At 42.7% G+C, this 132,909-nt stretch overlaps 3 protein-coding genes across 22 annotated transcripts; 1 reads left to right on the top strand and 2 right to left on the bottom strand.

Moving 5' to 3' along the window:
• Nucleotides 1-18,494: 18,494 nt before the first annotated feature.
• Nucleotides 18,495-29,549, top strand: ska1 (spindle and kinetochore associated complex subunit 1). Of its 2 annotated transcripts, none has more exons than XM_004086211.5 (7): nt 18,495-18,608; nt 20,314-20,463; nt 20,543-20,658; nt 20,766-20,860; nt 28,152-28,289; nt 28,362-28,531; nt 28,952-29,549. In XM_004086211.5, the coding sequence occupies exons 2-7, from the start codon at nt 20,382-20,384 to the stop codon at nt 29,098-29,100; spliced, it is 750 nt and encodes a 249-aa protein (XP_004086259.1). In that variant the 5' UTR covers nt 18,495-18,608; nt 20,314-20,381; the 3' UTR covers nt 29,101-29,549. The 2 variants fall into 2 exon arrangements, with proteins under 2 accessions (XP_004086259.1, XP_011471152.1); XM_011472850.4 differs by having other exon boundaries at nt 18,539-18,736.
• A 1,488-nt stretch (nt 29,550-31,037) lies between these two features.
• On the bottom strand, nt 31,038-75,051 carry LOC101168927 (neuronal acetylcholine receptor subunit alpha-7). Its single transcript, XM_023955520.2, has 10 exons — nt 74,920-75,051; nt 63,231-63,370; nt 57,935-57,979; nt 53,851-53,960; nt 52,005-52,084; nt 48,707-48,874; nt 44,535-44,729; nt 43,430-43,516; nt 42,862-42,971; nt 31,038-31,747 (listed from the first exon to the last, which is right to left on the bottom strand). The coding sequence occupies exons 1-10, from the start codon at nt 74,972-74,974 to the stop codon at nt 31,187-31,189; spliced, it is 1,551 nt and encodes a 516-aa protein (XP_023811288.1). The 5' UTR covers nt 74,975-75,051; the 3' UTR covers nt 31,038-31,186.
• LOC101169179 (zinc finger protein 609) lies at nt 74,971-121,291 on the bottom strand. Of its 19 annotated transcripts, none has more exons than XM_078948311.1 (11): nt 120,917-121,288; nt 119,316-119,434; nt 115,712-116,542; nt 99,614-99,842; nt 99,385-99,472; nt 98,730-99,006; nt 96,897-98,666; nt 93,768-94,140; nt 93,317-93,628; nt 92,996-93,074; nt 82,149-82,635 (listed from the first exon to the last, which is right to left on the bottom strand). In XM_078948311.1, exons 3-10 carry the CDS (start codon nt 116,426-116,428, stop codon nt 93,001-93,003), a joined length of 3,840 nt encoding a protein of 1,279 aa, XP_078804437.1. In that variant the 5' UTR covers nt 116,429-116,542; nt 119,316-119,434; nt 120,917-121,288; the 3' UTR covers nt 82,149-82,635; nt 92,996-93,000. The 19 variants fall into 19 exon arrangements, with proteins under 19 accessions (XP_078804431.1, XP_078804437.1, XP_078804436.1 ...); XM_078948310.1 differs by having other exon boundaries at nt 82,149-82,632; XM_078948313.1 differs by having other exon boundaries at nt 93,768-94,137.
• Between the last annotated feature and the right edge of the window lie 11,618 nt (nt 121,292-132,909).

The raw sequence follows: 132,909 nt of genomic DNA, 5'->3' as shown, positions 1-132,909 counted from the left end.
ACCAAACACACGACAATGGTACGTTCCATTTTAATGACCTCCCTTGAAATTGCCTTACAAGCCTAAAGGGAACTGCAAGACACACCTGCACTCGACTTAACCCTTGTGCTATCCTAGGCACTTTAACGTTGGGAGTTGGGTCATCTAGACCCACTAGACAGTGCTCTGAACCTTTTTTCTTCAATGATTTGTGATCTTCACTGGTGTCCATGGATTACATGAAATCTTTCCACCTTTATCCACCTTTGTCATGGTAGAGAGAACACGTCAAAGTAAGGGTGGAGTCATCTAAGATATCACAAGGGATAAGATGCAGCCGCTCCTCTTCATGACACTCCGTGGACCCGGACAACCCAAAAACCTTTAGGGGGTTGACCCCCTACAGGTTTTTGGTCTACCCTCGTACTGGTGTATGTGACTAAGCCTTGTATGTGACACCGGGACGAATATTCGCCAGGCGTTATTCGCCAGCATTTTTCGCCACGTTTTTTCTGTTCACACCCAGGCGATTTTCGCTGACGATGAGCCGAGCGAACATGCAATTTCATTCCCTGACATTAGATGGCGCTTAATGTAAACAGAAATACTCCTGTACACAAGGTGGCGCAGCGCAACTTTACGCTTCTTAAAGTCGCTTTTCACTCAGAAGAAGAGAGCAAGTATTTACGCGCTTGTCAGAATCAAACAAAGAAAACATGAATATTTCAAGCACCAGTTGCTCCAACTGGTGCTTGGTTCGGGGATATTTTAGAATGTCCATCATTATTTCTTGGCGTCTATCTTCTTCGCTGGTATGTGTGCTCAGCAAGGCAGTTTTGTGTTTGAGCGCCCCCCAAGTCGTGTTTTACTGTAACTTCAGAAGCTCCAGACACGTGTGCAAAAGCGCCATTCTCATTGGTCGAGTAGATTTCGACGCGACGCGTCGGAAAAAAAAACGAATCCGAGGCGGTTTTTTTTTTTGACGCGTGGCGTTTTTTCGCGTCGGTGTGCACACTCTCATTGATGCCCTGTGTTTAGTCACGAGGCGTTAAACGTCGGCGAAATTCGCGCGCGAAATTCGTCCCGGTGTGTACGGGCCTTTAAGCTGTTTCCACTCTTTGGTTAGGTTACCTGAGGTCATGCTGAGCCGACTTTTAACTTTTAGCTTTAGAAACCAAGAATTGAGCTTCAGTGTTATCCGGTGCCCACATCCTGAACACGGAGAATCTCCTAAAGATGTGAGGAAACATTTCCACGATGTTTGCCTTCTTAAAGTTCTGCTACATGTTTCCTGCATTTAATCTATTGTTGTTGGCATCCACCTAAGGTATCTACATCCCAGAACCGCCTGCAAACACAAACCTTGCTACTCTGTTCCAGCTAAGACACTCCATGAATTTTATACACAAGCACTAATTGTACACAGACGTGGCGGAAAAAACGAAAAATATGTTGAACGTCAGTGAATATTTGGAGGAAATATTGGGCTTTAAAAAATAAGCTTTCATCATCAGACACGTCACATGATTTCAGTAAGAATATTGTCAAAAATGGGTTTGGACACAGGGAGCTTTCTGCTCACACAAAATATCTTCAACACAATATCACACAATCTGTGTCATCTTCTAATGCAGGATTGGAAGAAAACAACTGCCTTGTGAGTTCATCTGCAGGAGAAAAGAGAAATCTTAAACAGATATATACTAAGGTAAAAGAAACATTTCCTTCTGACTTGTTTTTTTTTTTTTTACCTGTCATTTTTATAGCAGCTAAATGATTTTGAACCAAAAAACTGAGCGTTTTCCTTCTAAAACAAACAATAATTTGGATAAGTAAAGAGTTTTAAATGATGTTTGTGTGCTATAAATATCCTTTCTTTGTAAATGTGTACTCTTCATTCTAATGTATAGGATCATTAAAGAACTGTTTCCATTATGAGATTGTTTGTCAGTTGTAGTTTCCTGGTAAAGATCCTTTCAGGGAGCATTGTGTTGTTCCTAACACGATGGTCTTTTTTGGCTTGTGTTGGTGCAGAAACTCCAAATGTCTGTTGTGCTGCCCCCCCACTGGTTGTGCTAAAACAGAACGTGGTCCCATGTAAGAACAGAGCAGAACCGTTCAGAGCCTTGGTTCGGTCCATTCAGAGGTAGACCTGCTGCCTTGTGTCCATGCTTGGAGGACATGCAGGCCACCATTGCACCACCACGAAAGCAGGCAGACCTTCCACACAGTTTCTCTTCTGTTTCGAGGGTCATCCAGATGTTTCTCTGTGCTTTTCCTCCTCAGCAGTGGGTTTCCCCTTGAGCTCTCTCTCCTATGGATCCATTTGTGTCCTAAAGTCTGTCTCTGACTGTTGAACATTGACCTGGACTAAAGCAGCTGAGGTCTGCAGCTCCTTCTAGCTTCTTCCACTTCTTTGATGACCGCCTGAATGATTTTTTTGTGTTACAAGCTAAACATGTTGGAGTCATGGTGTCCCTTTTCTGCTTCTGTAAATGATCGTCTCCATCTGTTGTAGAGTCAAAGTGAATGTTTACAAAGCTGACATGCTGTCACTCTTTGTACGATTCAGACCAAATTAAAGTTACTCAGCACATCTCGATCTCCATGTGGTTTGGGAGTTTTTCTGTACATAAAACATGTCTAAGATTAAAGTACTACAGTGGTGGACAGAATTGTTGGTACCCTCAAGTAACCCTTGTGCTATCCTAGGCACTTTACCGTTGGGAGTTGGGTCATCTAGACCCACTAGACAGAGCTCTGAACCTTTTTTCTTCAATGATTTGTGATCTTCACTGGTGTCCATGGATTACATGAAATCTTTCCACCTTTATCCACCTTTGTCATGGTAAGGAGAACACGTCAATGTAAGGGTGGGGTCATCTAAGATAGCACAAGGGTTTTAAAGAAGGAAAGTCCACAATTCTCACTGAAATGACTTGAAATGTTCAAAAGTAACAATAAATTAAAATTGATTGAAAATTAAATTATTAAAATCAGCCATTACTTTTGAGTTGTTGACTAACAGAATTATTTAAATAAACAAACTAATGAAATGGGTCTGGACAAAAATGATGGTGCCTCCATAAAAGACTGAGAACTAATTGCCCAGGGGGTCATGATGAACTCAGGTTTGTCCTTTAATTGACATCACAGCTGTTTTCAAGCCCATAATCAGTCAGTCTGTCTATTTAAAGGGAGACAAATAGTCACATTGCTGTTTGCTGAAAAGATGTGAACCACACTGAACATGAAGAACAGAAAGCCAAGGAGAGAACTGTCCCAGGACATTAGAAACAAAATTATAGACAAACATTGCAAAGGTAAAGGTTATAAAACCATCTCTAAGCAGCTTGAAGTTCCTGTGACGACAGTGGCACATATTATTCAGAAGTTTAAGACCCACAAGACAGTAGCCAACCTCCCTGGACGTGGCTGGAAGAGGAAAATTGATGACAAATTGAGGAGACGGATGGTTGGAACTGTATCCAAAGAGCCCAGAACAACCTCCAAAGACATTAAAGGTGAACTCCTAGTTCAAGGTACATCAGTGTCAGATCGCTCCATTTGTCATTGTTTGAGCCAGAGTGGACTTCATGGGAGACGACCAAGGAGGACACCACTGTTGAAAGGAAATCATCAAAAAGACAGAATGGAATTTGCAAAAATGCATGTTGACGAGCCACAAAGCTTCTGGGAAAATGTCCTTTGGACAAATGAGACCAAACTGGATCTTTTTGGTAAGGCACATCAGCTCTATGTACTCAAAACTGAAGCATCCAACCAAAAGAACACTGTCCCTACTGTGAAACATGGAGGAGGCTCAGTTCTGTTTTGGGGCTTCTTTGCTGCATCTGCCACAGGGTGTCTTGAAGTTGTGGAAGGTCAAATGAAATCTTAAGATTATCAAGGCATTCTGGATAGAAATGTGCTACCTAGTGTCAGAAAGCTTGGTCTCAGTCGCAGGTCATGGGTCTTCCAACAGGACAACGATCCAAAACACACAGGCAAAAACCCCCAAGAATGGCTAAGAGAAAAGTGTTGGACTATTCTGAAGTGGCCTTCTATGAGCCCAGATCTGAATCCCATTGAACATCAGTGGAAGGAGCTGAAACATGCTATTTGGAGAAGACACCCGTCAAACCTGAGACAACTGGAGCAGTTTGCTCATGAGGAGGGGAACAAAATACCTGTGGACAGGTGCAGAAGGCTCATTGACAAATACAGAAACCGTTTCATTGCAGTGATTGCCTCAAAAGGTTGTGCAACAAAATATTAAGTTATGGGTACCATCATTTTTGTCCAGCCCTATTTCATTAGTTTTTTTTTTAATAATTCTATTAATCAACAACTCAAAAGTAATGGCTGATTTTGATTATTAAATTTTCATAAATTTTAATTTATTGTTACTTTTGAACGTTTCAAGTCATTTCAGTGAGCATTGTGGACTTTATTTCTTTAACTGAGGGGTACCAACAATTTTGTCCACCACTGTATAACAATGTTTGACCTTGTTTTTGAGGGTTATGATTGTATTTTTCCCGGCAAAGCCTGTTCAGAAAAGCTCTCCTTTACTTTGAATGCGTTTCATCATAAAGCGTTTAAAGCCGAGTGGATTCTTCTGCCTGTCTTCTTCCGGCGTGTACCTGATTTGTGAGCAGCTGTGGATATTCTGTGGAGCAAAATGTAAATGTGTTCCAGGTATGTTAGTAATGAATGCTTTAGCTGTATAGGATCCAACTGGTAAAGTGAATTATTGTAAATAACATGAAAAGGTTTTGTCACTGCAGAACAGAAATTCAGAAAAGTTCACATTTATCTGGATACAAACATGCTGATTTTTTTCATGATCCATCAAGATCATTAAGAGAAGGATTTGACATAAGCTTATAGAACCATGGGTCTGTGGTGACTGGTAACACCCCCCCCCCCCCCCCCCCCCCCCATTGGGGGTCCTCTTTCAGAGGTATTGGAGAAGATGAAGAGGAGGTTCTCATCAGTTTAGCTGTTGAGACTCAGATGGTGAGAAGCAGCTGAAGCGTCTGTGGTTAGACACTGTTCAGGACACCATGCTGAATACAGCCCCCCCCCACCCACCCATTGTTATTTGGGATGGGGGGTTGGTTCCATGAGAGTTGTATGTCAGTGATCGAGAGATCAGAGGGTCAGAGCGACCCCCGGGGGATAAACCAATACCTGCGTGTGAGAGATAAGAGTTCACGGCTCTGCTGCTGAATGTCTCAGATGGAGGCTGCCAGTGTGAAAACTCTGACCAAACAGAAATGATCACATGACTCCATAATGAAAGGTTTATAAAACAAACAATAGTTTGCTGAAGACCAGTGACCAAAAACTATTAAAAGCCACCTAAGCAGTTTAAACAAGAAAAACCTGTGAACAGCTGCTATGGGGCTGGGTCAGTGTGTCTACAGGTTTATAGTTTTACCAAACAGGTAAACCTGAGAGCTAACTAGCTGTCTGACTGATGACTAGCAGAGGGAACAAGGCTGAAAGAAACACAGTCCCTCTGGTCAATCAGGAGTCAGAATCTTTTAACCAATCCAACTTTCTTCAACAGTTTTCTAAAGGTTTCTGCAGAGTTCTGCATCAAGGAATCTGGCTGTGCCGTGAGAAATGACCCTTTCACTGATCTAAAAACATTTTCCATCTCCAGGAAATCAGCTCTTTGTTCATCCAAACAGGTCCTGATAAAAAACTGAGTAGTTCGGAATATGAAAGATCATAAAATACTTTTTTCTTTGTGTTTATTTGATTCTATTAAAGACACTTTTATAAGAATGACTGTACCGCGATTTAGCTGCAGCTACAGCTGTTTTCTGAAAAGCCCCTGTAACCCTTGTGCTATCCTAGGCACTTTACCATTGGGAGTTGGGTCATCTAGACCCACTAGACAGTGCTCTGAACCTTTTTTCTTCAATGATTTGTGATCTTCACTGGTGTCCATGGATTACATGAAATCTTTCCACCTTTATCCACCTTTGTCATGGTAGGGAGAACACCTCAATGTAAGGGGGGGGTCATCTAAGATAGAACAAGGGTTAACTGTCTCCACCAGTCATTCTTGGAGGCTTAATCATACATAATCAGTCAGACCAATCAGAAGTGGTTAAAGTCTTAACTTCCTTGTTCTGATTCTGCTGCTAAAGTCTCTCAGTTCTAACAAAAATACCAGATAAAGCTCGTCTTTAGCGGTGTAGCTTTCCACAGAGTCCGGTGTCAGACCGTGGAACAAGAGAACAAAACAATGGAGCTCAGAGAATAGAGTATGTCTGCCATCACTACATCTCCCATGATGCATTGTGTTAAAGTGACAGCATATGTGCGCTACAATGAGTCTCCCCTGTCTTGAAACCACAACGAACACACATGAAACAGTTTTTCAATCTTCTTAATGAAATCAGAGGTCAACAGTTTAGTTCTCCTTCAAGGTTTGTGTTTATTAATAGCCAAACATCCCAGAGTTTGGTCCAAGTCATCTTTCTAACTGAAACACTTTTTTAATAACGTCTAGATTATTTTAGATCTTAAATTTAAGAAGAAGTAACAACAACATTTAAGAAACAGGATTGAGGTGAAGTGGCCAACAGACACGACTAAACTAAATAATTGTTCAAAAATTACGGCTGCCTTTGCACCAACATTGAAATAAATAAAAAATAAATAAATCACTATTTAGAAATAATATATTTGTTTTTTTGTGAGGTTACATAAAATTCTATGTTAATAAACTAAGGGAAAAACAACTATCAGGGTAAAATGTCAAATAATTTAGTTGAAAATTATTACTAAAAACTAACTTAACTTTAATTACATCTTTTAGATAAAAAACTGCAACTTCCAGCTCTTTCTGCCACAATTATCACAAAAATGCACGTGAGATCCTGGAGGGATCAATATAGACTATAGAGTTTCTCCTTTTTTCATTTTGGTGGAAAAATACTGATCTAGACCCACTAGACAGAGCTCTGAACCTTTTTTCTTCAATGATTTGTGATCTTCACTGGTGTCCATGGATTACATGAAATCTTTCCACCTTTATCCACCTTTGTCATGGTAGGAAGAACATGTCAATGTAAGGGTGGGGTCATCTGGACCCCATATGATAGCACAAGCGTGACTTGAGCCTCAGCTCCTGGTCTAGCTTCAGCTTTATCTCTAGCTGGAGCTTCAACTTCAGCATGTATTTCTTGACTCATGGCCCTAAATGCTGCTTTCACATCCTGTCGTCTTCTCTGCTTCTCTGCTTCTTTGCTTCCAGCTCCAGCCTCTGTTTGAACAAAAGCCAGACATCTCAGGGCTTTGCCAGAGCTGTGTATGTCCTGACACACCAGACACTCAATTTTTCTGGTTTTTCGACTCTATCGACATTCAGTGACCTCTTGCTGTAGGTGACTTCTTCCAAATGCTGTTAAGGGGCTCCTATGGGGCGTCTCTGTTACTGCTCCAGAAGAATCGAAAGGCTCTAACTGGAATCAGATATTTCTGCTGGACTGGACTCTGATGACCAGTCTTCAGACTTTGAAGAAGTATAGAGTGAAATTAACTCTTGTGCTATCCTGGCCACTTGAGTTGTCTAGTTGGGTCATCTAGACCCACTAGACAGTGCTCTGAACCTTTTTTCTTCATGATTTGTGATCTTCACTGGTGTCCATGGATTACATGAAATCTTTCCACCTTTATCCATCTTTGTCATGGTAGAGAGAACACCTCAATGTAAGGGTGGGGTCATCTAAGATACCACAAGGGTTAACAACAACAATGAAATACCTGCTGCTCAGCTATGAAGATGTTTTAATGACTAGTTTTTAATGAAAGTGCAGATTGAACTTGTTGACATAAACGGAAAAAATATCTTTGTTTTAGTCTCATTGAAAAGCCCTTTCCATCTTTCTCCCTAATGTCTAGATTTTCATCTATATTGAAATTTTCGTAAGATGTTTTTAATATTCTTATGCACCCATGATTCCAGCCCTGTCAAGGACTTCGTTTGCATGCACAGCAGTTTCTACGCAAATACATGTTCTGAAAAAGAGATATTGTTGCAAAAAAAAAATTAATCAATTTACTGCCTTGACACAACCAGGGTTCCTAAAACAGATTCTTTTGGGTATGGAAGACGTTTAGTGCGACCTCCCACAGATCTACCTTCATTCCTAACTCTGAGGTCTTCCTCACTGGAGAAAACTTCATGAGGCTAACCTGGACATGTGCTGCAGGAGGAAAAGGTGCAGAAAAAGACAAACTGCACACAGAAGCTCTCTGCAGGCATCATCTGAGCTGGGCCGACATTTCCAACTACAACTCCTGTATTCTGTTTATGCAATCCCAAATCTGGGTTTACAGCAGCAGGATGGATTCTTTTCTCTGTCGTCTGCTGCCAGCTGTACTCCCTTAAACATCTTTTTTCCTACATGTCTTCTGCCACGTCTTTACACTTCTGTTCATGTTCTAACTAAACCTGAGAGAAGTTCCTCAACACTCAGAGCCCTGCTGGCTGCTGAGAAGAGAAGACCATTAAACCAAAGAGCCAAAAACATGTTTATTTCCTGCATCAGCAAGTGCAGAAAATCCAAATCAAAGCTGTCTTTCCTGGAGCTTAAAAATACATACAGGTTTATCCAGATGATATGCAGCCACTTGTCAGGTGGAAGATGGGTTTGTCCTTTTGAAGACCCAAAGAAACAAAAATAGACTAACTGAAATAACACATAATGAAAATGGTACTTTAATAACCTATGGAACAAAAATAAAAACAATGTGAAGAGAGTTTGGGAGATCTTAACCCTTGTGCTATCTTAGATGACCCCCCCCCCCCTCACATTGACGTGTATCATTGAAGAAAAAAGGTTCAGAGCTCTGTCTAGTGGGTCTAGATGACCCAACTCCCAATGTTAAAGTGCCTAGGATAGCACAAGGGTTAAACATCGTAAAAGTGGGACAAAGAGGCGTAGCTCAGAGTATCTAAAGGTCAAAACTATAATCTGAATGAAGCACAGTTTCAAGTACTATTTTGTAAATGTGTGTCCAGAATTGTCAGATGAGATTCCAGAGAGAAAAACAACAAAGGAAATAATCCACCAATCACAGAGATCCCAAACTTAATTCTTGTCTGTGATGTAAATAGAAGTGAGCTGATATTAATAGTTAACTAATTCAAAAGTTACAATGTAGCAGATTGTGAGGATATAGATTTGATTGTGGTAATAAAAAGGTGATTAATAGTATTTCTAAGCCTCCATATATGTAACTTATCTTTACAAACTAGGAGATTCCCAAACCAAATGAAAATTTGAGATAAAACAGATCAACTTCAAAAAGACGCTTTTAAAACAGATCAAACACTGATCAGACTGGGTCTCTTCGATTATTTGCCTTGTTTAGCTCTGGACTAAAAATGAGCCAAAATGTTAAAGAATTCTCTGGGAATACTGTAATTTGATGATAAACGCTAATAATTGTTCACTTTGTAGTTTGGTTGGATTTTCCTTTATTCCCTTTTTTAATGTAGTACCTAAAATGAATGAAGACATGACTGACCAAACTTGGATATTTTCTTTTTAAAATCATATCTATTTCTTGAAACATTTGTAAAACTTTCACCTGATTGAGTCAAGTGACATACAACACTCTGACTTTATCTGATCATTCTGCTGGTGAATTATAGATGAATGAGATGGATGTCTGCCTGGTGATGGTTCCCCACGTCTGGATTCAGTGACATCCCTGCCTGTTCTGTCTGCATTTGGCAAACAGTAACATTATTTAGGACAGCTACCAGCCAAACTGGTAGCTGTTCTAACCAGCTCATTCATATGAGACATCTTTGTGAAGAGTCCCTGTTGATAAACATCAGTTTTTGCTGAAGACATTAGTCTTGTGTTTCTTACCGATTGGATGTGAATATTTGACCGGATTTTTTATTCTAAGGTTCCCAGCAGTGTCTGCAGGAATGATCTAGGTTTCAGGAATCCTTCTGCTTTCACCTTCTTTACTGTCAGAGTTTTAGATGAGCTTTAATGCATAAAATAAGATTGACCGTCTTCAGGCTGACACATTGGTGAAGCTGCTCTCAACTCTGAGTCTGTTTTAGCAAAAGTACAAACTCTGTTTCAGCAGTTCTGCTATTGTCTTTTGTATCCTCTAACATTCTTCATTCCCCTCAGTATGCTCAGAGCACATCTTCACTCTGTGTTCCCGTCATCTGCATCATCCTCACGCCTTTCCCGTCCACTCCTCACCGGCACATTTCTCAGAGACACTCAGGATTTGCCGCGCTGCCTCCAGCCTGCTGTCTTTGTGTGACATTGACGCCGCAGCAGAGGGCCTTCATGTCTTCCCTGAGGCCACGTGTGCCATAAAGATTGACCCTTTGTGCCACGGTTCTGTCACCAGGGTTCAGCGGTATTACATTAACATGACTCACAATCCCCCTCGGCCTTGCCGTAGTTAGAAGGGCTTTCAGACTACTAAATAATTCACCGATCACAAATCATAGAGCAGATTTTATACCAGATACTCAAGTTTCATATTTTGTTTTGTAAAAACCTGATATAAGTTATGTAGGCCTCAGAGGAGATGCTCCGCTTGTCTCAGTGATGTCTGTCTTTCTCTGGACCTGCCTTTACTTTGCGTCTCGCTGTCTTTCCCTGCAGACTCCTCCTGTTGAAACATGAGGCTCAGAGCTCAAGCTTCTGCGTGTTTTCCCTGCAAACTCCGTCTAAGAGTGTTTTCATAAATATCTGCTTACAATATCCCAAAGAAGTTTCCATACTCAGCTGCAGTGTTGGGTAAATTACTTCTAAAGAGTAATAGATTACTTGTAATTAAATGACTTTACTCATTACTTATTTGAAAAAGTACTTCACATTTGAAACGCAGCTCAAAAAGATCCTCTTGTCTTTCATTTAACTTTATTTAAAGTAATGACCTCGCTCAAAGTATGAACCTGGTTGGTTCCAGATAACATTCAGACAACAGTGTGAAAAATGACACAAAAACCGCTGTGGACTATCTATGCCACTGCTCAAAGTGAGATGAACCTGTTCCACATTTATTCATGTCTATCAAATCTGAATTGGTGCCTGAAAACACAAAGAACTATGCAATGCCTCCATGTTTATTGTGGCCGACTTTAGGTTTTCCATTACAATGAGTTGCACCTGTCTCTTTCTCTCTACGTCTGTCGTTTGTTCACAGTTCTGCTTTCTGCCAGTCTACCAAACCCCCCTCTGCGGAGCGCATTGAGCGCCAACTCATATTGACCAGAGACGCCGTCACGTGCAGCTTAGACAGAAAAATACAGTCAGAAAGGTGAATTCAGACAGAAAAAACGGCTTGTCCTTCACACCAAACCTTCCAGTTGTTTCATTTGCAACCGACGCATCATTACAGGGGGCGGAGCTTTGCTCTGCCCCTCGCCTGCCCCTCGCCTGCATCCCCTGACACATACGTGCATACTATTGGAACTCAGTTTAGGATAAGTTTACAGATGAGAATTCAGGTCAGCAGTAAAATTATCATCAGTATTTACAGTTTTTCTCAGTCGCTTTAGTACAATTCTCAGATCAGAATTGAAGTTTGCAAATACGTGTGTACATTTCTCAAAACAATTTGTACAAACAGCAAAACACTATGGAGTTCTTGCAAAAGCCTGTAACTTGCTCAAAATCTTTAGTTCATCTCTCAAAACTAAGTCTTTATGTCATTGAACATGTCAGTGCCATCAGAATGTCAAGTCCTTGTGTCATTGTCTACGAACAAGACAGTCAAATGACTTTGTCATGTTGTCAATATAACTGTGTACTTTAGAGGGAGGTTCTGATGTAAACTATGGCTAAAGTTTGGATGACAATATTGTAAAATGTAAGTTACAACTTTTTTGTTTGATTGCAAGAGACTGGACAAGATTCACATTTACACTTTTATTGTTCATATTGTAATTTGTTGACAGACCATGTCATGCCAACATAGAAAAAACCCACTGCAAACAGTAACACAAAGGGAACAAAAAGATAGGACAATATTCTGTACAACAGTACAGGCAGTGCAGTAGGAATTGGTGTGGTCCTCCTACACCTCTTATCGTTTCTGTATGTTAGCCCACAAATTCTCATCCACATCACAGCGAATATCCTCTCTTGCAATGCAGCGTGGAAAGAATCTTTTAGAGTGTCTTATCCAGCCTCTGCAGGCGTCTGCTGTGATGTCATCACACGCTGCATCCATGGCAGCCAGGAGGGTCATTTGTGGATGTGGCTGGCGATCATAAACTTTCCATCTCCATGCTGAGAAAAATTCCTCAATAGGGTTACAGTAAGGAAAGGAGAGTAGCGTGAAATGAACTCCATCCGCATCTCATCAGGAACACGTACATGTCTTCGGCCTCTTCCTCGGTTTTGCCCCCTATCTCCTCCACCACGCAGCCTCACTCCTCTTCCTCTTCGTCTTCTCTCTGGCTGTTGACCCCGTCCAATTCCTTGTCCTTCCATTGTCAGACATAGAACATTGTGTTGTGCTTCAGCCATATACAGTATATACTTGCCCATTCATTGTCAATGAGATGCACCTTTGTTAGAGGAAGTCAAGTCACCTGAGAGCAATTTACCAATTCAGGACAGATTTAGACAAAAACATATAATGGAGATGTATAGAAATATGTTTGTCACATTTTGACAACTTGGTCAACCATTTTGCAGTTAATGACTTATACGATGAACTAATGACTAGGTGTTTTGAGGAGCAAGACTATTGCACAGTGAACTATATAATACATTCTGATCAACATGACATAAACAATTGATAATGTAGCAAAGAGCAGAGAATTGTACATAATCATTTGCATGGATGTACCAAAGCAATTGCAACTTGTTCAAAGAAGTGAGAAACTATTCATATGATGTGCACAAGTGACATCATGATGTGAAGATTGAACAAATAGTTTTGGGAATTTCATTCTGATCTGAGAATTGTACTAAAGCGACTGAGAAAAACTGTAAATGTAAAACTATTTCTGAAGTGAAATTTTCATTATCAAAACTACTCATTAGTGAGTCTTATTTTTTGTTTCTTTTTTTCCCTTTGTTTTCTGATGTTGAGACTTTTCTGATGATCATCTACTTTACAGAGCACTTATTCTTTAAACTATTTAATATTCTGATAGTAAAATGAAAAAAAATCGACCTACACACAGACAGACAGATACGTAGATAGATAGACAGACAGACAGACAGACAGATACGTAGATAGATAGACGGACGGACGGACGGACGGACGGACGGACGGACGGACGGACGGACGGACGGACGGACGGACGGACGGACGGACGGACGGACAGACAGACAGACAGACAGACAGATAGATAGATAGATAGATAGATAGATAGATAGATAGATAGATAGATAGATAGATAGATAGATAGATAGATAGATAGATAGATAGATAGATAGATAGATAGATAGATAGATAGATGAAAAAAATAAAAAGATTAAAAAAATAACAGGATAAAAAGCAAATAAGAACAATTTCCTAAAATCAAGTTTCCCAGAAAATTTCTGTCTGGTCAAATAAAAAACAAAAGCTCTCTGGAGCTCGTGGGACTAAAGACTTTCTAAGGCTCTCCATGGTGCAGTGTAGGGATAAAAGTCTGCTGCTGAAGCTGCTCTTTCTCTCACTGAAGGCCTCATGCAGAGGGTGTGCCACATAACCTGTCCAAAGTCTGGACAATGTCCGTTGTTCGGCCTCCTCCTCCACTGAGGCCAGCTTCAGTCCCACAACAGAGCGAGCCCTCCTGATGATCTTGCTTAACCCTTGTGCTATCCTAGCCACTTTAAAGTTGGGAGTTGGGTCATCTAGACCCACTAGAGAGAGCGCTGAACCTTTTTTCTTCAATGATTTGTGATCTTCACTGGTGTCCATGGAGTACATGAAATCTTTCCACCTTTATCCACCTTTGTCATGGTAGGGAGAACACGTCAATGTAAGGGGGGGGTCATCTAAGATAACACAAGGGGTAAGGTGGTCAGGTTCCTCTTGCTTGTGCCACACCAGCACACCACAGCGTACAGCAGAGCACGGTCAATGACTGTTTGATAGAACATACTGAGAAGCTCGGTGGAGATGTTCAGGAAGTACATCCTGGTTTGACATTTTTTACTGAGCAGGGTGGTGTTCTCATTCCAATCCAGTGGCAGAAATGATTCGCTCTCCTGGAGACACAAACCTCATAAATGTCTGCCTGTCTGTTTTCAGAAGCAGAGAATTTCAAATGCTCTGCGGTCTGATGGTTACCACTTGGTGGTGCTAGTGGATTTCTCACAAACTGGTGTTTGAGCTTTTTGCCCTTTAAAATATGTTTTGAGTAGATTATTAGAGTCCAGTAATGTATTCTCACTCTGCTACAACTGAATTTTGATTTATACAGTTGTAGTTTTCACGTACATGTGTATGTAGTTGTGTAGTTGCATTTATTATCATATGATAAATGCTACAAAAAAACATGTTAAAAACACCAAAATATGTGTTTAACAATATTTTGTTTGGAACTAAATATTTAGCACCAAACTAAATGTTTAGTTAAAAATCTAAATATTTAGTTTATTACTTAAAGTTTAAATGTTTAGTTGGAAAAACTAATCATGGAAGCTTTAATGTAATTTAATCATTTATCCAGAAGTTTTAGGGAAATGAGGTGTTTTGGCAGTAATATCACAGTCCAGCCTGCTTCTTAACACTAAAGTCAAGCATGTTTAGAACTCCTTTGAAAGCATCTTATTGTCTATAAACCACCCAAACAGGAAGACTCAAAAAGCAGTTTTGAGTCTTCTTCAGAATTTAAAACTGAGCTTTCTGACTTTCTCTCGACTATTTTAGATTCTGATCAAATTATAATAATATGGGATTTTAATATTCATGTTTTCTGTCTATGAAATGCATTTGCAGCTTTATTAGATAATGTTGATTTCACACAAAATGTGAATGATAATCAGGAAACACAGCATTAATTTTCATTGTTATGCAGATGATACGCAGTTGTATTTATCCATGAAGCCTGACCAGAATGACCAGATAGAGAAACTGAACGCCTGCATCAGTGACATCAAGACCTGGATGACAATTAATGACCTCCTCTTGAACCCAGAAAAAACTGAGGTCATTATACTTGGTCCTAAAAACCTCAGAGATGCTCTGTCTGCTCAGATAGTCTCCCTGGATGGCATAAGTATAGCCCCCAATTCCACAGTTAGAAACCTTGGGGTTTTATTTGACCAAGATTTATCATTTAATGCTCACATATCTCAGGTGTGTAAAATTGCATTTGTTCACCTTATAATTGAATTTTGCTAAATATTTACTAGAGAACTTTTTGATAATTAAATGTCAAATACCATTTCCTTCATCATTTGAATGAAGTGACAGAATGAGCGGTGTTAAAAAAGAAAAGAAAAACGTTTTGGAGGATTGCTTTTTCATTTTATTTTTTATGTCAACAAATGCAGCGTCATTTAGAAAATCACAAAACATTTTGGATACTGACTTTTATTTTGAATTATGCAACAGAAATGCTTCCATACTGTGCATTAGGGCCCCTGGTCTTCCGGGGGCCCTAGGCGAAATTGAATTTGTGGGCCCTCTAACTGATCAGCAGCACCAACAAAACACAACTGTTGTTGTTATATAAATCAGATCTCTCTATTAATACATTTTTTAAAACTTTATTAACAACTATTGCAGCTTCAAAGTCTATTAATACATTTTGTGAATGTATTATTGCTGCTGCTGAAGCATTGAATACAGTATATTGCCTGCATGTTGGATGCACATTTAGTGGTGCCAAACCAATTTTAAAAGTGAAAAGAAAAAAATATGAATGACAAATGTATATAGATATTTATATATTTTAATGTAACATTGGGCACTCAACAAATGACATTCACAAAACTCCATTTTAATAAAAACAGCAACTTAATAGCAAATCAAATAACGGTACAACAATCCAAAATAAAGAACACAGCAGCTCAATGAGGGGGATTTTGAGGGGGATTATGGAAAGTTAAAGTCTTTCTCAGTCTGAAAAGGACCTCTTTGCACCAAATCCATTCTTCCTGGATCAGAGAGTGTGGTTGGTCCATTCAGCTGGACTAATTGGATTTGAGGTTGGTGGAATTGTGGATCCAGTAGGCTTCTCTTCCAGACACGCCTCTCTTGGAGCCTCTGGAACATAAGATGCATAACTTCAACAAAAGCAAACAGTGAAAAGACAAAGAGTCCAATCAAATCTACAGAACAGTTGCTGTGACGCTGAAAGCAGAATATTGGAAAGAAGTGCCTTCATTGTTGTGTTTGTGTGTGTGTGTGCGCACAAATGTGAAAATACTATTTTTCAAGTAATAATGAAACAATAAGTGTGATAAAGGTTCCATATTGTCTAGATTTGAACTTGCCAGCAGCAGCATCAACGTTTTTACTTTCAACAGAAGATGTGTTGACAGGAGTTTCTTCTGCAGCTAAAAAAACAAGAATTGTTATTATGCAATAAGCAATGATAAAGCTAATAAAATAACCATAGCAGAATACTACTAATAGTATAGTGGCTCATTTAAAATCAGTGTGCAGGTTTTTCACAATTTCATGATCTTTTTATATATTTATGGGAGATTTATTGGTTGATTGTGCATTTGCACAAGGTCATATTTGTTTATTTAAATATGAACAATTTGGGGTACGTTGGTATTGCTATGAAATGGGTTGCCAGATTGGGCCTTTTTTTTCCCGCCACTTCGGGGCCCTGGTGATGATGGCGGAGCCCTGCGCGGCTGCGTAATTCGCGAATAGGGAGGGCCGGCCATGTTTGGTGCAGTGCGATTCATGTATTGTCCCTCTGATTCCAGATTCCGCTGTAGAAAACTGGCCCCAGCCTCCCACCAGAGGCAATGGGGATTCAGTGCCCAAGGACACCTCGACACATGGGCGTGCAAGCCGGGAATTGAACCTGCAATCTTAAGATCATGGTTCCACCGCCCTACCGCTGCATCACGGCCACAAACATGTAGTGGTAGTGTTAGATAAACTGATTCTCTCTAAGAGTTCTGGTGCAGGGCCTGTCCGTCCTGGGGGAGGATCCCTCCTTCATGTGGACACCCCTGAGGTTTCTTCTTTTTTCTGGGATCATTTGTTTTAGGATTTTTTCCTTACAGAGGAGGATCTAAGGGCAGGAATGCCCAGTTTAGTTTAGTTAAAGTTTAGTTTAGAATTTACCTATTAAATTCTATGACTTCCTGTTCTTTAGGATTTCATGTTTGAATACAATTACCCGTATGAAGACCAATGAGGCGAATATTGTTTTAATATTGGAACATATAAACAAAATTGAATTGAAAATAAATATTTAGGTCAGATCCTAATATTTAATTTGCAAACGAAATATATATATTTTTAAATTATGTATTTAGTTTACAAACTAAATATTTAGTTAAAAGGCTAAATATATAAAAAAAATTATTTAACTTTATGGCAAATATTTAGCTTTCTAACTAAACATTTAGTAAAAGTTACATTTATAAACGCACAAGTTAAAAGGTGAACATGTGCATTTAGAAAAGAAAACCTGTATCTTTTATCCTAAAACTGGCTACATTTTGTTGTTAATATTTGACTCTGTCACCGTCCAAACGGCATCCCATACTCACGTTTAACGTTTTTTTTTATTATTATTTTTCTGATTATTATAAGTGTCTTAAATGCATTCCAAACAAAAATAAGAAAACTACAGTTATTTATCAAAATATAGTAAAAGTATTGTTATTTTGAATTGTTTTTTGCCTTGCCTTTGCCTATTATTTAAATGTTATTTAGTTTTTTTCTATATGCGCATTTATAACGTTTGTTCACCCTAACTTGGTTTGTATATGAGCATTAAAAAAAAGAAAAAAAAAGAGACACACAAAAGGCTCATTGCTATTATTGTTGTTTTGTGTTATATTTGTGTTTGATATTAGCAAATGTTTCTTTATTGTGCAACTGAATGTGAATTTCTGTAAACGGAAAAATGTGCAAAAAAAGTTTATTGGAAAAGAAATACTCGTTTTAACGGGTTCATGGAGAAACCTCGGATATTGGAGCTGTGGTAACTTCTGGGTCTGTCGGAGAGTTGACTATTTTACTTGTTGATAGCGTCAAAAGCTGAAATATTCAGATATATGAGAGCTCTCTTCCACCAATGGGACCCTCAATTTCAACAAAATGACTGCTAATCACCAAATGAGCAATTATACTTCCTGTGTTGGGGGGAAAAAAGACAAAAATCAAGAAGGCGTACTTTAGTTTTCCTGGAATCCCCTGGTCTTGTCAGAACTTCCTTCCACGAGCTGCGATGAACGTTTTTTGTGCGTTTTGTCCTCTTGCTGAAGTTTATTTTGATGACGTGCAGCAGCAGCAGCGATTAGTTGCATTTGATATAATGAATAATCGGTTTCTTTTCTGCTGAAGTGTTTCGAAGCGTTTGATTTTCCAAGGCGTCGAAAATGCAGCGTGGGTACGGCGCATGCGCGTGACGTACGATAATTTCAAACACGCCGCGAAAAGTAAGAAGGGGAGCAGAAACCAACCCAAGCGTGAGTCCGCCTTCTTTTGGACCTGCTACGGAACTGGTTCTGGTTCTTTAGGCTGCATGCACACACCGGGCCAGCGTGGGTCGACCGGAAACGGGCTGGTTGTTCTCTTAAATGCGTTCACACGTAAGGTGAGACGGATGTCGGTTCCCTCGTTACGGGACTGGAGCGTTCAGGGACGTACGGCTGCTCGGACGTTTAGGCGTCTTAAAGACCCACTGCAATAATAGAGAAGTGTTTTTAACATGCTCCTTTAGCAGTTGTTCCACGGTGGAGGACATGTATTTAAAAAAGCCTGCGGTTTTGAGTATTTTTCTAATCGTGATGAGTCCGGAGCAGATAGAAAAGCCTGGCTTGCAGTGACGTAGCTGATGGGAAAAAAATCCAAATGTGATCGGAGTGGAACTTTAAGAAACACTTGTTTGTCTCCTTGATTAGCTAAGACCTTTTTGTCTTTCACTTTCAACACGTTCTCTCGCTTATAGTCTGAAACACGTTACAGTTCTCCTGTAATCCCATTACTTTAAGGTAACACTCAGATTAGACGATGTTGTGCCTGGGATTTGTTTAAGGTTCGAATCCAGGCTGTGAGCAGCGCATGCTTACATCTGAGAGCCTGGCGGACATGCAGAGAACCAGGGTAGCCGAACCGGAACCAGGTGTGCAGGATGTGTGACGCTGCGCGTGCGCAGGAAGGATTTAGGGCAGAAACCAGAAAGTTTCTGAACTCCATTCATTATTCTTGAAACATTTTTCTGCTAAAGACTGAAAAGAGCTGTTTAAAGTCCTTCTCCGATCATCTATTGATCTATTTTTAGATCAGTGGACCAGTGGTCTTTTAATAATAATTATGCTGTTTTCAGCCCAAACTCTGTGTAGTTTTCTAGGACCTAGTTTCTGCAGAACGACAGACAGGAGTTCAGAGATTTGTGTGTGGGACTGGTAACTCTTAGCAGACCTGCTGAAACCCCCCCCACCTTTGATGACCATCATCGTCAGGCGGCTGCAGAGCCCGATGAAGAGCGGAGTTGGGTGTGCATAAGCACGGCAACATGGAAAACATGCAGGACAGTCTGCCTCGACGACCAGGGTTATGCACTGACTTGGAGCATGCCCGCCCCCACTTCCCAGCATCTGTTTACATGCTCTTCTGCTAGCTTACAGCCCCAACCTAACATTAGCGGTGCAACAAAAATGGTGAGCAATGTTGGAGCCATCCAGTTTAGATCCAGACTCCAGCTCAGACCAGGAAAACAAAGACGTTCTGTTGGTCTGCAGGGGGATGATCAGAAAGGGGCGGAGCAAGGAGCTGGAGGTCTGCTGATCGCAGCACCTGCATCACAACTACAGGCTTTTTCCAACAGCGTATTTTGGTCTGGTTCAAAATGATTTGAATAAAGAAATACTCAGAAATGCAGTTTAATCTTAAGTTATTGAATATATGACCTCCATTGTGAGAAAGATTCCACAAAAGCATATTCAAAACACAATTTTTATCACACTGGGTCTTTAACAAAATCTGGGTCAGAGGCCACGCCCTCAAAGCTTACCTGAGTGATGCGCCTCCAAAGCTCTCGTGTCCCCATCAGGGAGGATTCTTTTATGTCCAGTCGAGCGTGTGTGTCTGTCTGATGAGGTTTCAGTGAAAAACAGGAGCGTTTGAGCTGCTCCTTGTGGAGGTTCAGTGAAGGTCGTGTTTGTCTTTCAGCGGCTGACCTCCTGATAAACATCTGAAAGTGCTGCTCTGACCTCCATAGCTGTTGAAGCCTCAGGAAAATGTCGGGCCTTGAAGACATCAGTCGACACTTTCATGAAAAAATCTGGAGCTTGCAGCAGATGCTGGATCTGTGGGTTGTAGGTAAGAGTGGACGTCAGTGTGAGAGTTCCTCTTCATCGTGTTCTGCAAACCCAACCGGAGTCTTCTGCTCTCCGTTTAGAATTGCCTCAAATTAAGATGAAGAAGTTTGGACAAGAACTCTGTGGACTGGAGCGGCTCCTGGAAGAGTTCGAAAAATGTGTTGATGAGCAGAAGCAGCAGCTGCAGAAGCTGAAGGTGCGGTCGGTGTTTCAGATGTTGGCGGAGATTCCATGAAAGGACTGAAGCTGTGGAGGTGAGGATGGGATGTGTCTGAAGTGTGAAGCACATCTGGGTCCTTTCAGGAGATGCAGGCCGTCTACCAGCAGGCTCTGCAGGACGTGCAGCACATGAAGGACCACATGCCTCCTCACATTCCCAGGATGAAGAGCGCGCTCAGGTGAGGGCAAAGGCTTGTGGAACGACTCAGACGAATCGCAGACGCTTCCTTCAGGGAAACAGAACCACCTCCTTGCTTGTTGATAATATGACCTCAGCGGATGATTTGTTCCAATCAAAAGCACTTTCCCAACTCCTGTTACTGCAAGTGCTTTACATAAAAACATAATCCAAAAACCAAACGTTACACAAAAAATATGTATGTTATCCATACCCCCCCCCCCCACACACACACACACCACGGTAAAACATAAAACGATTCACTAAAATGATGCAATGTAGGAATCTAGCTTTGTACTGAAGTGAGGACACAATATTTTGGGGACATGTCCACATCAGTGCCCCCCCACACACTCAAATGCTACTAAAGGACCCCCCAGATCTAAGCATAAGAGTCAGACCCGGTAGATTCACTGCAGCGCCCTGGTTCACTGAGAAGGGTCAGTCGCCGATGTGGAGGATCCCTCTGAGGAAAACACTGGAGTTACAGGAATAAAAAAAAATGAAAATAGACAAACAACCAAATAAGGACATAAATAAACCTCAATAGACACGTTTGTTTGAAACAAACAGGTGAACTGAGCTAAAGTAGAACGGTTTAGGTCAGCCCTGAAGATGCTTCCAGGCAAAACTTTAGCCTAAAATGTTCAAGTCAAAACAAGAACAAACAGAAAAAGACTTAACTTCCCAGCGGTCTGCCGTGTTTTTAAGGGAATCCTTCCTGTAGGATTCAGAGGTGAAAGGAAGTCATTTGAAGGAGATTATTCAGGAGAAGAAGAGAATCTACTTCCTCTGCTTTGATTTGAAATGGTTTATTTCAAGGAATAATGCACAAAACAATACAATAAGCATTCATACATTCATTCAAAGACAAATTAACTTAGGATAATTAGATATTAAATCAAAGATTACTTGAAAGGGAGTGGAAGGAAGCAAACTTATATAATCCCACCCCTGTTCTACCGTAACCAATTTATTACGGTACATGATTTATCATTATCCAGTTCATAACTTTATCAGACAGAATTAAGAATCCTGAAGTATCAATAAAAAACATGACAAAGATGAATTACTTAAAATATTATGTAAAATATAACTATTTTAGAAATCAACATTGCAAATGCAGATTATATTCATTAGAAGAATCATGTATGTGATTAAAAATAATACTTTATCAGTAAAATGGACATAATAGTATATGATATAATATATGTACAAATTATGTTTCATTAGGAAAAATAATGAATCAAGTTTTGGAGCAAGTGAATTAATATAATTAGAAGTCAATCAATTTAACCATTTTCAATAATTGATTACCGTAAATTCCGGACTACAAAGCGCACCCGATTACTAGCCGCACCCACCCATTTTCACGTGTTTAACTACTTTTGTACATACACAAACCGCGTCGGAGTACAAGCCGCATGTACTAGGCATCATTGTCATCCTGACAATTCACATCCTGATTCCCAGAGTAAAGGCCTGTTCACACCGGGACGAATTTCGCCGGCGATTTTCGCCGACGTTTAACGCCTCGTGACTAAACAAAGGGCACCAATGTGAGTGTGCACACCGACGCGAAAAAACGCCACGCGCCAAAGCGTCAAAAAAAAAAAACGCCTCGGGTTCGTTTTTTTTTTCGACGCGTCGCGTCGAAATCTATTCGACCAATGAGAATTGCGCTTTTGCACACGTGTCTGGAGCTTCTGAAGATACAGTAAAACACAACTTGGGGGCGCTCAAACACAAAACTGCGTTGCTGAGCACACATACCAGTGAAGAAGATAGACGCCAAGTAGCGTCTACACTGCTGCGAAGAAATAATGACGGACATTCTTAAATATCCCCGAACCAATCACCAGTTGGAGCTACTGGTGTTTGAAATATTCATGTTTTCTTTGTATTATTCGGACAAGCGCGTAAATACTTGCTCTCTTCTTCTGAGTGAAAAGCGACTTTAAGAATCGTAAAGTTGCGCAGCGCCACCTTGTGTACAGGAGTATTTCTGTTTACATTAAGCGCCATCTAATGTCAGGGAATGAAATTGCATGTTCGCTCGGCTCATCGTCAGCGAAAATCGCCTGGGTGTGAACACAAAAGACGTGGCGAAAAACGCTGGCGAATAACGCCTGGCGAATATTCGTCCCGGTGTGTACGGGCCTTAAGTGTACTTCGTTAGCACACTGTGGGTGGCGTCAGCTTTGCCTCAAGATCATGTATTTGAATACACCTACATCTGCCAAACAGCATGGAACTCTATTCTGTTCATAAGTTCCTCAGTTATGGTTATTTTTTTTTATTTTTTTTTTACTTATTGACAATCTAGGTATCATACATAAAATTACAAACAGTAACCATATAATCAACATTACATCCCTCAGTTATGATGAGGAAATTTACATCCCCGATTCCCCATTTCCCATGAGTCTTAGGGGCTAAAGGCGGGGCCAACGCTCGCCTCGTCACACTGTTGTACGTGTTTAAGAATGAGCAAGTATCAGCAGTGCATGGAGGGGTGAACGGGAACAGCTCTCCTTCCGCTTGTGTCGCGGCAGCGTTATGGAAGTAGTAACACCAGTAAAATAAAGCAGCGGCGACTGAAAGGCGCGCGCCTCAGCGCGGCGCGTTCGTAAGAAGTTTCCTTCCACAACAAACACTGTTGCTCTGCGGACGCCTCTGCGCTCCGCGCTCGCCAAGCGGGCTCTTTGTCTCCCAGGGAAGAACACTTCGTCCCCATTCTGCGCTGGACGGAGCAAATCGTGTCTGTGCAGAGCAATCGGACTTAATACTGAACGTTTTGTGTATGAGGGGAGGATGCGTTGTTACGTGTGGGAGCCATCAGACTGCCATCGGCCCCGCAGCTCTTATGTGAACGAGCAGCAGAACATGTCTCCAGCTCACACGGCGGCTGTGGGTCGGTGTGAGCTTTTCAAAGCAAAATTCCGCTCAGTCCTTAGAAACCGTAAAAACGATCACATCGATTTGTGTTTCCAGTCGTGTCCCGACAAATTAAAGGCTTATGTTATTCCCACATATTTACGTGCAGCCAGCTGAGTCACTATGACTCAGAGGTAAATTCACTCCTGAGCATGCGCTGTTCTCTCCGTCACGCAGCTGACCGGCTTTTCCAAACCCGTTGGTGATGGTGGATTTTTTTCACGCTGCTTTTAACAATTGCTTTTAACTTGAAAGCTTCATCATATTGTAGCGGCGATCACGTGCACGTTGGGTCTAATGGCACCAAAGGATTCTGGGATGCGGCCGGGCATGCGTGTTTCGTTTTGTTGAACCATGACTGAAGTGTCTAAGACCTGAAGTCAAGTCCATGCTTTTTGGCTGCTTAGAAGTGTGTTGAAAATCATATGACTTGTGTTTGGTTTTAGATAGAGAATTCAAACCATTCACTGAGTCCGAAAGTACGTACATGGCGGCCGCCAATTAAATCCATGAATTAGCCGCGTCACTGAATAAGCCGCAGGGCTGTAAGCGCAGGAAAAAAGTAGCGGCTTATAGTCCGGAAATTACGGTAATCATTTATTTTGTTATTTTTTATAATAAGGTAATGCTGTAAAATGAAATAAAAAAGGTTCCATAATCTGTCGAATGACCAAGGTTGGTATTTCTTCTGCTGATTAACAGCCGTTCTTCTGGGTTTAAACAGAGTTTATAGTTCTCTTCACTGTTATGTCTGCAGACATTAGACTAAGGTCCATATCCTTCTTCAGCTGATATCAGCTGCGCTGAAAGTTGAGGTCAAGTAGTCTGCAGGTCAGAACTTTGCTTAAATCAGGGTCACTTCAGACTTTTGGAGAAAGCGATGAATCCAGGCGTCATATTTCTTGAAGATATTTGGCTCTTTGATTTATTACTGCATGTTGTTTCAGACGTCTGTGATCAAACACTTCTCAAAGTCTTTCATGGTGTTAACAACCAGAACCTTGGACCGGTCCGGTGGACTGAGTGGTTTGACGTAAATCCTGCAGCCTTTAACCCAAGTGTTCTCAATCTGTTTACGCTTCCCGAGAAGCCTTTTATGTTTGGTGATTTCAGCATTCCTTCTGGTCAGATAGTTGTTTAGATAAGCAGCAGATCCCTTCAGATTCTTCCTTTGGTTCATCAGAGCTAGCTTGTGTGTTTGATTCACAAACCTGATGAGGATCACTGGTTTATCCGTCTCCTTTCTCCTGGGGAGTGGGTGGCAGGTCTCGATGGTGTTGAGATCCAGGGAAATCCCTTTTGACGTGAGAAATGATTCCACTTCATGTTCCAGAGACTCTCCATTTAAGAAGAACTGCTAGCAATGCTAGCGCTATTAGCATTAGCAATGCTAGCTCCTGCATCATTCAGCTTTGCCCGAGGTTTGATCGGTAATCCAGTGAGAATGACATTATTCATCTTTACTTGTTGTTCCACATCGTCCAGTCTTTTCTCAAGAATGTCGACCCGGTTTTCTCGTTGCTCGTTTTGAGCCCGGAATCTCTGGAAGTCTTCCATTAGCTCCATGAGAGGAGTTAGCTTAGCGGTCACTCCAGGGCTCCAGACTAACTTTTTCACCAGGAGCACAGTGGCCCCTAACTGAAAATTTTAGGGGCACAACCAGAACATTTAGGGGCACATACCGTAAATCAACATGCTAACCAAATCTACTAATTTCCACTGTATTACTAATAAATAATTTAATAATAGATGCAGAAATTACAATGTGCTGTTTCAAATTCAGTGTCACATTTTATTCTGCACTTTTGAAGATGCAACAACAGGTAAACTGACAGCACCATCGCTGTCATGACAGTACAAATAGTAAAGAAAACAGATGGAAATTTATCTTTGTGACACCAAATAGGTGCAGCCAAGATGCACAATAAGTGTGTTTGAGATCACCCAGGTGAACTCAACGCTGCGCAGATCTCCTGGTGTGTGACATATATTTTTGTTTTTGCTCCAACATCACCTGTCAATCATCACTAAATATATCGCGAGAAAGGGGTGGGAGCAAGGGGCCACCCTACCCGGACACAGCTGGAAACTGAACTGACTGAAAGCTGCCCGACAGACTACAAAACAATGCATTATGGGACATGTGTCCTGATGCTTTTTGTATTTGAGTGATCAATTAAAATAATTTAAAATACCAATTGATTAAAAAAAGGCTACATACATCACAAAACATTAAAATAATCATAAAATATATAATAACACAGATCATACTAAGGGGAAGAAGCATATTAAAACTAAATTGAATGTTAAGGACAACTCCAATTTCCTGTCCTCCTTCAGTCTTGCTGTAGATTCACCTTCATCTCACAGCCCCCCCCCCCCCCCCCCCCCCCCCGGCCTGGTCTCCCCAGTGATCCAGGCGAGCCGCCGGTTCATCTCAAACATGTCTATCGTTGCATTTTCCCCATGTATTTTCAGTGTGTCTAAGGCTAATCTTGTTGTTGTTCACACGGGTTTACAGTTCAAGCCCCTTTAGCTGTCACGCATGTAGGTGTGGGACATTTATTCTCCTCAGCTGACCCGACTTCCGCGGGAGTGGTGTGCTGCCGTAACAGCCGTGCATAAACCAGGGCTCCAGACTGCGACCATTTGGTCGCATTTTGCGACCAAATAAGTGCAGCCAAGACGCTTATTGTGCGTCTTGGCTGCACTTACTTGGTGTCACCAACATACATTTCCATCAGTTTTTGAGCCTCTCTCTGATCTCAGGTATCTGTATCGATTGTTCTGATATCCAGTGAACATCGCCCGTTCTTTTACAGTTTACCTTCTGCTGTCAGTTTACCTTGTTGTTGCATTTTCAAAAGTGCAGATTAAAATGTGACACTGAATTTGAAACAGCGCATTGTAATTTCTGCATCTATTATTGAAGTATTTATTAGTAATACAGTGGAAATTAGTAGATTTGGTTAGCATGTTGATTTACGGTATGCGCCCCTAAATTTTCTGGTTGTGACCCTAAATTTTCTGGTTGTGGCCCTAAAATTTTCAGTTGGGGCCACAGTGCTCCTAGTGAAAAAAGTTAGTCTGGAGCCCTTGGTTTGGTTTGATGCGCCGCCGTAACCGTAACCAAAACTTAAACTTCCTCCGGGTCTGTGTGACCCATAGAAAAGTTCAGCACGGACTGCGTGTATGTAGAAAATTACGAGCGAATAGATACGTTCAAAAAAGGACAGTAAGGAACTCCTTAATGTGGTCCGGGGAGGGAGGGGGCTGTCAGGTTTCCTGCTTTCAAGCCCAGTCATTGTAACGCCCCCAATAGTCATTTACCCCACTGTGATTGGTTGGTTCAACAGCTCCGCGCACGACAATGAAAAAGTGTCATTCAGACAAACTGGCGGGCTGCAGTAACATTAAACTTTCATATTAAGGCGGGAGCCGCAAAATATCATCTTGGAGACCGCAAATAGCCCGCGTGCCGCGAGTCTGAGACCCCTGCTGTACACTCTGGCACCGGTACACTAGCCGCTGGTGGGAAGAACAAATCAATAGTTCGCTTGCTCTTAGCTCAGACGCACATATCAGGTTGTGATGATATTTGTCTCCGTTCCCTTCCCACAGATGTTAATACGCGCTCGATTATCTCTAGGCCCCTCCCCCTACACGCATTTTAGCCACTCACAGTGGCTTTCCCCATGCTTCTCACACGCAGTGGCCGCCTCACACACTGGCATCAAGCGAGAGTGTACGTGCTCGCATTTCATGAGTATGTGCGCGAGTGTGTGTATCTGCCTGCGTGCGTGTGCGCTCGCGTCTCATTGATTATTTCATTGATCATTGACGTTCCCCTTCCATGTTTAATGTATAAAAAAATACGGAGGGTGGGGGAGGCAAAATTACTGGTAGCACATGTGCGACTGGATGTAAAATTCAGTCGCACACTCTCAAATTTTGGTCGCAAAATGCGACCAAATGGTCGCAGTCTGGAGCCCTGCACTCGCTCCATGAAGGGATACAATGTAGCTTGGAATCTCGTTAATGTCATTGTAGTCACCTGTTGCTTAGTTTTTCTTAGTCATGGTCAACTGTCTGTCTTTGGAGAAAAGCAACTTTTAAGTCACTTGAAGATAGTTGTATAGCCGCCGTGAGCCACATGTGTCCGTTGACTGCTTCATGTTTTCTCTCTAGCTCTTTCAGCAGTTTTTCAACATGAAGTCTCTCACACACACACACACACACACACACAGACAGTTTTGTTTTGAAATCTGTTGACCCTTTTGAGGTTGCAGAAAGCTGTTTGGTGTTTGGCGGTGAGTGACAGGCTCAGAGCTTCTGTCTGCTCCATGGTCTCTCAGTGGAAAGGAGGCTGGAATGAAGCCGAAGGAAGGTGTGGACATTCAGCCGGCACCTGCAGGAAACCCCAAAAAGACCAGCAGGAACTTCACCAAGGAGATGAGCTTCATCACCACTCTGGAGTTTGAGAGCATCCCTCAGTGAGTCTCATCCACCGCTGCCCCCGAGGCCTTTGGACGTCTCTGCTGCTGTAACCGTGCTGTGCGCCGCAGGTACATGAGAGGCCGCGTGTCATACGAGCAGCTGAATGCGGCGGTGAGCAGCATGAACGCCGCTGCAACCGCCAAGTACAAGATCCTCCACCAGCCTGTGAAAGGACTGAGCAACCACGCTCGCAAGCTGCACCAGCGCTTCAAGGACCAGGAGAACAAAGAGACCAAAGGTACGCTGTGATGACTGTGGGGGGGCTTCAGCTGGAGGGCTGCTGGTTCAAGTCCTGGGCCCTGTAGGATTCGACTTGTCAGAAGTCTGTGAATGGGAAAGTTTGACAAATGTGCCAGTGGGAGGGGCTTTTTAGGACGTCTCAGGACGTCTGCAGTGAACTTCTCAGGAAATTCTGAAGGTCCTGGCCCAGACGTCTCCCTGAAGACCCCCAAACATCATACAGGCGTCTCTCTGGTTAAACTATTGTTTCCCTCACTTTGGTTTAAGAAGCGTCTTGTGTGACTCTAAGGTAGCATGTTACCTGAAGAACTGCTTTGACCTCGCTGTGAAAAAGGTAGAACCCAGCTGGAAATGCGGGCCGGGATCTGTGGGTTCTGATCCGTCAGAGCAGACTGCAGCTGCTGTTTGTGTGTTGCAGGTCAGTTCTTTGTGGTGGAGGAGGACATTCGCGAGTTTACCCAGATGAAGGTGGACAAACGCTTCCAGGGGATCTTGAACATGCTGCGGCACTGCCAGCGCCTTCGCGAGCTCAGGGGAGGGGGCCTGACCCGGTACCTGTTTCTGTGAGGCAACCTCCGAGGGGGCTGGCTTCTTTGTTCTGTTTTGCTCGTCATGTTTAGCGTTGCATCTTTCATAGACTGTTTGTCAGTGCTCTGCATAGCTTTGAATGCCTGTGAATTCTTTAATCTTAATTCTTCGACTTGAAGCATTTTGTTTCTGTATTGATGATTTGTTTGTTTTTGTCTACGCTTGTTCTGTACATATTTAAACTGAAGTAAACCTTTCATTTTCACAAACATTTACCCTCATAAAGCTACTATAAAGAGTCAACAGCCAAAGAGAGAGCGTCCCGTCTGCAAACCCCCACTTTCTGTTCCACACCAAATGTTGGAGATCAGGGGGGTCAAACTCATTTTCACTGAGGGCCACATCAGCATAAAGCTGTCCTCAAAGGGGCAAATATAACTTATACATGTAACTAAATGTAATGCAAAATAAATGTAACTACTCCTTAATGCTAAATACCTCATTATTTATTTATTATAACTTTTTAAAGTGACAATTACAGTTGTATAGAAAACATTTGTTTGCTTGTTGCTTTAGCATAAATCCTTTTAAATTTTGTCCACTTATTAAAACCCACATAACTCCATTAATAATTAAGGATCAAACTGTCCGAGTGAATAAAGACAAATAACATAAAACTGAGCTAGAAAGAACATTTATGACACGTGTAACATTTTACCAAAAAAGGCTGCACACAGCCTTGTATCCAACTGATGGTTTGATGACAACAATATGTCTGCAAACACACATAAGACCTGCAAACAATGCATAATTACAACTGCAGCCACACATAAATAATATGTAATTAACTAAAATAAAATTATATTTTAAGTAGTTAAAAACTTTTATGCTCTTGTGGGCCACATAAAGTGACATTGCGGGCCACATTCGGCCCCCGGGCCTTGACTTTGACACGTGTTGTAGTTCCTCCGAAGACCACTGGAGGTCAGGATGCAGAAACTTTTGACATTTATTGTTTCATTGTTTTTTTTTATAACTGCTGAAATCTCCACTTTGGGAACAAGTAATGTTTCTTGATTGGCATGTGGGTGGACTCAACAAAACATTACAAACATTTCTGGAGAGTAATGGAGCTGGGTGGAGTGAACCAAACGGCCTGTCCCACGTGACGCTTCAATATCTCGGTTGAGGATCCGTCAGATATTCTCCGTTAACTGTACGGCTGTGATCACCTTCTTCTGTACAGGTTCACAGGTAGAAAAAGACATTTTAGAATGTTGAAGGTGATGAATGGATTTTTTTATGAAGGAATTTCGGTCCTGGTCTGATTAAAAGACTAAAAGTGGGCTGATCCTCAGCCCTGAGGTGGATGGGGGTCACTCGAGTGGTTCTTCATCCAAACACGGCTGAAATGCAGGAAGCATTGCAGCTCATCTGGAACATGCTCCCTATTCAGAAGATGGTGTTCATGTTATGCAAGAACAGAGCACATTGTTCACAATCAAGTTTTATCCTGCAAAGATCTAACTTCATCTTTAGAGAATCTAAAAGAGCATTTCAGGACCACACAGAAAAAACTGGTTAAGGAGGCAAAGAGTTCTATCAGTCAATAACTAGTAAAAGCCTCTGGATACGATCTGGAACAGAGTTCAGGTCAGTTTATGAACCATGCTTCAGGTGGAAGTCACAGGTAACCAAAGGAAACACGGGCCCATGCATGAGAAAGCTGTGCACCGACCTGATGGCAGACGGATGAAGAGCCTCAAGCAAACATGTGATGCCTGGGACAGCTGAAGACATGAGCTCATGAAACACAGGAGTTGATTTTGAGCTTTTTATCCTTTTTACAATTGTTGCTAAAAACCTCAGAAATCCTCGTGTTTGAGCACTGGCAGGAATGGTTGCTCAGAGGTCTGTGATCTGCAGAAGGAAGTATTCAGCTCACAGCTGAAGACTTTCCTCTTTGAAAAGGTTAACTTCAGCCTAACGGTAGAGCTCTTCAGCAGTTTGAACGATCTTCAGTGGAAATGAAGGGAAAGGAGTTTTCTGTGGGGGGAGGCCTGCGGCTGACGGCACCGACCCTATTCATGCTGCAAGTTGCACCCTGGGGACAGATCTCCTCTCCTCAGCTGAAGAAGTCTTTGGAGATGGCTTCCACAAAGTTGGGGGCAGACATGAGGATGCCGATGGTGCAGAGGATGGTGAAGACAGAGAAGGCCACCAGGCAGAGGCGGTCGATGACCGCTGCGGCAAACTTCCACTCGCTGCACGCCGCCTTCTCCTGGTCCTGGTTGCGGAAACGCTGACCAATGAACCTAACCTCCTCCAGGATCTGCTGCAGCTCCACCTCTAGGGCGGAGTCATTCAGGACCCCTCCTTGTCTTCTTCTTGTCCCACCTCCCACTCTCAGAAAGTCTTCCTCAATGAACCGTGCGCAGAGCGGCTCTGGATCTGTGGCTGAGCCACAGTGCAGCCCCTCCACCCCTTGAAAGCCCACATAGAGAAGGTTGCTGTTGGTAACATGTGGCTGGGGGGGGACAGACACAGGGTTAATGCTGAGCTCCAGGCTGGAGAGGCTCCCTCGTTGGCGCTTGCCCATATTGTGACATGCCAGAAGGACTTTGGCTTCTCCCGGACGCCGCATGCGTAAGAACCAGGCGCACCAGTTCAGCAAAACCACCCGGGTCTGAGGAGGAGAGAGCAGCTGTGAGTACGACCCGCTTTCATGGTGCTGCTGTCATGACGTGTAGCAGCTTCATTCAGGCATGATGGACCTGCCTCTACGTTAAAGCTGCTTGTTTCTGCAGTTAGGGTGTTAACTGGAACTGTTCTGACCCTGCCGTGAGTCTGTTCCACTGAGTGTGTAAGAGAACTGGACTGATGTGACGTCACCCATAGAAAATGACCAACCAAATGAAGCCAGTTCAGTCGCCATTTGTGATTGGTTGCTTTGAGTCACCGTTTCTATGGCAACTACTGTCGCCAATCAGGAGTAAGCTTGTTTGAAGTCCACACCCCTTCCAATGAAAGTGGCTTGGAAGAATCTGTCAATCAATCATTCAAGGTGGGGATCAGCGGGCACCATGCTATTACTGAGGCATCTGATTGGTCAGTTTATGTTTTGAATACCGATAACTTGTAGTAAAGAAAAAATACCATGAAAAAAATATTAGGATTAGAAAGAAGATGTTTTTTTTTATATGGTTTATTTCAAGCAATCAAATAAGAATAATACACAACAACAATACAATCATCAGTTATACATTCATACAATGACGAATCAAACTTACGATAATTAGACATATTAATAAATATTGCTTGAAAGGGAGCGGAAGGAAGCGAATTTATATAATCCCACTCCGTTATACTATAACCATTTTATGACATGATTTATCATTATCCGGTTCCTAGCTTTTATCAGACAGAATTAAGAATCCTGAAGTATCAATAAAGCACATGACAAAGATGAATTACCGTAAATTCCGGACTACAAAGCGCACCCGATTACAAGCCGCACCCACCCATTTTCTCGTGTTTCATTATTTTTATACATACACAAACCGCGTCAGACTACAAGCCGCGCATGTGTTAGGCGATATATACGGCCAGCATCCCAGAGTGAGTACAATACATTAGCACATTGTGGGTGGTGCCAGCTTTGCCTCTGGCTCATGTATTTGAGTGTATCGACATCTGTCAAACAGCATGGACCTCTATTCTGTTCACAAGTTCCTCAGTTATGGTGTTTTTATTTCATTTTTTTTTACTTATTGACAATCTAGGTATCTTACATAAAATTACAAACAGTAACCATATAATCAACATTACATCCCTCAGTTATGATGAGGAAATTTACATCCGCGATTCCACATTTCCCATGAGTCTTAGGGGCTAAAGGCTCGCCATTCTGTTGTACGTGTTTAAGAATGAGCAAGTATCAGCAGTGCATGGAGGGGTGAACGGGTACAGCTCTCCTTCCGCTTGTGTCGCGGCAGCGTTGTGGGAGTAACAGGGCTGGTTAAAAAAACACACCGGTAAAATACAGCAGCGGCGACTGAAAAGCGCGCGCCTCAGCGCGATACGCGCGCCTCAGTGCGGCGCGTGCGTCAGAATTCAGAAGCCTCTGCACTCCGCGGACGCCTCTGCGCTCCGCTCCCGCCCCGCGCGCTCCTTGTCTCCCCTTCCTATCTACTCCGACACCTCTGGCCAGGGCGGCTTCAAGGAGGAGCGCTTCGTCCCCGTTGCGCCGGTGGATGGAGCAAATCGTTTCTGTGCAAAGCAAACGGATTTAATACTGTACGTTTTGTGTATGAGGGGCGGGTGCGTTGTTACGTGTGGGAGCCTTCAGACTGCCATCGGCCCCGCAGCTCAATCAGCAGGAGAAGATGTCTCCAGCTCACACGGAGGCTGTGAGTTTTTCAAAGCAAAATTCCGCTTTTACGGTTTCCTTAGAAACCGTAAATGGAGTGTAAATTCACTCCATGCGCTGTTCTCTCCGTCACGCAGCAAACCGGCTTTTCCAAACCCGTTGGTGACGGTGGACTTTTTTACGCTGCTTTTAACGATTGCTTTTAACTTGGAAGCTTCATCATATTGTAGCGGCGATCTGGTGCACGTTGGGTCTAATGGCACCAAAGGATTCTGGGATGCGGCCGGGCATGCGTGTTTCATTTTGTTGAACCATGACTGAAGTGTCTAAGACCTGAAGTCAAATCCATGCTGTTTGGCTGCTTAGAGGTGTGTTGAATATAAATGCCTTGTGGTTGGTGTTAGATAAAGAATTCAAACTATTCACTGAGTTCGAAAGTACGTACATGGCTGCCGCTAATTAAATCCATAAATTAGCCGTGTCACTGAATAAGCCGCAGGACTGTAAGCGCAGGAAAAAAGTAGCCGGAAATTACGGTACTTTTCTTCAATGATTTGTGATCTTCACTGGTGTCCACAGATTACATGAAATCTTTCCACCTTTATCCACCTTTGTCATGGTAGGGAGAACGCGTCAATGGAAGGGTGGGGTCATCAAAGATAGCACAAGGGTTAGAACAGGGGTCGGGAACCTTTTTGGCCAAGAGAGCCATAAACGCCACATATTTTTAAATGTAATTTCGAAAGAGCCATACAATAATGTTGTGTCCCTTTCCCACACTGAGGCACGGAGACTTAACCTCTTTTAAGGTTCTTTATTCTGGTTACTGTAGACCGCAAGAAACGCCGTTCAATTAATTCAGCAACTCCTGAATCTCTCCCGCCGAGACGAGAGCGCTTCTCCCAACTTTATATTCCCCCCTCCCGCTCCAGCCCTCCCATTTCCTTTATTCGGCCCATAGCTGAACCCCATTGGTCCAAACTCCCTAACAACAGGTTGAGCGACAGAACTGAGGGCCAATCAGATCTCTGCCTGATCGATGCGTTCCATGAACTCCAGAACTTTTAACGCGGCCCAACAGCCAAGTTAAACTCAGTCCGCGACAATATGTTTAAAACTAAATATACAAGTGAATGTGTGCATTTGATGTAATTTCAACACTTTTAAAGTACAATAGGTCTGTGGATTCTTTTTAAAAACTTCATTATGCTGTTGCTAATAAATGATGAGTATTTCTCGTGGTAGTTTTGCTGATGGTCTAGTGTAGTTGATACGTGGTGAGTTTCTGCTTCATGCAGGCGTTGAGACTTTAAACGGGATCTTAGGTCTGAATGTTCTTTAGATGTGGACAAGGAACCAAACACTCACTCACACGCTGCAGTGAGTGACGGGCAGCGGGTTTACGTTTTTACAATCCCTGCGCGATTCACCTGCTGCCGGTCCCCCCCCTCCCCCCCGGCTTTCTTCCTCACACATCCCGTCCCCGAAACTATGCGCTCTTCCTCAGAGACGGGAGCATGCAGCTTTAGGCACGGCAATTCACAGGTTTCCGGGTGGTACAAACTCTGTGAAATAATAGATAATAGTAAAGGTTTTTCAAGGATTTGTCTGCGAGCCACATGTGACCATCAAAAGAGCCATATATGGCTCGCGAGCCATAGGTTCCCGACCCTTGGGTTAGAAGAACCGCTAGGAATGCTAGCGCTATTAGCTTTAGCAATGCTAACTCCAGCTGCATTTAGCTTTGCCCGAGGTTTGATCGGTTCTCCAGTGAGAATGACATTATTCCTCCTTGCTTGTTGTTCCATGTCGTCCACTCTTTTCTCAAGAATGTCGACCCGGTTATCTTTTTGCTCGTTTTGAGCTTGGAATCTTCGGAAGTCTTCCATCACCTCCATCAGAGGTGTTAGCTTAGCGGTCACTAGCTCCATGAAAGGATACAAGAGGCTTTGATATCATCAAGAATCTTTTTAAGGTCTTCATAGTCCTGTTGTTTCTTAGGGGCCATGGTCAGCCCTCTTGCTTTGGAGAAAATCAACTTTTGCAATATTTTATTTTCATTTTCAAGTGTACAAAATCAAATAGGCAAAACCAACAGTTCAGGTGCTCTTTAGACCAGTGTTTTTCAACCAGTGTGCCGCGGCACACTAGTGTGCCGTGGGAGATGGTCAAGTGCGCCGTGGAGAAATTGCCCTCATTAACTGATCTAAAAACATTTTCCATCTCCAGGAAATCAGCTCTGTGTTCATCCAAACAGGCCCTGATAAAACACTGAGTAGTTAGGAATATAAAAGATCTTAAAGTTACTTTTTCTTTGTGTTTATTTAATTCTATTAAAGACATTTTGATAAGAATGCAGGTACCGCGAATTAGCTGCAGCTATAACTGTGTAAGGAAAAGTCCCGCCAATCATTCTTGAAGGCTTAATCACATGTCATCAGTCTGACCAATCAGAAATGGTTAAAGTCTTCACTTCCTTGTTCTTAATCTTGCTGACAAAGTCGCTCAGTTCTAACAAAAATACCAGCTAAAGCTCATCTTTAGCTGGTGGTTCCTCCCCTAGAAAAAAAACAGGCGCAATTCCTGCTTTTTCTGCCACAATTATTACAAAAATCCACGTGAGATTGCGGGGGGGGGCTGTCGATCAGTACAAACCATTAATTTTTGCTTTTTTTTTTTTTCTGGATGCTGGTGTGCCGTAGGATTTTTTTCAGGGTTAAAGTGTGCCGTGGCCCAAAGAAGGTTGAAAAACACTGCTTTAGACCATTACAAAACACAATGTAAAAATACAAGTAAATAAACAATTGCCAGTTACATTCTATTCAATATTTATTCACAGGCCGTCCAAACAGGACATAAATAGAAGAAAGAAAAATGCAGTCTCAATACAGAGCTAAATAACTTTAACTTTCTGTAAGTGATTTAGAAATGGTGTCCAGAGTTTATTGTGAACATTAATTGAGGCAGTCCTGACATGGCAAATTTTTTCCATGTGGATGAGAGATAGCATGTCAGTGAGCCACACTGTAAAGTATGGAGAAGCCATAGATTTCCACTCTCGCAAAATTTGTCTTTTTGCAGTCATTAACCCAAGTTCTAGTGGTTGTTGCATTACAGTTGGGATAGCTCTAGTACGTACGCAGCCAAAAATGGCGAGCTCTGCATCGGGTGTAATAAAGCAACCATAGGCTTTGGCATACCAGTCAAATATTCTGTTCCAGAAGCCAGCCAATGAGGGACAAGACCAAAAAGCATGAGCCAATGTGCCTTCAGATATTTTACATTTATCAAAAATGGGAGTAATTGAAGGATATATTTTGTGCAACCGTACTTTGGAGTAGTGGAGCCGATGGATGATTTTAAATTGTATGAGTTGGTGTCTGCTGTTAACTGAGCACGAGTGAATCTTGAACACTTTTCCCACATAGATTCTGATATTTCTATGCCCAACTCCTGACTCCAAGCATCTTTTATTTTTGTTGATGTCACCCTGGTGCTGCCATCGAATAAATGCACTATTCTAGAAACCAAGTGTCTGGAGCCAGGGGGACTTTTGAAAATGTCATAAAGATCATGTTCAGCTGAAAGATCTTGGAATAATTTAATTTTGGACTGCAAGTAATGTCTAATTTGTAAGTACCTATAGAAGTGTGAATTGGTAATGTTAAAGTTTTGTTTAAGTTGATTAAATGATGCAAATTTTTTATCTATGTATAAATCTTCAAGTTTGGACAAACCCCTCTCACTCCATTCCTGATACAATTTGTCATCCCAAGGAGGCAAGAAAGAGTGATTATGGCATATTGGTGACTGAACAGAAATGTCTGGCAAAGAAAGAATGCTTCTAATTTGATTTAAAATGCGCACTGATTGCTTTAGGACAAAACCCAGTTTCCGGAGAGACTCCGCCCTCTCCAGTTTGGAGAAGAGCAGAGCCTGTAAACATGAGAAATCTCTCACTCCCCCGGCCTCCATCTTAACCCACAGCGGAGTGGTGGGACCAATGGTGTCCGGCGATCCCTGCTGCCAGAACATCAATGCTCTGATATTAGCAGCCCAGTAATAGTGTTTGAATTCCGGCAGGCCAAGATCTCCTTCCAACTTGGATTTTTGCAAATGCGACTTTGAGATTCGAGCATTTTTATTATTCCAGATATAAGAAGTGATTATTGAGTCCAACTCTTTAAAGAAGGAGGCTGTGAGGTAAATAGGGAGATTCTGACACAAATACAAGAATCTAGGCAGAGAAACCATTTTTATGGAGTTTATTCGGCCGATCATGGATAAGGGAAGGGTCTTCCAAGACTCAATAAAAATTTTGTGAAATTCAAGGTAAAGATTAATTTTGGGTCTTTAGGAATAGTCAGGCCCAGGTAAGTGAAATGGTCATAGGTTATTTTAAAAGTACCGTTTTGAATAGAATTTGGCGGATAAGTTTTAGATAAAGGCATTAATTCACTTTTAGTCCAATTTATTGTGTACCCTGAAATTTTTCCGAAGGTTGTTATCAAATCAATAAGAAGGGCACAGACTCCTCAGCATTGCGCAAGTATAACAATACATTGTCTGCATACAAGCTAATAACAGTTTCTGCTCCTCCAACCACAAGGCCATGGATATCTGGATGTGCTCTTATTTTAACAGCAAGAGGTTCCAAAGCTAAGGCGAACAGGGCAGGAGAAAGAGGGCAGCCCTGTTGGACAGAACGCTGTAACGGAAATGGTGATGATCTCTCCCCATTAGTCAGGATTGAGCAGAACGGACCTGCATATATTAGTTTCACCCAAGATATAAACGTTTCACCAAACCCAAACCTTCGCAGTGATTCAAACAGGTAAAGCCATTCAACCTGGTCGAAGGCTTTATGTGCATCAAGACTCAAAACCGCAGCTTCATCAGAGCCATTGTGGTCGGCATAGATGATGTTTAGAAGACGCCTAACATTGGAAAAGGAAAGTCTGCCAGGGATGAATCCTGTCTGGTCAGGGTGGATAATAGAAGTCAAATACGTGTTTAATTTGGTTGCTAAAATTTTGGTTATTACCTTCCGATCAAAGTTTTGGAGAGCAATGGGTCTGTAACTAGCTGGATCGGCCTCGTCTCTGTCTTTCTTCAAGATTAAGGAGATGTTGGCTTCATACAGAGTTGTGGGTAATTTATCTCTGCGTTTGGAATCGCATATCATCCTAAGCATGAGAGGAGCAAGATCATCACAGAATTTTTTGTAAAACTCTGAGCCAAAGCCGTCAGGGCCTGAAGCCTTGCCTGATGGAAATGACTTGATGGCTGCAATCACTTCATGCAGTGTGAAGTTGGAGTCAAGATGACGCTTTGCAGCATCAGTTAACCTGGGCAAATGAAGAGAGCCAAAGAAATCATCTATGTCACGCTGTGATAAGTTCTGATTAGAAGAGTAAAGTTTGTGATAAAACTCTTTGAAACGATTATTAATTTCTAGCGGGTTTGTTAGAAGAGTGCCATTTTTATTTTTTATTTTATGAATAGCTCTTGATGCCTGAATTCCTTTAAGTTGTTGTGCTAGGAGCTATTTGGGCTTATCTCCTATCTCAAAATGTTTTTGCCTCAGTCTCAATAATATATTATTGATTTGACCGCTCACGATTACATTGTATTCATATTTAAGTTTCAGCATGTCTCTGTAGTCAGAGGGGGATTTAGAAGTTTGATATGTCCTTTCTAGAATAGAAAGGGCAATTTTAATTTCAGAAAGCCTTTTATTTTTTTCCTTTTTGAGAGCTGAGGTATAAGAAATAATGTCACCACGTATAACAGCTTTCAGTGTTTCCCACAGTGTTGAGTCAGACACCTCCCCATTATCATTAATTTCAATAAATTCTTTAAGTTTAAAAGCAATATGTTTACCAAAATGTTCATCGCTAAGAAGGGTGGGGTTGAAGCGCCAGGAATATTTTTGTTTAGGTAGATTTAGGGACAGTGATATAGACACAGGGCTGTGATCTGATATCAAAATGTTATGGTATTTAGAATTTGTGATTTGTGAAATAAGGTTAGAGCTGGTTAAAAAATAATCTATCCGACTATAGGATTTGTGCACACTGGAAAAGAAAGAATAATCTTTATCTGTGGGATGTTGAATTCTCCAAATATCTACTAAATTTCTATTTTTCATGCGATTGTGTAAAACCCGCAGCGATACACTTTCTGGAGGAGGGCGTGAGGATAGACGGTCGAGGAAAGGATCTAAGTAGCAGTTCCAATCTCCTGATATTATTATGTTTGAGTCACTTTCATCTGGCAATAAGTCAAAAACTTTCCTGAAAAATGTTGGATCATCCGTGTTCGGGCCGTACACATTTAAGAAGGTTAATGGAAAGGAATCTATCAGGCCTGAGACCATCACAAATCTGCCCTGTGGATCAGTTTTCACAGATGATAATTGAAAAGGGACGTTTTTCCTAAATAATATGGCTACTCCTCGGGCATGTGATGTAAAAGATGACTGGTATACCTGAGACACCCAGTTACACTTCAAAATATGCTGCATTGTACCTTTAATATGGGTTTCCTGGAGAAAAATTATATCCGCATGAAGAGATTTCAAATGTTGGAATACTTTCCCCCTTTTCACTATTGAACCAAGCCCTCTAACATTCCAGGACACCATCTGTAATTCTTTGTTTCCTACATGCACGTTACTTTGTGATCTATGCATTCTGATGAGGACTATGAGAAAAGAATGACTCACATGAGGTTTAATATGCTTAACAGTCTAGTCAAAACTGGCAGTAATGAGACATAAAGAAAAAATAATGCAATTTTTGCACCTGAACCATAGAACAAGAAAAAAACAAAACAAACCCTCCCCCCTCCCCAATGAATGCGCCCTGAACTTGACGCATAACATTCCCCTTTCACTAAACCAGGAGCTGCCGGACAAATGGTAAGAGCAGTAAACACCCACCACATGGTATCATATTAAAATAAAAGTATTTACACACCACCAACATAGAATAAATATCCGCATTAATTGTCGATCAGTTTTACACCTGCCAGACTACCGAGCCTGACATATCAGTGCGCATAGCGCATTTAGAAAGTAATTCCACAAACTTGTTCAGTCAAACTGTGGAGCAAAGCAGAGACCTTACTGTCTCACAGGTGACTTGCGTTTCTTTGCGCAGCGCGCTGCCTCCTCTGCGTTGTTGAAGATAGAGGGCGCCTGTCCATCATTCCAGTACACATGGAGCTTTGCAGGATACCGCAACACGTGTTTAATCCCATCACTGCGCAGGGCTCGCATCACATCTCCAAAAGCACGGCGTTGATCCATAACTTTGCTGGTGTAATCAGGATAGATGTGAATCTTGCTCCCTTTGTACTCACAGCCTCTTTGAATCCTGCAGCAACGCAGGATCAGCTCTTTCTCCTGAAAGTGATGAACTCGGGCCAGGATGGTGCGTGGCTTAGCTCCCGCAGCAGGTTTTGGTTGCAAAGAGCGATGTGCGCAGGCCATCTTCACTGGATGTGGGAAATTATCTTTTCCCAGTAGTTCTGGGATAAGTCTGGAAACAAACTCCGTAATCTTGCCTTCTTCCGCACCTTCCGGTATGCCGACAATTTTAATGTTGTTCCTGCGAGAACGTGCTTCCAGGTCATGCAGTTTGGTTTGAAGCTGATGTGTGTACTCCGTTAGACCCGTACACTTGGCTTCCAATGCTTCCAGCCTCTCATCCAGCGCGCTCGTCGCATGTTCCTGGTTTTCCAGGCGAGCTTTTATGTCCACTTGTTCCAAGTGAATGGACTGAAACCTGGACTCTTTAGCATCAAACCGCTCATCAATTTTCCCGAGTATGGTGGTGGCCATCTCCCGACAAATCTCTTTGCACAGAGCGTAGCTTTTGTCTTCACGGGGGTCAGCCGCTGTCTTGGGAGAGGACTCGCTTGTAATGCTAGTGTTAGCATTAGCACCCCTAGCCGCGTTGCTAACATATCCCTCAAGGGTTGCCGTCTTGTTCAAAGGTTTCACTTTCGGCGGCATTGCAAGAAAAAAAATACCGCAATGGGAAGCGGCGCGGATGAAAAAGTTTAAGGTGGTGTATAATGAAAAAGTTCGAGTTTCGGTGGAGAGCCGTGGAAAACACGTCTACATCTTACAGCTGCGCACTAGCGCCCCCAGAAAATCAATTTTTAAGGCACTTGAAGATAGTCGTATAGCCACCGTGATGTAACCCGGAATCGGAATTCATCCACCTCTTCCTTTCTCCGCCGGATGCACGTTTTCCGCTCCCGCTCTTGTCAACAAGACTGTACCCCAGTGTTAAGATCAAGAATTTTATTCTGACCAGAAGAATGACTGACTAACAGCAGTTTATTTTTCAGTAGAAGTCTATGGGATTCTTGGCTTCTTAGAGCCACTTCCTGTTTGGAACACGAGGGGGGGAGGGGTCACTCAGTCCAGTTTTTTATATACAGTCAATGATTCCATCTGCAGAAAGTCCAGCATGCCGTCAAATGTTGCCTGACCCCGCCTTAACTCCTGCCAGTAAATGGCAGCCCTCCTGGGGGGCGGCGGCTCATTTTCGAACAGTGAACACTGCCCTTCCTGCGCTCTTTGTCCCGGATTGTAAATATTGTATGTACAAATCCTGTTTAAGGAACTGGAAAGGTTGCTACTTTTGGTAGCTTGGGGCAGTAGCAGAGCTACAGCATTTTGTGTGTGTGCTGCACTCAGGAGCCATTTGGTGCTTTAAGCCCCCAATCCAACACCTTAAAGCTGAGTGTCAAGCAGGGAGGCTTTGGGTCCCATTTTTAGTCTTTGGTATTACTCGTCCTGGATTTGAACTGACGACCTTCCAGCAGTCATAGGGTAGACAAACTTTTCTTCAGAATTACCTGAAATTTTGAAACTAGATAATCAGTTCCTGACTGTTCAGTCCCTGCAAACCTCTCTATGCTAAACGTCTCAGTAATTGTACTTGTGTTGGTGCGGGAGCAGGAGCCTCATCGACAGGCCGAATCTCTGTGCAGAATTCTGTAGACTGCTGTGGGGGAAGACCTGCTTCTCTTTCTGCCTGTAAACTCTCTCCATATCTGAAATTTTCTCTCATACACCCTCACTTAAGGACATTCCTCCCACAGCAAGCGCAGTCCATAAAAGCCACTGTAAATAAACAGTTCTTCCAAACAACATGTCTGATATTATTAAATACAAGAACTTTTCATCGGTTTTATGTGTCACTGGACTCTCTGCTGACATTTTCAGAGTTTGTAAAAACAAAACCTGCACATTGAGGACACTGCCACCAATAACAAGACCAGGAGTCAAAAGGACAGATTGGTTCAGAGCGTTTTGTCAGAATTCCCGGCTGTCGGTCGTAGAGGAGGTTGTCTCGGGAGACGGTATACAAAGAGACATGTGACTGGACAATGAAAGAGGAGGAGCCACTGACCCACTGAGGCATGTGTCCTCCATCCGGGTCATGATGGTGGTACTGTAGAACCAGAACAGTGGCGATGACTGACAGACCCACGATCGCCATGGTTGTGGCAAAGTACTGTGCTGAAACACAATGATCCAAGATGGCTGAAAGCATGCGCAACAATGATCATATGTAGCACATGCAAACAACACGGAGTTCAAGTGAGAACAGCCACATGTCCCAGAAAACAGAAATAATGATACAATCCAAATGTCTTATGCTTCATAGAAGTCATGTGACTTGTTGCAAGTTTTATTTGATTTATAATTTACTGGTAGGATGGTCGTTTGAACTTAAAGGAGAGAAAGAAGTAAAACTACAATGGTTCTGTTCTGCAGACATCTCAAACTCCAAACCTAAGATCTGACGTTAACCTAATGAGTAACTATCATCTGGTTCAGTTACTAAAACACTTTGCTGTTTTCCGTTAAAGAAAGATGGGGAGGAAACTTAAAAAGAAAAAAACAAGTTTTGACTAGTTTAAAAAAAGGGTTTTCTGCTTTTTATGAGTGTGGTGCTGAAAGAAACTGTAACTTACCTATGAGAGGAACTGAATCTGAAGTGGCCGGCATGATTTCAGCCACCAGCAGCATGAAGACGGTCAGAGACAGCAGCACTGTGATGCCTGCACACATGAGCAGAAAAACATTGGATGATTCTGAAGGGTTCTTCTAGGACCTGCTACTTGTGCTATCATGTGGGGTCCAGATGACCCCACCCTTACATTGACGTGTTCTCCCTACCATGACAAAGGTGGATAAAGGTGGAAAGATTTCATGTAATCCATGGACACTAGTGAAGATCACAAATCATTGAAGAAAAAAAGCAAGTAGAGTAATATCCCCTCTCTACATCTGTGCTTTGTGAATGTCTAATTCCTTTGCCTTGATCTTATTTTTTTGGATTCTAAATTGTGTTATTAAACTAAAACTGCTTTTCTTTGTTTTTTGATTTTTCATCTGGACCCTACTGTCTTGTGGGGTCCAGATGACCCCACTCCAACGTTGAAGTGCCTTGGATAGCACAAGGGTTTACACATCTGTGAAGGTGCTGAAACCTGCTGTCTGGAGAAGAAACCCTTCAAATCTGAGACAGATGGATCAGTTTGAGGGGGACAGCAGTCCTGCTGAAAGCTGCAGAAGCCTCTGACATTTATAGAAGCCCTTCAACAGACTCCAGACATTGTACACCAAAATCTCAGGTGAAAGGATCTATCATTTTTCTCCAAGTCAGCCTTTTCTTTGTCGGTTGATTCTGCACTGGACGTTTTCTGCTCCTTCTTTATTGTAGACTTTTCATCTTCCCATTCTTACCCATCCATGGCAGTGCTACAGTCACTAATGCTAATGTATGTCTCTTGTCTTCTAACAGATGTGTCACTGAATTTTGTTTATTTATTTCCTTCATATCTTATCAGCGCAGCCACTAATCTGTTTGTGTTGCTAAAAATGTTCCAGTAATTCTTTTTCCATCTCTACTTCCTGTCATATCAGACCCCAGCAGTCTCTCAAAGTCTGAATTTGGTGGCGGTCCCTTCTTGAATCTTGCATTCGCTGTCACCTGTTTGTTGGTCAGTTCAGGGATTACAGACAGTCCTCAGTGGCCTCAGATTAAAGGTTGCACACATAGCGGTCAGTCCTCACCAAGAGAGATCTTCTCCCCAGAGTCTGCAGGCAACAGGAAGACGAGGAGTGCAAGGGTGGAAATGAGAACACAAGGGATGAGGAAGTTCAGGCCATAGTAGAGCGTCCTCCTCCTCATCACAACAGTGAAGGTCACATCAGGATACGGCTCCTTACAGCAATCGTAAAATCGCTCACTTCTTTGTCCGGGAACCTCTGGAACAAATGCAAAAAAGATTTATATTATTGGAAGATCTTCAACAAGAGCTCTCCACATCCTCCTGCTACACAGATGTTTGACCTCCTGTTCTCAGGAAAATGGTCTCTTTATTAAATGCACTACATGTCATCATACTTGAATATTTCTCCACAAGATGCAATGACTTTGAATAATGCATTTCCAAATACCTCAGACAGACATATTTTTGTTTTAGTGAACTCTTTTACTGTTAGTTTTACAGATTTGTTATTGTTTCTTAGTATTTATGCATTTTTAGTATGTGCCCATGTATCTCTAGGTTTGTTGATGTGTTTTGTCTTTTTAAATGTTGAAGATGCACTTTGAGTTCTTTGCTTCTGTTTTTTAATGTGATTTTTTATGCTGCAAATGGCAGAAAACTTGAATGTGTGTCAGTGTGTGGCTCTGCTATGGATGGGTTAACTTTGCCTAAAATAACTGGAACTGGAGCCAGCAGCCCTGTGACTGCATGGATGGATGGATTGGTGGATGAATGAATGGATGGATGATTGAATGAATGGATATATGGATGGATAAATGGATGGATGGACAGATGGGTGGATGGATGAAACAATGGAAGGATGAATGAACAGATGGAGGGATGATTGAATAAATGGATGGATGGATTATTGAATGAATGGATGGATAAATGAATGGAGGGGTGGATGGATGAATAGATGGGTGGTTGAAAAATTGATGGATGGGTGGATGAATGAATCGATGGATGGGTGAATGGATGAATTGAGGGATAAATTAATGAGTAGATGGATGAATAAATGAATGGATGGATGGGTGGATGAATGATAGGTTGATGAATGAATCGATGGATGGATGAATGAACGGATGGAGGGATGATTGAATAAATGGATGGATTATTGAAAGAATGGATAGATGGATGGATAAATGAATGGAGGGGTGGATGGATGGACAGCTGGATGAATGAATCGATGGATGCATGAATGAATGGATGGATGGAGGGGTGGATGGATGAATAGATGGGTGGTTGAAAAATTGATGGATGGGTGGATAAATGAATCGATGGATGGGTGAATAGATGAATGGATGAATTGAGGGATAATTGAATGGATGGATGAATGAATGAAAGGGTGGATGGATGATGAAAGGATGACTAAATTGATGGATGGATGAATGGACGGATGGATGGATGACTGAAAGAGTGGATAGATGATGGATGGATGAATAAATTGATGGATGGACGGAGAAATGAATGAGTGGATGAATGGACGGATGGATGAACTGTCCTCCCATGATGATCCATCCACTCTTTTTGCCCACCAAGCACTCATTCTATCAGCCATCTTTCTGATGGAGCATTATTGATTGGTCTTGGGTTGTGGCTCTGACACCTATTCGTCCTCTGCTCACTGCCTTTTATCCAGTGGGCAGTCTAAGGATGCTGCAGTTGTGATGGCGCCTGTCTTGATGTCCTTCTTGACCAACAGACCACAGCTGTTGATAACCAGGATTTTACTCTTTCATTATGGTTCTGCTTCAAGCTCTTGTGGAGCCTTTACGGACTGAGAAGAAGCTCCTGTTACCGGATCAGACATCAGAACTTTATGAACCATCTGTGAAGCATGCTGCATGAGCAACTCATTTGGAAAGAATGGATGGAAGAAGCATCACAGGAGTTACTTTAAAAGATCAGAACATCTTCAAATACATGACAAATACAAGGCTACTATCTGTAGATCAATCTCAGATCCTGCTTTGTCATGTATCAAATATCAAGCACAGTCAAAAACGAATACAATATAACTATAAAAAGCAAAGTCTGTGCTGTTAAACTACCAGCAGGAAACTGAATGACTTTTTTGTGGATCATAGAAATTCATTTGTTCCTCCAACTGAGAAAAATTTTAAACAAAATCAAATCCTCCCCCGTTGGTTGTGCAGGGAGGCGTGACGTGGCCTGCTAAGGAGGGATGACAGTAATGAGGTCTGTGCTGTCGTGAATGCAGGGATATTCAGCTGAAATTTTATGCCAATTATGGATTTATCAAGAAGTATTTTAAGGACGATAGAACAAACATCATCATAAGTGTGCATGGCCAGCAGAGCTCTTCTGTTATTTTCCTTTAAAAGAGCACTGTGTCCCAAAAGGAAGAGCAGCATCTACCCCGTAATTCTTCATTGATTCCGCCTGCCTTGTCCTTGTGAACATGGCAGAGGTGCAGCACACCTTCCTGACTGTGTGCAGATGTTATTCTGACACAATCACAGCTGAGCAGTGATGTGTGTGAAATGCAGCTGCTTCAACACTGGATTACAGATGTGTGTGCGTGATCTGCTCATTTTTACAGAACAGGAGAACAGAAGCCTTTTTATTCCCATCATCTTCTATCATCATCTAAACATTGTTTTAACCATAAGGTTTAAGACTTGAGACCTAACTTGAAATGGCATGAGCCTCGCTGTCAGACTTGCTAAAGATCTCAGACATCAAGAAGGCTTTAATGAATTTGTGTGTTTTATTTTAAAATTATATTCTTTAACAGTTTAGTCATCTCGGATGCATTGACCGTATAAAAGAGCTGGACAGAGTGGGTGTGACTTCACCCGTAGAAAATGGTTCACTTCCAGCTCCAAAGAAATGAAGCCCATTCAGTCACCATTTTTTTGTGATATGGAAGTCGCCACTTGGGGCCAAATGAAAGTAAGCATTGATTGGTCCAAGTTGGTCTGAACTAACATTTCTTTGGCAACTACTGTCACCAATGAGGAGTAAGCTTGTTGGAAGTCCACTTCCCTTTTTGAAAGCGGGCTCAGGGAAATCTGTAAATCAAACATTTCAAACATTCGAGGTGGGGCCAGCGGGCAACACATCATTTTATAGAGGCATCTGATTGGTCAGTTTATAACTTTAATAACTTGCAATAAAAAAAAAAAACATTAAAATAATGAGGATTATCAAGAAAATGTTACAAAAGGTATCAGATCAAGAATGTTTATTCTGACCAATAGAATGACTGAGTAACAGCTGTTTATTTCCCTATAGAGGTCTATGAGATTTTGGCTTCTTGGAACCAGCGGGTACTTCCCTTTTGGAACACGAGGCGGAAGGAATCGCTCAGCTATGCAATGGTCTAAAGTCATTTACTATGGCATTTTTGAATTTCACATGTGTGATCAGTCTTGCATTTGGTGCAGTCTGCGTTGTGTTTAGTTTATCACCTATCTGTGGTTGTGAATCTGCCGAGTGTTGGGGCTCCGAGCATCTGTGCTGGCTCTGTGTAGCATCCATGTCTGAAGATTGTCCATTTTTAATCTGTGTTTTGGAAACCTTTTTGAAAGTAATGGCCCATTCGCATAGAGTTTTAGCAGCTTTTAAGCTTTTTAAAAACAAACTGTGTGATCCCTTCAGACACTTAAAGGCCAGTTTTCTGCTTTCCAGCTTTTGTTCCACATGAAATGGTCACATCAGTGTTTAATCTAATGTCATCCAATCACTGTGCTTTTCATGTGATCTGGCATTTGCCGTATGCTGCAGTAGAAATGTGTCTTGTAGCTGGCGGGAGGAACAGACCCTCCTTTGGTTCGCTGGCTGCTCTGCAGCCATCAAGGGTCCCTCTTCCTTCACTGAGCAAAGAGATAACTCCTGCTCCTACTTCTACGCCTTATTCACCAATCATATGAGCTAACAAAATGTACAACCATAATTAAAATATCCCCAAACAATTATATAAGAGAACTATGATAAATTATAACTTTTTCTTCATGAACACAACATGAAAACAAACAAAAATATCTTGAATAACTGTACTAAGAGGCTTCAACAAACACGTTCCAACTGATTTTGACATTGATGTCTAAGAAAAAGCTAATCAAATACAGCTTTCCAGTCCATCTACCAAATGATATAACAGTAGTAAGATTTAACACCATTGCATGCATAAATAGTAATAAAAAACGGCAACCATTTCTGGGGTCTTACCAACAAGATCCCACTCTCCATTGGCAATGTATCCAGTAGTGTCGGCGTTGATCATCTGCAAGTCCAGGGACCAGCCTCCATAGGTCCACGATCCGAACTTAAGGTCACAACGCTGCACGTCAAACGGAAACCAGCGGACATCGATGTGGCAAGTGCTTTTGAATATTCCTAGAAGGAAATGTAGTGTTGTCAGTTTCAACAGAACGTTTTTAAACACTTGACATTGTAAAGTAGTCCACACTGGATGTAAAACAAAAGTACACACTTTAATGGTCCACAAAGAGTATGGCATATTTGAACTGTAGAAAATCAAAATAGTTTAAATGACCACTGCATAAACTGCAGAACTGACATGTGGGTGCTTTAGGTCTTTTGATTTAAAGTTCTTGTAATTCTCAAACTGAGAATTTTTTTTTTTTGATTATGTCTTGTAAACCAATGTATAATTTCTCACCATTGTGTCTCAATTAGTCTGTGTCTTTGCTACTTTAAATCATTTTCTTGCTGTGTTGACTTGTTTAAAACTTGCGTTTCTTGTAAGCCACAATTATTTCCAATAAAAAATGTCTTTGAGCATCACCTTGAATGAAAAAATACATGAATCAAGTGGAATCCTGGATTACACGACATGTTGGAAATTGGTGGTATACGGCATGAAGAGGGTCAAGATTTGAGTCTCAGATTTGAATTACACTTAGGTCTCACATGTAGACTTGACTTGAGACTTGGGACTTGTGGACAATGGTCATTTGTTTATTCTTTTTTTTTTGTAACTTTTGGACATCACTTTCAGATCCTGTAAGTACCTTTGCCTTTCTTGGTTATTTATCAGAGAATATGAATGATAAGACAAACTTTTTTTTCCCACTCAGTAGTATGGGGAAGACATTTATTGTCAAAAAATGTCAGTTTACTCTTTTTAAATCTTAATATAAACAGAAACTTCCCAAATGACCCTGTTGAAAAGTTGACACACCTTGATGACTTAGTTCGGAAAACATGCACACATGCTGATGAAAAAGGGTTTTAATGATAGCTTAAGGTAACATCCTCACATGTGACTGGTTTGCCTGTAATCAATGTGTGAGCACAAAAGGTCTTGGAGTTTCTGGGCTCCCACCAGACCTTTGCATCCTTCATCATTCATTCAGTACTTGGGAAAGCTGTGAACAGATCTATGGGGAAAAGTAATTGAATTGTCCAAAACGAGACAAGGATATAAAATGATATCTAAGGAACTTAGAATGCCAGTCAGCAGTGTTGAAACTTTGATCAAGTGGAAAGTGAGGGGTTCTGTTGAAACCAAACCACGGTCACAAACTGCCAGAGAGATTGTTAGGGATGCAAAGAAAAACCCACAATTAACTTCTCCTGACCTTAACAATATTGAGCCGCTCTGGGGAGATCTCAAATGGGCAGTTTAAGGAAGACAGCCCAAGAATTTAAAGGAACTTGAGGTTTTCTGACAAGAAGAATGGGTGGCTTTAGCATCACAGAACATAAAACACAAGGTATTAGGAACTGGGATACATCAACTTTTGGACAGGGTCATTTGGGATGTTTCTGTATGGTTTAAAAAGTATTAACAATATTGTTTAACAATAAATGGCTTCACTTAACCACTAACCATAAGTGGAAAAAAGGTTTTTGTGTTATTGTTCATATTCTTGTAAAAAAATGACCAAGAATTTATCATTTCTTCAAGGGTGTGTAAACTTATGAGGACAACTATGGTATTATTTTGTCTCAGGACCTTCAGCTGGACTTTTAGCGTTAGTCAAGGTCAATCCTACACCTTTCCATCACCTCTGTCTATCCACACAAGTCTACCGTCCCTCACATATCAATACTGGCCGTCAGAGGTAAGGCTGAGGCAGCTTCTATTGATCTTTGATATGTGATTAGCATAAAGCAGACTTCCACTGCGGGAAAATGTACTCAACACAACGTGTTTCATTTGAATTGACATCATGAAACTAAACTCCACCTCTAATTCTTATTAAAAGAGGATATATATGCTCTGCTCTGACCACAGGAATAAGAGGGAAAAGGGATTCAAATGCATTAATAATAAATAATAATGGATTTATTTATCTGCGCTTTTTCTTGGTACTCAAAGTTCTTCCAGTGTGTCCATCATTCATTCATACTTGGTGATGGTAACTGCTGATGTAGCCTCAGCTGCCCTGGGGCAGACGGACAGAGGCGTGGCTGCCAGTTCAGTCCCTCTGACCATCACTGGGACATTCATGCACATTCACACACCAGTAGAGCCACACTGGAGGCAGGGAGGGGGAAGTGCCTTGCCCAAGGACACAACGACAACTGGCTGGGGGGAGCCCTTCGGTCATTGGACAACCTGCTCTACCACCTGAGCCACTGCCGCCCTTGCAGACCTTAAAGCAAGAAAGGACATGTAGTAACTGTGTCACAGAAAGTACTAAATGGTCTAGTGACCAGGAGTCTAGAATTCAGCTAAAGGAGGGAGACTGGCAGGAGACTGAAGTTGCTTTTGGTTTGGTACTATTTATTGTTTGTGCAAAATACTTACAGTGACAGACAAACATTAATCAGTAAGACAAAGTGAATGGCCATTCATGTTTATATATAGAAACAATTCTGAAGTTTAAGATCCACAATGCATAACTAATATAGCATTGAAATATCATCAAGAGTCCAGCAACTGTTAATTGCACCACAGGAAAAACACACAAACCAACGCGCCCACAGTTCAGAGGAATACAAGTGCACTGGGATGTGCAAGATGAATGTGTATGGTAGGTCATTTGGTGGATGGTGTGGGCGTAAGTTGGGAGAGAGTTTTTACCTGGGCTACTAAGAGCCCCCTACCGGCCCGGCAGGAGGATGCAACCCAAAAGTGACCAATAATGACAACTTGGCTATCAAGGCTAGGAATGATCAGCTCTGCTTGGGTCAGATTATCCCTTCTCAGCGGAGGAGTCCAAACGTTTTGCAAAAAAAGCCAGATTTGTTTAGATGAAATAGATGACAATCCGCTATACAGCCTTAAATTTGTTCTCGATAAATGCATTTTTGTTTGAAACTGTTTCTAGACATAAAAAAATCACAAATTAAATAAATCAAAACAATTCTTGTCAAATTAAATTAGCTGAAGGTAATGAAAAGAGTCAGGAAACAAAAATCACCCATAAGTGAGGAAGTTAACACACATTGTGGCATTAAAATGTAAAATTGTGCAAATTCAGAGAGTTTCTTCATTGAAATGACACCAACAGTTTCTGTGTTCAGAATTTTGCATGGTTGATCAAATGGATACCTGGTGGCAGGTATTGGCAGTAGCCGCTGGAGTTGACCAAGATGTTGGTGTGGAATGAAGCATCAAACCTTTCATCTGCACTGTGGAGGCAAACAGACTCATATTCATTGTCATAAGTACTGCCTGTGTCGTGCAGACCACAGAGCAGACCAACATCATGCTGATGGACTCAAACCTCCTTCCAGGAAAATGGATTCCTCCAGCTCTACAAAGGAGTATGAAAAGTTAAGGTCTGTGTGAAACACTGTCAATACCACAACGTTTGCCTGAGAACAACAGAAAAATGTGGTTTTGGTCAAAGAAATCAGATCAAGCTGTGCTCCTGAACTCTGTGTGGGAATGAGCTGAAGTGTTTACCAGCATCCAGCCCAAAGCCTCCCACAGAGAACGCATGTCCCAGGATTCAGCACAGAAAGACATGGGCTGTGTCAGAATTCCCTCCCTAACCCCTGACTTCTAAAAACCTAGTTAGTGCGGCACTATGTAGTGCCCTGGGTTTTAAAATTTGCAATTTGGACACCATGCTCACTACTTATTTTTAAGCGGCGAATATGATGTCATCGATTTCATGAAGTTAAAATCCAATTATTATGAGCGTTTTGCGACAATTTTTTATGAGTCCACTGTCTTCTGAACATCGAAACATTGATGATTTATAAAAAATATATTTAAGTGCGTTTTTTTGGTAAAAACAATTGTTCAGACGCAATGCATTGTGGTCTATGTAATCTAGTGAGCATCGAAGCTCACTGCTGTTTCACAGAGACTTCCGGGAAATTTCTAGGGCACTGGATTTTGGAATTGTAGATTCGGACAGCACTAGAAAATGGTGAACGCACTATTTCGTAGGTAGTGAAGGAATTTGGAAACAGTGTCTGTTCTACTTTAATAGAAGTTTAAATGACCCTGTCACATGACTTTTTTTCATGTTCGATCCTGTTTGATGTTGTTAAGACCTTTTCTGCTAAAAGTGCTTTATAAATAAAATGAACTTCTGTAATCGTGGTGTAGGAAAGCCCAACTCTCAAAGATACTGTTTGTGATAGAAAACTGCAGCTCTTTAACTTCTAACAAGGTGATTCTGTGCATGAAACAAATACATCCCATGTTTGAGGTTCACTATAAGGATAGCAGGTGTTGATGTGATTGATCAATGCTTCTCACTGGTGAATTGATTGAAGACCACGGCTCATTTCATGACTGCATTTAGACTTCAGACATCAAACTTAGCAGCTCTTTGTCTTGTGATTGGAAAAAATTCAAGGTTCGCTGTGAAACAACAACTAAAACATTCATTACAGCAGGGGTGTCCAATTCCAGGCCTCAAGGGCCGGTGTCCTAAATGTTTTCCAATCAACCTGCCGTTGAAGCTCCTTATTGGCTAAACACACCTGATCCAGGTAATAAACAGCAGATGAGGCAAGGATTCTGGAAAACCAGCAGGTTGAGGCGTGGATTTGGACACCCCTGTATTAGAGCATCGTTGCTGATGGAGCACATCACAATGTTTTGACTGTCTTCACTCATGCAGCTGTGCACTGAGCCTGTGACCCATTGTGCCTTACAACATTTACACTCAGGTAATGAGAAATGAATCAAAATTAAAATTCAATTTAAAATAAGTCTTATCTTACTGTCAAAAACAAATGAGGATTTTGTTTAGGAACACTCCAAAAGCTCCCCCCCCCCTTCCATCTGCGATCTGAACCAAGCTCGGAAGTGCATCAAATGAGAAGGCATGGCACACTGTGCTGCAGCTGTGCAGTCAGCACACTGACCAAAAGACAACATCAAAAACAGATGAGGAATGAATCGACATTTCTTTACATTGATATAAAGGGCACACCTGTTGTAAAGCAGGATGTCAGGCCTCCAGATCTGGCTGTCAGGAAACCGTACGTTGGTCACACCTGGATAGTCAGACATGTTCCACTGCAGGTAGAAATCTTTCCAGTACTGCACACACACACACAATGTTTAATAGATAAATATACTCTCAGCAATATTATAAGGATGATGTAATTTATTATTAGAAGTGATCTGAAACAGAAATGCCAAAAACCGTCATTTCACAGCACGAAAAAAAGAGCTGCAACGGCAGTGTCATGATCCCTGTCCTTTCCCTCTGTCTGCCCCTTTTGCATAAGCTGGCCGGAGTTTCTGCCTCCTCTGCTAGACCCACCTCCCACTCACCTACAGCCAGTTTTCTCATCACAGTTCAAACAGTATTAAACCCTGATCATACTCCCACTTAGTACAAGATCATCATTTGTTGTTCTACTGTTTCCTCATGTCTACTCGCGTGCTATGGCTACCAACTGGCCCTCAGCTTCAATCGCTAGCAGCCCCACTGTGCAAGTCCCCACCGGAGGACCTCCCGGGCCTGCAGGAGGGATTTTTGAGGCCCCGGGCCACTGATTGGAAGCGAGACCAGCCGTCCTGCCCTGGTGCCTGCTGCCGGCTCTGCGGTTCCCGCCCGGGGGGGGATCCGAACCCACTAAGACAACAGAGTTGTGCTGAAGCACGTGCTTCTCAAGTGCTGTTCAAGGACCGCCATTAGCTCATTCATGGTAAAGCCAGCTGCACTTTAGAAATGTCATGCTCCCCCCCATCACACGGTTTACAGCAGAGCATGAAACATGTGATTATGAATGTTTTCTGCTTTCATAACACCTTATCTGTTCTAATCATGCATTACTGCAAAAATAACATTAATAGACATGACAAAGATATCTCCTTAGAAAGATCTGTGTACTCTTACTGGGTAGTTTTTGAATTAGTAGTACATAAACGTAGTAATTTAGACTTAAAATACTATGTATATCTATCTGGCTGGCTGGCTGTAGATCTTTCTGAGCTTGTCATCTCAAAAGTATCACGCATGCTCATATTCTAGATAACTGGACACCTGCAGCTAAAGGAAACTGGAGGGAAGGAACTCGATGTTTTATCTGGAATGAGGAACGCAGATCATGAGACTTGATGCTGGAATGAAGTTCAGGAGTCTGGTAACTCTTTGTAGGACAAAGCAACAACGTTACAGCTGACACTGCCGGCTAACGGTGAAATTACAGCATTAAAACACTCCTACTGAATTTCACATTATTTAGAACCTTGAATACAAAACCCTTCTTTTCTCTGTCTTCACAAAAAGGCTATATAAGAAATTACAGATATCTTTCTTCAAATTCACTTATGGTATCCCATACCTTTAGGAAGTGTAAATATCTCCTTTCTTTACATTTCGTATATACATAATGATTTTCTTACAAAACAAAATAGTTATATGATCAGGATCCATTCGGTGTTCACCTGAGCACCAACTGGAACTCCTAGATCAAGGTACATCAGTGTCAGATCGCACCATTCGTGGTTGTTTGAGCCAGAGTGGACTTCATGGGAGACGAAAGAGGAGGACCCCACTTTTGAAAGGAAATCATAAAAAAACCAGACTGGAATTTGCAAAAATGCATTCTGGGACAATGTCCTTTGGACAGATGAGACAAAACTGGAGCTTTTTGGTAAGGCACATCAGCTCTATGTTGGTAGACTCAAAAATGAAGCATACAACCAAAAGAACACTGTCCCTACTGTGAAACATGGAGGAGGCTCAGTACTGTTTTGGGGCTGCTTTGCTGCATCTGCCACAGGGTGTCTTGAAGTTGTGAAGGTAAAATGAAATCTCAAGATTATCAAGGCATTCTGGATAGAAATGTGCTGCCTAGTGTCACAAAGCTTGGTCTCAGTCGCAGGTCATGGGTCGCAGGTCACGGGTCTTTTATTTATATATATATATATATATATATGTATATATATACATATATATATATATATATACATATATATATGTATATACATATATATATATATATATATACATATATATATATATATATATATATATGTATATATATACATATATATATATACATATATATATATATATATACAAAAAAAAAGAATTTAACTGAAGTATTATCAGTGTTTTGTTATTTGTTTTATTTTTTTAAGTTACTGTGAGTGTATAAAGTGTGCTCAATGTGTAGGCTAACCTAATTGGATGTCAGGTTGTCTATCAACAGATTCTGTGAGTGTTATTGGTTGGTTTTGGATTTTAATTCAATCACAACATCTGAGGGCGGGACAACTGAAAAAAACTGTGTGCGTGTCGAACAGACTACGTTCAGAAGCTGGAAGCGTGGTTCAAGTTTCGGCTTGATTTACATTGTCTGACGGTGGTGGATGCAGAGTTCGCCAAAGGAGTTCAGAGCATATGACATACTGCCGAAGATAAAGCGGTTGACAACATTTGTGTATGTAATTGCGCTGAGTTTTTACGAAGCACATGTTGTATGAGAGGAATGCTACATGTGACTAGCATGTATCTTGTTAGCAGCGGTTATTCTGTGTCCCAACGTTACGGTAAAAAAGGAAACAGTGCTAATATTGTTAAGTATAGCAGTTATTAAACACACTCAAATTGAGAGGTTGTGTGAGGATATTAATAAGGCTTGTATGTGCATTGACTGAGGAGCAGGACCAGGACGCGCTCTTGGAGTATTCCTGTGGGCATCTGACGGAGATCCAGAAAGTTCCCGCTGGGACCAGGTTGAGCTCAGTCAACATCGAACGCGAGTCCAGTTCCAGTTTGGGTCAAGTTCCTGTCCCTCACTCATTTCCAGTGGGTGGACAGTGGGGGGGCAGAGTCACCTGTGAAAGTTTGACGAGTAACTCCGCCTCAGTGACAATTAGCTGTTTTATGCATGTTTCACCGAACCACCTGGTGATGACTCTGATCAAGATGGAACGTCTCCATCAAAACATGTCAGGTATGTTTTCAAAAAGCGCTGGTCTGCAGCTGAAGATGACTGGAGTCACAGCGGGGACACGCAAACCAGATCAGGTCAAACAAAAGCTGATCCTTGGAGGAAGCTATAGAATGTTGAACAAACATCTACCAGAGGCAGATTAAAGTGGATTAGTTCCTTCCCACCCCAAAGACACACTTTCTAAAGGAGCCGATATTAAACCTAATTAAATTGAAACAGTGCATGAAATTGGTTTAGTGGCGACCCTTAATGAACTCCTTTGTCCTGGTTAGCTGCGACTTTCTCAGCAATCCATCTGCTCCAGAAAAAATCTATCAAAACTGTTGCTCCACATGTGCTGTCTGTAACAGTCTGTGTGTACTGAAAGGTTTGCGTCACTTTTTTTTTCTCTACATTTAGTCTGTGTTGAAGTTGTGACATGAAAAAGAGCAGAGCACTTGTATTTAACCCTTTAACGTCGGAGATATCGTTGGCGACACCTAAATGAGACATGCTCTTTGACCTTTGACACTCTGCCTGTTTATGCAATCAACATGATTCAGCTGATTCTGATGAAGAAGAAGGCGGCGTTTCATATCGGCTTTGCATCAATATGCAACACATCCCAATGTAAAGTCGTGCATATCACTGCAAAGCTGGTTTTCTCTGCTTAAGAATCTGCTGGAGGTACATTATTTCCGCCAACAGTTGAAGAGTCATGGTAGTCAAAATAATGTAAACAGGGGAGCTAAAGCTCCAGTGTTAAAGGGTTAAAGACTGTTGCGGTCTATTTGTTACACTCTCTTTTTGTTCTTCTCTAAAGCCGTAGTCACATGCATGAGTTCAGGGGTGCATGTAACAACCACTGAAGCACAAATCCCAGTGTAGTTCAGACATCCCACTCAAGGATGCTTGTGTTTTCTTGACTCCTAACAGATGATGGATTAATAAAGTTTTTGAACATCACCACCATGCACATCAGTAACCACATGTCAAGCCAGGCTTTTTTACCTACCAGATTCAGCCAATTATTACCATTTGAGCTTTATTCCATCTGCAGTCCTCCAACATACATTAGGCCAGCTTAACAAATATATCTTAAAGAAAAAGAGGCATACTTACCAGCTGAAGCCAGATGTTAGTGGTCAGAACCTGGTTCTTCTCATCCTAAAATAGACAACAGCAGAAACATTTCCATCCACTGGTTCCTCAAAGGGATAGACTTTTCAGCAAGCAAGGTTTTCTGTAACATTAGTCTGATTCCTTCATCTGGTTCCAGTCATAAAATGGAACATCCAGAACTAGTAAATGAAAACAATGCTGCTGTAAAAATGTTAAGGTTCAGAATTTCTATATTTGTGTGTTTTAGTGGGCAGGAAACATGTCTAAATGAAGAAGTTAGAGATGAATATTGGAGTGAAAGTCTCTGGTCTTTTTATTTTTGATCAAGCACTTCCTGAGACGTTTGTCCAAAATTTGAAGACTATTTTTCCACATTCCTGCTTGGAGAGATGAATGTAGGGGGAGAGCTAAGCCATGAGGGCAGGGAACCTTTTTGGATTCAGCCTTAGTATTCCATGAGATGAGACAAGATGGTTTGTTTCAGAACATGGAAGTGCAACAGTGAAGAAGAAAATGTTCATTGTTGTGAAGATCATGAAGATCATCAGCTGTAATCAGCTGATGATCTGTATTTGGGCAGCAGTTGGAAAGATAAACTTATTTACATTGATCTAACTTAATTATTTAGTTTGGTGAAAATAAATCATTTTTTTGAGTTCATTTAACTTAAGAATAATACGTAGTTCTCTGACATAGTTTTTTTACTTTCAATCAACTTAATTTAATTAAGTTGGTGTAACTTTGGTGTGAAGCTGTCAATGCCTCATGACGTCATAACATAAGGCAGTGCAAGGAATTGTGGGATACCATTTTCTTTGCTTATCTGGGTAGATTGGGGTTCAAGTGTGAGTTTTTGTCCATGTGTTTTGTTGTCTAGCTGTTTTACTCTGTTTTAACTAGGAATTTAAAATGAGTTAGAGTTTGGGAGAGGATGATGACGAACACCCTTGTGCGGAAACACATCGTATAGTCCAATATTAAAGACAGAGTTCATGACACATGAACTCCTGCCTTGTAGTTAGAGGGTTGGGTCGGGCACTAAATGACAATCATTACGTTCGGGTCGGTTCGGGACGGGCTTCTCTCTCGCTGACTTTTTTTAATAAATATATTGTAATGGCTGCATAGAAGCTCCTTAGGCGTGCGGTTGTCAAACAGCTCTTTATTAATCCTGTACGTCAGAACGGTTACCGCACGAACCGAAAGGCACAGCCAGCTTCTTCTTACTCAGAGGGAGAACGTAAAACACACACAGGTAGACCCCGCCCCTCCCACCAGTCACCAGCCCACCTTTGATTGACATACACTGTGGTCCAGCAACTGGCAGAAAGAGGGGGGCGCGGCCACCCGCAGCTCTGCGCACGTGTCGTGAATGCAATCTTCCCTCCGCAAGTCTGCATCTATTTTGTTTAGGTATCCCCAATATGGAGCAGCAAGAAGTCCAGGATACACTTAAGACAGGGGAACTGAAAAGGCAAAGACGCACCGCGGCTGCAGTATTTCTCCACGTAATGAAGCGAGTGCGCATCAAGATCTCTCTTTCACTCTCTTTGTCTGGCCTCTTATTCTGTGTTCCAGCGTTATTTCATTGTGCAAATGCATTTATCATTATCATAAAAATATGTAGATTATTTTACCTTTAAGAAATCTGGGGGGGGGGGGGGGGGGTCTGCCAAAAATTCTATGGGATAAATTGAAATTTCGGGTTTGCTTCGGGCTCGGGCCTGCAAATCAAGTTAATTGGTCGGGTTCTGGCCGGGTTCGGCTTTAGTGCCCGCGGGCCTGTGTCAGGTCGGGCTGGATTTTTTAGGTCCGATCTTACCTCTACTTGTAGTGCGAGACTTTGCTAGGTTACTCATGTCTATGATTTGGAATCACAAGGCCTGTTGGCCTAAACTTTAATGTATGTAAGATTAATAAAATTATAGTGAAAAAAATGCATAAATAGGATCCAAAGGCAGAAATACATTATTTTGAGTAGGATAAATGTATTATATTTACAGGTAAGTTAGATAAATGTGTCAATTTAAGTTGCATAAACAAAATTTAACAAAAGAAAAAAAATTTAAGTTAGATCAACATATTAAATTGAGTTGGATAGACATAAAAAATTAAGCTGAATAAACTTAATTCAATTACGTGTTACCAATTGAAGTGATTCATTTAAGTTGGATCAACTTTTTTCTTTTTAGAGTGTACAGTTAGATGGGTGAGACCCGAACAGCAGATGAAATTGAATGTGTGTCCCTCTGTATGAGTCTGGGAACTGGTGGAATCCAAAGCTTTTAATGCATGATGGAAAGTCTCTGGTGAGGGGAAGATTTCTATTGTTCATGTGTTTATAGAAGTCCCAGTGAGATAAATGCAGGAACCGACACTGACGCCCCCACATCGAAAGAAGGGAGATGATCAAAGTCCGAAAGAAAGGGGGAAAGACATCATGACGCTGAGAAGGAGAAGAGCGAGCACGGAGAACCGGCGACAAACGCAGCGCTCATGGAAATGGATGAAGAGGGCGTGGCGCGCACACCTGGTTCTTAAGTAGGACGTGGAACAGGTGAGTTAATTGGGCTGAACCGCCTGCAGAGAGGTGTGAACAGGTAAACACACAGCTAAGCTGCCTGCCTGAAATACTCCCAAGGTCATTCAATTACAAACTATAGACCTGTTTCTCTTTTTCCACAATTCTCAAAAACGTTAGTTAAAAATATTCAATGATAAATTAGCTACATTTATCAATAAATATTACATTATAAATTAAAACCAATATGGTTTAAGAGAAAACAGATCCACCTCATTGGCTATCATTGATGCTGTGGAGAAAAACACAAATGCTCTGGATAAAAAGAAATATGCAGCTGGAATTTTCATTGACTTAAAAAAAGCATTTGACTCTCAATCATGACATCTTGCTTGAAAAAATGGAAGTGTCTGGGATAAGAGGAATAGCACTAACTTGGGTCAAAAGCTATTCAACGGGAAGAAAACAATTTGTCAAGATTGATTAATGTACATCAGAAGCCATAGAGTTAAGTTGTGGTGTCCCACAAGGATCAATTCTGGGCCCGCTGCCATTCAATATATACATAAATTATATATTCAACGTTTCAAAACTTTTGAAACTCATATTATTCGCGGATGACACAAATCTGTTCTATGCACCCCAACCCATTCGTGTTCCGGTGGTGGTCCCGGATGCACCACAGCTTGTTCCAGTGGTGGTCCTGGATGCAACCCAACCCATTCCTGCTCCCAGGAGGGTGCCGGCTGCACCCCAACCTGTCCTTGCTTCCAAGGGGGTGCCTGACACACACTGGCCTGACTTGCTAGCCGACTCCATGCCTGACCCGCCAGCCGACTCCTTGCCTGACCCGCCGGCTGACTCCTTGCCTGACCCGCCCGCCGACTCCATGCCTGACCCGCCGGCTGACTCCTTGCCTGACCCGCCCGCCGACTCCATGCCTGACCAGCCAGCCGACTCCTTGCCTGACCCGCCGGCTGACTCCTTGCCTGACCCGCCCGCCGACTCCATGCCTGACCCGCCGGCTGACTCCTTGCCTGACCCGCCCGCCGACTCCATGCCTGACCCGCCAGCCGACTCCTTGCCTGACCCGCCGGCTGACTCCTTGCCTGCCCGCCCGCCGACTCCTTGCCTGACCCGCCGGCCGACTCCATGCCTGACCTGCCCGCCGACTGCTGGCAGAACCCAGTCTTAGCCACGCTCACCCCAGACTTTATGCCAGATCCGCCTTGTCTGCCACGCCGGACAGCGCGGCCTCCCGGCCACCCTCCGGACCTGCCACTTTTTTATTGTCTCAATGAAAGTATGAAATATATTGGATCGCGAACTGTTGGATCTATCAGGAAGTGTATTCTACCCACTGATTGAGTCACTGAAAATGTCACATTCCCAAAGTTGTGTCCTTGATTGGTTCATGTGAAAGGACAACATCGCCTAAGTTCATCCAAATAAGGCTGTGCCGCTCAAATTGTGTTGCTGCCAGACCCCTGAGCCCCGCCTGTTGCTGAAATTGCGACACAGTACCTCAGATTGCATCTGTACTAGGGGTGTTAGAAAAAAATAGTTTCTGCAATGTATAGCGATAGGTCATTTGGTGATACTTGTATCGATTCAAAATGCTGTCAGGACGATGTTTATTTAATTATTTCTGAGCGTCCTTCATTGTCTGACTCTTGTTTTTCACTTCACCCTCCGACCACTAGTTGGCAGCAGAGCAAACCAGCAGCTCTACACGCACAAAACAACAGGAAGACCTCAGGTAGAGGGATCTTTCTTGTTGTTCTGAGACATGAACTACTTAGTTTTTACTTAGGATGGGTACTGAACCAAAAATGTGCCGTGTTGCTGCCAGTAACATTTCAAAAACGCAGATTCTGGTGCTTTGTAGCAGCTCAGATAAGAACGAGTGAAGCACTGCAGCTGCACAGCAGCTAATGCACTGAGCATCAGCCAAAAGGCTGTCGGCAAAGCGGGCCAAAGTTCTGCAGAACCTCACAGCAATAGATTCTAGTTCAGAGACCTGATGGATCACAATGATGTGTCCAACGCTCTGAAAAAAGGCCGACATGGTGGTGACGACTGTTACTAGTTTACTACCGCGTGTGAGAAAACGGAGCTGCAGCTGCAGAGCAGAGAGTCATGTAAACAAAGCATCTTAGCCACATTAAAGCAGCTTTGCTTCATTCTGTCACGCTGCCTCATCATCACACTTTATTAATCCGTGAAATAATTAGTGCCCCCCTTTATTTTTGAAGCACCATTCAGATCCTGAACCGTTTAAGTACTGGAGAAGCTACATTAAACAATATTGTATTGAAAATAAAAAGCGCTTTATTTCCTCAATCATACTTTTACAACATTATTGGTTAAGGCACATTCATTCCATTTTTTTTCTTATACTGAAATATTTATTTTTTGTAGAAATCAAACAATGTTGACTGTTCCCTTTCTATATTTTAAGTAACCAAAATAAAAGCACTATGAATTTCTGGTAAAAGTAACTTACATATGAGATACAGTTGCATTGCTTAACATTGTGATCATTAAATACACTCAGTTTGACAATGTTATTATAATAGAAGACGTATTGAAATTCAGGTAGAGTTTTTTTCTAAGTCATACTTTTAAAAAAATAGAAAATGTGTTGCGGCACAATATCGGGATACGTATCGTATCGCCAGAGCCTTGCCAATACACACACCTAATCTGTACCATTGACCTAACAGACCGAGCCTTTAGGGCTTTCTGCAGTTGCTGTGTGACTGTGATTCTCACCACATCCATGATCTGCAGCAGGCTGAAGCTGAAGTGGACGGTCAGGCTGTGCGAGTCATTGCTCACTGGTCTCTCCAAAGGGTTGTAGTTCCTTATCAGCTCTTTGTAGAGACGCCGCTGGTGAACTCCCTGCAGTGAACCTGAGAATGGAAAACAGTTTCAACAACAGCTACTTGGTTTTTACTCCCACAGGTTTTCACATGAAAGGAAATGCTATTCCCTGAAGGCAACAGCTCCTGCAGGAGCACTCTCAAACATTTCTGACAATTTGTCAGTGGAAACAAACACATCAGAGTTATAGAAACTCTAGGATGCTGTCAGCAGTCATAAATGTGATCCGTGTGCTACAATGACAAATTGGATTGGCCTCCAGCTGTGATTTTGACACGAGGAGTTTTCCAACAGCTGTAAGGTTCTGTTTCTATCTTGGACAATCGAGCAAAAGTCAGCAAACAGGAAACGACTCATTGGAGTTGTATTCATCAGGTTTTTCTCAAGACCTTTTTTTTCCCTTTTAATTGTTTTTTGTGTGCCAGACCCAAGTACATGCATAAGAGGTAGGTAATCTCAAGTAGAACCGGTGCCGAATCAATCACATGATGGGCAGTAGCAGTCTGTGAAGGGAGCAGCTTAAAGGCAAAGAAGACTTGATGGTTCATTGATGGTCCACCTGTATCTCCACTGTAACAAACACTACAGGGTTCACTTGTTTGGTCTACAGTACTGGTTACAGGAAGCAGACTGTGATCACTGAAACTGACCAAACAACCATGATATGAACATGGTTGTTTGATGAAAGTTTGTGTGTCGATTCGAGCATTAAAATTTGTGCCTGCTTACTTGTTGATAAGTTTTATTATGATAGCATTAATGGCACAAGTGTAGCTAGTTGTTATTCTGATGCCAAAATTACTTTTTAAATGTGATCACTTATTCATTTTATTTGTTTTTACCATTTCCTATACTTCTTTTTTTATATTAAGTTAAAATTTCATTGTTGGTATTGAAATTCATAAAATTGTAAGGTGATATTAACATATGTATTTTGTATATATTTTTGCTCTTCAGTGAATTCTAACAGTTTTTGTTAATGTTATTGTTATTATGGTAAAGCAAGTCACTCTTGCAATGAAAGTTTGATAATTATTTTTAAAGAATATGCCAACAACCCCACATAGAGGTCCCAGGGAGGCTGACTCTAGAAGTGGACGTCAGGAAAAGACGTCGTCTGCGTCGCACTCGTCCCGCCGTGGGGTTCAACACTAGATGACCTCTGAGAGAAGACTTCCCTGCACACACCTGTTTCCATGTCTGTCATTGTCCTTCTCACAGCTTTTACATTGACATTGATGAAGACTTTTTTTCACCTTTTTTGTCAGTTGAAACAAAAAGAGGAAAAGGAATGTTTGATTCATACAAGTGCATGTACATATATAGCACAAACAGCTTTGTCATAATTGTGTGTAAGTCTCTCTGTTCTTATATTGCTCTCTGAATTGAGGTTTGATGCTAATCCTTATCCAAACCCCGTACTACGGTGGCCCAGAAGGGTCACAACACAACACATTAACTTTACACACAACACATTAACTTTACACACAACACATTAACTTTACACACAACACATTAACTTTACACACAAAACATTAACTTTACACACAACACATTAACTTTACACACAAAACATTAACTTAACACACAACACATTAACTTTACACACAACACATTAACTCACAACACATTAACTCACAACACAACACAATAACTCACAACACAACACATTAACTCACAACACAACACATTAACTCACAACACAACACAATAACTCACAACACAACACATTAACTCACAACACAACTCATTAACCCCCAACACAACACAATAAATCACAAGACAATAACTCACAACACAACACATTAACTCACAACGGAAGTAAAGCTGCAATGGAAGTGCTTTTATTCTGAAATTAACGTCACAGTGAACTGTGGAGGGAGCATGTTTCTTCTACAAGAGAAGCTACACAATGTTAACGCACACTCCTCCGTGCTGCACTCACACCCCTCTCTGTCGCTGCACGTGCTCCGCTCCTCTCCCGTTCTTCAGCCCCCTCCTCTCACACTCACTCTCCCCAACACCCCCCACCCACCCACACACCCTCCCAGTCCCTGCACGCGCTCCTCTCCTTTCTTCCGCTCCATCTTCCTCTCATACACGCAGTCCCCAACACTTGACACACAAATGTGGAGAGATCGCACTGTCAGGCTTTAATGAACACAATTTCTAAGAGGCGGGGCGTTGCACTCCCCCAACAACAGGTTAGATGACAGAGCCCGGTCCATTAAGCTCTGCCGTTCACGGAGCTTCAGTAGAACTCCAAAAGCCACACGGCCTAACGTAGGCCGCTATTATATATTCATGAGTGGGAAAAAACCCGCTGAACCGACCTTAAAACCGCTGAAATTATGCATTTTTGACCGCAAATATACACCCAAAACCGCCCAATCTGGCAACGCTGCTGCTAGCTTCTCTTGTAGAAATTTTTTCTTTTTTTTTTTTTTTGCTCAATTTTTATTTGTTCTTCATGTTTTATCAAAACAAACAACCCAAAAAAAATGTCGATGTAATAGTTTTTTTTTTTTTTTTTTTTTAATTGAACAATTGCAACAGACAAAACAGCTCACTGTGACGTTACTTTCTGTTAGGCAGTTAGCCACTCAGCCCAGTGGAAATAAAAAAATAAATAAATAAATAAAAGCACTTCCATTGCAGCTTTACTTCCGTTGTGAGCTAAAGTGTTGTGAGGTAAGTTAATGTGTTGTGAGTTATTGTGTTGTGTTGTGAGTTAATGTGTTGTGTTGTGAGTTAATGTATTGTGTTGTGAGTTAATGTGTTGTGTTGTGAGTTATTGTGTTGTGTTGTGAGTTAATGTGTTGTGTTGTGAGTTAATGTGTGGTGTGTAAAGTTAATGTGTTGTGTGTAAAGTTAATGTGTTGTGTTTTGACCCTTCTGGGCCACCGTACCATACTGGTTGGTGGCCGAAATGCACCACAAATGCACCATAAATGCACCACAAAGCTGTTTGCCAACCGCCAACACACAGCAGAAGTCATGTGACCCTGGCCCTACATGTTGGACTGCCGTTTTCTTTGTCGTCAACAGGCTAGCTGCATGGTTACCTTCTCTCATGTTTGTCATTTTTGATTACCATATTCTTCAGACTATGAGTCACAGTATGGCTGGGGTTAAGATTTAAAGTCAGGAGCAACTTAAATGTGATCTTTAAAAAATAAATACTGGCTCATTTATTTGTTATTTTCCCACTAACAACTGGTTAGATTGCATCAAGACATTACTGTTCTTGTTTTTTATCTTTTCATCCTTGGACACGGAAGAAGCGCCATGGTTTAGACAGAACTCCTACAGTAGAAGCTAAAAAAAAGACTGAATGATGTCGTGAACCCAGACATGGAGACGTGATTACCGATGCTTTTGTGGAGCTCTTTAAACAAAGAAACCTGAGCTCTAAACCATGTGTTAGATATGAGATGAACAGTCAATGCTTCCATGTAGCCATGGGGCTAAAACCTTGACGGTAGCTCCTCCCACATGCATTGGGAGCGTTCAGGGACGGGCAACTCCAGGCCTCAAGTGTGTCTTCATGATTTCCAGATTTCCCACTCATAACTGATTACCTTGTTCAGGTGTGTCCAGTCAATTAGAAACACGCCAGCCTGGATGAAGACCTAAAATTTGACCTGCGTCTGTAGAGGCAGTGGATGCAAACGTGACGCCTGAATGGGCATTAATGTGAACGCAGCATTACGGCAGTCGGGCCTGGTGAATTTATTCAGAAGCGTCACTTTTCTCCCAAAAGTGCGACTTATACTCCAGAATGACTTACGGCAAATGGAAAATGGCGTGTACTTATAAAGTTCTTAACTATCTTCTTAGAACCCCCTGTTTCTTGTTCACGCACAGATGGCAGCTCCGCTGCCGAACACTGGCGCCAATCTATAACATTTTTGGAACAATGTTATATAATTTTTAATCTTTTTAATGCATTTTTGGCTCCTGCGACTGCTTTGTGACTTGTACTCCCGGAAAATCCGATAATGCTTGACAGACACATTAAATATTAAACACAGTGTAACGATCATCTATTTATTTATAGTGCTCATTACGTTTTTTAGGGTAATTAGATTCTTTAAATTGATATATTTACACACAACAGTTTTTCCTATTTGTTATTCAGATTCTTTTATATAACACAAGTAAACCAAACAATAGAAAAACCCAAATAATATAATAATCCTTAGTCTCTCAAAACCGATTTGTTTTCTTTAAATGTCCCATTAATGGCGTCTTCCTTACCAAAGTTCACGGTCACTCCCACTCCAGACACGTAGGCATTCTTCCCAATGAAACGATATCCAAACGAAAAAAGGAATCCTCTCACCCAAGGGTTGACTGTCCAAGTTTGTCCAAACAGAAATAAATCCCCAAAACGGAATCCGATGCCTCGGGCGTTAGATGCGCTTCTTTTTTTTCTTTTTCTCCTCAGGTCTCTCGTAGACTCCCTGAAGTTTTTCCCCCGTCACGACAGGATGCGCTGCCCCCCCCCCCCCCCTTACTTTGGTCCCCTTTATCAAATCAGTCCCCGGTACCGTCAGTCACATGACTTACAGCTGACGTGTCCTTAATACAAAAAAACAAAAGAATAACAACACATTTCTGAATGACATTTCCTGAGAAATCGGAAATAGGACTTTACAGTGTTATGGAACAAATGTTTTTGACACAGAATTTAATCATAATGTCAATTCCTTATTTAAATACTTTTGTGGCTACATATACCCCCCCCCCCCCCCCCCCCCCTTCAGCCAAAGGCTTTTAAGGGAAAACACCATGATAGGTCTTTAGGTTTACCACATTTACAGTATCTTCTTTCTTTTGTGGGTCTCCCCAAATAACTCTGTAATTGATTGGCCCTAATTTCTTTATTATTTTTGCTGGTCCTTCCCACTTCAGCGCTAACTTTGCTGAAAACTTTTCAGTAGCTTTAGAAAGAGGATGTGACCTGACCCAGACTAAGTCTCCCGGCAGAAAGTGCGCATCTTTTCTACGGGTATTATAATACTTAGTATTTCTAGCCTGGTGCACACCCACTCTCCGTTTAACCTCCTCAGCCAGTTGTTGTTGTCTTTCAACTAGATTGTAGGTTGCTTGTTGTTGGGGAGAAGGTGGTTTGTAAATCAGTCTCTGCAGAGGGCCATATAGATTACGTCCCAGAGCCAGCTCAGCTGGGGTCTTTCCTGTGGTTTCTTGTTGGGTGGTATTAATAGCAAAACGAAACTCAGGTAACCATTGATCCCAAGCATGGTGATGTTGGCCAACAAAGGATGCAATCATGGTCTTCAATGTTCTGTTTACACGTTCGGTGAGGTTGGTTTGTGGATGATAACTAGTTGTTAACTTCTGCACAACCCCCCATGTCTTACAAAGGTCAATTAAAAGACTACTAGTAAACTGAGGACCTCGGTCAGACACCAGATATTGAGGAACGCCCCACCTAGTGAATATTTCCTCTATCAGAATCTTGATAACTCGTGGTGTTTTACTGTCTCTTAAGGGGAACAATTCAACCCACTTTGAATAGTAGTCAACCACCACAAGAAGAAATACGTTTGACTTCTTGCTCCTGGGGAAAGGCCCCATGAGATCTATTCTGAGCATCTCTCCAGGTTTGTTGACTGTGATGTTTTGTAATAAACCCGAAGGTTTGCAATTGCCAGGTTTGTACTTTTGGCAAGTTTCACATTTCTTGGTGTGTTCCCAGACATCTTTGCGTACGCTTGGCCACCAAGCTACATCCAGGATCTTCAGGAGGGTTTTCAGGCGTCCAAGATGGCCTCCCAAAGGATTATCATGAAAGTAACGAAGAAACACTAGGACTAAGGCCTGAGGCTCTACCAATTGGAACCGTTCTCCTTGGTTCTGCAAGGGAATTCTGCGATACAGAACACCCTGATGTTCTGCAAAACTGATCCTTTGGGGAGAAGTGTTGATGTCACTTTGAGTCCGTTTCATTTCATTAAGTTATGGGTCATGATCTTGTGCTTGAGCGATTTCTGCTAAACTGGTTGGCAGATCTGAAGGACTCTTCAGGGTGACAGCAAAGCAAGGAGATGGCTTTATTATCAAGGGTCTATATCCTCGAGACAATGCATCTGGTGCAACATTGAGGCAACCTTTTCTATAGAGGACCTTGAAGTGGAACTGTTGCAACCGCAAAATCCAGCGCGTCAAGCGAGAGGTTGTTTTAGGACAATTGAACGCCCACGACAATGCAGCATGGTCTGTGTAGACAGAAAACTCCTTCCCTTCAAGATAGTGTCGCCATTTCTCAACCGCCCAGACGACAGCCAAACGTTCCTTTTCTGAGGTAGAATAATTTCTTTCAGGTCCTCGAAGCCCTCTGGAAGCATACGCAATAACACGTTCTCCATCTTTTGTCTCCTGTGAGAGAATAGCCCCAAGGCCCACCTCACTGGCATCTGTATGAACCTGAAAGGGAAGTGACATATCTGGCTGTGCTAGTATGGGTGGTGAGGTTAGAGCTTTTTTTAAAGCATCCATACTAGCTTGACATTCGGTAGACCAGTGCCACTCTACCCCCTTCTTCTTCAAGTGATTAAGAGGAGCCCCAATATCAGAAAAATTTGCAATAAATTTATGATACCAGCCTGCAAGCCCCAGAAAACGTTGAAGCGATTTTATATCAGTTGGTACTGGAAACTCTGCAATTGCTTGTGTTTTCGCTGGATCGGCTGCTACTCCTTCTCCTGAAACAACATGACCAAGAAATCTTAACTGTTTTTTAAAGAAATGACATTTCTCCATGTTGAGACTGAGGTTGGCCCTATGGAGTCTGTGAAACACTTCTGCCAAGTCTTTCAGGTGGTCTTCTTGTGTTTTAGAATAAACAATGATGTCATCAATATATACAAAACACAACTTCCCTTTTAGTTCTCCTAACACTTTTTCCACAAGCCGTTGGAAAGTGGCTGCCGCATTACGTAATCCAAATGGCATGCATTTGAACTGGAAAAGTCCAATAGAAGTTATAAAAGCTGTTTGTGGCTTACTCTGTTCATCCAAAGCCACCTGCCAATATCCTGATTGCAAATCCAAAGTGCTGAACCAGGATGCACCATCCATAGATTCCAAGATGTCATGAATGAGGGGCATGGGATAAGCATCAGGCAAGGTCTTGGCATTTACTCTTCTGTAGTCAACACAAAACCTATAGGATCCATCAGGCTTGTCTACAAGGACTACAGGAGAGGACCAGGCTGATTGTGATGGTTCAATTATGCCATCTTTCAACATTTTAGCCACATGTTCCTCGATTATATTTTTTTAAAAGGAGAAACCCAGTATGCTCTTGATCTCACTGGGATTTCATCTTGTAAGAAGATTGTGTGTTTTTCTACAGTGGTTTTCCCCAGAATGCCAGAAGTAACTGTTGGCCAGTCCTCCACCAATTTATGTAGAAGTCTGGAACTGTCAGGGTTATCAGTGTCACAGGTTTGAACCATGTCTGTGGCAGTCACAACCGACCCACAAGGAGGAAACTCCCCCGGTTGGAGTGCATAGTAGAGACTAACAGGAGAAAGGCAAGAGGAGATGGTGGATTTTTTTCCACTCCCTGAAATCTCCTGTCTGATGAAGAAATGCATGGAATTTATAACCATGATCTGTTTTCACTCCATAACTGTTTCGGGACATATCAAGAATTGCTTCCGACTTTGATAGAAAATCCAGTCCAAGCACTAGAGAAAAAGCCAAGTGGCAGTCTTCCATCACATGCACATTTATTGTCCATTGATCCTGATGCCACTCTAGACATAGAGTCTTGTGGCCCAACTCCTGGTGAACGGTTCCATCAGCCATAACGAACCTTTGTCTTTCTGTAAGTTGAAATATTTCTTCAGGACGTGTCAACTGGTTCCACAAGCTCTCTCTAATTAGAGTAAAGGTACTACCAGTGCCAACCACTGCTTCCACTTGCATCCCTCGGATTGAAACAGGGACCATTAAGAGGTTTGGCTCTCTAATGGTATGTTGTGGAACTACAGTGACACCTACTGTCCCCTTTTGGTTAGCTTTTCTGTCAGGAGGTTTTTTAGGGAATCTGTCAGAATTAGCATGAACTCTCTGCCAATAATCTTTTGCTCCCATACAGTCCTTTTCAACCATGGCTCCAATTTTCACAAGTTGTGCAACTGTAGAGACTGTTCCCCTCAGACATCCTGCCACTTTTGGATTGATGTTGTTTAGTATGCGTCGCACAACCTCCTCTTCTGACATGTCCCGCTTCCACTTAAGACATAGAGCTCTGTAATCATATGCAAAGTCTCTCAGACACTGATCTGGCTTTTGGACTGTGGTCCTCAATTTCTCCTCTACTTCTGTTAAATAGTCAGCAGGGAGAAAGGCAGCCATAAATGCATTTTTAAAAGACGTCCAGTCATGTATTTGATGTTTTGTGGCTTTCCACCAACTAAGAGCGGGTCCTTACAGTATTGCAGACAGGGCTCCCCTCAATTCATGGTTGGACAATGGTCGTATGTCTAAATAGTTTTCGCATTGCTCTATGAAACTGACAACATCTGAAGATTCACTGGAGGTTCCAAAAGTGGGAAAGTCTAAGCGAACCGGAGGTGTGGAGTAGAAAGGGGTTGCACCAGGCTGACTGTGTACTGTAGGAGTGGAGTAGAAATGGGTCGCACCAGGCTGACTGTGTACTGTAGGAGTGGAGTAGAAATGGGTTGCACCAGGCTGACTAGACACTATAAGACGAGGTTCATCAGAAAGAGTTGAATACTGTAATTCAATAGAAATGGCTATGGACCTTTGGGCAATGGGAGTGCTCTCTGCCTTAATATTTTTAAGTTGGTTTTTCCATTTCAAATCCCTTCTTAACATACAGTTCACCACATCTTTTTCCAGTTTTTCTACCTTGGAAATAAGGTTATTTTCCATTTTTGCAAAACAAATATCAATATATTCTCGGAAATTACTTTCTCGATTGAAAGAACTTGTAATGGAATCCCTCAGTCTTACTTCTAAGTTATGGACCTGCTCTTTTAAAGCAACAACTTCATGGGTTACACAGTTTAGGTCGGCTTTTCAGCTCCTCCTGATCCTCTGAACTTTTATACTGTTGCTCATCCACTGCATTAGCACCATCATCATCCGCATTAACATGAACAACCTCAACATTGGTTAGTAGTTTAGCTTTCCGGTGTCTGATGTCTTCAGGAGCGATACATTCATTTTCATCCTCTTCATCATCTAAATATAATGAACCCAACATAGATGTTTTTTCACTTGGAGATTTCTCTCTTATGGTTACAAATTGACCAACAGTAAAATCCGGATCAACAGACTCATGATCTTTCAAAGCATCTGGATTGTACAAGCCACTCAAACCCGCACTTGTTCTACTTTCCATGATTTTTCAACAACACATGTACATATATCAAAAAAAATCTTTCCCCATACTGGCCACCATATGTAACGATCATCTATTTATTTATAGTGCTCATTACGTTTTTTAGGGTAATTAGATTCTTTAAATTGATATATTTACACACAACAGTTTTTCCTCTTTGTTATTCAGATTCTTTTATATAACACAAGTAAACCAAACAATAGAAAAACCCAAATAATATAATAATCCTTAGTCTCTCAAAACCGATTTGTTTTCTTTAAATGTCCCATTAATGGCGTCTTCCTTTCCAAAGTTCACGGTCACTCCCACTCCAGACACGTAGGCATTCTTCCCAATGAAACGATATCCAAACGAAAAAAAGGAATCCTCTCACCCAAGGGTTGACTGTCCAAGTTTGTCCAAACAGAAATAAATCCCCAAAACGGAATCCGATGCCTCGGGCGTTAGATGCGCTTCTTTTTTTTCTTTTTCTCCTCAGGTCTCTCGTAGACTCCCTGAAGTTTCCCCCCCCCCCCCCCCCCCCCCTTACTTTGGTCCCCTTTATCAAATCAGTCCCCGGTACCGTCAGTCACATGACTTACAGCTGACGTGTCCTTAATACAAAAAAACAAAAGAATAACAACACATTTCTGAATGACATTTTCTGAGAAATCGGAAACAGGACTTTACAGTGTTATGGAACAAATGTTTTTGACACAGAATTTAATCATAATGTCAATTCCTTATTTTAAATACTTTTGTGGCTACAACAGGATGTTCTTGTTTTTGCAGTATTTGGTGATATTTTAACTGGATGCTTTCCGGCCCTGTTTGTGTTGAAGACGATGATTTTTACTTGCATATCAAAGGAGTTGATGATGAGTTGAGCAGATCTGAGCTCGCTCTGTTAGGGATGCATCCTCCTGCACGTCTGAGGAAACTTATGAAGGTTGACATCTGCCTTCGCGCAGCATTTTCTCTCCAGACTTTGACAGTCTGCAGCTGCTCCCATTTACCTTCTTAGCATCAAACTGCCGTGTGTTGCATGACCTCTTCAGTTGCTCTCTCTGTTGAGGGGGAACCTGGAACATTTCATTTCCATGCTTTGGATCTTCTTTTAGTTTGTAAGCATGGACTGTTTCAACATCCTCAATAGTTCAGCCGCTGATGATTGCCCACTGCGCGCCATGTCCCCTGCTGATCATGAAAGCCATAAACATTCTTCTTCTCTTTCGGCTTTTCCCATCAGGGGTCGCCACAGCGAATCATCCTTTCATTTGCGGATGAGTCGCATGGTTATCTTGGCAATGCTTTACACTGGATGCCCTTCCTGACGCATCTCAATTTAGCCGGGCTTGGGACCGGCACAGAAGTAGAGAAGGGAATGAAAGCCATAAACATGCACCCTCCAAAATCACTGCCACCTTTTTCACTCCGCTGGAAGCTCTTCAGCAGCACCAACATTCACCAACACTTCTAGACAAACAGCTTTTAAAGAGGAGATCCCACAACCGCCCAGCACCACGCCAAACAGAACTTTCTGTCTGTTTGCTTTGCGTCAAGAATTCCCTTTTGTCAGACGTCCATAAAACCATAAATCAAATCTCAAAATGCATCTCTTTAGAAAAGAGTTTTCTGGAAAACTGTAATTCTTGTCAAATCTGTTTCTTTCAAATTTTTTTAAATGTTTTTTATTTTATTTCTCATTATCCTTTGGTGCTTTTAATTGTGTTTTTTAAATAAAATGTATTATTATGTTGTTGTTGTTATGCACTGTTGACAGAAAAGCTGTTAACTTTGTTAATTCATGTTAACTGTCTTCGTTCTAAAGCTTTTTGCCCAGAATGCTAAATTTCCCATTCTTTTTATCCTTCATGCATGTAACTTCAAAACAATGTAAGATTTTGCTGAAGTTCTGCCCAGTCCACACAACAAGAGCCCCTGCAAACATCCTCCATCCACCTCTGGGGAGATAAATCTGACAAAAACTTCTTCAGGTTAGTTTGCCGAATCATTTCCTAAATTTAGTGCCACTCTGATCAGACACAGTCCTTCTGAGAACATTCCTGCGAAGCTTTCTCTGGTTCTGAAACACCTCGGTGGTGCAGCTGTTTTCGGGTCAGCGTGGGTTTTCTCACACTGACTGAACATCCTCAGCGAACGCGGCAGCAGACGGACACGGGCTGAACTTACCGCATATGAAGCAGCAGAAGCTCAGAATGAGCAGAGAGACGGTCTTTGCATCCATTTTCAGCCTGGATCGCCAATTCAGGAGGAGATGGAAGAAGTCAAGAAGGGATGAGGAGCACAGCAAAACCAGGACTGAGCAGAGATCTGCTCTGACTGAGCGATGAGGATGATCCTCCTCCCCTGTGAGGAAGACACACTGATGTGAGAGCTGCCTGCATGTGAGTGTGCGTGTTGTTGTAGCTCTGCTTCCACTGCAAACTGTGCTTTTTGAATTGTTTCAGATGAGATTCAAAAACTTCACAAAGACACAGAAGTGCAAGAAAACACAACAAGCCAAACATGTCATAATTGGAAATATACACTCGAGTCTGATAACTGAAGTTAACACATTCTGTTTTTATGTTTTGATAAGCGGCTGGATGGCTCAGTGGGTTAAGTGCAGGACTGGCACAAGGTTCAATTCCCAGGCTGAATTGAACATTGAGCTTTATTCATTGTGGAACCAGGCAAGACCCTTCACAGCGCTGCTGCCTAACTATGGAGCCACAAGGACCCAAGTCTGGGTCCCCCTGTTCCGGTCCCCAGCCAGGATAAAATACAGGGTTGTGTCAGGAAGGGTATTTACGGTAACAAATCTCCTGTGCCCTTACGATTTGCGCATCAGGGGCATCAAGATTCAATGTTAAGTCAATATACAGACGCGATCTAAGGTCCTGCGGTGCGTCACCCAATCAGGGACTCAGCTTTGGGCACGTGACATTGGTGCTGAGCTCCATGGACCCCTCAAAAGGCTGTCCCGACAGTCACCGGGTCAGTCTAAGGCAACTCAGAGTATAGCAAGCAGAGAAAGAGGATCGAGCGAGCGGCGTGGTAAGGGATGCTGTCAAACATCTCTTACCTCCAGTGTCCAGCACCGGGTTTCCGCCACGACAGGCACCAGAGGCACAGCAGCAGAGATGATAGGTTCATAATTTTTACATATTTTATTCTCTTTACTAAATAAAAATGTTATGAAAAATGTCTGTATTTTTTCAGTCATTTGGAAAAACAGAAATGTATTCATTAAGTAGAATTATTATACAGATTAATGAAAAAGAGTGATGACATAATTAAGATATCCCAGCAGACCAATCAAACAGAGCTAACAAACATAAAATGCAAACAATCCAGGAAAACGTTTTAGAAAAAGTCCAACAGTCTTCATTTTAGGGAGAATTGGATCAACTGAACATTAGCATGGGGCCCTCTGTGTTCCTGTATGGTAAAACGCTGAATAAGTTCCTTACTGGTACGCTTTTAGACAACGTCAGTGTCAAGAATCGGAATGTTTTGATACGCATTTAAAAGCTAAAATCACATTTAATTATTTATATTATTCATCCGTTCCTTCTTCTGTTTTGTCCCTTTCGGGGTCACTGGGCTACTGGAGCCTATCCTCTATGGAGTGATATTTCTGCCACCACGTTGCACACAAAACTTTCTAAGTTGCAGGTGAAAATATTAAATATTTGCTTTTCAATAATTTATTGTTATGCCTTGATATATTTCTTTTGCTCAAAAATTTTTTTTTTGCTTTCTGCGTTTGTAAAACACATTTTTTTACGTGCGTTGTGTCAAATCTCGCTTTTGTCTTATCTTTGATTTTGCTGACTACTTTGAGCGCGACTTAGCGTGATATGACTGCTACTGGCATGGCCAAAAAGAAATTCGCATGCGTTGTGTGTCATCTCACTTTTTTCCTATTTTTGCTAAGTTAAGTTTCGGTTTGACGTGACCATCCTGCCATCAAACAGCTGCTGATTGGTCCAGATTCTAACCAATCAAATCGCCATATGAATCTAACAGGGTGTCTGCTGCCGAGGCTCAGAGGCTGAACCAGCTCTTTTTACCCTCATTTTTGGATGAAGACGTTTTCATTTTTTAAATAATTCATAATAATTCATACTTTCTTTTTTTTTTAACATTCGTTCAAATTTATATAGTCAGATTTTGTGAATTTATGGCTGAGGATCTCCTGAAACTGTAAAGTTTATCTGCTGACAATTACATCAACAGGTCTGTGTGATCTGTGAATCCTGCAGAGCAAAATATTAGTGAAAAGTGTGATTTTCTTTAAGGTCTGTTTGTTAAAACAAAACAATAAAAGATTCAAAGCACATATTATTTAATGCTGCACACGTGTTTGGGATCAGATGAACAGCAATAATAGGCAAAAGAATGATGGCCCACCACAGGAGACTCAATGCATTTATCAGAACAGGCATTTTTAACTTTTATGTAAATTTTCACCAGTGTCTCATGTTTTAGAACTTGTGAGCGTTTGTCCAAAGTTTAAAAATATAAGTCATCATAAATACTATTTTCTCTCAATATTTCAACAATTATTTATCAAAATAAAACAATAGTTCAGATACAAATCTTAAAAAGTTTAACTTCTTCCGGCTGGATGGAGTCGGAGCTCGGACGTTTTTTTTGTTTGTTTGTTTTTTGCTGCAGACGTTTTAAACACGTTGGTCTCTACACAGACATGAATAAATACTAAACTCTGTTTTATTTTAGCTTTTTTATTTTTTGAAAGCAAAAACAAATCAAGACATTTTTTACTTGCATTAAAATTAATGCAAGTAAAAAAATATATATATATATTGTTACATTTTATACAATATATATATATATATATATATATATATATATATATATATATATATATATATATATATATAACATTTATTAAATTGGTTATTATCTCACTTTCTAGTAGAAACAAATAATGATTTCTTTAGTTTGTCAAGTTTTACTAAAATACTTAAATAGAGGAACAAAAAACAAACAAAAAGTACAAAGCGGCATCAATAAAAAAAATATTTTCAAAGTTACTATTTTTCCCTTCCTTTTAGCTTTTCTTTCCTTTTCTTCCACTTTTCTCATTCGTTACTTTTTTTTAACCTGTTTTTTTTATTCTGTTCTAGTTTTTCCTATTTTATGTCTTCCGGCTCTTTTGGAAGTTTGGTAACAAATATTTTGCTTTATCTTTGCCTTTTCCTCTTTTCACAGCCCCTCGGATCCCTCTGCGTTCTTTGTCCTCTTTTAAAAATTACTTTGTAACATCATTTAAGATGTTGCCAGAGTTGCCAGATAGTGACGTGGTTTTCCAGACCAAAAGTCATCTAAAGACCACCAGACCAACAAAAAAAGATTAAAAAAAACCCCACAAAATATGAATTATTGATTAATCATCCATTAATAATTACGTCCTGATTGAGTGAAAGTTTTAATGAAAGTTAATAAAACTTTTTTAATGACATTACATCCACCATTTTTGCAGTCAGAGAAAAACATGAAATAATGGAATTCTACTGAACTTTACTAACAACCACTGATGTTTCACTTAAATATTAAAAACAATTAAAAAAAGTGGAAAAAACACAAATATTTAAACACTGTAGGAGTTGTAGGTTAACCTATTAGTCTGTCATGAACTAAAGTGGAAATTGTTTTTGTATTTTCACTTTTCATGAATTCAGGTGAGATCAAATAAAAGCAAATGTCCAACATATTAACCCTTGTGCTATTTTAGATACCCCCCCCCCCCCCTTACATTGACGTGTTCTCCCTACCATGACAAAGGTGGATAAAGGTGGAAAGATTTCATGTAATCCATGGACACCAGTGAAGATCACAAATCATTGACGAAAAAAGGTTCAGAGCACTGTCTAGTGGGTCTAGATGACCCAACTCCCAATGGTAAAGTGCCTAGGATAGCACAAGGGTTGAAGAGGAGTTTGGTTTCCAAAATCCTGTTCTTGTGAATAAACAATGAAATAAAACATTAAGAACTAAATCAAGTCTCACCTGAGATGACTCCAAAAAGAATTTCATGTTTTTCCAACACCAACAGTAAAAATCCTCCAGAAACATATATATGCATTCATTGAACAAATGATCTCTAGTTTTTATAAAGTTCAGTGGTTTTTCTACCTCATTCTGTTTCAAAAAACATGAACTATCAACTACAAAGGGAGGACACAGAATAAAAATGTCTAGAATGTAAAAAAAAAAATCAATACAATTCACATTATTGGCAGACGCTGAGTTAACTAAAGGAACAATTAACCCGACTTCACTCAGGATTGCATAATCTATCTTGCTGCAGAGCCTGAGTTAAATAATAATGGGCGTAAAATGTATTTTTGATACTTTTATGAAGTGTTCAGCTCCAGTGGCGCCACCAGGGGGTGGCCAGGGGTGGCCTGGCCACCCCTCTCCGACACCTGGCCACCCCAGTGGCCACCCCAGTAGCCACTATAAGCTGTGGTAGCATCAGTTGTGCGTTTCATCCCAAATGCACAGCCAGCAAGCGGCAAGTCGCTCTGATCACCTAAACCGGCCCTCACCCCCTCCCCTCCCTGCTGCCTTTGAGTGCGCAGACAAAAGGAGCCGCTGGATGCAGAATGAATAAGACGCGTGGTTCACTTTCGCGTTCGAACCCTCAGATCCTCGGTCAGACAAAAGAACCAGTCTCAGTCACTAAAGATGAACTTTCTTTATTACTTTTTCTTTAAGTCAAAAACGGCGACTGACCGCGCGTGTACGCGCTCCACACCCTCACGCGTTCTCCCCCCTCTCTTCCTGCATTGCGCGAGCACCGGTTTCAGCACGCACACACACGCGTGCGCGCGTGAACGCACGCACGCACACACAATCACACATCCCAAAATGCTACGTTTCTTTTCCTGTTAAATATTTTCCGTGGGTCTTTAACAATCTGTTTACTGTACTTTACATCTGTATAGATAGATAGATAGATAGATAGATAGATAGATAGATAGATAGATAGATAGATAGATAGATAGATAGATAGATAGATAGATAGATAGATAGATAGATAGATAGATAGATAGATAGATAGATAGATAGATAGATAGATAGATAGATAGATAGATAGATGACTTTATTAATCCCACAATGGGGAAATTTCATTTATCTGTGGCAGCAACACGACATTCAGAAATAATCTATATAATATAACATCAATAAAGGACATCACAAATGACATTTATATTAAATAATTAAAAATATCACTAAAATTATTATGAAAAATTATCAAAAATTAGATTCTTATTAATTAAAGAAATAAATATTAAATATTAAATAAATACAGCTGCAAAGGTGTAAAAAACATGCGGTCTGCAAAACATGTAAACCCAGTGTGCAAATACTTGGTGCAAATACGCCACATCATCAGCGGCGGTGGATGTGCCATTACTTCTTATTAATAAGTAAAAAAAGGATGTCCCTGTCATAAGCCACTCATTTTCATGGCACTATTTAAGCACTGGTTGTTTGTTGTGTTACCGCAGCATTTTGATGTGTTTTTGTTTCCACAGAGTTACCCATAGTCATTAGTTGATGCTTGTGTCTGTCCATTTTCAGAGAATGAAGAGAAATTCAACATATATTCTTATTTTAAGAATAAAAGTGCAGCAGAAGGAGTGAAAGAGATGGTAGGGGAGCAACAGAGGAGTAGTGAGGAGGAGGAAGATGAGACAGAGCAGCATGAATGACAGAAGAGAATGAGGAAGACAAAGATGAGACTCTCAGTATCAGTCAGCATCATTGGTCAGAGAAGCAAGGCAGAACTCAGCATAAGCAGGGGCTCCACCTGTTCCTGGACCAACTGGTGAAGTTAGAATTATGTTACCCTAATAATAAAAACGTTTCATGATTATTAGTCTGAATAGAAATGTCAACAGATATAATTAATAATTAGAAGGATATTTTTATTATTATTTCAGAACAACAGATTTCATTTTTTGTTTATTATAGATATCTCTCAGTCAAGAACCGAACACCCCAAGCAGACACACCAAAGTATTAAATAAAAACAAAAATATATATATATATATATATATATATATATATATATATATATATATATATATATATATATATATATATATATATATCAGTAGTAGTATCTACTAATGGTATCTACTAGTATCTATTAGTTATTATACTAGTAGTATCTACTATAAGTTCATGTTCTACAAAATATCAGTAGGCATTTATCTTTCTGTTGGTTTTCTAAAGGTTGTTTTACTACGTTTGGTAGAATGAATTTTAAAAATAAAGCTCATGGTTTTTGTGTGCCACCCCAAGATTTAATGTGGCCCCCACTGGCCACCCCCATGAAAAAATTCTGGAGGCGCCACTGTTCAGCTCGCCAGATTATCGCCTAGCTTTGCATAATAGTAAGTCTGCAGATGTAGGCTCAACAGCGCCTCTCTGTGGTCAAAACAGTACACAGGTTTTCTGCTCTTTGGATTTTATTTCTCATTTAAGTGAAACTGCTTCACTAAAACCTAATTCTTGGTCAGTCATATTTGCTCAGTAGCTACATTTCTGATATGTGATTCATTCCTGACCCCCTCCCTCATGGTACTAGGATTTGCATTCTCATTTGATTGTGATGTCATGTTCAATAGACAGACGTGTTGTTTGCAGCATTGACTGAAGGTTTACAGATCAGAGCTAAAGATCCTTGTTTCTAAATGTCCTGGTGGAACAAAGCCTGTGAGATCTGAAGTCTCCAGTCTGGATGAGACAGGAGAGAGCCAGCTGACATCACCCCCAGCCCCCAGCGTCGTCCTTTCTTCTTCTGCACACAGTCTGACTTTGAAGGCTGCCAATGTCTTTGTCTGAAGGAATGAGAACGACAGTCCTGTGGGGGTGCAGAAGCATCGAATCATGTGCAGACCTGCTTTTTAAACACTGTAGATATTGCAGACGGTAAAATGATTAGAGACCAACACAGTTTAGTATTTTTGATTATAATGCTAAGAATGAAGTGTCATGATGCTGCTGTTCTCCTACCAGAGGGGCATTTGGGGTTGCACATCCACACTGATGAAAACTTTCAAAGAGCCAGACTTTAGCGTTGTGTTCATGTGGATTCTTTGCGTTTCGCCTCTTTTAGTCATTTACTATGGCTGCAGATCTGCATCACTGACATCAAACCTGCTCAAAAAGCTGCCATGCATGACCAGAAACCGTCAGCTGAACTGACTGCAGTTACTCTGCGATGAGCTCAGGGCTCACGTCCCAGAGGAGGCATGAAGGCCCCGTACCAGGCTGCTGGACCTTCACACCCCTCCATGGTTTATAGAAGGACCATCTGCATTCATCTCTGCAGATGGCTTCCTATATTTGAAGAACAAATGAAGACACCAGGCTGAGATGGCGCGACACCAGCCGCAAGTTTAATATCTGATCAACAACAGTAGAAAAACAGAGGTGGAGCAACAGAGACAGGAACAGGAAGTCCAGCGCCATCCTGCCGGCTCTTTAAAATGATTCCTCTGTACAGTATTTACAGACAGACAGCTGTGATTGGAGCAACTCTGCTGCGCTGCTCCGCCCTCCGATTGGTTCTTCACAGGTGCAGGTTTTCGCTGAGGTCAAAGGTCACAGCATGGAGCCTCAGCACAGAGCGAGGGGCCCGCGTGGCTGAAGCGATCGCAAACATCGGTCACGCGCCACGAAGTCGCCCTGCTCTCAGAGACGACGGGATGGCGGGCGGCCCGGGGCTGCAGACGCACAAACCCCCACCGTACCAATGGTGGCTCCGCCTCATCCCTTCAGCGCCACGGAGTACGACTGGGGCTTCAGGCCCATCCCAGGCCCAGGTGTCGTCACACGACTCAGATGGGCGGAGACCTGCTGGACAGAGGGACACACGGATAAGTTGACGTCCAGTTTGTCTCTGAAGCGTTTCCTGAGTGAGACAGGTGGAGCTCCTGCTGCAGGATGTGAGGACGGACAGACTGACTTACTGCACATCAGACAGGATGCAAGACTAACTGACCATGAGAACAGCTAGAAAATATTCCCTCTGTCTGTATTCATCTGCTAAACCAGTGCAAGGAGTTAAGAACGGGGCGGGTGTGAAATGTACAGACTGAGGCTTTTTCTGTTGTTTTTGTAGTATATGGAGTAGCATTTAATATAAGTGTGCACAACACACATCATTACGACGGAGTATTAGGGCCACCAAAAAAAAAAAAAAAAAAAAGCCACCAAAAAAAAAAAAAAGGAAATTTACGAGTTTTTATCTCGTAAATTTAGGAGATAAAAAGTCGTAAATTTAGGAGATAAAAAGTCGTAAATTTACGAGTTTTTATCTCGTAAATTTAGGAGAAAAAAACTTGTACATTTATGAGAAAAAAACTCGTAATTTTAGGAGATTACAGTGGAAGTGAGCATGCAGAGCAGCAGGTGAACGCTGTGCAGCAGCAGAGCAGACCGACTAAACTTTGTTGAACAGGTGAGCTGAATGTTTATTGATAACGTTCCAAATGTCTGGAAGGTCATTTGTTTGATTTACGATTCATTAAAGTTTTATTTATTGATGGTTGGTTTGCAGGATCACTGCAGCCCGATGAAGCCATCGGGTGTCCCTGCAGCTGTCCGCTTGAATCCTTTCTTCCTCCAACAAAGACCAGATCTCTACGTTTGTGTGACGCTTCCGTCACACAAAAGGAGGAGCACTTTTTTTGGCATTTTCAATGTTCTAAAGCTAATATAGAAGACAACTTTCATTCCTCTTTATTGTTTTATGCTGAAACAGGACATTTCATCTGCAGGAGGAGGCGTTTGTAACACTGTTTACTTCCGCATTGGTGTTCGGATGACAGGTTCATGACGTAATCAGACAGATGAACTTCAGGTTATGTGAATGAAAAGGAGAATAAAGGCTGCAGCGATCATCTGCACCCAAACGTGTCTCTGAGCTCCTTATTTTACATATGAAACTCCGCTTTACTGACACTGAACCCTGGAAAGACTGCTACACGGAAAATAATCTGATTTTGAGTAGCCAAAAGGTTCAGAATCTCTTTGTTTTAAACCTATAATAATACGGAAATGAAGCTTCACAAAAGGCTCCACATACTTCATCTTCAAGCTACGTTCCGATAAACGGACAACTACGGTGTTTTTTCCTTAATCTACGACTTTTTTCTCGTAAATTTATGAGATAAAAAGTTGTAAATTTACGAGTTTTTAATCTCCTAAATTTACGACTTAAAATCTCATAATTTAACTTTTTTTTTAAAATTTTTTTTTTTTGGTGGCCCTAATACTCCGTCGCACATCATAGCTTAAATGACAGAATAAAATTACAGAAATTCTAGTTCCCAAAGCGCCCCCTGCCTAAATATGACCATTACTGATGATCCTGTTCATGTTCTTTATAGGTGGATAAACCGTTCCTCCTGATGACCTCCTTTGCAAACAGCAGGTCTCAACAGAAGCCAGATCATCTTTTCCTTTGTGCGATTGGTGTTGTCTGCCATTCTTACAATTTTTCTCATCATCATTCTGTAGTAAGTTATTCAAATCAAATCTATCTATAATCAATCATGAGACATGGTAGATTTATTTAATATAACGTTAAAAGAACTAAGTGCATCACAGCAGACAACACTCACGATGACATCATCAAGAACTGATCAACCATCATTCCAGTCCAATGTGTGGACAGACTTTGAATAAAGTCATGTGACCATCCAGTGTCTAGAATGTTCTAAGAATGTTCCCTTTGGATTCTTTGGATGTGGAAAAACAACAGTGGTGAACTTTAGGAAACTAACATGTGAATGGATTTGACATTCATTCTAGTTTACTTGTTTGTTTGGACACAGATTTCATTTATAGTTGATGATCTGGAAGAAATGAAAGGAATCTGGAAAACGTCACTGTTCAGTAGCAGGAATTTCTGTCTGAGTCTCACTTACGAAAGTTCTGGATGAAGATGATCTGGATCCACGTCTAGGTTAGAGGATCAGATTGAACCAATACCGACTATGAACCAGATCAGTGACCACAAGTCATGATATGAGTTGAAATAAATGGTTGCACCTCTATCAGAAACACAACACTGTTAGTTCTGGTGTTAATGACAACGATCATCTGTGTTTCAGTCATGGCATTTCAGAATGAAGCTCAGGCGCTGGTTGGAGTTTAGCATTCAGGCGCTGGTTCTGGTGGGGCTAAATCATTAGGACTCTGGATTGTCGTTCCACTTTGATTCACAAATCACCATCGACGATTCACACACGGAACCACGATTCCTACTGCTACACATATTTGCTATATGTTTAGGTTAAGCTGGATGTAGAAAGATTACAATATGTGTATTTAATCAGATCAGAATCAACAAAACATGACAGAAAATAAACACAAAAATTTCAAAAGAAAGAAATAATATTCATCACTTCAAAAAATGTCACACTCAAAAACTTCCTGGTTAACTTCAGCAGTAAAGGAAACATCGAAACTGTTATGGATCATTTATCAGCAAATCCTGAAAATGTTGGCGTTTCACCGCCTCCAGTTCCAGTAGACAGATGACAAGAAGATAGTGAAGAAAGACCCGGAAACACCTCAACACAACTGGAACACACTCACAGTCCTTTCCACTAGACCAGGGGTCAGTGGCGATCTGGTAAGGGACACATGAACGCCCCAAAAAAAGCCTTCCTAGACTAAAACCCCCCATTTCCGCGTTAAATTCAATAAATGTGCGTCAGGGCGCCCCCACTATCCTGTCACCTTGCTGCTATGATGACCGTATGCTGCTCTGTCTGTGTAGAACACGCTGGAGGGAGGGGGGGTTGCCCGCGGTGGAAAACAACGAACAGGCAGAGAGGCGGGGGCGGGGCTTAGACTCACCGCTTATGATTCCAGACAAACTAACAGCGGCTTCCTAATGAAAAATAGCAGTCATCCTTAAAATAATATAGTTTATTGGGTTTACTGGATTTAAATAAATAAATAGAAACTAGTCTGCATCAAAGTGAATTGTTTCCATCTTCTCATTCATCTGAACTCTGGTGTTTGACAGACAGAAAAGTCTATTCAAGGTTGTGGAAAATGGACAAAAGATCAAAGGAAACATAACGCTCATAAAGGATTAAAATAAATAAATAAATACATATCCTGCCAGTATTTTGAATCAATACAAGTAATAAATAAACTATTGCGATATATCAGTAAAAACACCCCTACTGTTGTGGCTCCCTGTGCTTTCATCTCAGTGGGAAACTGATCCAAACGGCTCTTTGAGTGGTTCAGGTTAGTGACCCCTGTTCTAGACTGACAACACATCTGTTACAAACCCACTTTTTTCATCTTTGCTGGAAAATCAACAGAAGAACTGTGTCGTGGGTCCCACCAGGGAATGATTGGGCAGAGGCGCCAAGGTGAAAGTATTCTTGACTTTAATGCAAGAACAGAGCACACCAATTGCTCCACAAAGGTTAACCAACATAGACTTCTCCAATCCAACACTCCAAATTCTCCTCTCAGACTCTCCAACTTCTCCACTCAGACTCCCACACTGACAGCTGTATCTGGTTCTCTTTTAAGTGGTAAGCCCCTCCTCCTGGGCGTTGCTCTCCATCAGTCCAAAGAGAAAACAGGGAGAAGTGTTTGCATTGTTCAACAACATAAATAAACATACAGAAATAAACAGTTTCATTCAACTAAACATTCTGTGTCGTGTACAGAAAAATAACAATAATCATCAATAAAAATAAATACAAACAGTGACCGATGCGTCACATGACCCAGGGTGTCCATGACCACTTCCGGGTTACCGGGTTACTTCCGGGTAAACAAACCAACGTTAATGTTGGCGTCGTGTGTGCTTCGTGTTAATGTATGCATGGGGATGGTGAGTCGGCAACCTAGTGTGCACCCAGGGCTACCTGCAGAGGGATAGGGACGGAATGAAAAGGGTAAGCTGATGTAAATGACGTGTTACCGGGTCCGAGCGTGCGCGTCTATGCGCACGTGTGTGTGTGTGCGAGCGTGTGTGCATGCGTGTGCGCCTGCAGCGGCAGCTGACGGTTCTACACCGTCACATCATCCCCCTCCTCTGGGAGATTGGCGATGTGCGGCAATCTGGACAGGAAATCTGCCACTATGTTTTGTTTTCCGGGACGGTGACGTACGTTAAATTTGTACGGCTGAAGCGCCAGATACCAGCGCGTAAGCCGGTTGTGGTGGTCCTTCATGGTATTTATCCATGTCAGGGCCCTGTGGTCTGTCTCAAGGTCGAATTCTCTGCCAAGTAAGTAGTACCTCAAGCTATCCAACGCCCACTTAATGGCAAGTCCTTCCTTCTCCACAGTGGAGTACCTTGTCTCTCTCGGCTGCAGTTTCCGACTGAGGTACAGGACTGGTCGCTCTTCACCTGGGTCTCCCTGAGCCAGGACAGCACCAAGTCCGACTGCTGAGGCATCCACTTGGACGAGGAACCTTTGATCAAAGTTAGGACTCTTGAGAACAGGACAGGAACACAATTTATTTTTCAATGCTTGGAAAGCCTGTTCACACTCATCTGTCCAGGTCACGGGGTTTTTCTGCCTCTTCTCTGTAAGGGCAGTGAGAGGAGCTGCAATGGTGGCGAACTGATGGACAAACCGCCGGTACCATCCAGCTAACCCCAGGAAGGAGCGTACCTCTTTCTTGGTGCGTGGTCGAGGGCAATTGCGGATAACTTCAACTTTATCCACCTGCGGACGCACCTCACCACCTCCCAGCAGGTACCCCAGGTAACGAGTTTCCTTCCGGGCCCACTCACACTTGCTCACGTTTAAGGTCAGGCCTGCATTTTGTAGTTTCCTCAGGACCAGACGCAGGTGATCTAGGTGTTGCTCCCAGGTGTGACTGTAGATCACCACGTCATCCAAATAGGCTGCACTACAGTGGTTACATCCCTGCAGCACCCTGTCCATCAGCCGTTGGAACGTGGCTGGTGCTCCATGCAGACCAAAAGGCATAACTGTAAACTGAAACAGTCCAGCAGGTGTTTTGAACGCCGTGTATGGTCGACAGGTGTTGCTGAGAGGTACTTGCCAGTAACCCTTGCATAGGTCAAGAGTGGTGATGAAATTAGCAGCCCCGATCTTCTCCAGCAGGTCGTCAATCCTCGGCATTGGATATGCGTCGAACTCCGAAACGGCGTTCAGTTTCCTGAAGTCGATGCATATCCGCAGTGAGTCGTCTTTTTTGGGAACGATCACCACCGGACTGCTCCACTCTGAGTTGGACGGCTCGATGACACCTAGCTCCAGCATCTTCCTCACCTCATCGTTCAGCCTTCCCACCAACTTCTGTGGTACCCGATAAGGCCGTTGCCGGATTGGTCGTCCATCTTTGAGCCGTATGGAATGGCTAATGAGTGTAGTTCTTCCTGGCTGTGCAGAAAAAAGAGATGGCGTTTCACGAAATAAGTCCATTATCTGTGTAGTCTGTTCCGGAGGTAAATGTGACAGAGACGGAGGGGTTGAGTGAGTCAGTGCTCCCAGATCAGAGTCCAAGTCTTCCTCAGTCTTCACAGCCCTGACTAGCAAAGACTTCTCTGTTGGATGGTTAGCACCTTCCTTCCACTCTTTAAGTAGATTCACGTGGTATGTCTGCTTTTCTTTCTTTTTGTCAGGATGGTGCACCTCATAGGTGACAGGTCCCATCCTGCGGAGAATGGTGTATGGCCCTTGCCACTTTGCCAGTAGTTTGCTGGTACAAGAGGGAAGAAGTAGCAGAACCTTCTGACCTGGTAGGAGTTCACGGTGACGGGCCTGCTGGTCGTACCACGTCTTCCGACTCCTTTGGGCCTCTCGTTGGTTGACTTCTGCCTCTTCCCTGTACTTTGCCAACCGTTCTCTCATCTCCAGGACAAACTGGATCACACCCCTTTCTGAGGTCTTTGTGGATTTGGCCTCCCAGCTCTTCTTGAGGAGATCCAGTGGGCCTTGGACATCCCAGCCATAGAGGAGTTCGAATGGTGAGAAGCCTGTTGAAGCTTGTGGGACTTCCCTATAAGCAAACAACAGGAATGGTAGCCAACGATCCCAGTCCTTCCCTGTGTCACTCACGAACTTCTGCAGCATCCTCTTCAGGGTCTGGTTGAAACGTTCCACCAAGCCATTGGTCTGTGGGTGGTACGGTGTCGCCTTGATGGCAGTGATGCCAAGCTGCTGTTGGAACAGTTTCATCAACCGAGAGGTGAAGTTGGTTCCTTGGTCTGTCAGAATTTCATCCGGTATTCCTACTCTGGAGAAAAACTGAATTAACGCTCTCATGACTGCAGGAGCTGTAATGGTGCGCAGGGGGAAAGCTTCTGGGAACCGTGTAGCATAATCACAGACCACCAGGATGTATTCGTGACCGCTACTGCTCTTAGGTAAAGGTCCAACAATGTCCATGGCTATTCTACTGAATGGAGTGGAAATTATAGGAAGTGGGTGTAGTAATGCTCTGTCAGACTTGTGTGTTATTGCAGTTTTCTGGCAGGTAGGACATGTTGCACAGTACGTCTGAATGTCAGTGTACATTGATGGCCAGAAAAACCGTGAACTAACCCGCAGATAGGTTTTGTGACGACCCAGGTGACCCGCCCATGGGAGTGTGTGCGCTAATTGCATGACGAGTGGCCTGCAGGTGGTTGGAAGAACTAACCGTAGGTGTTCACCTTCAGCTGCATACAGAACATCATCAGCAACAATAAACCGCACATTCCCCAAACATTTGTCACTCTCTGTTGTCACCTTGGCAAACAATGGTTTTAAAGTTTGGTCTTCTTTCTGCAAAGCCGAAATGTCAGCTGGTATGTCAAATGTTTCTGCTGTTGTTGTGATCTCAGGATCCAGCAACTTAAGTTTTTTCTCAAACCGTCTTTGACGACGGGATTTTCTGGGCATTTCTTTGCCTCCATCAAAGAAATCGTCATCCAAACGTGGAAGACCTTGCATTCCCGCTTTAGCCTGAGCTCTAGTTAGCACAGGTGCTGAGACAGTAACAGCTAGCTCATCATGAGCTTTAGCTGTTTCAGCAGCCTCATTTAATAAGTCCCCCAACATAGGTAAATCACACCCCAAAATTAAATCAACAGGTAGGTTCTCTACCACCCCGACAGTCAAAAGATAGGATTGTTCATTTATGGTCACTGTTACATCCGCTTTTGGGTACAAATGTTGGTCGCCATGAACACACACAACACTTGTTTGCCTGCTATAATCAAGTCCACCAAAAGGGATTAAACTCTGTTTGACCAGAGAAACAAAACTGCCCGTGTCCAACATAGCAGTAACCTGCTGTCCGTTCACAGTCACCTGTTTAAGTGGCTGGAAAGTGTCTTTGTCCATGTGCACAGGCCCTGCTCCTGTGACAGTCTCTGGCCTGGGTGCGTAGCAAGCACCTGTGAATTTAGTCTTGCGGATTGGACATACGGAGGCTTTGTGACCAATCTGCTGGCAATAGAAACACACAAGGTCCTTACCCGCCGCTCGCTGGTTAGGTGCTGGGTTGGTACCTTGCGTTGCCTGATGGAAGTCTCTCCGTGCAGGTCTCAGTGGAGCGGTTTGAATGGGAAGACGCTGATCCCCACCCGACGGCCGTGCAGACGCTCCTCGTCGAGCGTTGAGATACTGCAGCGCAAGCCGGGCAGCGGTGAGGCCATCCTCCGGGTCGTGCTCCTTCACCCACGTCCTCACGTCAGCTGGAAGCACACGCAGCAGCTGCTCCAGGATGACGATCTCCCCGATCTGCTCCTTGCTGTGTTGCTCTGGGCGGATCCAGCGACGGTAGAGGCCCTTCAGGCGGTGGTATGTCTCAGTCGGATTCTCCCCAGATGGCACCACAGTAGACCGGAACTGCTGACGGTAAGTCTCTGGCGAGATGTCAAATTTTACCAGGAGTGCGTCTTTCAGGTCCTTGTAGATGTGGGCTTGCTGCTCGTCCATTGCTGTGTAGGCCTCCAACGCCTTTCCGGACAGCAGTGGCACCAGGCGACATGCCCACTCAGTCTCTGGCCATCTCCACGTCCTGGCAATCCGTTCAAAACGTAGCAGGTAATTTTCAATGTCCTCACCTGTCTGATATGGAGGGACCTTTGGCTCCATGTAAGGTCTCCAATCAGGTGGCTGTAAACTGACTCTGCTCTGTGGTTGATCTGACCAGCTGGAGTCCTCCTGTGCCACTGGATGCCGTCGACGGGACGTTGCAGCTGGTGTTGGCAGATCCAACCTTGGGCTACTCACTGCGGCTGAGCTTGGTCCAGCGGCTTTGGGACTGATGTTACGCCGCCGACCAGAATGGTGCTCTGCCCTGGAAAAAGAGGCTTCCAAACCTTGGAGGGCAGCGATGAATCTGTCCTCCCGCTGCTGCTGTCCACGGAGGAAGTCTTCCATCATAGCCGCCAAGTCACCTTCTGGGCCTTTGGTCAGGCCTGGAGAACCACCAGAGGCACCAGGATCTACCACCTCCTCCTCAGAGGATGAATTGGACAACAGAGGGACTGCATCCGATGTTGGTTCCGTCTCCTCCTTCTGGGAACGCAGACCTCTGTGTCTCACCTTTTTGCGGCCAGCCATCTGCTTATCCCACTTCTGACACCAACTGTCGTGGGTCCCACCAGGGAATGATTGGGCAGAGGCGCCAAGGTGAAAGTATTCTTGACTTTAATGCAAGAACAGAGCACACCAATTGCTCCACAAAGGTTAACCAACATAGACTTCTCCAAACCAACACTCCAAATTCTCCTCTCAGACTCTCCAACTTCTCCACTCAGACTCCCACACTGACAGCTGTATCTGGTTCTCTTTTAAGTGGTAAGCCCCTCCTCCTGGGCGTTGCTCTCCATCAGTCCAAAGAGAAAACAGGGAGAAGTGTTTGCATTGTTCAACAACATAAATAAACATACAGAAATAAACAGTTTCATTCAACTAAACATTCTGTGTCGTGTACAGAAAAATAACAATAATCATCAACAAAAATAAATACAAACAGTGACCGATGCGTCACATGACCCAGGGTGTCCATGACCACTTCCGGGTTACCGGGTTACTTCCGGGTAAACAAACCAACGTTAATGTTGGCGTCGTGTGTGCTTCGTGTTAATGTATGCATGGGGATGGTGAGTCGGCAACCTAGTGTGCACCCAGGGCTACCTGCAGAGGGATAGGGACGGAATGAAAAGGGTAAGCTGATGTAAATGACGTGTTACCGGGTCCGAGCGTGCGCGTCTATGCGCACGTGTGTGTGTGTGCGAGCGTGTGTGCATGCGTGTGCGCCTGCAGCGGCAGCTGACGGTTCTACACCGTCACAAACTGATTCTAACTGAACCTTGGTCTCATGACTTTCTTTACCAAAAGCTCGATAGCTTTGAAACCTTCACCGACATTTAAAGTTTGGTTCCTTCCAGTCACCCTTACACATTTGGTTTGTTCCGTTTTTGCATTGAAATCCAACACCATTTTGCAATTTTAGAGCACTAATTACATTACCTGACGTGTATTTTTACTAAATATCACAAATCAGCGATCTCAAACGTTACAATATTCATACTCTATGTTTTGGGGAACAGATCATGCATATCTGAGTATTATCGATCCATTTTGGGGCAAAAGTCCAGCTGGGGGGGATAAACTGACTCCGGATTCAAGAGTCTGAACTGGACCTCAGATCCAGCGCTGCCCCCATTTGCCTTTAGCCGTCTCCCAGATCGTTTTTCAGTTCACTTAAGCACGGTTTTGTTTTTCAACAGCACATTGTGTTGTGCCTCCTGATTGGCTGTTGACTTTTTGCCAATGAATCTCCTCCTCGGTGCGTCTCCTGTACAGAATGTGTTCAGTTTGCCACAATTACATGAAATCAGGTCTTTGTTTTCATTCTATAACCCCTGCAGCTTTTTTATGAAGGTTTAAACTTTGACAGTTTAAAAAGAGAGCCAGTGTGGAAATGTTCATTTCTGAGAAAAGTGTAGAAAGTGTGTAGAGAGGAGATTTACAGCCTTAAACATCCGTAATCCCATGTCATGGTGGGACATTCATAGAGCGTATCCCCCATCATCAATGAGGGACTGACTGACATTCCCACTCCGAATGGTACCTTCCTGTAAGTGCATCATGTGACCTGAACATGACTGCAGCACCTGTGAGCCTGTCCATGCGTGTGTGTGTGGGTGGGTGGGGGGGGGGGGGGGGGGGGGGGGACGGGACGTGTGTGCGGGACTCACCGCTCTCACCTCCGTGCAGGAGGATACATGGACGGGCTGGACGTCTGCTGACCGGCAACGATGGCCGAAGAGGACAAGCCTGGAAGAAACGCCGGGTTGTCAGAAACATTCCTCCTTAAAAACCAAACAGCCAAGCGTACAGGGAAAGAAAATGTTGCCGTCTCCTCCCAAAAGACTGAGACGGACATTTTGGATCAAGAACAAAGACTTCACAAACGGAAGGACAGGCTGGCATCAGGCAACGGTAAAGAGCAGCTGAAACGGTTGCCATAGAAACGGGACCTGAACACTCCCGGCTACGTTCAGGTGTGAGACTCTCACCTGCAGAGTAGGACAGGTCATACTGACCCGACAGCAGAGGGTACCCCACATGATGATGGGGGGGCAGGAGGCGCTGCGATGGGGACGATCGAGGTCGGGCGGCGTCCCTTTCTCGCTCATGGGGGTTCTTCTGGTCCTGGGTGGAGGGGGACTTGCTTTTGTATTGGCTGGCATGCTGCTGCAGCAGATCCAGAGCTTTGGCCTCGCTGGACGGCTTCAGCGCTGGACTGGACCGGGACGACTTCTCTCCGTCCTCCCCCACTGCTGCCTTCCCCCCGTAGGAGAAAGCGTAGCCGGCAGGCAGGTACGCGTCTAAGAACAGAGCATTCAGAGGCTCAGCTCATCCCAACCAGGCAGACATGCTTCAGGACAGCCACCAAAACATGGGACTGTTCTGAAGACCCCCACCACACACTCCCTGGCTGACAAAGGTCAACCAAAGTCTTCTCACCCGGGTAGTTCTGCATCACGACTGACGGCATGCCTCTGAACCCGGGGTGGCTGGGCTCGTAGCCCTGGCTGTAGGCGTACGGCCCCTGCAGGTAAGGCATGTAGGCCTGGTGCTGAGGCAGGGCCGAGGGGAACTGCATGTGGGGGAAGCGCATCTCCCTCCCTCTGTCCTGGTGCTCCTCGGGGAGCGGCTGTGCCCTGCCATCTGCCCCTTCCTTCCCCGCCTCCTTCTGGACGCCGTCGTTGGGCCGCTGCCGCTCCTCCCTCCCCCTCCGCTCCCTCTCCTCCTTCCACCGGTCTTCTTCCTGAGCTTTCAGCGCCTCCGAGTATTTGCTCGGGTAAACGTAGGACCACAACCGTGAGTCTGCTTCCTGCTGGACAGAAAGGTTAGAATCATTTTTGGTGTCCAACTGGACCCTGCACCCCCCTATCTGACAGGTCCTGCAGCTCTCCCACAATCACCATCCTCTGCTCTAAATGCACGCAGGTCATTTGTCCCGCTGTGATGCTGCCTTCACACACAATGCGATTCACGCTTCAAATTTCCATTAGATGCTTCTCTTTGGACGCCCGTCAAATGCGCTGCTCGATGCTTATCTGGAGATGTCTTCATAAAGTTGACACTGGTGAATGCAGTGTACCTATAAAGCGCTTTTCTACCTTCCTTCAAGGCCCAAAGTGCTTTACAGTCCCATTCACTGATGGCGGCTCCGCTGACCAACACTGGCGCCAACCAACAAGTAAGGTGGGGTTCAGTGCCTTGCCCAAGGACACTTCAACACGGCGGGCAAGGCGGAAATCGAACCTGTATCCTTCCGATCAGAGGTTGACCGCCCTACCACTGCACACTCTAGACGAGTGTGGGAGGAGCTACTCAGTTCTTAGCCTGATGGCTACATGGAAGTTTTGACTGTTCCTCTCATATTCAACACAGGCTTTAGAGATCAGGTGCTCTACAAAAGCATCACGCCTCCATGTCTGCATCCATGACATCATTCAGAGTAGGGATGGGTGATTTATCGGTGCCAGTATTTGCATCATTTGAGTTCATTGATATCGGCCCGATATTTAAAAAGGAAATCTAAACTTTGTGTTATTGTTAACCTTTAAGAATCTGCAAATATCAGCCATCGGCCACAGTTGCAGGGAAATTTCGGTTATCGGTATCGGACGTAAAAAAGGATCTGGGCCCGTCCCTACCTCAGAGCATTACACCTACAGCAGGAGCTGCATCTGAATGACAGCCGCTACCTTTCGTCTCTGTTTGACAACTTGCTGTCCTGCGTTAGCCCGAGGATGCAAACAAATTCAATGAAGAAAATAATGTGAGGATTATTTTATTACTGTCTAGATGAAAATAGGAAAAATACAATGATTTCAGGAGAACACTCAGATTCTCCTCCATGTTGGTATTGAACTCTACCAAGACATCACGGGCGATGGCAAAGTTCCTGATTGGATGACACGACCCGTCTTCTTTGCCAAAGTTCAGGATTTATTAAACTCTCAAAGTGGTGCAACACCTTGTGCAGCGATGCTCTAAACCGCTGTGCTGCAGCGGACGCTCAATCCACACCACAGGAACCCCGATCACTCTCAGTGTGAACACAGCTTGTGATTTTGCGACTTTTACTCCGGAGTGACTAAAAGGTGCCATTTAAAAATTAAAGATGGGCTTATTTCTTTGTTATTTACCAACTAACAATCAGCTGTTTCCCACTAATAACCACTAGAGGGCACTGTAAGTGTGAGCATTAGTGATGCTACTGACAGCAACGCAGAAGAAGAAGAAGCTCCATCCAAACCAATCTGATCGATCTCCTCCTGAACATTATTATTATTATTTTCTCTTGGACTAATGTGGAACAGCAAGTCATTAAAGGGAGTTACAGAGACACAGAAGGAGCACTGAATGAACCGTTGTTCAGACATGGAGTCAGGCTCACCGATAACTTTGTAAAAACAGAAACCTGATCTCTCATCATCATCTGTGTCTGCCACTCATTGAGATGAACGGTCAATGCTTCCATGTGGCGATGAGGCAAAAACTGACAGTAGCTCCTCCCACATGCAGCGGTGGCGTCTAGTTTATGAACATTCTTGGACAAGTGTGGAGCATTGAATTTGCCGTGCATTGAAAAGGAGGCAGCGGGCGTGAATTCTTCATGTTAATAGTGTGAAAGCAGCATTACGCCGGGCCTGGTGGATTTGTTCAGAAGCATCGTACTTTTCTCCCAAAAGTGTGACTTGGATGTTTTTTTTCTTCTAAATTATAGATTTGTTGGCTCCTGCAATCTATACTACAGAAAATAGAGTAATCAGTGTGTGTGCATTGACTTTGGAAACGGGTCCATTTAGACATCTTGTTCCATGGGTTTTGGTCCAAAATAGGATTACTTGGGAGGACAGACGAAACGATGCAGACGACCTGCTGCTTTTTCTGGAATATAAACTTCTTTTTCTTAAAAGATGAGATTTTGTCCAGATCTCTCATTACAACATTCTGCTTCCTTCTGAGTCAGAAATATGGGTTCTCTTTAGTCAGGCATTTTCAAACCTGCAGATTTTTCAGGAATCGAACCCCTGACCTCAACAACCTGACCGGTTACAGAGAAATGGTGGTAAAGCCTCAAACCTCTGCTGTTACTGTTTGTTCAGAAGACGTATTGGCTTAAGATCTGCGATCCTCGATGGGTGGTGCAGTGGTTGGCACTCTCCCGTCACAGTGAGGGACCCTAGTTCAAATCCCAGCTGGGACCTTTCTGTGCGGACTTTGCATGTTCTCCCTGTGCATGTGTGCATTTTCTCCGAATACTCCGGCTTCCTCCGACAGTCCAAAAACATGCTCGACAGGTTCATTGGTCACTCTTTAAAGTGTCTCTAGGTGTGTGAGTGTGTAGGAGTGATCGTGTGGCCCTGCGACAGGCTGGCGACAGGCTGTCCAGGGTGTACCCTGCCTTTGCCCAACAGTAGCTGGGACAGAGTCCTGCAACCCCGTGACCTTGAAAGGGATGCAGCGGGTTAAGAAAACGGACAGATGGATGGAAAGAACCTCTGTGTTCAGAGGAAACACCACTAACAGCAGAATCACAGAGAACAGCGTTAGTTCTTGAAGCCCGCCGTCACTTACCTGTCTGTACCACATGGCAGGGTCCACAGCTGCTGGCCTGCCCACTTCCACCCCTGGCTTGACTTCCTCTGTCCCATGGTACCGTGCTTCGTTGGGTTTGACCTTGATACCCTCCCCCTGGGCTGCAGGGACTTTGGGATCCTCTCCTTTCGGCGTAATAGCAGACTTGGCCTGGTCTGATGCAGCGGCAGCGTCTTTAGCCTTGGAGGAGCTCAACCCCATCTTTGCACCCAGGTCTGTGAGGCTGGGGTTGGACTGAGTTGGCGGCACCAAGGCTTTCTGCTTCCACTCCTCTTTAACAGAAACCTCCTGATCTCTGCCCTCCCCCTTCCTGTCCGCTTGCCTCTGCCTGTCTTCATACTGCTGACGATAAGCTGGGTTAGAGGCCAGCAGTTGGGCATGGTAAGCGGGATCAGGAGGATAAGAGTAGGGAGGGACATAGTACTGGTTGTAGTACAGAGGATGGCTGTACAGGTTGGAGCGCTGTTGGATGACTGATGGTTGCTGGTTTCCCATCTCTACCTTACTTTCCTCTGGAGGTTCCACCTTCAGCTTTGCCTCTTCTCGCACATCGAGGTCTTCTTCCTTCTTCACCTTAACCTGGGTGTCCTCCCCATGAGGGGGAGGAGCGGGGGCCACTCCAGGACTCCGGCTCGGGTAGTTTGGAGAATAGTAAGAGTCATAGCTGGGGTAGAAATGTGATTCCTTCCTGGGACCCTGAGGGCTAAATAGCGCCTTCTTTGCCCCCTCATGGGGTCCTTGGTCAGGCTCTTGCTTGATTTTGATCCCATCCGCCTTCCCCTCTCCATCCTCCCCCACATCAGAGATGTCAGAGTAGGCGGGGCTGCTGGTCTTGACTGACAGGTTGTCGCCACCATTCTGGTTTAGGTGTAAGGGAGGCACAAGCCCAGGCTCCACCCTGCCGGTCATGCCGAGGGAGGGGCTGGGCGCACTGTCAGAGAAGCTGTACACTTTGTCCGCCTCAGCTTTCATGCTGGCCAAACGGCTCTGTTGCACTTCCACACAGCCGTTGAGCAAAGCCTCTGAAGTCTCCGAGTACAGACCCTTGGCCTCCTCTGACTTTGCAGCCTTGTTAACTGCATATGGACCGTCTTCCTCCCTCCATCCATCTTTTTTCTTTTTGTCTCTCTTTTTCTTGTCCTTGGAAAGAGCAACAGTGTCGGCGAGTGACGCCGCTTTAGGTTGGCTGGTCTTCGACTGGGGACTGCTGGGAACACACTGAACCACTGAGCCTACGGCTGGTGGAGACGACTGCAAGGAATACATCGATGTTGGCCCGGGACTCGTGTGGGTCCCAGGCCGGCCCAACTTCCCTGCCCTCTGTGTTACTTTCTCAGTTTTTCCACTTCCTGCCAGCTTTCTGGCCTTTCTGTCATCGACCCCATCATTACTGGCCTCATCAGTCAAACACGCCTCTTCCTCGCCACCATCTGTGCCCTGCGACTCAGGCTCCCCTGCTGTCTTTTTAACCTTTGACAGCCTCAGAGATGGCAAGGGCGCATCAAAGCCTCTCCCCTTAGGGGTGATGCAGGAGGCAGGGGAGAGGCCGGAGGTGCCGCAAGAGCCCAGGTCCGGATGGAGGACAGGATCCTCCCCGTATTCACTGTCTCCATCCTGGTCCAACCTGACGTCAAGGTCATTGTGGGCATGGGCTTGGTGGTACTTGAGTCCATTGATATGTTTGTATTTCTTGTTGCAGTTAGGGTGGGGGCAGTCAATGAGAACAGGAGACGGGCAGCTCTGCTCCAGCTGTGGAGGAAACTGAGGGTCAGTTTTTCCTCCTGCAGGGCTAGTCCTCATACGTTTAGATACCTTGGAGTCCTCAGAGCTGGAGGTGGGCTCCACATCAGACACAGGCTTGGTCCTCCTCTTGGCGGAGGATGGGCTGGCCTTGGCATCATCCGTGCTGCTGGCTGCTTGGCTGCTTCTTTTGCCTTTGCTGCTTGCAGCAGCACTGCGCGTCTTGCTGCCTTTGCTGTCGAAGGTACTGCTGCTTTCGTTCGACGGCACGTTGCTCCCAGAGCGCATCCTCTTACCGCGGCCGCGACCGCCGCGCATCTCCATGTCGCTGGTGGGAGAATCGCAAAACCTGGAACAACACAGCCCAGGAGAAAAACACCGTCAAATACTGAGCAGTGGTCGGTCACGAAAACAAAAATCCGTTTGATGACATTTCTTTTTTTAGCTGTCAGCTTGAAATCCCCTTTTTGCTCATAAAGTTTCGGTTGAAAAGTAACGTTCAAACTCAACCCTTTAGAGTAAAATGGATACAACTACAAACAATATCTCAAAATATTTTCTTTCATTTCCACGAGGCTAATAAAAATACTTATATTGTCACTGTTTCCTTCTTTCCCAATTCTAAAGATTTGTTTTTAAATGAATATCAGATGTTTAAAGCTATTTCCTTGTTTTTCCTTCCTAGACAAAAAAGTGTCGCACAGAAAATATCTGGATGTTTTTGCACCTTGGAGGGGCCCAGTCGTGTCTAGTGCAGTCCAGAAGAGTGCCAACATAAGTTTTGTTTCTCCAGGTCACGTTCACAACCAGCATCCCTGCAGAGACACAGGACGTTTTCTAACTGCCACCATGGAGAAGCCAGTTCTGTACTCTGAGAAACGACGAGCGGACACAACAAAGAACTGCTCAGCCGTGGATGGGGGGGCCTAGTGGCCCCGTGCGGTCTGGTTGCTTACCATCTTCTGTCTCCTGCCACACAATTCCCTCCAAGTTGACACTCGTGCCTGGCTCACAGGGTCCGAGGCAATCGGGCTCGGTTGCCAGAGCAGTTTCCGCTGTGTTAACTGCAACTGAGCGCGTGCGAACCATGATTTGCTCACAGGCAGAGGAGATGTCATTGCTGTTGGTGAGAGGGCCCAGCAGGTGAAGGGGAGGCGGAGCTGAGGTGGAGACTGGAGAGTCCATCTGAAGAGGAAAGCGTGATGACAGGAAAGTCAGGATGAGAGGTGCATTCTGACGGGACCTCGGTCAGGCCACAGCTGAAAGGTATTTCCACACAACTTTGTCTCCAAGCACACAACCTGCATAACAAAAGAGCAGCTAAGAGAGATCCCAGAATAATCTTCATATTTGTACTTTTTTGGGGGGGGGGGATAAATGGGATTCTCTTTAGTCCGGAGACTTTGTCTCCTCGGGCTCCTCCCACACAGCTTCACCTCCATGACAGAGGTGTGAGTGTGAGAGCAGGTGACCTGTCTTCAGTGTGTAAAGAGCAGTCAAAAGGTCATATCCAGGCGCTGCAAATGTCACACGTCTGTGTAGGGGTTTGGATTTCAGCAGCTCAGTAAACCTTTATTTCAGCAGTAAACACGAGTAAGCGGCTTGAATGAGCCTTTTAAAAAAAAACGTCTTGACTCCATATTCCAGGCTGCTAACCCATCCACAAAGAGTTGGAATTGTTTTTATTTTTGAGACATTTTGTCCATTCAATACGACAACACACCAAAGTCACTTGATTACACTACCTCAGAGCGTTACCTCTGCATACTGTGTACATGCACAAACATACACAGATTCACTGAAAAATCCATTTAGAAGTGGATGAATGTGGAGGTTGAAGCAAACTGAGATTTTTGTGTCCAGACATTGGTCCAGTCAGCTGCCCATCAAAGAAACTCACCCTTTAATGCATGTATAATGCATGTGTTTTAGCTCTGATATCATAATTCATCATCAGTGGGGCAAAAAAGTCAGCTACCAACTGTGTTCTTCACAGTTAAAAAAATCAGACAATGTAATTTTCTGGATTTTGTTTTCTCATTTTGTCTCTCATAGTTGCGGTTTACTCTTGATGAAAATTACAGGCCTGTCATCTTTTTAAGTAGGAGAACAAAGTTGGTGGCTGAATAAATACTTATAAGCCCCATTCCATATTAAGAACAAGTTTGTTCTGTTAGAGGTTTGTTTTTCCACAAAAATGGGTACAGAGCAGTCATAAATGAAGCCAAGTGATTTTCCCTTTAAATACTAGAGAGTAGTGGTAAGATCTTAAGCCTGAGTCAGAACCGAAACTCGGGTTGGGTCGGGCACTAAATGACAATCATTACGTTCGGGTCGGGCTGGGCTTCTCTCTCGCTGACTTTTTTAATAAATATATTGAAATGGCTGCAAAGAAGCTCCTTAGGCGGGCGGCTGTCAAACAGCTCTTTATTAATCCTGTATGTCAGAACGGTTACCGCACGAACCGAAAGGCACAGCCAGCTTCTTCTTACTCAGAGGGAGAACGTTCACCGAACGCACACACACGCACACACACACACAGGTAGACCCCGCCCCCACTATCCCACCAGTCACCAGCCCACCGATGATTGACATACACTGTGGTCCAGCAACTGGCAGAAAGAGGGGGGCGCAGGCCACCCGCAGCTCTGTCCCAATTCTGGGTCGTTACAATATGTTTATAAAAATGTATACTAAAAGAATGTGTGGATACTAAACTAAGGAATACTTGTTATAAATAAATAATTTGGTTAAAACAGAGAAGGCGCTGTAAGGTCATTGCTATATACCTACTACTAAACAAGCGCAGTCGCAGAGCCAGGGCACGCTCTGCGCACGTGTCGTGAATGTAATCTTCCCTCCCCAAGCCCGCAAACACGCACCGCCACGGCTGCAGTATTTCTCCACGTAATGAAGCGAGTGCGCATCAAGATCTCTCTTTCACTCTCTTTGTCTGGCCTCTTATTCTGTGTTCCAGCGTTATTTCGTTGTGCAAATACATTTATCATGATCATAAAAATATGTAGATTATTTTACCTTTAAGAAATCTGGGGGGGGTTCTGCCAAAAATACTATGGGATAAATTGAAATTTTGGGTTTGCTTCGGGCTCGGGCCTGCAAATCAAGTTAATTGGTCGGGTTCTGGCCGGGTTCGGCTTTAATGCCCGCGGGCCTGTGTCGGGTCGGGCTGGATTTTTTAGGTCCGATCTTACCTCTACTTGTAGTGCGAGACTTTGCTAGGTTACTCATGTCTATGATTTGGAATCACAAGGCCTGTTGGCCTAAACTTTAATGTAATTGTAATTTCTGACAACTGCCCTCTTACACTATCTATGTCTTTCCCTGGTATTATCTCTGGAAGCAGGCAGTGGCGATTTAATTCTGTTCTTCTATCGGACACTAATTTTACTAAGTTTATTGAAAAGGAAATAACTTTTTTTATTGACACTAATGTTGATCCACAGATATCATATCTTACACTGTGGGATGCCCTCAAAGCTTACCTACGGGGACAGATTATTTCGTATACTGCTTGCCTGAAGCGCAAAACAAATAGAGAAAGAATTGAGCTCATTCACCAAATTGGACTAATCGATAGACAATATGCCCAAAACAAGTGTCCAGCACTGTACAAGAAACGAGTTGAACTCAAATCCAGATTTGACTTGCTAACTACCCACCAGACTGAGCATCTGCTTCTAAAAAACAGGAGCATGTTCTATAGCTATGGAGATAAGTCTGACAAATTACTAGCCAACCGACTCAAAGATTTTAAAGCAAAACAGGCTATTTCCAAAATACAAGTAGGTCCTGGCCGAACTACAACTGACCTTTCAGAAATGAATGTAACGTTTAAAGAATTCTACACTAAACTTTACACCTCAGAGTCCCATGGGGATGGCAGTGACATTGATAACTTTTTCAGCAATCTTGATATTCCTGCTATTTCAGAGGACTCACGGAAAAAATTGGAAGAACCCATATTGGAGGCAGAAATAGTTGCAGCCATCAAGTCAATGCAGTCAAATAAGTGTCCTGGTCCAGATGGCTTCCCTACAGAATTTTTTAAAAAGTTTTCCAGGTTACTCTCACCGATATTCCGTTCAGTCTTTTTAGAATCTTGCAAATTGGATCGATTACCCCAGTCCTTTACTGAGGCCTGCATTACACTCATTGCAAAGAAAGACAAGGATCCTACAGATTGCACATCATATAGACCCATCTTACTTTTGAATACAGATGCTAAGATCTTGGCAAAAGTCCTAGCTCATAGATTGGAGAGCATTCTTCCTACCATTATTTCCAAGGATCAGACTGGCTTCATCAAAGGAAGACAGGCATACTTTAATATTAGACAGCTCTTCAATATAATTTATTCTGCCCCTGAAGACGTACCTGAATGTGTGATTACTATTGATGCAGAAAAGGCATTCGATCGGGCCGAGTGGCCGTATCTGCTGGCTGCACTGAGAAAATTTGGTTTTGGCCCTGCCTTTAATCTATGGATCAAGTTACTTTATTCTGAGCCCACTGCAAGGATTCGCACTAACTCCCAAATATCAAGCCCCTTTAATCTGTACCGTGGGACCAGACAGGGCTGCCCTTTGAGTCCTATACTCTTCAACTTAGCGATAGAACCTCTTGCTATTGCACTTCGCAGCTGTAAAGACCTATTCGGTATTAGGAGAAGAGGTGTGGAGCACAAAGTCTCCTTATATGCAGATGACATATTGCTCTATGTCTCCAATCCAGCTCAGTCTCTTCCCTCTGCCTTGGCATTGCTCAGTCATTTTGGCAGTTTTTCAGGCTATAAGGTGAATATTAGTAAGAGTGAGCTCTTTCCAGTCAATGAAGCAGCACGGAACCTAGACTTTAATGGTTTCACCCTGAAAGTCGAGCGCAGTAGATTTACTTACCTTGGAGTCACAGTTACCCAAAAATATAAAGATTTATTCAAAGAAAATTTTGCTATTTATCTAAATCAAATAAGAACTGATAGTCCGGCAGTGGTCTTCCCTATCAATGTACTTAGTTGGACGAGTGAACTCTGTTAAAATGATTATACTTCCTAAACTTCTTTATCTTTTCCAAACTCTTCCAATATTCATTACTGGCTCTTTTTTTCAGCAACTAGACTCTCTTATATCTTCCTATATATGGCATGGTAAACGTCCTCGTCTAAATAAAATCTACCTTCAAAAAACTAAAATAGAAGGGGGGCTTGTCCTGCCGAACTTTTGCTTCTATTACTGTGCATCAGTGATGAAAGTCAGGCAAGGAAAAAATCCCTGAACTTTTCTTTGAGCGATATGGCGGGCACAGAGCGAAATTTTGGAAAAATACGTGGTCTTAGATGCATTCTGGTGCATTCTGGCAACTAGTTATTCACTTCTTTATCAAGAAACTAAGACTAATTGGAGCATCATGATTTGTCATTCAAACCCCTAGTTTGACTCTCCATTAAGGACTTGCTGGTCCTAAAAAAGAATTTGGAAAATTGCTCAAAGTAACACAATCCTACAATCTACGCTTTTCCTTAAAGCTGCAAAACATACAATTGCTAAAATATAGTAACATCAAAGCCCCAAATGGCAAAAAGAACACCAGTAACTATGATATTCTATGAAAATACCTCAGTTATTTATACATTATTTCTGCTTTAGAAATGACTGATGTACAACATCCACTTGCACTGTTTTCTCAAACTATAATTACATCAAAATATGGGATCTGCTTTAAACTATAATTCTATAACATAATACATCAATTCTTTAACACCAATACTAAGTAATCTGGGAAATATCAAAACAAACATACAAACTAAACTAAACATTGTAAACATTATTTTTTAAGGGAGTGCGGGTCCAAACCATCAAATACTTATAATTAATGTCAACTATACTGAACTAAATCATGGTAATTAGGAAATACAAATAAATTAGATAGAGAAATGTATTCAAAATAAAAACTGAAACTCAAAACTAAAATTGAAATTATTTCAAAATGTGGTTTTGAGATTATTTTACACAAAAAAGTATTTGACCTACACTACCTTAAAAATCTTTTTTTTTCCAGCCAAGACCACTTCAATTTGTTTTTTATCGTCTTCTCACAACTGAGGTCGTGACCACGCTCAATAATGACGATGCCTGCCATTATTTTAACACAAATTTGATCGCAAACTCTTCAGATGTGTTTGTGAAAGTTTAGCGTGGGTCCGCCAGTTTTGGTCTCTAGGGAAGCGAGTCACGCTGACCACGTGGTGCAGACAGAGCCAATCAGACCCGTCGACGCATCCGAAAGCAACTAAAACGTCCCGTCATTGGTCAATTAGGCCGGGAAGACGGAGAGATGGCCACGACCATAGAGGAAGCGATCTGCGGAGAAATATAGAAAATAAAGCTAAAATTAGCTGATTTCAGACCATTTTTTAATTCGGAAAGCGATTTATCCGTAGAGATCAGGTCTTTATTTCCCGGAAAGTACGTTCGGTTTGCTCAAAAACCCGGATTTCCGGGAATTCCCGGAGGACTTTCATCACTGGTGCATCCAATATAAGAAATATTGTGAATTGGTCTTTCTACCATGACAACTTGGATTGTCCTAACGGGATAACGCTCGAGCTCTGCCAAGACAACAATCTCTCGCCTCTGACCTATGTTGGCTCTGGTTTGCCTTTAAGTTGTATTGCATCTCTTAACAACCCTGTAGTTAAACACACACTGAAGATATGGTCTCAATTTAGAAAACAGTTTGGCCTGCACAGTTTCTCCATTTGGAGTCCTATTGCCATGAATCACCTTTTTAAGCCATCTACTATGGATTCAGGTTTCCTGTGATGGCATCACAGCGGTATCACTCGCTTTAAAGATCTACTTATAGAGGATACCTTTGCCTCATTTGCTCAACTGAAAGAGAAATTTGATCTTTTAAATTCAGATTTTTTTCGTTACCTTCAAGTACGTCATTTCTTTGTTTCTCAACTACCACAATTCTCAACTACCACAGAAACAGAAATAACTGACAAGATTTTTTCACTAGATCCATCCAGGAGGGGTCTTATTTCTATACTATATAACATTATGTTGAACTTTAAATGTTCCTCTGTGGATAAATTTAAGATGGCTTGGGAAAAAGATATGGGCCTTGCTATATCAGATGATACTTGGGTTTCTGCTCTTAAACTGGTAAACTCATCTTCATTTTGTGCTCGACACCAACTAATTCAGTTCAAGGTGGTACATCGGGTCCATATTCCCAGGGTAAAGGTGGCTTCTATGTACCCCACAGTTAGTCCACTATGTACAAGATGTAATCTTACAGATGCCTCTCTGTATCATATGTTCTTTTCATGCCCTCATTTGAATGCATATTGGAGGACAATTTTTGACACAATGTCTCGTGTATTTAACACAAATTTAAAACCAAATCCATTAACAGCCATTTTTGGGGTTGTGGAGGACCAAGCTGTTTCAGGTACTGCCAAAAAACACTGTATAGCCTTTGCATCACTCCTGGCACGACGTGCTATACTGCTTAAATGGAAAGATACCTCTCCCCCGTCTTATTCACAGTGGCTACAGGATATCATGTCCTGTTTAAAACTGGAGAAAATTAGGTGTTCACTCAAAAAGTCTCCTGATATGTTTGAAGAATTATGGGGTCCCTTTTTGAGAACATTTCCAGCTATTTAGTCATATAAGCCTACAGCAGCTTAGCTGCATGTGGTAGCATATAGTACAGGTCATGCGTGATGGAGTGATGGTTTGATTGTGGCAGTGACAGGGAATGGTATGGGTTTTTTTTTGTTGTTTCTTTTTGTTTTCTTTCCTTAGCTTTATTATAAACACTTCTTGTAGTAATTTGTCTTTCAGACTAACAGAACTCTGTAATTGTGTTTGTATAATGTAAAACTCAATAAAAATACTGGGTTTAAAAAAAACATAAATAAACAAAATAAAAATATGTAGATTATTTCAACTTTAAGAAATCTGGCGTTTTTTTCTGTCAAAAATACTATGGGATAAATTGAAATTTCGGGTTTGCTTTGAACTCGGGCCTGCAAATCAAGTTAATTTGTCGGGTTCTGGCCGGGTTCGGCTTTAATGCCCGCGGGCCTGTGTCGGGTCGGGCTGGACTTTTTTTAGGCCCAATCTTACCTCTACTAGAGAGTACAAAGTTATAGATTTTGTCTGTAGCTTCCTTAATTATGTTTTCCCAAAACTGAAGAAGCTGTAATGATGAATTTGGAGACAACATCACTTGATTTATGGGCTGCATGGTCATGTATCAGCAAGGAAAAAAGACAGTATTTAGCAAAACAACAACAAAATATCTTTGGAAAGTTTCTTTGTACAGAAAAGAGCCAGTGAGGAAACAGAAGAGCCTTCAACTTCAAAGAAATCTGCATTTAACAAGACAAAACCAGGATAATTTAAATTTTCATGCCATGTTTATCCACCTGTTTTGTTGCAACCAGCTTTTCTGCTCTTGGTCAATCAAGTTCCTCAACTTGTACAAAGTCAACTTATTTTCTCCTTCTGACTCAGTTTTTTAAATACAAATAAAAAATGCAAATCAAAGGAAAAGACTGCTGCATATTTTATGAGACAGAAGCGCGTCAGACACTAAACTGAATCCTCAGGAGCTGATCGGTGTTAACTGTTTGAGTTACAGTTAGAGTTGATGGAAGTGTCATGAACTCATGTATCAAACATGCATATGACACTGGAAGACAGAAAATGGCCATCCCATAACTAACATAACAATATACAATAACCCACCCAATCAGTCTAACAGAATACAAAGTGTCCATTCTTATTGTCCAGGCCTTTGCCACAAAAGTTGCAAAAAAGACATTTCATTTTCAAAAAGCCAACATAAGATTTTATCTTCAGATAATCAAAACAAATCAGGACATTTCTTTTCTATTACCTCATACAAACAAAGTCTGTGTTTTTCATACAAAGGACAATAAAATAAAAATGAAATTCATCCTCCACCACTGGCAGCTCACAGACCACTCAGTCTTTCCTCCTCTGAACGCCCTTACAGCCCCGTCTATCCACCTGTAGGGGGAGCACTCCTGCTCTGAGTGGAGGATATTTGTCCATCCATCCATCTCCCTCCGCTTATCCAGGACCGGGTCGCGGGGGCAGCAGTCTAAGCAGAGATGCCCAGACTTCCCTCGCCCCAGCCACTTCCTCCAGCTCCTCTGGGGGGACCCTGAGGCGTTCTCAGGCCAACTGACAAGACATAGTCTCTCCAGCGTGTCCTGGGTCTTCCCCGGGGCCTCCGCCCAGTGGGACATGCCCGGAATACCTCTCCAGGGAGACGTCCAGGAGGCATCCGGACTAGATGCCCGAGTCATCTCAACTGACTCCTTTCGATATGGAGGAGCAGCGGTTCTACTCCGAGCTTCTCACCCTATCTCTAAGGGAGCTCCCAGCCCCCCTACGGAGGAAGATCATTTCAGCCGCTTGTATTGGGAACTTGGTTCTTTTTAGGGCTGCACGATATGAGGAAAACTCGCGATATGCGATATTGGTGATTAATATTGCGATAACGATATAATTCGCGGTATATAAACAAATAGCAAAACAACCAAAAACATCATTTCCATTTCACTGAAACAGTTTAAAAATGATACACCAAATGACCCTTGTCGACGTAGGAGTCAAACATCTAACATAAAAGGGCTCATCTGATTGATCAACAACGTAAACGGGTCCTTCCGATTGGTTAAATGCATAAAGGGATTTATTTCATTTGTTCAATATTTCAAGCTGCCATGAGATTGTTTTAGCACATTTAAGGTAACCATTGATTGCGATTTTCACCGTCTTTTGCGGTATGCATATTGAACAGCTTAATGTCGCGATAACGATAAATTTGCGGTATATTGTGCAGGCCTAGTTCTTTTGGTCATGACTTCCAGAGCTCATGACCATAGATGAGTGTTGGAACAAAGATCCACCGGTAGGGCTGTGACGATAACCGCGATGATGACCTCATCACCGCGGTGATGACCCCATCCGACACCGTCACAGCCCTATCCACCGGTCAATTATTCGTTTTTGGCTCAGCTCTCTCTTCCCCACGACGGAACGATACAGCGACCGCATGACTACGGACGCTGCTCCGATCCATCTGTCAATCTCACGCTCCGGTCATCCCTCACTCGTGAACAAGACCCCAAGGTATTTAAACTCCTCCCCCTGGGGCAGGGACACTCCACCCACCCACACAAACTAAATCTTTGTCTTAAGGATCTTTGTCCTCTTTTTAAATTGTACATAACATACGGCTCAGTAAAAAACTTATCCTTAATTTGCAAATAAGTTCGTAATTTTGTTTTTTTCACTTTCCAGTCTTTTTCACAATAATCAACTAAAGTTTCTTTAACATTAACTATTTTACATTACGGAGGACAACATATTACACACGTCTATACACCAGGGATAAATATGAGCTCTATCCCAATCAAAAATTCCTCGTGTAAGTCTCTCTTCAGGTAAAAGTCTGCTCTTCGTTTGATCACAAAGCCCCCCATGTCCCCCTCTATGGCAGCTTTCGTGGTGAACCTGTGTACACCAGGAAGTATCTCATTCTTCTGTTTTGGACCTCATCTCATGACCCCAGACTCCTGCAGCATCAAAGAACACAGATCCCACCATGGCATCGTACGATTGACTAAACGTGTCAAGGCTGAACTCAGGACAGACCTTCATTCTGTTCATCACTGCTCCAAGCTCCTCCCAGCAGAATCTGATAACAGCTGCTTTCCTTCTGAGAACATCGTATTTTGATGAAAAACAAAAACAACATATTTATAAGTATCAGTAAGCATAAGAGTAGTTTTACCCAAATAAAACTGAAAATTACTTTGAGGTACACTAGGCTTTCATAAATGAACTATTTGTGTTTTATCACCATTGATAGTGAGTTTCTATTTATTACACCAATCATTCATTGTTTTTAACATTCCTTGTAATTTTACTTCCTCATCAGCTATCAAAACATCATCTGAATAAAGTAATATGCTTTATTATTATTATAATATTGATACCTACGTTAGCTTTCTTAATTTCTTTAGCTAAATCATTGACATAGATAGCAAAAAGTCATCCAGTCAAATGCTTTTTAAAAATCCACAAAACAAACGAAGGTACTTTTACTGTCTTGCAGTCTAGCTCTCACCGCTGAGGACAAAACATAAATATGGTCAATACACGCTGTATTTCTCCTGAATCCATTCCGCTCCTCTACAAGGACTTGGTTTGTTTCTGGATATTCAGATAACCGATTATTTAGAGTGCTAGAGAAACACCTTCTACACGGTACTCAGACTAATGCCTCTATCATTCAGAGGGACTCTTGAGGGGATTTTGGAACCGGCTTGATTATTGATTTATACCAACTTGATGGTATAAATCCATTTTTAAATCAGAATCTAAAGAGACGATGTAAAGTAGTTAAGAATTTAGGACACTGAAGAACCTGGTTCAACAGTTCATCCACACCAGCAGCTTTATAAAATTGAGTTTTCTCAATGACTTTTAGAACTTCCTCAATTGTAATATCTGGATTTATTTGATCAAAGCAGTTCAGAGAAAGTTTTCTACTACGGTCTTTAAGCAGTTTTTTGGATTTGGACGTATTCAGAAGAAACTGGTCATCAACAGGTGGGAACAACCATTACAGGCAAACAAGTTCTTAGAATCTAACTCCCACTTGTTTAACAGCTGCTCTGTTAGGAAGACAGATTCTCCATAGTCTGTTAGAATCTCATGTGGAATTTACCTTCTACTTTTAGGTCCAAGTTGATTAATTTCCCTCCAAAATAACTGAATGATTATTGCAACTGTAGCTGAAGAGCTTTACCCCTCCTGAAACGTCTTTTAAATAATCTAAACTTTTGATCAAAATCACTCTGACATAGGGTTGTGCCGATGGACGGTGATGGGTGACTGACATCCCGATGGAGAGACCACCATCGTGATGCCACGCCCCCGCCACGTTGCGCGTCGACACCATAAGCCGCGGTTACATGTACAAAATATCTTGATGGGATCAATGGTCGGATTAGAATCCAACCGTGTACATGGGCCCAGAAAAATGTTTTTAGAATATAAAAACGTTCACTAAAGTCACACTTTCCGTCGGAATAAATCATTCGCACATGCGCAGTAGGGTTTGAAAACCGGAGGGAATATAAATTCCGCCGAGCGGCTTTTTTCCCCCAAACTTTATTGAATGTAACAATTCAATACAAAACAATGTTAAACAGCGCCGAGCGGCTATATACATTGACATGTCAGCTCGGTAAAATACGAGATGATCTTCTAAACGTGCTTTTAATAATGTTACGGTTATTATGAAACACCTGTTCGCTCATCATTTGAATTTTAATCCGTGAGGTCAGTGCTTTTTCTGTACGGAGCCAGGATTAGCAGTATGCTAACACGGGCTAACAACATTAGCTTTGGGTGGTGCTGCTTGCTGGCTGCACGTAAACATGTAAGAATAACATCAGCCTTTATTTAGTCGGGACACGACTGGAAACACAAATCCACGTGATTGTTTGAATGTTTTCTAAGGACTGAGCGACATTTCTGCTTTGAAGCTCAAACCGCTGTGTGTGCTGACGATCCGAGCTGTGCTCTGACACACACTTTTAGACCCGGTTCTGAGTTCGGTTGCTTGTACCCCTAGAGCTGCGGGACGGATCGCAGTCTTAAATCTCCCACATACCGCTCATGTAACAAAGCACCCCCCCCCCCTTCCCCTCAAACACAAAGCTGTAAGTCCGCGCTCCGCCGGTCCACTTGACTAGTGAAGTGCGGGTGCGGACTACTTCTTTTCTATTTTGTTTGTAACTTTTTTTGTTAAAGTCACTTCCCTCAATTTATACTGGATCATCGTGGATTAGTCATTAGTTGGGAAATAAAATGACAAAAAAACGAAAAGCAGTTATATAAGAACGAAAAATGTAAATACCCCCCCCCCCCCCCCCCCGACGATGTCATCGTCCATCCCGATGGTTGACAGCAAACATCGTCAACGGCCAATTTAAGGGACATCGCCCAACCCTACTCTGACAGTTTTTAAACACAGTAAGAAGATCTCTTTTCAGGCCATTTCTTTATATTTTAAATACTTTTTCCAGTATCGGTTGTTTAGTTTGACATATTCCTTTATTTCTTTTATAGTTCGTTTTTTTTATCCATTTCTTTGTATAAACCTTTACAAAACCAATCCTAACAATGGTTCAGATGTTCCTGTGTTTGTTTACCTTCCCTCAGCTGAAGACCAATTTCACGTTGAGACTCACAACAGACTTCTGACTCCAGAAAATAAACAGGCATTTTTCTGACTGGCTTTTTATTTTAGAAACCAATTTCCATTTTATTTATAACGTTTGTTTCAATGGTTTGAAATCACATAAAAAGCACTGAACTAGGGTTGGGCGATGTCCCCTAAATTGGCCGTTGACGATGTCTGCTGTCAACCATCGGGATGGACGATGATATCGTCGTGGGGGGGGGGGCTATTTTTAATTTATCTGTCTTATATAATTGCTATTCGTTATTTTACTTTATATTACTTTAGTATTTTATTTCCCATATAATGACTCATCCGCGATGATCCAGTATAAACTGAGGGAAGTGACTTTAACAAAAAAAAGTAACAAACAAAATAGAAAAGAAGTGGTCCGCTCCCGCACTTAACTAGTCAAGAGGACCGGCGGAGCGCAGACTTACAGCTTTGTGTTTGAGGGGAAGGGTGCTTTGTTACATGAGCGCTATGTGTGGGAGATTTAGGACTGCGATCCGTCCCGCAGCTCTAGGGGAACGGGCTACCAAACTCAGAACCAGGTCTAAAAGTGTGTGTCTGAGCACAGCTCGGATCGTCAGCGCACACACACAGCGGCGGTGTGAGCTTCAAAGCAGAAATGTCGCTCAGTCCTTAGAAACCGTTCAAACAATCACGTGGATTTGTGTTTTGAGTCGTGTCCCGACTAAATAAAGGCTGATGTTATTCCCACATGTTTACATGCAGCCAAGATGCAGATTGCAGCGCCACCCAAGCTAATGTTGTTAGCCCGTGTTAGCAAACTGCTAATGATCCTGGCTTCTTTCCGGCTCCGCTCTTCATCAGAAAAAGCGCTGACCACACGGATTAAAACAGGCGACCAGGTGTTTCATAATAATCGTAACATTATTAAAAGCACGTTTAGAAGATCGTCTCGTATATTACTGAGCTGACATGTCAATGTATATAGCCGCTCGGTGGAAGTCATATCCTCAGTCATTCCGGTTTTTCAAACCCTACTGCGCATGTGCGAATGATTTAGTCCGACCGAAAGTGTGACCCATGTGAACGTTTGTTATATTCTGAAAACATTTTTCTGGGACCATATACACAGTTGGATTCTAATACGACCATTGATCAGATCAAGATATTTTGCACATGTAACCGCGGCTTAAGGTGTCTACTCGCAGCGGGCGGGGGCGTGGCATCACGATGGTGTCTCTACATCGGGATGTCAGTCACCCATCACGATGGACGATGACATCGTCCATCGGCACAACCCTACACTGAATGATCAGGGACTTAACTTCTGTCATTAATTAGGTTCATCAGATCAGACTCGTTGCTTTTTACCAGCTCCAAAGGGGGGAGGACTTTAATTTCAACACACTCATTTAAACCAGTGTGCGGGATGACAATGTAGTCCACCACAGCTTTACCCTTAAAGGACATAGAGGTGAAGCCATCATTCTCTGGATTTACCCTCCCATTCCAAACACAACATTTAGAATCTTTCAGAAAGTTTGATTGTTTGATGGTGTGTCTAACACAACTCTAGAGGGAATATCATCCTATGCGACTATTCAAGTATACAGAAACAGAATCAGCATCAGATGCATAGATGAGTGAAATGCATTGCGCCCCCAGGCAGAGATTTCAGGGGACAGTAGCATGAGATTACTAGAAAGGAAAATTGTGACAAACCGTAAAGACAGGATCCCATCATAAGTTTGATCAATTCTCATAGAAAAACTCTCCAAAAGCGTATTTTTCACAAGTACTCCTACTCCCCCAGGTGCTTTAACAGCTTTTCTGTCCAATCCAGGTAAAGCCATCCAGCTCCGGTATTAAATTATATAGATGAGTCCATTTAAAGAAATAATATCAGGCTCTAACGACATGAGAACTTGCTCTTAGTTCATAGTTCTTCAGCGTCCAGCCGTTCACATTCCAGTGAACTGAAACACATTCAGTCCTTACAGGCTGAGATTGTCTCATCACACTCCTGCCCCACGCTGCTGTTTGGGAACGTTTCATCGATCGCCCATTTCAAGCCACATAGTAGTCTTTGACCATCGGGATCTAAAGGGTGAGCAGGTTTGTCTCCATGTGTCGCTCCGCGTGAAACTTTGCAGACGACACCTAAACTCTCCTGTAGTTTTCATGATGTTTAAACTTTGACTTCAAACAAAGGACAGCCCCTTTATCCTCTACGGAGGCGAGCTGCACTTTCACCAGCCCAGGGTGCCGTCCTCTAGGCCAGTGGTCCCCAACCTTTTTAGCGCCACGGCCCGGTCTGACGTCACACAAAGTTTTCACGGACCGGTCTTTTATTTTTTCTTTTAATAAACTTTCTTGCACATTTTTCAATTTAACGGACCGGTCTTTAAGACGTTGGCGGAGGATTACTGTAGCAACACCACGCAGAAGGAGGAACAGATACGTAACAACACATACCCCGAGCTTTAATTTTGACACGCGTGCTACAACATCGCACAGGAGTCATCATCCTCTCCCCTTCCCACACTCATGGTGCAAAAAAGAAGTAGTGTCTATTGGCTGGTGCTTTTCCCCTTGGCGTAGAAACTTTCCAAAGACGTTTGTGTTTTACTCATTTTGGTAGTTCCTGGGTTTTCATTTTACCGGTAATCTATCACGTGACCGAGAAGAGCGTCTTGGCCTGCGTTAATGGTGACATAGACGGATGTGACAGAGAATCGGGCAATTTTTCAAAATAAAACATCTTTCAGATTCCGATATAAATAAACCGGAGCTAAAGTATGTTATTTATTATTTCTGTGCGGCCCGGTACAAAATGACCCACGGACCGGTACCGGTCCCCGGCCCAGGGGTTGGGGACCACTGCTCTGGGCCTCACGCGCTCCGTGGTCACCAGCTTTGGCGCCTGGTCTCCATCCGCTTGAGGCAGCCCAACAATAAACCAGTGACACGTGTGGGTCAAAAGGTTTTTTTCTCTGTTCCTGATTTTAGATTCACTATCGTCCATCCTGGAACTCATGATTGAAAGTTCCAGATCCAGATTATTGCACATTTCCGTCACCAGCTCACTTTTAAATACAGCTTTTCCATAAAAAAAAAAGAGTTTTCTAAGCTTTTTATCTCCATCTGTGTTTCAATGTTTTTTTGCATGTTGTCTGTTTTTGTCTGCATTTGATCGCTTTTATCACGGAGAGCTCTCACTTCATAGAGGAAAGCGTGCTCACTGTCGGAGTCATTCTTACGATGACGTGTTATCGGCCATTGCTTCGCTCCAAACACCTTCAAGTTCACCAATATCCAGACACGACGGACCAACAACGCTCGCAATTTACAAAGTATTCACAAAAACTTTGATAACAAAAATATTTGAGAAAATGTAAACTGTGCAGGTGAAGCCAGACACACTTCTGCAGCCGTGTAGGAGTGTGCGCATGGAAAGGAATTTGCCCTAATGTCTGCTGCCATTCAAAAACTGTACAGTCCCCCCTTAATTAAAATTAAGTAACACTTAATTTTCTATATTCTATAGAACTGAATATTTTTATGATGGGAATAGAGCTGTGAAAGAAAAAGTCTGAAGCTAGATATGACATGTCGCACCACGACGAGGGCTAGTAAACAGTAGAAAGAGAAGAAGAAGCCCCTTCCTGCTTGTTAAGTGTGAACACAGTCTGATAAACACGGGTTCCAGAATGTGTGTTAAGTGTGTTCTTGAATGCGTGTGGCATGCAGCCTCTCACCTTCTCACAGCTGTTCCCCGGCTTCATGCTCCGGCTGTCATCATCGTACTGCTCCACGGTTATGGCCACAGCCGGACCCAGACACGCAGAGTCCAGAACCACATGTCCAAACTGCTCATCTGCTCCCAACTCCAAGTTCTGCTGGCCCGCAAACTGGCTGTTGTGGGGGGTCCCTAAAGGGGGAGCTGCAGCTCCAGACTCCTCCTCAGCTTTCACCGCTTTAGCGGCTGTCGTTTCGGTTTTGTCCTTCTTACTTTTTCCACAGACGACCTCCTTCTTGACCGTAGGAAGTGTGCGTGAGTTTTTGCTGCTCTTGTCACCTCCTTTGGTCAGTAAGGAGGTGGGGCTCTGGGGTGGAGGGTCTACAGGGGCCCGGCCCTGAACTTCCCTCTTGGCTCCATCAGACACCAGGAACTTGCTGCCATCCTTGGAGCTTTTCACGCGCTTTGATCTGGATTTGCCATCTTTACAATGCATCGCAGCTGAGGGACTGACAAACTTAATGTTGTTGGGTAAAGCAGCCACAGCCCCAGAGGGGGCTGCTGCGGCCCCTCCCTCCTTATTTATTGACATTTCAAGCTTGTCCTTCTCCAAGTCGGCCTCCAGGTCAATGATCAGATTCCCAACGCCAATGTCCCACTCATCACCGCTGTCGTACGTGTCCACCGCACTGGAGTCCACACTTTTCCCACCTGGAGGGCTGCTCCGGCAGGACATCTTATTTGGAGCGTCCTGGTGATGCGGGGGCCACAGGAGGGCTGCCTTCCTCCAGCTGTGGGGGGCCTCCTCAGGGCTGCAGCGAACACCTCCCCACCACCTCCCACATCGCTCCTGGACACAGAAAAGACAGACACATAAGGGGACGGGACATCTCCAAAAGCAGGTTCTCAGATGAGGATGACACATCTTCTTAACCCACCTCACAATAGGAACAAAAAAGTACCGTAATGTGTAGATATTTCAACATGTACCGGTACTTTAATTTCAACTGAAAACGGGAAAAACAACTAAATGTTCGATATTAAAAATTCAAACTTTTAAATAACACGACTTTATGACTACAGCTGCTTCTGTGAAAACTAAATGAAATGGAGAACAGGTTTTAGGCAGTTAACAGGATTTCTTTTAGGAAAATTAATTCCTCACTTTCCTCCCCTAAACCTTGAAGACCAACTCTATGATAATGGTGTCTTTGCTGTTTTTAACATGTTCTTTAGGCATTATTCTGAGGATGGAAAGGGTGTTTAAAGAAAATTAAGACTAAAATGGTGTTTTTGAGTATTTCTTCATTCAAACAATTGTGAATCAGGAACAGAGGAAAAGTGCAGTTTGACCAAGCTTGTAGTTGTTACGTACAAACTGCAATCAGCAGAGCAAAGACCCCCCAGGTCCGCTGACTGACGTACAGTGAGGCAAAGAAGGATTTGAAAACCCTGTGATTCCACATAGAAATCATGGAGGAGGGGCTGACATTATCATCATAGGTGCCTGTTCACTGTGGAAGACATCGTCTAAAGAAAAACCTGGAAATCACATTGCAGGATTTTTTTAAATCATTTATTTGTATGCTCCTGCTGCAAATAAATGTTTGAACCTCTGAAAAAGGCACTGTTCATTTTTTGGTAAAGTAGCTTTTATTTGCGATTCCACGTGTCAATTGTTTTTCACCAGGTTGGCAAACACTGGAGGGAGGATTTTGGCCCATTCCTCCATATAGATCTCCTCTAGATCAGTCAGGTTTCTGGGCAGTCGATGAGAAACACGGAGTCGGAGCTTCCTCCAAAGATTTTCTATTGGATTGAGGTCTGGAGACTGGCTAGGCCACTCCAGAACATTGATATGCTTCTTACGGAGCCACTCCTTGGTTCTCTTGGCTGTTTGCTTCGGGTCATTGTCATCATGGAAGACCCCGCCAGGACCCATGGTTAATGCTCTGAGGGAAGGAGGTTGTTCCCCAACATCTCACAATGCATGGTCCCAGTCATCCTCTCCTTAATACAGGACTGTCCCATTTGCAGAAAAACACCACCGAAAACGACAGTTTTGTTTAGTTTGGCTATAAACGACATGTAGTATTCCTCCACTTATTCGTGTTTCACTATACTTGGTTTCACGCATTTGCTGATTTTCGTAGGTCACGTGACTTCTCCAGTTCACAAAAATTCAGACAACTCAAGACGCTTGTATGAGACTTTTGCGTCGGAAGCATTGACTGTGGAAAACACAACCCCTCCCTTCTCGTGCTCCCAAATAGGAAATACCATTGCTTCCTTGAGTCACTGTATCTATGGCATCTACTATTGCCATTGCCATGGATACGATGACTCAGAGCGACTCGGACCAATCACTGTCGATTGGTTTCAACATGTCGATTCATCAGCATCAGCAAGCAATGGTGAGGGATTTTGCCTTATTTCGCGAGAGCCTGAGGTAAGGTATTTTTATGGGTGACATCACACCTCGATTCGTCCATTGATTTTACAGTCTATGGTCTACAAAGGTGGTGCAGGGGAACATCAATGCGGGGAGCAGAGAGGAAGAGCACACTGGCTTCCTGGGCGGCTGCTAAGGAATATTTCACAGCGGGTTCCACCGGTTCCTGATTCACTATAACCAAAGTTTGTGTCGCTGCATGGAGAAATGACATCTGCTGACTCAGAAACAGCCGGAAAATCTCCTGATACTCTAAAGAAGAAAATCATGGAGAATAATGACCATCCAGATGAATGATGGATGGATGAAAGCATCCTCTTCTGGAAGACGGTGACCTCTCACACTTAACTGATGAAGAAGAACGGACTCCTGGTTGTAAGGCACAGAGAGGCACTCCTCATGTGTTACACAGTAAACTACAGTACAGCCTATTGACCTGAATACTAAAACTCTTTATGTTGTACAATCTTCCAATGTTCTTCTCCGTTTATGTGGAATCTGCATATTTGCAGGAGTCTCTGGGGGTGGAGGGGGCAGTTCTCTGCATTTGCGGGTGTCTCTGGTCCTACTACGGGGGGGGGGGGGATACTGTAATCATAATTAAAAGACCACTGGGAACAATTAGAAAACAGATCAAAAGTTGAGTGAAGTGGGACTTTAAATGCACACTGCAAGTTTTCCTCTGGCACGCCATTTTTCCCCCTTTTCCTTTCTGTGCAGCCCTGTTTGTAGGTCAACTGTTCACGCTGTAAACCATGACTCTCAGCGCTCAGACGCCCACGTTCCTCCTCTGTTGGCTTTGAGGAGAGAGAAGGTGAAGTTCTCACTTTCCTCTGCTTGTGTCTTCATGGTCAGTTTTCTGGACAATCTAAGCTCCTGTGGAGGTTTGTTTCCTTGTGTCTGATTGACGTGACCTTTGTGGGTCGGAGCGCCGCCTGCTGCAGATAAAGAGAAGTGTCCAGGTGTGCTCTGTGGCGACTGAAGCAGCTGCTTCAGCTGAAACAGGGAGACAAGCATGGAAAGGTCTCTTCTGGTCCAACAGCTTCCTATTTTCCTTGTCAAACCTAACCATCACGTCTTCCTCGATCTTGGTAGTTGACAGAAAACTGTGCTGTGGGTGGTGCACTCCACTTCACTTTCAGGTGAAGCACCTGGTTCACATGGGAGTTACCTTGTCTCAACAGGTGCTGGCCCATCCCAGGGGCCAGGTGTGCACCTCCCAACGCCGCTGCCACTTGCTTGCCCCGCTCAGGGTGGAGGTGATGCTGCCACCATCCGCCTACTCCTCACCTGGACAGAGGAGCAACAGGAGAGGAGTCCAGATTTATGGAAGAAGCAACAACGGCAAACCGCAGGTCCAAACCCAGCAGTCTGTCAGAAAACATCACTGCAGGAAAACACAAGGATCAACCAACAAGGGCGTCTTCCTACTTGATGAGCAGGCCCGGTTTAGGTCTGACAAGCTGAGCCCACAGGCCCGGTTTAGGTCTGACAAGCTGAGCCCACAGGCCCGGTTTAGGTCTGACAAGCTGAGCCCACAGGCCCGGTGAGAACTGAGCCCACAGACCTGGTTCGAGTCTTTGCAACTGACCCTGCAGGCCCGTTTCAGATGTGTGCGGGTGACCCATCAAGCCTGGTTTCCATCTATGAAGCTGACTCTGCAGGCCCAGATTATCGCAGTGAGGTTGATCCAGGTTCGGGGCTGTGCAGCTGACCCCTGACCCTCTAGTCACCACGCAAACCTCGCCTGATGCAAAACCTGTATACTCTGTATGCTTTAGTGACCAGAACCGGCACTACTAGGTCGGCGAGAACGGTTCTGGTTCACTGAAAGAGCACATGTAACCCAAATGTTGTTGCTCGGACGAATCCATGCCATCTGGTTCAGGCTGGAGGGCGAGTAAGCAGCTGCTAAGGCGTCGGTTAGCACGAAGCTAACAGGCTGGCAGCGAACTCCTGCGAGGTTCTAGCTGCAGAACACGAACACAACACTCGAGTCTGCTTTCATGAACTCAGACAGCGTGGAATTTTCTGCGTGGGTTCTCTGGTTTTCCAAATAACGATTCGAGGCCCACCGTGGCCCGCTGCAAGGCTAACAAGATCCATTATCGGACAGAAGCGGTTTGCTTCGAAATTGTCAAATTTCCACTTTTTTTTTTTTTTTTGCACCAACTTGAAGAAAGACGCAGACTACCGTCGTGTTCCGGACAGTGTTTCCACCGAACCACAGCACTGATGCTGAACCCAGAAAAGCCGAACCTGTTGGTGGCTGGGATGGACCGAGCATGACACCATCATTCACGCGCGTTGTTTTGACTGGACACATCAGCATCGCTGCCAACTGCAGCCACCGACGGACACCCTCGGTACCGGAACCGGCGGGACGTTTAACCCCACACAGGAGTCCGAACCTAGAGGACGTGGAACAGCCTCACGCGGACACCAAAACAAGCCCTAAAGAGGTCATGGGGGTCCTACGTGGGGGGTCCTACACAAACACAGCACCGTGCACAGGTGAAAGCAGGCGTCCAGAAGGACAACGGTCGCCTAAAACACGGCGAGGGTTCGATTCCTGCGGCTGAGGTGCAGGCAGCATGATGTCCGATAATGGACGCATGCAACCTCTAGACAAAGACAACAGCTAGCCTGTTATGCTAATCCGGGAGCATTTGGAACCGATCCCCACGTTGTGGAATATAATTCATCTACGGTTAGACGGAGAACAGTCGCCGTGATCCGTCCAGAACGGAAGGCGTCCTGCCGTCTCCTCACCTCGTTTGCTGTCCCGTTCAGACCCGCGTTCGTGTGCGCTCCATGACAGGCTGGCAGCAGCGCGTCGCAGCGGCAGCGTGCTCCCGCACAGCACCGCTGCCTCCCGGTCACGTCCCTCACTAACTCCCGCTCAACCCTCCCGGCTCAGAGAGCACTGGGCCGGCGGCAGGTGTTCCATGAGGGAGGAAAACATCCCCGGGATTCCCGGTCAGCGGTATTCCGGTCCACAGACGCGCTCCAGTACCGCAGGGCTAAATGGCTGTAGGGGGGGGTCACAGCAGCCAAAACCCGGATCGCTGGATTTAGTGGATCCGGATTGCCCTAACTGGATTAAGTCCATTCCAGGGACTCTTCTCCGGGGTACTGGAGAGGCCCAGAGGCGGTCCTGGGCATTTTGGCGCCCAAGGCGAAACACTGGACCCCCCCCCCCCCCCTCCCTTATTTATTCCAAAACTCCGCTCCCAAGAGCTCAAACAAAAGAACAAAATATGTTATTTATGTTACTTTATCAAAAATAGAGTCTCGCCCTGTAACTGGAAGGTCGTGGGTTCAAACCCAGGCCGAGTCATACCAAAGACTGATGGCACCCAATGCCCCCCTGCTTGACACTCAGCATTAATGGGGGGGTTTTGGGGGTTAAACCACGGAATGCCTCCTGAGCGCGGCTGTGTCTGCAGCTCACCGCTCCCCCAGGGGACGTGTCAAATGCGGAGAACCAATGTCGCACACCTAGGTGTGTGACAGATGGTGGGACTTTAACTTATATAGGGCGGCAGTGGACACATTGGAAGAACTTTGAGCGTCTAAAACAGTGCAGATAAATCTATCCAATCCATTATTATTATTATACAGTTGAATTTCCAATACAGATATAGTGTGTAAGTTAGTGCACACTTAACACACATCAGTTTGGGTTTTCTCTATAAAGGCTGGCTACCTCATGTTAAAAATCGCCACATCTGGTGTTTTTTTATTCTAGACATGAAAGCAGAGGTGCGAATTCTGAATAAATTAATTCCTGGAGTCTTCATTGGTTTGGTGAACGGACGTGAATGGAAACAAAAAAGACATTTTCTTATGTTACGTGTGCTAAAGTATCACATAAAAATAAATTTAAAAAAAAGATGCATTTCATTTGGATGGCAGGAGAGCATGGATGAAATCCACCAAAAAGCTAATTAACAAGACTAGGCTAATTAAAGGAAAGTGGTGGATAAAGAACAGAGGAAAGCCGTTGTGGTGGATGTGGCAGTGCCAAGAGATGGAAACATCAGGAAGAAGGAACATGAGAGACTTGCCTGGAAAGTGAAGGTGACAGTGGTGACTGTGGTAATTGGAGCACTCGGGGCAGTAACCCCCAAGCTGGAGGAGTGGCTACAACAGATACCTGGAAAGACCTCAGACCTCTCAGTCCAGAAAAGCGCAGTGCTAGGAACAGCTAAGATACTGCAGGACCCTCAAGCTCTCAGGCCTCTGGTAGAGGACCCGAGCTTGGAGGAGAAACCACCTGCAGAAGGGTGAGAGGGGCGTTTCTTTTAAATATATATATTAGGGCTGCACAATACGAGGAAAACTCATATACTGCCATATTAGCGATCAATATTGTGATGACGATGTTTCTTGTGATAAATGAACAAACAGCAAAACAACTAAATACATCATATCTATTTCACTGCAACAGTTTAATTTAAATGAGAGTCAACATAACTTCAATTATACTCCAAATGGCCCTCATCTACGTAGGAGGCAAACATCTAACATAAAAGGACTCCATCTGATTGGTCAATGATGTAAAGGACTCCATCCAATTGGTCAGATGCATAAAGAGATTTATTTGATTTGTGAAATAGTTCAAGTTGCCATGAGATTGTTTTATTTATTATTGTTTAATTTTTTTAAATTATATTTAAGGTCACCATTTTCTTTTACTTCTCCTGTCCAACAGCTGAGCACACAGATAGGAGCTGAAGGCCTTAAAGGTCACCATTGATCGCAATTTCCAACGACGGCATGTGTATTGCACAGCTTAATACTGTAGTAACAATAAATTTGTGATTTATTGTGAAGACTAATAGATAGATAGATAGATAGATAGATAGATAGATAGATAGATAGATAGATAGATAGATAGATAGATAGATAGATAGATAGATAGATAGATAGATAGATAGATAGATAGATAGATAGATAGATAGATAGATAGATAGATAGATAGATAGATAGAGACAGAGAGAGAGAGATTATATATGCTTAGACATATATTGATTGTTATGGTTGATTCTTCAGATACTGAGAACATTGAGATTTGGACAGAACACTCAAGGATAACTGTAGGAGCCCTATTGAGAAACATGTCCTGTGGGTGTCGCTGTTTTCATGTTTTGCTGTCAATTATAAATTGGTTGATGATCTGACCACACACAGGTGTGCATGAGCCAGATGGAGAAATGGTTTTTGACCGCTTGTGCGGGAAATGAAGCAAAAGAGTAGTCCAATCCGTTCAGTAGTGTAAATAAATAAAAGAAACAAAGTAATGCAAAGTTGATCGGAGTGAAAGACTCATTTTTCTTCGTCGTATATGGAAACGACAGCCCTCTTGGCGCGTCAAGCAACTCTGGCGTCGCACATCTCAGTGTATCAAAGGAGCTAGAACTTAGTTAAATAGTTTCTAGGCCTTTAGCTCCTACAATAACAAAAAGCTGCTGAAATGTAAGCTGGACACAGAAGAAAATTGTAATGTTATAACTGCGAAAAATCACTGTTCTTGAGGTTGACAGCAAAATGAGCACAAGTAAAATGAAACAAAGTTCCGTGTTTTGGCCACAAGGTGGCAGCATTGAGCAAGAAATTGCTCATCTGTGAGGACAAAAGTCAAAACTCAAAACATTGACTTCGAAACCACTCAGGAAGATGTGAGCACTACAGTTAAAGGTGCTAGATGCTTGATACTAGACTTATTTCATAGAGTATATGATGTTTGAAGAGAGCAAGAAATTTTTAAAGACTATAATGATTTTTTTACTTAATTCTAAGTCTTTTTTCCCCTCTGCTGTCAGTTGCTATGGTGACAAACAAATTTCCCACGTGTGGGATCAATAAATTATCTCTGATTCTGATTCTGATTTTTTTCATGGTCTTGGTTGTTTCACAGGTCAGCATCTCATCCAAAAAAACCTCACAGTCAGACCAGATGTACATACACCTGGAAGGATTCCTGTAGCCCTGGCAGTAAAAGAGTAGTAAAAGAACTGTGGAAAACATAGAAGTTTTTACAAGGCAGACAGAGCCAACAGAGTGGCTAGACAGTATGGTCACTATGGTCACAGCCAAGAAAATATGCATGTGCATCGATCCAAAAGACAGAGCGATAAAATGAGAACATATCCATTGCTCACTGTGGAAAAGGTAATTTTGCTAATCTGTGTTAGACGCCCATCAGGGATTTTGGCAGATCAATCTGGATGAGGAAAGCTCAAGGCTCTGTACATTTAACACCCATTGGATGTTGCAGGTTCCTACAGCTACTTTTCAGCATCTCATCAATTCCTGAACTCTGTCAAAGAACATTTTGACATATTTCTATGTCGAGTGGAACCCCTGTTTTTTTTACGGATCTTTCTGTGTCTGTCTCTGATGATAGTTTTCAGGTGTGGTGCCGGACAGGGGTGGATTCTGATTGGACCAGAGCTGATGGAGGCAGCCTTTAAGTCACGTAGTGTACTGCAGCCTGTCATCAGCTCAGCGCTCCACTCCACTCCTGCTCTGTATTGTGTAGATTAGTGTGCTTTATTGTATAGTGTGGAGTTTTTGGTTCATGTTTACTCTACTTACCTGCATTTGTGTCAATCTCTCCTATAACTAATAAGTTATTACTGCACATTGCAATAAATATTTCACATATCAATGGTTGTAAGTAGTGATAGGCAGATAAAGCTTCATGAATCATTGAAGCCTTTCGTCCAATTGGTTCACTCCCGTGCAATGTTTCATAAAGCTTCATTTGCTCTAGAAGGACATCTAGTGTACATAAGAAAATATCAGTTAAATATGGCATTTCTACAACCGAGTTTCGGGGCCAGTTTACAAACAAACATTTTTTTTTTTAAATGACGACTGAAGTTGTAAATTTACGAGAAAGAAAGTCATAACTGTTAAATTACGAAATTTTAAGTCGTAAATTTACTAGAAAAAAACGTATAGATTAACGAGGAAAAAAGTTTTCTGTTTATCTGAGCCTAGCTTGAAGATGAAATATGTGGAGCCTTTTGTGAAGCTTTATTTCCGGATAGGTTTAAAAAACAAAGAGATTCTGAACCTTTTGGAGACTCAAAATCAGATTATTCTCAGTGTAGGGGTTCAGTGTCCGTAAAGCTGAGTTTCATGTGTGAAATAAGGAGCTCAGAGACACGTTTGGGTGTAGAGGACCTCTGCAGCCTTTTCTTTTCATTCACATAACCTGAAGTTCATTTGTCACCTTATATCATGAACCTGTCACCCGAACATCAATGTGTAAACAGTGTTACATACACCCCCTCCTCCAGATGAAACGTCCCATTTCAACATAAAACAATAAAGAGGAATGAAAATAGTCTGTTATATTAGCATTGGAACGTTGAAAACGCCGGAAAGTGCTGCTTCTCCTCAGATGGAAACGTCACACAAACATAGAGATTTGGTCTTTGGTGGAGGAAGAAAGGATTCAGGTGGACAGCTGCAGGGACACCGACGTCTTCATCAACAGCTGCAGAGATCATGCAGACCACCCATCAATAAATAAAACATTAATAAATCGTTAATCAAACAAATGAGCTTCCAGACATTTGAAACATTATCAATAAAGATTCAGCTCACTTGTTTAACTAAGTTTAGTCGGTCTGATCTGCTGCTGCACGGCATTCACTTGCTGCTCTGTAGTGTATGCTCACTCCCACTTTAATCTCATAAAATTGATTTTTTTTCTCGTAAATCCACGATTTCAATACTTGTAATTTTACTATTATCTTTTTTGGTCTGTTTCCTGTTTTATTTTGAAAGGCTTCCTGTTTTGTCATGCTATTGAGTTTTTGAGTATTACTTCCTGGTTCCAATCTCTCCTAATCATGTTCACCTGTGTCTTGTCAGTCCTGTTTGGTACTAAGTCTTGTCTCTGCCTTCCTCTTGTGCTGGTCCATACCGCTTTCTCCCTGCCGGTCTTCTGCCCTGTTTAGCTGGTTAGCCCACAGTGAGTTTTTGTTTCCCTGCTTAGCAGCGCCTTTTGTTTAAGAATGAACCCCTTTGCCCTGGAACCGTGTGCCTCCCGTCTCTGCATTTTGGGTCCTGCATGTTCATCAAGCCTCGAACCTGACATGTAATCTCGTTCTTTGGAACAGACCAAACACTTGACCTTTAAAAAGTAAATAAAATAAAATAATAACAATAATAAACATGTACAGCGAAAGGTGTATACTTTGTTGCGTCGTCACATTTGTGTAGGCTATTAATACAAATGATGTGTCTTTCCCTTATTAGGTGAAATCTAAGTGACTCTTTTTCAGAAGGGGCCTTACCACCGCAGAGGGGAAGACACCTGTCAGAAGAGACCAACTCTACTTTAATTAAAAGCCCTGACTCCAAATATCTATAAAATATTTAAAACAGTGAAGTGGGAATGAGATCTAAAAGACAGGTTTTAATGTTTGCTTGGGAAAAACTCGACTAATCATCTTTGCATCAACCAGGACAAAACTCCCCAGTCATTAATTAAAATGTTCATAAGAATCTTTCACTTGGTGATACAAGCACCAAAATTGGCACCAACGATGTTCAGGACTTACGTTTGAAGAAAAGTACGTTATCCAGCCACAAATCCAAGATGGCTGCCATTTTTCAAGATGGCCGACTTGCCAATTTTGGTAAATGACATATACATATACAGTTTCATAAATGATATCTACATTGGTATGAATGTATTCTAATGTAGCACACCCAGTAGTGTGTCCTAAATTTCAAAATGGCCACCAGTTTTCAAAATAGCATAAAAATGTGTGTATTTTAGGCCTTTGGTCACTGTTGTAAAATGTTCTACTTTTGCCTGTTGTATTCATTTATGTAGTGGTTTCATTTCTTCAACTGGGGCTGGCAAAAGAATGATCAAGTCTGGGAAGTTCCTTGGTCAACCCTCCCACCCATTGCTCAGTCGTGCCGGCAGTTGACAAAGTGCCGCTGCACCGGTGAATGTCGGGGACCATGCAAATGCTACCGCAACACCTTGAGATGCATGCAACTCTGCAGCTGCTAATGCATGGAGTAAAAGAAGCAATCAGCATGCACACAAGAAAGCTAGACTCTATACTACATCACTGTATGGTGTGATCTTATGACAACACGTCGACAGTGTTTTTTGGCATCAAATTTTCATTATACTACCATAGCATTTTATTATGTACAACTTTTGAATGCGGTATTTAATTCCTTGTATCCGAAACCTCCCGTTTTGATAAGTAGAACATCAGAATAGCATTACTATCTGAAAATTGGTAACACTTTATATTAAGATTCCTTAACAAGCTTTGTTAACGCATTAACAAGTATTATAATAGAATTTTTAGGGTATTAGTAAGACATTTATTAGTACAATAAGTCTAATAAGGTTTATTAAATTACTTAGTTTACACATTTACAGGCATTTTTATTAGGATGTTTTTGAGATGCTAATGAAACATTTATTTGCATTATCAGAATCAGAAAGCCTTTATTATCCTTGTTACACAAGAAACTTGTGACAACAAAATTCCGGTGCACTCCAGCTGCTTAAACAATATAAATAAGTAATATTGGGGCTTTCTAGGCGGAGGAGGTGATGCTGTAGTATCGCGAGACCCAGCGAGACGAGTGTGGTGAGTCGACTTGGCGGCGCGTAAGCATTTGAACAAACATTTTCGATCTTGTTTCATTTTTCCGCCATATTAAAATATTTCCTGCTAACTAACATAACCTGTTAAGAGTATTAAGCTTCTGTCAGCCTGGAGGACCTGGAGAATTTCATCGACGAGTGTTTTAATACCTGCAACATGGTGAAGCCCAGAACCGCCACCACCACCCCCTCCGCCAAGCGTGAACGGCCTGAGGACTCTCCCGGGGCTGTGTCCTCTCCAGGCAGCGGCGTGAGCGATATCTTGGATTCGATTGATAAAAATTCTCCAGCTTTGATTGCCGCCTCAATTTGCTGGAGATCCTCCATAGAGAATTTCAAGGTCTGCGGGAGTCTCTGGAATTCAGCCAGCAGCAGGTGCGGGAGCTCGCAGCGGAGAACCAGGCCCTCAGAGAGACCGTCAAGATCCTGAACAGTGACACCACTCGTCTCTCCGAGGAGAACCGATCCATCAAGGAAACCCTCCTGGATCTTCAGTCGAGGAGCATGAGGGACAATCTAGTGGTCGCGGGGGTTCCAGAGGAGGCAGGAGAAGACCCCGAGGCCACCGTTAGATCCTTTTTAGAGGTCCACCTGAAGCTCCCCAAGGAGGAGGTGCAGAAGATCTCTTTCCACAGGGTTCACCGCCTCGGAGGAAGAAGGTCCGACCACCAGCGCCCGCGTCCTATTGTGGCTAAATTCGAACATTTCAAACAGAAGGAGTTGGTGAAGGGCCGCGGACGGGAACTGAGAGGCACGCATTACAGCGTGAATGACCAGTTCCCGGCAGAAATCCTCCGTAGAAGGAAGATCCTGTTCCCGCTGAGGAGGAAGCATCTTGCTGCTGGTTCGAGAGCGGTTGTGGCCGTTGACAAACTTTACGTGGACGGCCGGCTGTTCCGGGACCCGGAGATCACCCCCTGGCTGTGCTGAAGGCTTTCAGATCCGCGCTGTGAACATCTGCGCTGCCCAGAAGAAACCCGCTAAACTAACTTCAATGAATGGAAAACCGGATCATCAATAATCCACACCTCGATCTCAGGAAAACAGTCTTTTTTTTTCTTCTTCATCTCAGTCCCACTCATGTGTCTATTGTTGTTTTGTTGTTGTTTTCGTTTTCCCTTCTATCTCTTTTCTTCTTTCCTTTACTCTCCTCCCCCCCTCTCCCCCCTCATCATATGTAAATCACCTGGAAGCAACTCATCCTCGGTAAGTATTTATTTATGCACGGAACGGGCGCGCGCGCACACAAGCGCACACAGGGGCGTGCACATGCGATCCCGCACACACACGCCGACATACTGCAATCACCTCACACAGGCTCTCATAGGACGCACGCGACACGCAGCTCACATAGCCAGAAAACGTTCACGTGCACAGCGCTTCTCAATGCGGGCACGCGCACACGGACTGGTACACAAGCACTACTTAGCTTTACACCTTTTCAGTCAGAGCAGTTATGAACAGTCTTAACATCGTTAGCTGGAATGTGCGTGGACTTGGCTCTGAGCCAAAGAGACTGAAAGTGTTAAATCACCTGGATGGTCTAAAAGCAGATATAGCTCTACTGCAGGAGACCCATTTATCAAATTCTTTGAATCACCTTATGTGCTGCTTACAATTTCCAGTTATATACTCTACCAGTTACAACTCCAAACAACGAGGAGTTGCTGTTTTAATTAATAAAAATCTTAATTTTACTCATAAGGATACAGTTACTGACCCAGAAGGCAGATTTGTAATCATTAATATATCCATTCAGAATAAGGACTTTTGTATAGCGAGTGTCTATGGCCTTAATGTTGACGACTCTTCCTTCTTTCACAGATTCTTCACCTCACTCTCAGTTCACTCTGACTCCACAATCATTATAGGAGGAGACGTCAACCTTGTTTTGGACCCTGAACTTGACAGACTCAGCACAGCAGCAAACCAGCGTACATGGCGATCTGCAAGTATTCTAAAGCAGTACATGAATGATTTGGGTCTCTGCGACGCTTGGCGCTCATGTCATCCAAGCACTAAGGGGTTCACCTTTTTTTCTCCAGTTCACTATTCACACTCCCGTTTAGACTATTTATTAATCAGTAACTCTCTTTTAAAAAATATTCAAAGCTCCAATATCCATCCAATTATTATCAGTGATCATGCACCAGTCTCTGTAAACATTTCTAGGGAAAAATCCACACCCTCTGGTACAACCTGGAGGTTTAACACGTCTCTGTTAAAGGACCAGGAATTTCTTGAATTCTTTAAAAAAGAGTGGGCAACCTTCTTAGACTTCAACAATACTCCAGACATCCCACCGTGCGTTCTTTGGGAAACAGCAAAGGCAGTCATGAGAGGGAAAATCATTTCTTATTCAACGCACAAAAAACGCAAAGAGAAAGCAGATTTATTAGAATTAGAAAATAAAATCAAAACCCTGGAGACTGCTTATGCTGCTTCTGCACAGGAACCCATTCTGGGAGATCTGAAAAATTTAAAGCTGCAGTTAAATGACATCATCAATAAACAAACACAATTCCAGATACAAAGGCTTCGACTGGAAAGATATGAAAACTCTAATAAATCTGGCAAATTTCTGGCTAATCAGCTTAAAATTAATAGAGAAAAATCATCAATCACCTCTATTATGGACCAAACAGGAAATGTCACTCATGACCCGGTCAAAATTAATAATGCATTTGAAAACTTTTATAAAAACCTGTACACACCGCAGATCAATCCGTCAGAGCAAAGTATTGACTCATTTCTTAATAATGTAAACCTACCCAGGCTAAATGAGGATCAAATCACAAACTTAGATTCTCCGCTCTCGTTGTCTGAGCTTCATGAAGCTCTGTTACTTATGCCTAATGGTAAAGCACCAGGGCCTGACGGCTTTCCTGCTGAGTTTTATAAAGAATTCTGGGAACAACTGGCACCAACATTTTATAAAACGGTCACATCTATTAATGAGAGCCAATCAATGCCACCTAACATGAACTCAGCCAACATAATTCTTCTTCTAAAACCAGACAAAGATCCCACTAGTCCTTCAAGCTATCGCCCTATTTCTCTAATCAATGCAGATGTAAAAATCATCTGCAAAGCACTAGCACAGAGAATAGAAAAAATCACTCCTCACATAATTCACTTCGACCAGACTGGATTCATCAAAGGCAGACACTCGGATGATAATGTCCGTAGACTAGTTAATATAATAGACTTTGCCACCATTGAAAACCAGGAAATGACGGTACTATCGCTGGATGCTGAAAAAGCCTTTGACAGAGTAAATTGGAAGTTCCTTATTGCTGCCCTCCATAAGTTTGGTTTTGGAGAAGCATTCATCAATTGGATCAAAAAATTATATCACAACCCCAATGCATCAGTTAGAACTAATAAACAGACTTCAAACAGGTTTTTTCTTGGAAGAGGAACCAGACAGGGCTGCCCACTCTCTCCTTCTCTTTTTGCTATATTTATTGAGCCTCTAGCTGCAGCAATAAGACAGAATGAGAGCATTAAAGGAATTAAAACCAAACACAGCCATCATAAAATTAGTCTCTATGCAGATGACATATTACTGTTTTTAAGGAATTTACATTCTGTAAATGAAACAGCAATGATCATAAATGAATTCTCCTCCATATCAGACTATTCCATTAATTGGAATAAGTCTGTTTTATTACCACTCAACAGGAATATGGAACAAAGACTCACAATTCCAGTTAAAACAGGAAATATCAAATATCTTGGTATCTACTTTTCCCCCAAACTATCAGAACTGGTGCAACTAAACCACACCCCGTTACTGAAAAGCATACAGGACGATCTAACACGCTGGACCAACCTGCCTCTGTCCCTTATGGGCAAGGTAGCCACGGTTAAAATGAAAATCTTACCCAAAGTTAATTATCTCTTCTCAATGATTCCCACACAACCGCCATTAAAATGGTTCAAAACATTAGACTCATCCATATCAAGCTTTCTATGGAACAACAAACCTGCAAGAATTAGTCTAAAAACTTTAAAATCTGCAAAAAGCTGTGGAGGATTAGAATTACCTAACTTCCACAAATACTTTCTTGCAAATAGATTACAATACATCTTAAAATGGTTAAAAAATAATCCAGAAACTAACTCATGGTTAGACCAGGAACAGGCGTTATGTGGAAAGATCAACCTGTCAGATCTTCCATTTATTAGCCAAACAGTTAAAAAACAGGATTGTTTCAAAACTATTAATATAAATGCCACCTTAACAGCCTGGTGGGAATTTCTCAAAATGTCAAAATCATCAATTCAACCGTGCAAATTGACACCCATCTGGAACAACGCGAACATCCTAATTAACAAAAAAATGATTTACTTCCCAGCTTGGCAAGCAGGGGGCATAAAACAACTAGAGCACGTAATTATTGATAGAAGATTCATAACTCCCCAGGAACTTCAAGACAAATATGGAATAAATAACTTCTTGGAATATCAGCAACTTAAATCAAGTATTACTAAAAAGTATATATTTAAAGACGACGATTTAAAGCTACCAGATGTAGTTACCACTCTGATTAATTTTTCAATGAATAGAACTCTCTCCAAAATATACAAACTTTTATGTAATTTAGATAACAATATTGCCCTTCCAACAAAAAAATGGGATGCAGATTTGAGCATCAGCACCGATGAAAGCTTTTGGTCAGAACTTTGTCTAAACACCTTTAAACTGACAAAAAGTCCAAATCTGCAGCTAATCAATCTCAAAACTCTTCACAGAATTTACTACACTGGACAGAGGATGTTCAAGATGGGTCTCAGTAACTCAGACATTTGCGAGCACTGTGATAATAATCTACCCGACAGCTACATGCACGCACTATGGTTCTGCACTCCTGTCCAGGCTCTCTGGCAGCAGGTATGTGCCGATTTATCAGTCTGGCTTAAGGTTTCAATCACTGCCTCACCGTCACTTTGTGTGCTTGGTGACATGAGTGCCATCGATATAGAAGAAGGATTAGCATCTATCATTTTCATAACTCTTTGTATTGCCAAAAAAACTATTTTAATAAATTGGAAAAACAAGAAAAATATAAACATAAGTCAACACAGAAATCTGCTG

Source organism: Oryzias latipes, chromosome 6 (genome assembly GCF_053564925.1).
Source record: "Oryzias latipes strain Hd-rR chromosome 6, Olatipes_Hd-rR_3.1".
NCBI lineage: Eukaryota > Metazoa > Chordata > Actinopteri > Beloniformes > Adrianichthyidae > Oryzias > Oryzias latipes.
The sequence above is the reverse complement of the archived record's forward strand: the minus strand, read 5'-3'. Positions and strand labels throughout refer to the sequence as shown.

What these genes read in the sequence shown, in the direction of transcription:
- ska1 (XM_004086211.5), top strand. Translation starts at nt 20,382, where the DNA reads ATGTCGGGCCTTGAAGACATCAGTCGACACTTTCATGAAAAAATCTGG. An exon ending in AGCAGCTGCAGAAGCTGAAG is followed by an intron (nt 20,659 to 20,765) that starts GTGCGGTCGGTG and finishes GGGTCCTTTCAG; the next exon opens with GAGATGCAGGCCGTCTACCA. An exon ending in GGAGAACAAAGAGACCAAAG is followed by an intron (nt 28,532 to 28,951) that starts GTACGCTGTGAT and finishes TGTGTGTTGCAG; the next exon opens with GTCAGTTCTTTGTGGTGGAG.
- LOC101168927 (XM_023955520.2), bottom strand. Translation starts at nt 74,974, where the DNA reads ATGGATGCAAAGACCGTCTCTCTGCTCATTCTGAGCTTCTGCTGCTTC. An exon ending in CTTCTGCTGCTTCATATGCG is followed by an intron (nt 63,371 to 74,919) that starts GTAAGTTCAGCC and finishes TTCCATTCTCAG; the next exon opens with GTTCACTGCAGGGAGTTCAC. An exon ending in TGGGGAGAAGATCTCTCTTG is followed by an intron (nt 43,517 to 44,534) that starts GTGAGGACTGAC and finishes TCATGTGTGCAG; the next exon opens with GCATCACAGTGCTGCTGTCT.
- LOC101169179 (XM_023955509.2), bottom strand. Translation starts at nt 116,428, where the DNA reads ATGTCCTGCCGGAGCAGCCCTCCAGGTGGGAAAAGTGTGGACTCCAGT. An exon ending in GTGGCAGGAGACAGAAGATG is followed by an intron (nt 99,473 to 99,613) that starts GTAAGCAACCAG and finishes GTGTCTCTGCAG; the next exon opens with GGATGCTGGTTGTGAACGTG. An exon ending in CGTGATGCAGAACTACCCGG is followed by an intron (nt 93,629 to 93,767) that starts GTGAGAAGACTT and finishes CTCTGTTCTTAG; the next exon opens with ACGCGTACCTGCCTGCCGGC.